General features: G+C 46.0%; 8 protein-coding genes across 8 annotated transcripts; all 8 read right to left on the reverse strand.

The window, feature by feature from the left end:
• Positions 1-11412: 11412 nt before the first annotated feature.
• Krtap29-1 (keratin associated like protein 29-1) lies at positions 11413-12894 on the reverse strand. Its single transcript, XM_087574818.1, has one exon. The coding sequence runs from the start codon at positions 12850-12852 to the stop codon at positions 11833-11835; it is 1020 nt and encodes a 339-aa protein (XP_087430944.1). The 5' UTR covers positions 12853-12894; the 3' UTR covers positions 11413-11832.
• Positions 12895-17935: 5041 nt separating this feature from the next.
• Krtap16-1 (keratin associated protein 16-1) lies at positions 17936-19804 on the reverse strand. The gene is given in 1 exon segment (NM_001402081.1): positions 17936-19804. A coding segment is annotated over 1 exon segment (1482 nt). The 5' UTR covers positions 19790-19804; the 3' UTR covers positions 17936-18307.
• Positions 19805-26800: 6996 nt separating this feature from the next.
• Krtap17-1 (keratin associated protein 17-1) lies at positions 26801-27515 on the reverse strand. Its single transcript, NM_001421311.1, has one exon. It carries the CDS (start codon positions 27458-27460, stop codon positions 27140-27142), a length of 321 nt encoding a protein of 106 aa, NP_001408240.1. The 5' UTR covers positions 27461-27515; the 3' UTR covers positions 26801-27139.
• Positions 27516-45740: 18225 nt separating this feature from the next.
• On the reverse strand, positions 45741-50697 carry Krt33a (keratin 33A). The gene is given in 7 exon segments (NM_001008757.2): positions 45741-46265; positions 46447-46667; positions 46845-46970; positions 47061-47222; positions 48578-48734; positions 49225-49307; positions 50284-50697. Coding segments are annotated over 7 exon segments (1215 nt in total). The 5' UTR covers positions 50632-50697; the 3' UTR covers positions 45741-46147.
• Positions 50698-58982: 8285 nt separating this feature from the next.
• On the reverse strand, positions 58983-64813 carry Krt33b (keratin 33B). The gene is given in 7 exon segments (NM_001008819.2): positions 58983-59427; positions 60154-60374; positions 60604-60729; positions 60820-60981; positions 61785-61941; positions 62800-62882; positions 64466-64813. Coding segments are annotated over 7 exon segments (1215 nt in total). The 3' UTR covers positions 58983-59309.
• An 8244-nt stretch (positions 64814-73057) lies between these two features.
• Positions 73058-77168, reverse strand: Krt34 (keratin 34). The gene is given in 7 exon segments (NM_001008758.2): positions 73058-73499; positions 73984-74204; positions 74385-74510; positions 74604-74765; positions 75617-75773; positions 76600-76682; positions 76763-77168. Coding segments are annotated over 7 exon segments (1176 nt in total). The 5' UTR covers positions 77111-77168; the 3' UTR covers positions 73058-73420.
• A 5285-nt stretch (positions 77169-82453) lies between these two features.
• On the reverse strand, positions 82454-85929 carry Krt31 (keratin 31). The gene is given in 7 exon segments (NM_001008817.2): positions 82454-82607; positions 83219-83439; positions 83626-83751; positions 83842-84003; positions 84794-84950; positions 85241-85323; positions 85516-85929. Coding segments are annotated over 7 exon segments (1251 nt in total). The 5' UTR covers positions 85864-85929.
• A 30615-nt stretch (positions 85930-116544) lies between these two features.
• On the reverse strand, positions 116545-123572 carry Krt32 (keratin 32). Its single transcript, NM_001395759.1, has 7 exons — positions 123046-123572; positions 122047-122129; positions 121729-121885; positions 120369-120530; positions 120161-120286; positions 119449-119669; positions 116545-116976 (listed from the first exon to the last, which is right to left on the reverse strand). The coding sequence occupies exons 1-7, from the start codon at positions 123526-123528 to the stop codon at positions 116847-116849; spliced, it is 1362 nt and encodes a 453-aa protein (NP_001382688.1). The 5' UTR covers positions 123529-123572; the 3' UTR covers positions 116545-116846.
• Positions 123573-124593: the final 1021 nt, after the last annotated feature.

The raw sequence follows: 124593 nt of genomic DNA on the forward strand, positions 1-124593 counted from the left end.
AAGTGGTCCTTTGTGTCGATAGGTTCATGGAGCACTTACTATAGAAGTACTGTGCCAGATGACAGGATTAAAGACATGAGCACGGCCCTCAAGCCATCTGCCGTCATTGTCTTGAAGAACGGAGAGAAGATAAGAAATGTGCGTATCAGGAGTGAGAATCATGGACTCCCATCACAATTAAATAGGGACAGAAATGAAAGGGGTTTTACTCTGACTCACAGTTCCACAAGGAAAATGGCCTGTCGTGGCAGAGAAGACAGGACAGTAGGTAGGAAAGTCATGGTGACAGGAGCAGGATGCTGGCTGGTCACATTGGATTTATACTCAGGCAGGAGAGAGTCAACAGGAAGCAGGACCAGGCTATAAAACCTCAAGGCCTGTCCCCTTCCCTTACGACACCCTCCAGCAAGGATCCGCCTGCCAAGGGCACCACCCACTGGGGACTGAGTGCTCAAACACATGAACCCTTTGGGGAAGAGTTCACATCTAAACCACCCACATCAAAGACAGTAATATCTAGCAGGATGATGTCTTGCCAACCAAACAAGGCAGAAAAGAAGGAAAGAAAAACATTGAACACACAAATCACCGTGCAGGTGAGACAGCAGGGAGACAATGAGAAACTGGTACAGACGCTTCCAAAGTAAGTTCAAGTAAACCCAGTGGGAGCTGCAGGGACAGAGTGAATTCTCAAGTAAACGGAAGAGGAATGATGAGAATGTTCATGTCTCTGGCTCACGACCCAGCCTTTCCTGCCTCCTTCCACAGAGGGAAACATGCCGGTGAACCTAAGAAGAAAGATACAGACATGAGCTCTCTGTATGGGCATATCATACAATCTTCCTGGCAAGAGACAAAAGAAAATTAGTGGTGTGCTAAAGATGTACATCACAGAAATAGTGCACAGGCAGGCATGGCGGCACATGTCGGTACACCCAGCACTTGGGAGGCAATGGCACAAGCACTGTAATCTCAAGGCCAGCCTAGGCTGCACAGCAAGTTCCCAGTACAGCTGGATCTACAGGCTGAGACGCTGTCTCAAAACCCCCAAATAAATAAATGGGTACATATGCTAGGAGAGGGATAATAATAGGAGAGGGAAAATAATAGACAATAAAATAATCTAGACATTTCCTGGAGACCTCACGCAGTACACCTAAAATGCAAAGCTCTTAGGCATCCAGGAAAACCACTCTGAACTTTAGGGTAACAGTGGTAGGTCCCACTAAACATTAGCGATGATAAATTTGCCGCCAGAGGACCTCTAAAATTTTGTATTAGCAAGGCAGAAAGGTATTTGCTTGTTAGAAACTGTATACCACATCAAAAGGGGGAAAAGTGCCACTGTGTTTAGAGAAAAATCTCTCTGACTTCCTAGCAAAGAGCCCCAGGTAGAGGATGGACATGACGACGACAGAGACGTGCTCAGAAGTACCATCCGGATTATCCAGTAATGTTTGCTGCTGATGGGGGAACATTTAGAGGACTCGGAATAGCAATAAACTAAAAGGTGGAGAAAGTTTGCAAAAGGCCTTCAGGGAAACACCCACCAGACCATCCATTTTCATGAAAACCAGGAGTTTTCAGCCAGAAGACAAACACTGGATCTGGCAACTGTCTGTCAGAAGATTCATGAGGATTCTTTCCATGCCTGGAATTCCCTGAGCTCTCTAAGCATTCTGCCTCGGCCTGTCATTACTAGATTGATTTATTGCCAAGCAGATTGCCCTCTGAAGTCCACAGCATTCAAACAGCACTTAAGGAGAGCAGATATATGGCTATGAACTACAGTGTTCCCTTGAAAGAATGCTACCTTCAAAGGACATTTGGGGCAGAACTCGCAGTTCTGATAAACTTAGAAGGATCTGGCCTTTAGCCTTGCAAACTCAGACTCATTTTTGTTTATATACCAAGGGTGAAGCCACCGCTTGGAGCCAACACACGCTAAGGAAGCCTATAAAACCAGGGCATCTGTTTATTAACTTATGGTAGTGTTAGCTTACAGAAACTTCTCATCCTCCATATGACCAAGAAATCAACACAGGAAATGGAAAGAACAGAATGTTGGGGGACATTGGATATGCTCATTACATAATGTCTCCCCAGTGAAGCATGAGAATTCACAGTCCCAAGACTAGTCCCCACCAGCGTGCCTCCATGGGCCGTCCAATGGCGGGGCACTGGCAGGCTTGTCTTAACTCTTGAGTGTCCATGCTTTGTCAATATTTTTCACATTTTTATATACTTAGTCAAGATCTCTGTCAACTCTTGAGATTTTCAAGATGTCTTTTCTTAAGTTGACTTTACATAGTTTGGTTCGAATCTTTTGTAAGAGAAATTCCTTTTTTATTGGATATTTTATGTATTTCCACTTCAAATGTTATCCCCTTTCCTGGTTCCCCTGTCTCCCATCCCCCCTTCCCCTGCTTCTATGAAGATGCTCTCCCTCCCACCCACCAACTCCTACCTCAACACCCTGGCATTCCCCTACACTGGGGAAACAAGTCTTCACAAGACCAAGGACTTCTCCTATTGATGCCAGACAATGCCATCCTCTGCTACATATGCGGCTGGAGCCATGGGTCCCTCCATGTGTACTTTTGGTTGGTGGCTTAGTCTCTGGGAGCTCTGGAGGGTCTGGTTGGTTGATACTGTTGTTCTTCCTATGAGGTTGCAACCACTTCAGCTCCTTCAGTCCTATCCAACTCCTCCATTGGGTCCCCATGCTCAGTCTGATGGTTAGCTACAAGCATCCTTATCTGTATCAGCAAGGCTCTGGCAGAGCCTCTCAGGAGACATCCATATCAGGCTCCTGTCAGCAAGCACTTCTTGGCATCAGCAATAGTGACTGGGTTTGGTGGCTGTATATGGGATGGATCCCCATGTGGGGCAGTCTCTGGATGGTCTTTCCTTCCATCAATGCTCCACTCTTTGTCCTTGTATTTCCTCCCACAAGTATTTTGTTTCCCCTTCTAAGAAGGAGTGAAGGATCCACATTTTGGATCTTCCAAGTCAGAAGTAGCATCTAACTGTGGCTTCCAACTTGAGGTGACATTTCGCCAACACCACTGTGTCATGAATTCCCATGGTGGAATTTATTTTGGTATAGCTCATGCTATCTCATCAGAGTATTTTCAAGTGTCTTTCAAATTTTGCTGTTTATTAGTCTTTCTCTTGTCTTCTAAGGTCTTCAAAATTGAGAATTCTCAGTGAGGTAGAACTATTATACAATGTTAATGTGGAATTATCATCATAATATTTCCTGGGCAAGTGTATGTGTATCCGTGTGTCTATATATTTGTTTGTGTGTGTATGTCTGTGAGCATATGTGTTTATATGTATGTGTGGTCTGTGTGTATATGTGAGTGCATGTATGTGAGTGTATCCATGTGTGTTTAAATGTATATGTATGTGTATATGTGCCTCTGTCCATCAGATTATGATCCAGCATCCCCAGCTTCTTATAACTCTCTCTCTCTCTCTCTCTCTCTCTCTCTCTCTCTCTCTCATACACACACACACACACACACACACACACACACACACACACACACACACACCATATAACTTTCCTCCTTCAATATAGTGTACTAAAGGCTGTATCATAATTAGTGTTCTCATTGTTTAAATCAAACATGAAAGACCATCTCTGGGTTGGCCTTTCTTTAATCCATATTTATTTGATCTTTGAGAAACACATATATAAAAGCACTAAACTAAGAGGGACAAAATAGACTTATTCTACATGTATGATGTTGGTGCGAGCACAGGCAAACCTTATAGGGAACATGGGGACTTGAACTGTATTTTTTAATTTCTTGTGCGTTTAGGTATTGAGCTTTCCATCCACCCTTCTGAACCTGAGGCTGCCCTCCCCTCATCTGAACTGCCTCTGGTGGCCCTTTGCCCTTTGGCTTCTATCAGGCCTGTGCAGCAAATCCAAAGTTCTCAGTCATCCCCACCTTTCCACCTCAGCATCAATAACATAGAGAAAGACTTTTTTTAAAAAGACTAAAAAATGTTTCCATGCCCAGAGAGTGGACCCTAGACAGGCCTTACTCAGCTTCAAAACTGACAAAGGGATTTCTTCCTCTTCCAGAACTCCTTTTGAGAAATCTTGATTATGTCACTAGAGAGAAGCTGCTAGCTGCTTCCTCCATATAGAAAGCACAAGGAGGAAGTCCTGAGTTGTATAAATAATTTGATAAGGAGGGCACATACTCTTGCCCACTTTTATCATAGCCGTATTGGTGGTTGTTGTAACCTGACCCGGCCAGAGAACCCGTAGACCCCTTCTAAACAAAAGCCTTCCTCATCTGAGACTGCAGAAGGCAAGACTCGGGCTCTCTATCTTAAAGCAGATTCTTCTTTGAGATTAAGAGAGAAGGGAACAAGTTTCAATGATGTCGGTCCCCCTTGGGACTGATTCTCAGCAACATTAACCCAGTTCTTCCCAAGCATCCTGGTTAAGTGTCTCATAGTCATAAATATAACAGTGCACAAGTACACTAACAATCCATTAAGAGCCGAAGCAAATCCCCCATGAGACAATCTGCCCACACCTAATAGATGAGTAAATGAAGAAGTAAGATTTCAATGAGGGTCCTTTGGTTTAAAGAATGTTTATTATGGCCTAAGGAGTCTACACAATGCTGTCTGTGTATTAAAAAGTAATGTGTGGCCAGGCATGGTGGCACATGCCTATAATCCCAGCGCATGGGAGGCAGAGGCTGGAGGATTTCAAGTCCCAAGGCAGCCTGAGCTACCCAGTGAATTCCAGTACACACGGGCCTTGTCTGAAAAGCACAGGCTGTTATGTTTTCATACATGTTACACAGACTGAAAGCATGCACACATACCAAGAACAGGTTACCTTTATAAGGGAAGAAGAAGGGAAAATTGAAATGTTTCCTTCTGAACTGAATTGGGGAAATGAGAAAGACAGACAGACACAAAGACCACAGACAGACAGACAGAGAAAAAGAGATTTTATTCCTCTTGATTTTAACATGACAGTTATAATTGCCCCCCCAACAAAAACCAAAAACCAAAATGCCGGTTTGCTGTGCAGTGGGCATCTCTGGGTGTGATTGGTTACTGATTTGTTTTTATCTTCAGGATGCATTTGTAGCCACCCCTCATCTAACTGTGACCCACAAACACGGATCACACCAGCACCTACACAGATATAGACTCCTAAAGGGAGTCTGGGAGTCTGGAATCCTTGGTTTATTGGGACACTGGAAATTGAGATTGGACAGAGAGCTACTGAAAGAGTGACGCGAAGGAATGTATGCTGGGCTGGAGACTTACGGACATGGCTTCTGTCTCTTCAGATGACGGGGAAAGACTCTGTTCTAAAGACTGACTGACTCACAGACACCGAGAATCTCTGAGTCCTTATTGCTGCACAGTCTGCATGCTTACGTCCAGAGCAGTTAGAGGCTGGAAGTGCCACAGGCTGGTCTTTGAGAAACCTTAGAAAACCGAAGCTGCTTGGTGTGTTTAAGACAGGCAAACACCACACTAGGTTTTCAAGTTCCTACAGGCTCTACCTCTAAGCTTGATCTTCTCTCAAAAAAAAAAAAAAGAAAGAAAGAAAGAAAGAAGGAAAGAAAGAAAGGAAGGAAGGAAGGAAGGAAGAAAGAAAGAAAGAAAGAAAGAAAGAAAGAAAGAAAGAAAGAAAGGAAAGAAAGGAAAGAAAGAAGAAAAGAAAGGAAGAAAGGAAGAAAGGAAGAAAGAAGAAAAGAAAGGAAGGAAGGAAGGAAGAAAGAAAGAAAAAGAAAGAAAGAAAGAAAGAAAGAAAGAAAGAAAGAAAGAAAGAAAGAAAGAAAGAAAGGAAAGAAAGAGAGAAGTTAATTCTAGAATGGCTTATTCAAAGGACTCTTTGGGATTGTTTTGGAAAAGACAAAACATACCACCAATTAGACCAGTCATTTCAAACCATCCAATGTTTTGTTTTTGCTAGAGTATGCCGATAGGCGAAGCTCGGTGTAAATGATCCTGGATTCTGCAGGATGGGTGAAAGACCTCTCTTAATGCCTTAGGAGACAATGTGAAGGTATGGATCAAATCCAGTGGCAATTTGCCCAGGCCTGTTTCATTGTTATTATGGTCTTACTTCATCCAATCTTAGTGAGAATTTAAGCCCAAATTCAACCTGAGATCCTGGTTAGGAAATGTGTCAGAGGGCTGGTTAGGCAGGCAGCCCGCCACAGAGGTGCAGGATTTCCCAGTATAGGATTTCAGAGCATTGGAAGTTCTTATCAGCATTTCACTCAGATCCTAATTTAGAGGCACCAAGCTGAGCCACACCTGCATTTCTGTCCCACAGAAATACCAAGATGCTACGTGTTTATTGCTCTGAACAAATACTTTTTGAAATCATTTCTTTTGCAGCATAGATCATTAATAAAACTAAACAGATTTTCATGTTTAAAAGTGCATAGTTCATGTGAGCGTGTATGTGTGCATGTGTTTATGTGTATATAAGTGCATGTGCACATGCATGTGCTCATAAAGAACAGAGGTCAACTTCCAGAATCTTTTCTCAGGAGCCATTCGCCTTGGTTGTTGAAACAAGGTCCCTTCCTGGGACCTACAGTTCACCAGCCAACTCGCCCCACAGATTCTCCAGCATCTGCTTCTCTGGCCCTAGGATGTCAAGCACCCATCACCATACCTCCCTAGCCCTGTATGTGAGTCCCGGAGCTCAAGCACAGGCTTGCATTCTCTCACAGCAAACACTTCTCCACCTGGGCCAACTCCCCAGATGCACTGCTCTGTAAAGCAGTTTGAGAGAAGAATGAATAAGTGACACATTACATGGCGTATAGGAATCTTGAAGTTTGTACGGCCTGCACTAGACTTTACTTAAACACTTCATGGGTGATACAGACTGTCTCCAGATGTGGATAAATAACAGTGGCAAGAACTACGCAACAAGGAAATCTCGGGGGAGGTTGGATCTAAGATGAGCTAAGGTGAGAGGATACAGAGGAGACGTCACCGCATGGACACCACTTTATTTCAGCTACATTTCTGTAAGGATCCAAAGCAAATGTTAAAAAAGAAAAGGAAGGAAGGAAAGGAGGAAAGGAAGAAGGGAGGGAGGAAGGGAGGAAGAGAGGAAGGATGAGAAGAGAGGAAAGGTGAAGGAAGAGGAAGGGAGGAAGGAGGAAGGGAGGAAGAAGAGAGGGAGGGAGGGGGACGGAGGGAGGGGGAAGGAAGAAAAAAGGAAAAATTGTCTATGGTGGATGTTGGGCACTGGCATGCTCTCCTTATGTTTTGAAAATTGTTTCTCTATTCCAGACATAAGTGTAAATAGGGATTTTCTTATGAGCATGTTCAGACTGAACGCTGTTTATAACAGGAGGTTCAGATGTTTTGTGGGCAAGTTCTAGCAAACCTACAAGAAGCAAACAAATGTTATCTGACCTGATGCCAAGCATCATTAAAAAGAAAACAAGTCACAGGTCTTCCCACCCCACCTCTTAAAGCCATTGTGCTTGCAGCCTACGGTCCGTGCGCTGACAGAGGAGCACTAAGTTGAGAAATCCATAACTGTGACCATGAAAAGAATAAGACAGTTGGATCTGGTAGCCCAGACGCTGGTTCAAAGGCTAACGCTAGCTACTCGGGAGATTGAGGCAGAAAGGTCTTAAGTTCAACACCTGCCTGGGGTTCACAATAAGCAAGTTCAAGGCAACCCTTGAGGGCAAAACTTTAAAAGAGTGAGAGGAGAACTCTCACAGTCCGGTTTTGCCTAACATGTGCAAAAACTGTAGCTTCAGTCACTGGCACCACAAAACCTAATTAATTTATTTATGGAAATAAATTTGATAGACCGAAAATACTGCAAAAGACTCAGGCATGCTGACATCTGGTATAGCTAAGGGAATTATTGGAGGAGATGGACCCTCCCCTGAAACACTGTAACATAAGGGACATTCTAGAGCATGGCCATCCATAAAGAGTAAGAGGCATCCAACATGCAAGATCCCATCTCTTCCCCCACAAGACTGTCATCTTTGTCTGTCCCTACCTTTCATTTGGGACTCCAGTTACAAATAATGGGTAATTGTAACAGACACATCAACCAACAGCAGGATTGAACACTGATTCATGAAATCACACAAATATGGTCAGTTGACTTTTGACAGGAGTTCTAAAGGTCGCCCACAGAGAGAGACTAGTCTTTTCTGCAAATAAGGTTAGAATAACTAGACAGCCATATCCCAAAGCTAAAAGAATATCTCCACATTTTTCTGTTCTAAATTTGTTTTGTAATCCCTTCCTGCCATGAAAACCGATATGGGATCAACATTGTGATTGTGCTTTGGGGGGAGGGGACCCTGCTACTCTTGCCCTCATGATGAAAGCAGAAGGGTTCTGGGCCCCTGTGTATTTCTGCATGGAATTCCATTTTTCCCTCTCTTCTCTGCATGTTGAACCAGAGATTCCAGTGTCTCTATGTGAAGATGAACAGTGTAGCATTTGACAACGTATCTTCCTTCTCTCGTGCCATTGTATGTGGGGGGGGGGGGCCAATTCTCCCCATCCATCGTGTGGGCACTTGGGAAAGTCACCAGAACCTACAGGATTTTATTTAGAGTGGATAATCCATATGATAACTTTTATCTTCAGGGTTTTCTTGTTTTCCCCTGGAAAGGAAAAGTGGTGCTCCGTTTTAAACTTTAAATGTATAAAGGTTTTTGATTACGGTACAGCTAAACCTGCACACAGAGAACTGGATGCTTTTCTCTTGGAATAGAACTGTGGCCTTCCCAGATGGATTTTTTTTTATTAACTTGAATATTTCTAATTTACATTTCGAGTGTTATTCCCTTTCCCGGTTTCCAGGCAAACATCCCCCTAATCCCTCCCCCTCCCCTTCTTTATGGGTGTCCCCCTCCCCATCCTCCCCCCATTGCCGCCCTCCCCCCAACAATCTAGTTCACTGGGGGTTCAGTCTTAGCAGGACCCAGGGCTTCCCCTTCCACTGGTGCTCTTACTAGGATATTCATTGCTACCTATGAGGTCAGAGTCCAGGGTCAGTCCATGTATAGTCTTTAGGTAGTGGCTTAGTCCCTGGAAGCTCTGGTTGCTTGGCATTGTTGTTCATAAGGGGTCTCGAGCTCCTTCAAGCTCTTCCAGTTCTTTCTCTGATTCCTTCAACGGGGGTCCTGTTCTCAGTTCAGTGGTTTGCTGCTGGCATTCGCCTATGTATTTGCTGTATTCTGGCTGTGTCTCTCAGGAGCGATCTACATCCGGCTCCTGTCGGTCTGCACTTCTTTGCTTCATCCATCTTGTCTAATTGGGTGGCTATATATGTATGGGCCACATGTGAGGCAGGCTCTCTATGGGTGTTCCTTCAGTCTCTGTTTTAATCTTTGCCTCTCTCTTCCCTGCCAAGGGTATTCTTGTTCCCCTTTTAAAGAAGGAGTGAAGCATTCACATTTTGATCATCCGTCTTGAGTTTCATTTGTTCTAGGCATCTAGGGTAATTCAAGCATTTGGGCTAATGCTTATCAATGAGTGCATACCATGTGTGTTTTTCTGTGATTGGGTTACCTCACTCAGGATGATATTTTCCAGTTCCAACCATTTGCCTACGAATTTCATAAAGTCATTGTTTTTGATAGCTGAGTAATATTCCATTGTGTAGATGTACCACATTTTCTGTATCCATTGCTCTGTTGAAGGGCACCCAGATGGATTCTTATAACAGCATCTTCCTCAGACTTGGTCACCCTAACTTTGTATCTTGTAGGCACGTTACAGGCTGACCTCCAGGCTGTGTAGATTGAATAAGGAGATCTGACTCAACGTCTTACTGTTTCCATAGCTAGACAACGTGGGTAGTTTGCTAGTGTAGGCTTCTACACTTGACTTTTTTTACTCTCTGTCACTCTTTTAAATAAGATTTAGTTACCCCGATACTACGGTAATTGTGTCTGCGACTACTGTCCCGCAGACCCGTTGCTCAAAGTCGAGGTATACAGAGGGCAGGTAAAAGTGGCAATACAAACGCTGGCCAAGAAGATGAGCCATCGTAAGAAGTTCGCACTGGCAGTTAGGAATACTTTCACTCTCTCGCTGGGTGTGTAGCAGGAAGTTCTTAGACGTGACCGTGGAGCTCTGAATAAAGAGGTCTTTCTGTCCGATGCCACCGTGAGAGAGAACCCCTGACTGCCTAAGCTTTTCAATGCTATAAAGCAGAGCTAAAATTCAATGCCTGATCAAACTCAAAGTTTTTTGATGTGTAAACTTTCTGAATATAACTATTCCATCAATAAGCAGTGTGATCGAAACCTGTCTGCATGGGTAGGGTATCATTCCTGCACAGGACTTTGTTTAGTCAATGTATACCTGTCAGGAGTCTTGCCCCAGTAAAGAAACATATTTAGTATTTTTAGTTTTATTTTTTTTTTCGGGGCTGGGGACTGAACCCAGGACCTTGCGCCTCCTAGGCAAGCGCTTTACCACTGAGCCAAATCCCCAACCCCTTTAGTTTTATTTTTAATTGGACATTAAATAAATTGTCTGTTTTTTAAAAAACCCTTAGATGGGCAATGGTGGTGCATGCCTTTAATCCCATTACTCAAGAGACAGAGGCAGGTAGATCTCTGAGTTCAAGACCAGCCCGCTCTACAGTGACAGTTCTAGGACAGCCAGGGCTACCGAGAGGAACCCTAATTCAGGAGATGGGGTAGGAGTGACTATCATTAGTTGAATATCCCTAAGCTGTCCTCCATGACCAATATCTCAGATTTGTGTTTACCTATTTCTATGTGGTCAGGTTTGATCTGGTTGGTTTGGTTCAATTTGAGGTCTCTGTAGGCCAAAGTAGCCTGGCATTCATTGTGTATCTGAAGATGTCCTTTAGCTGTTGTTCTTCCTCCCCGGTGCTAGGATTTCGGGAATGTACCAGCATTCAGTTTAGGAGGAGCTTGGGATCTAGCCCTGGGCTTCCTATATTCCAGGCAAGCTCGTTACCAACGCTGCTTCATCCCTGACCTATACAGCTATTGTTGTTATGGGATCTCCTTATATACCCTAGGCAGCCGGAAGCTCATGATCCTCTCAGTCTCCTGGGTGCTGGGGTTAAGGGCCTGCTACTTTACACTCAGTCCACAGGTTTGTGTTCCTCTAAAGCTCTCCTGAATTATCTCTGTTTTGAGTTTTTCATATCCACTCGTCATGGAGAAACTAGGGCCACTCAGTTCCAAAGAGCTCTTGGTGATCAGAAGATCAGAAACAAGCTAGTTACTTGTCTTTTCTCCTTGCCCATCTATAGTTCCAGATACCTGCTACCCATGTAGATCGATGCAGATTTTCTGACCAGAGGGCTCCGGTCAGTGTGTTTAAATGTGACCTAAATGAATGCAGTCTGTAAGCTTTACACGATACATTTAACCACTCAAATTTTTATTAGCAGCCAGCAGCAAAACCGTCTCCAGGAACACCAGGCAAAACCAAAAGAAAGGAGAATTGGAGAGAAGGCTTTGCTGACATGAAATGAACTGACATCAGGAAATGCATTCTGAGAGGGCCAACCATGCCTGCTGATATGCCACTGTTGGGTAAGATCTCCTCAGAGCTGACAAGTGCTCTCCTCTGCACTTGGAGAGAATGAAGGTCTGAACTCCAGTAAAGCCAGAGAGGAGGCAACATCTGTCCAGGGCTGGAGACAATGTCTGTGAAGGGCCGGAGGTAGGCTCCCACAGGATAGCTCCATACTTGTGGACTATAGCACACCCTCAGAAGGGCTATGTAGAGAGTTCCATCGTGAATCTTGGCCTTAGGGAGGCTGGACTCACAGCTAGGTTGTCAAGAAGTCAGCCCACAGGTGCCTGCTTGGCATATGTCTGGTGAGGTTGGTGGACAGCAGCCACTGCTGGAAGGTTTACCTACACCAGTCACACAGCAAGGGGGATGGCAGGAAAGAGATTCGCAGCCACTCTGATTGGGAGTGGGTTCACCACAAATCGATTGGCCAGAAATCATAACACATGAGGCTGATTTGCTGCTGTTCTTTGCAAAACAGGGGAACTGGCAGGGAGCCGCTGGCTGGCAGATGAAGGAGATTAAAGGTGCTGGTTGACAGTGAAGTAACTGGCAAGGGGAGGGCACACAGCAAGTTTGACCGCAAGAACACATACATGTTACCGGCTGGCAGGAGACAGGCATGCAGGGAGCTGACTGGCAGGACTTAAGAACATAGCAGATGGGTTGGTAATAAACTGACTGGCACGGCTGACCTTCACCTTTGGGGGGTTGACATGGCCCTCCTTGGTAGGTTGGTTGGCACGAGCCAGTCTCACAGCTGGATGGTAGACACGGAGTCTGAGCACAGGATGTTACTTCAGAGCAGGATGGCTGGCAGGATCCATCATCACAGGAAGCTGGTGGGTCACGTGCTGTCTGGCATGGCGCCGATGTGCAGGCAGATCCCTGGCCGGAGCTCTGGCCGGAGGAGCTGTTCTCACAGCACATCGTGTGACGAGAAGCAGATTCCAGACAGGAGGGCTGGCGTGAGGCAGCAGATTGAGGAGTCCCACGGGGGCCGGATGCACAGCCCGCTGTGTGCGAACCTATGGGCCGGCAAACAAAACCCACACAGGGAGTTTCTGGAAAGCACGTTGCTAGGCAAGAAACAGGTTCAGAGATAACTGGGGCACTGTCGGGTGTTGGACGGTTTTCTTGATGTGTAACCAATTGCCACGTCCTGCTCTGGCAGGAACTGGGCAAATGGATAGTATTTCTAAGGCAGCCACCATTAGAGCATGTAGAGATGGTGGGCACCGCTGGAGCAGCCGTGGGGGTTCCGGGACGACAGCTGTCTGCCATGGCGCTCCTTCTAGCCACACTGGAAGGCTGCAAGCTCCATCCCTCTGAAAAGACATCTGACTCCAAGAGGATTTTATAGTCCTTCCCTGGGGTGTTGGCCCTGCCTACAGCATCTTTCCTTGTTACTGTTCTTATTCATTTACATGTAAACACCAGGTAAGGGCTTAGGGGCCCTGGAAGAGGCCCCCACTGGGAGTTTTCTTTGCCAAATTTGGATGCACTCTGGGATGAGCTGTCTCTTTTACAGGTTGTTCCTCAGCCTCACCGAAGCCAGCCTTTCCTCAGTACCCTCTCATCAGGAGGCCTCTTCCAAGAGGAAGCCGCTCTTCCTCCAGGAAGCAGTTCTGCGCCATCAAGTGAGGTGGAGCGTTGTTGGTATTCAAAGAGAAGGTGTGATATCAAAGACGAAGAACAGAAAACTAGTTTGTAGATCCCAAGGATGCTTACGAGTGCCCCCTCTCCCAAGAAACCTCACATCAGTGCTTTGGACTTAACTCTCAATTCGGTGCCGACAGTTAACAGCTGTAATGTCTTCCATTGGCACAGTTACCGTATACGATTGGGCCTTTGGTGGCATCTTTCATTTATCCTTGAAATGGCCTTAGCTAGTAAAGTATGGGTGACGTCCCTATTTTAAAAGTAACAAGACGAACTTGAGTTTAAACTATGATTAAAACAAAATGCAAATCCAGAGTGGTCCGCTCCGCTGGATTTCCCGAGGAGGTACAGAGAGTACCAGCAGCAGGTACAGAAAGGTTGAGCAGGACATTCACGCATCAGGGCTGGCCCGTAAGCAGCATATCCAGGCCCTGTGATGGGGATCATCTCCCCAGCGTGGTGTGATGTTAGCTGGATCAAGCAGGATGAGTGTTTACCTCTATTTACTTATAGACCCAGAAGGGTTGCTGTAAGTTCAAGCCCAGTGTGGGCTGCACGGTGAGTTCCAGCTCACCCACACCGAGGCGTGAGAAACTTCTCAAACACTTCTGGGGAAGTAAGACAAACCTTCAAATGTTTCACGAAGGAGTATTAAACTCATAAAATGGAGATCAACAGCTTATGAATCCCACAGAGGCAAAACGCCGGCAACCAGAAAAACCAGGTCATCTCTGCAAAGCATTTTAAAAGTTCAAGCAATCTCTCACAAGAAGGATTGGTGATGCTCTCTCTGGACCTGTCCCTTTTTCCTCTGGGCTCAAGTGGGTGGCTGCACTGACCAACTCCTGCATCCCACGTGAGTGCACATCCTGGCCTGGATCCTGCTGGGACTTGCGATGGAACAGAAAAATGATGGTGTGGGGTGGCAGGCAGGGCGGTTCTTGACTTCTGGATTTGCAGCTCATTCTGTGGAATGAAATGGCTCATTACCCCCATCTTCAAAGTACCAGGACGTCATAAGCTGCCTTGTTGTTTCTTGGGTTAACTCGGCTGCTTCAGAAACATGAAATAGCTGGAGATTCAGGAAGGGTATAGCAAGGGAACAGCTGTGGAATCTTGTCTTTTTTGCTCCCTCTTCTCCCTCCATTTTGAAAGAAGAGAAACTCCTGGGCAGAGCCATACCTGAGAGACACGCACCGTCGTCCTTAAAGAGCTCTTCTCTACCACTGTCTTTCCCATCGTGGTGTGGATGGCTCCTGGCACCCTCCTCCTCATGCTTTCATTTTGTCATCTTTAAAACTGCAGCCATTGTGAGCCCCTATAATGCTGATATGTTTACCCCAAAGTTCTTCATCCCCCGAAAGAAATGCATTTAGTCTCACCAAAGAAGTCAACCAGACTAAGAAACACAAATACTTGAAAATGTAGCATCAATTTCAGTTTGAAAACTGAAATTCTGTGCTGAGCTGCCCCGGTTGCGTCAACGGAAAACTTCACTTCTCATCTATTTTTCTCCAAGTGATTTTGCTTTTATTTTTTTCTTAAAAACATACCCCAGTTGAGAGAAAATTTTATTTCCTATCAACTTAATACAATTGAAGGTTCTGAAGACACCTGTAACATCATTCAAAGACATCTCGTGACTACAGCATAAGAAACAGTGATAGGGCTGGAGAGAGGCCTTAGCATTTAAAGTGCTTGCTACACAACCATGAGGACCAGAGTTCAGATGCCACATTAAACAGCTAGTCATGGCCATGGATGCCCATGTCGTCGACATAGTTAGAGTTTGACACACAAAGATCACTAGCTTTCGGTGGTCACCACCCTAGCTTCAGTGAGAGGCCCTGGGTCAGGGAAACAAGTCAGAGAGTGAGCCAGTAGGACAAGCAAAGTCCTCCTCTGACTGCAGACCAAACTCACATCTGCGCACGCACACACACACACACACACACACACACACACACAGAGACAGAGACAGAGAGACAGAGACAGAGACAGAGACACAGAGAGACAGAAGGACAGAGAGAGACAGAGACAGAGAGAGACACAGAGACACAGAGAGACAGAAGGACAGGGAGAGACAGAGACACAGAGAGACAGAGACACAGAGAGACAGAAGGACAGAGAGAGACAGAGACACAGAGGCAGAGAAAGACAGAGACAGAGAGACAGAGATACATATGGATATACACAGCATACATTCTCTGGCTCTCTCTCTCACTCTCTCTTAATCTAGTATAGTTATTCATAATTACTTTCTAAAAAACAGACTTTGGACCCAACTTCATGTTTAAATAATTTGTTACTCGCTAGATATATATATATATTTCATGTATATATGTATATATACACATATATATTTAATGTAAGATATATGTCTTTGTATCTGTGTATTTATATATGCATGTATATCATACATATATGTATAGGTTGTTTGTATACTTTAAGTATAAATATCATCTTCTAGGAATTATTTAAATCAATCAACATCCTTATTAGGGCTCACCCGTGTTGTTACAGCGATCTTCCCCTTTTTCACTTCAACACAATACTTCATAGTGTTAATTAAACCATATTTTATTTGTCTTTTCATTGGCACTTGGCTTGATTAACCTTCAGATTATTTCATCTCACACACAGGAGAAAAACAGGACAGGGAGAAATCTTACCTTGAAGAATAATGATGGTTTACATGAAACACTAAATCTAGTGCCTAGCACCAAGAATGGAAACCCTGGACAACTCCTCATCTGAAGGAGATAGGTTAAATCCTATTGTCCTGTCACGACAGTAACTCCAACCAACACCCATGTGCAGGTCAGTGTCACTATTGACTTTCTCCCTCTGCTGTTGTCTAATCTACAGATTCTCCAATGGCTGCTTTCATGATTCCTTCAGTTGATAGGAACCAGGATTTCTGCTTCATGATCTCCAAGGCTCCTCAGAAAATGACTGTCCCATTCAAATGTCAGTGGTGGCAAAGCTGGGAAGCCCTGCTCTCTCCTCTTCTGTGCTTATAATTGTTCATGGAGGAGAGAAGAGACACTTTATCCTGTGTGTGAAGTAAGGATGTGACAGCTTGTAAGAGAGACGATGTGTTTCAATTGTAAGAGGCAACATTTAGATAACAAGTGTCCGTGGGGCTCAGAACGCAGTGCTCTCCTACACCCCATTGCCTGACCCTCCTCACTACAAGCAAGACTCCCATTTGCTGTTCTCATTCCTCTTCGACCTCCCCCTGCAGAAGACATGTTTCTTTCTGTTTCTCTACATCCAAGACCATGTCTTCCCATTGAGTTTTCCACACCAAGGTCAAAGAGACTTTCCAAAACCCATTTTTCTTCATGCCCTGTCCTGCATACAGCCCCTCCATGACTTCACGTAAGTCCTTCACCAAACCAAACATCTCTCTATCCCACAAGGTTCTCCATGGGAAGATCACTGTCTGCTACCCACCATCAGGGCTCACCTTCCCTCGAAGGACTCCTCTGCCCAACATCGCCTAGTAGACAGTTGGCTCCCAGCCCTGCTCATCTGTCTGTACATTTCCTTCCCAAGGAGCTCCTCTTCTGCACCTGGTTTACTCTTACTTGTACCAAAGGATATGAATTCTCTGCTTTGCATAAAGGAATATAGTGACTGTCTCGTTGACATGTGTCACCACACCACAAAGTGATTTTCCTGAAGACTGGGGACTGAGACTTCTGTCTTTTGACTCCTAGAACATTAAACTATCCATGTCACTTACCTAGCAGCTATTCTCTAAGCACCACTGATTGCCTAGCTAGATGCATGATTAGAAGGATGAGCAGGTTGGAAAGGAGGAAGGAGAGGAGGGAGAGAAGGAAGGGGGAAAGATTGAGGGATAGAAAGAAATAAGAACAAGGAGAAAAGGGGAGAGGGAAAAGAGAGGAAGGAGTAATAGAGGGAGGAGAAAGGGGAAAATTAAAATGAAGAGAAACAAAAAAGGAGGAAGAGAAGAAAGGAAGAGAAGGGGGAACAGAGGAAAAGAGGGGAGGGGGAAAGGGAGGGGAAGAGAGAAGGAAAGGTAAAGAAGGAAGACTTGGTGGTGATAACAAAAGACACTTTAAAAGAAAAGAGGAAAAAGAGGAGGAAGTAAAGAAGGAAGAGGGTGGTAAGAACAGAAAGGAGGTTGAGAAGTATAGAAGAAAGGGGAAATAAGGGAGGAAAAATAGAAAAATGAGTAAGGTAAGAAAGCAAAGAATGAAGAATCAAAAGAAGCTAATGAACAGTAGAAGCTGTGAAAGAGAAGGAGAAAGAGGAAGCGAAGGAGAGAATAGATGGGGGAAGAGAGAACTATAACAGCTTTAAAGGAAAGGGGAGGAAGTGGAAGGACAAAGGAGAGGTTGGAAGGTGGAGGAAAGAGAGAGGAAAGGAAAGAAGAAAGAAGAGGAGAAAGGGAGAAAACACACATGGAAGAAATAATGGATGAGCAAGGGAGGGAGAGATTGAGGCATGAATGAATCAAAGGAAAGAGATTGAAAAGGGATAGGTGGGTAGAAGAAGGGAGAGAGGAAAAGAGAGAGGGAAGGAGAAAGGTGGAGTGAAGGGAGAATGGGTGGTGTGATACCTGGAAGAATAGAAGGAAGAAGGGAGGGAGGAATAGAAAGAAGGAAGGATGGATGGAAGGAGGGGTGGTGGGGGGCGGGGGGGGGCTTTCTCCAAGAAAAGCAAGACCGTGTGTCACTTCAACTTGTCCACTTTTATTGCACAATTAAATATATCTCGCTGCAGATGCTCCCAAGGAACACAATACACGAGGACAGAGCTTCTTGAGCAAGAAAGAGCCCAGATGGTGTGGCAACACAGTTCTCGGTGTACTGGTGACAGAAGACTAGAACATTCCATTCTCTGTGCGGGAGAAAATATCTTCACTAGGACCACTAGGAGGCTGGAACTTTTGCTAAGTTCTCTGAAGCATAAGCAAGTGGTGTGTGGCCGGGTAGAATGAACAAGATTCTAGCTAAGTCATAATGAGCTATGCACGGGGCGTTCCCAGTTTCTCTCTGGCTTTTGACTGTTGCTTTGCAGGAGCTAGTGAGCTGGGGCTGGCTTAGCGGTCAGCAGGCTTGCTAGCAGCAGTCTGGGGGCCTGCTGCCTCACGGGTGATGGGGCTGGCGGGTTTGATCTCAGAAGGCTGGCAGGGAGTCTCATCTGGAACCTCTGTCTTGCCAGGTGTTGAGTCAGCACAGTCGGGTTGACTGGAAGTTGGCTTTTTGCAATCAGTCTTATCGCTGTCAGAATCGGTGCAAGGCTGGCGGGAGCAGACAGGGCGGTAGGAGTAAGAAGCTAGGCAGGTGGGACGGCGTAGTATGGAGTAGCAGGAGCGGTAGCAGGCAGGGCGGTAGGTGATGGATGTCACATATGGTTGCCTGAAGGTGATGGGTCCAGAACAGATGGGGCGGCAGATAGGGCGGCAAGAAACTGGACTACAAGATGGCTTGCAGGAACTGGGTATGTAGAAAGTCCGAGGTGGGCAAGCTGGTTGGCAGATAGCAGATGCAGAAGACCCGGGACGGCAGCAAGCAGGTTGGCAGGAGGGAGATGGGCAGGAAACAGGCTCACAGCAGACAGAACGGCATCGTTTGACTATGTAGCAGGAAGGTTGGCATGGACTGGGCACACACACCGATGGTAAGCAAGGGCTGGGCTCAGGGCAGACAGGTTGGCAAATACTGGAGACACAACATGAGGAGTCTTGGCAGCTGCTAGAACCGCATGGTGGCTCACAAGGGCCCTGGACACAGCAGACAGGACGGAGACAAACAGACTCACACACCAGAGCCATACAGGCAGTTGGTTGACAAGCACTGGCCTCTGAGCAAGGTGGCTCACAGGGACTGGACTCACAGTCGACTGGCTGGCAGCTACTGGTTGCAGAGCAGACAGATGGACAGCAGCTAGGTGTCGGGCATACTGGCTGGCAGCAAGCAGGCTCACAAACCACAGGCTCACAGATCATTGGTTGGCAGGAAGCAGGCACAGTGCAGACAGCTGAGCAACAGCTGGGCTCGCAGATGACTGGCTGGCAGCAGCTGGGTTTACAGATCACTGGCTGGCAGGAGGTAGGCAAGCAGAGGACAGGCTGACAGGATGTAGTCTCACAACACACAGGCTGACACATGGTGGCCTCGCAGCACACAGGTTGGACACAGGTGTTCATGGAACAGGAAGGCTCACAAATGGTGGCCTCACAACACACAGGTTGGGCACAGCTGCTCACAGAACAGGAGGGCTCGCAAATGGTGGCCTCGCAACACACAGGTTGGGCACAGCTGCTCACAGAACAGGAGGGCTCGCAAATGGTGGCCTCGCAGCACACTGGCTGGCAGCAACTGCTCACGGAACATGAGGGCTGACAGCATTGGGAGCCACAGCCAGATGACCCACAGCTGTCCTCACAAGTCACCAGCTGCCATGTCTGACTCCGGCAGGAGCTGGGTAGACAGATGGGTCCTCCGCAGCTCACCTCGGTAGAGCAGAGGGAGATGGCGGGCAGGGAGGGGCATTTCCTAGAGCAACAGCAGCCAGCCATGGTGGAGATACCTCTGTCTTGGAGTGAGTGCTGCCTGAGTGTGGCATCTCCCTTTTATACTCCCTCAGCAGTGCGTGCTGTTTGGAGGCCCCCTGCATCTTTTCCTCATTGTTGTTTGGGCCCTGTTTCTGGGGGAACATCTTATTATGCCAACATTTGTTAGTCTGGAAGTTGTTTGTCTGCCCATAAAGAAGATGTTTGTTTACTGGCTTGCTAAATAGGGAACCCTCAAAGCTACAGGTAGTCACGGGATGAGCATTGTCACCTTCACGATGGATGGTCTCCATCCTGGCATCCTGAAGAAGGAAAGAGGAAAGGAGCCTATTATTTAGCAACCATCTATCTACCCTTCCGTCTCCTGGGCTTAGACACAGATGTCTACATGAGGATGACTGCCTACCCTGCAGCAGGCAAACAAGCCAGGAGAAGACTTAACCACACTGTCATGATAAGCTCCACAGAGACACACAGTGAGGAGTTCAGCTGTGGATGGGACTTCCAAAGCAAACTGTCAGTGGCCATAGTCCACAGCCATCCTGTGTGGGTCAGATTATTCTCCCCTGTTGCAGACGGAGAACTGAGGGTAGAGGATAAGAAAGGTTAAGTCGCTCGCCGGAGGTCCCTCCCATCCTCTCCACTGGTTCGCTTTCAGCGAACGGAAACCCCTTTAACAAAAGAAAGCATTGTCATTTATTCACTGTGTATATGCATACATGTGCAGGCACATGTATGTGCATGCATGTGCCATGTGCATCCGTGGAGGTAAAAAGACAATTCAGGAGTCAGTTCTCTCTGTCTGCCGTGTGGCTCCTGGGGATTGAACTCAGGCCATCGGGCTTGGTGACAAGCACCTTGACTTGTCGAGCCACCTCACTGGGTCAACTTTCTTAGCAGATGTCATCAATGTCAGATGTCATCAATGTCATGTGTAATAGGCTCATCCAGTGATGTCCCCCTTTCATCCTGTTCCAGTAGCCACCCTGCTCAAGAACATGTTCTCTCTGTCCTTAGGAAGGGCTTTCTCCACTTCTACATCGTTTCCTTCCATGTCTACCCCAAGCACTCAGTGGATCTGCAGAGTCTCCTTGTCGCAGAGGCTGGCCCAGCACTTGTACTCATTCCCAGTGTAGGGCAGGGACTAGGGGATGACCTGCTGAAGGGCCTGGCTGGTCCAGCTTCCACACAGGAAAGACCCACTTTGAGAGGCTTTTGAGTGCTCTTAGTAAATACTGGGCCCAGTAAGATGGCTTAGTGAGTAAAGGTGACTACCACCAAGCCTGACGACCTGAGTTCGATCCTGGGACTCACACAATGGAAGACGAGAACCAACTCCTGCAAATTATCCTCTGGCACACATACATATGTCACGTCCCATACATGCCCCACATACATACAAAATAAAGACGTGTAGAAATATTAACTTTTAAAAACTTTTTATTAATTATTTTATTTATTTACATTTACGGTCTCCTCTTCACGATCCACCCACTCCATCCCCTCTCCCCTTGGCCTCTAAGAGGGTGCTCCCCCACCCACTCACGCCTCAGACCTCTAGCATCTGCATTCATTTTAGGATGAATTTATTCCCATGTCATAAGTTTTTGTTTCTTCAGTTCTCTTCTGGGATAGATTTTTCTTCTGTGCAAACTCCTCTTCTGGCTTTGGAACGTTTGTTTCTTTTCAGTAAGGATCATCTACGTAAATTTGTCGGGATATCTCAGGTGCTTTGTTGACTGGGTGTGTTCAGTGACTAAAAAAATCTACATCTAAACCCTGAAGTTTGGCATGACTCCCTGCAGTTTTAAGCATGTGCACCAAAAACTCTATTTTTGGCTACTGACGCTATTACCCAGCCCCACTGTTTGACCTGGACACATTAGCAACTCCACTGTTATATTGCCAGAAGAGCAATCTTTAAAGTGACATCTTTCAAAAACTTAGTGGCTTTACAAGTATGCATAACCTTGGTGGCCTGGGCAGTTTCATGGATATTCTTAAAGTGAACTTGGAGATTTGAATCTCTTGATTTACATAATTTTGTAGGGGTTTACTGGGTGAAGAGAGTAGTGAACCATCTTCCCGGGTCACCTCAGGCTGCTTACAAAAAGGGCAAATATTAAATCATTTGAAGATATTTCTAGGATTCATGAAGTGAAAAGAAAAAAAAGGTGGCTTTCCAGGTGGTGCCTAAGGCGCTGTGAATAAGACTTGTCTTGGCTGCTATGTGAGATTAGGTGAGAAATAAACCACAGGTTCTCAGACACCAAAGCTAGACCTTCTTGTCCAATGAAAGGCCAGTGTCTCCTGTCTTTTCAGCCTGAGTGTAGGTTAGCCTCCCTTGGAAAGTTGAGCACTGGCCATCATTCACCCCTCTCTTCATACATTAATGTGCGTAATTATTCACTCAATTTCTCTTTGGCTTGCCCATCAACTGGGACAGCACCAGGACCTCTGGGAGAGATACAAAAAGAATGACCAGCAATTTCAATCGCAACATACAGGTTAAAAGAGAGAGATGTGCACCCCCGTGAGCAGTTGTGACATTACGATGATTGTAATAAAGAGATATGCAAGCACTGTGAGGGTAATGGGGAAATATTCATACAGGATTTAGGAACGTAGGAAAGCTTTCTGAAGTCATAAATAAGATAGCTGATAGAATCCTCTAGGATGATGAAAAAGCTCGATCTGTGGAAACCAAAGACACAAGAGCAGGATACATTCCAGAAATAATTTGACAGCTAATGGCAATTGACACAGTCAAGAAGAAGAACACGGAAGACAGGAAGAGACAGTATTGGAACCAGAGCAGTCACTTAGGCACCAAGCTTTAGAAAGTCTTGAGTAAGAAGTTAGATTTAATAATGATACTTGGTGATTTAAGCAAGGAGGTGGTGGTTTTGTGATTTTATAAATCTCTGCCTATGGAAATGGGAGACAGAGGGCAAATTTAAAGGTAGAGAGACCATAATGAGACTGGCCAATTACCCAAAAGCCTGCTGGTGACAACCTGGACCTGGAAGCTCTTTGGACTAGAGCAATAGGAGATGTTTTAAGGCAGCAGAATAGTTGAGACTAGAAAGGACCACCCTTCTTTGAGATATGCTTCTCAGCTATGGGGAAGGGGTACCTTCCGACAGCTTTGTAGAGGGAACAGTGGAGAGCTCACCAACTCCCTGTCATGCATAGGTCCTCTCCTTCTGTTTCCCTTCCTCAGCCCAGCCACTGATGGAGTTGTAGTTGTTAAGGACTCCCTCAAAAGAGAATACTCATAAACTCTCTGATAAGAGCTGACAGGGAATCATCCTTTATACTGTGGTGTTATCTCCTCCAAGAACCCTCCCCCGCTAAGTGGAATGGCAGCTCTTCTAACTATGTGGCCATTCCTGCTCGACTCATCTTCAAAGCACTGCTCTCTTCTCAGCATCCTCCAGGTGCCACAGGGAAAGGACTTGGTAACCTTCAGTGCTTGCATACCTGGTACCCAGAGTCAAGGCTGATTCATAGGCAGTGTGCAATTACTATTTATCGAATGGACTAATGAGAACCTGTGCATGTAGCTAAGAAGGGCAGCCCTTGTGGGTAACTCAAAGAAATCACTACCTCCACTCATGCATCCGAGTGGCATTGGCCATGAGCAATGGATTGATCAGCTGTGCTGACTCACAGGCACTCCGTACCCGGCCACTGGTCTGTTGGTTTGTCCCATTGTCCCATCCTTGGCAGGATGCTCCTTCTGTAGCCATGAGTCTGTTCTGGCAATTAAAAAGTCTCCCTTTAGGAGACCAGTTACATCCAGAGTAAAAAATAAATGAAATAATGGAGTCTGAAGTGGGAACAGAGCAAAGTAGGATCTCATATCCTCTGAAAGAAAGACACCAATATTTCATAAGAAAACCCCAAACTGAAAGCACAATATCAAAGGGAGAGAGCACATGCATGAACGACAGAGAGTTGATGAGCAATCCATCACTTCTCCTACAAGGCTATCGGAAGGTAGGTATATTGTGCTTTCCGAAGCTATAGAAATATACACATATGTTTGAAAACAAAAAGACTGATAATATCAAGTGTTTGCAAGGGCATGGAGTAGCTAGAACCCTCAGATATGGCTAATCGGAAGACAAAATGGTAAACCACTTTGCAAAGTAATTTAATACTTTCTTACATGTTTAGACATCCAATTGCCATTTCCCCCAGAAGTATCACTCCTATGCCTTTTCCAGAATGAATGAAAACATGCTTATATGAAAACTTGTGCATGAATGTTTCCGAATGCTTAATTCACAATGATGAATAAATTATAAGCAGTACAAATATCTTTTATTTAATGGATGGATTTTTAATATCATCTATCCATACAATGGAACACTAGTCAACTTAAGGAGGGAGGAGGAGGAGAGGAGGAGGAGAACAAACTAGGGTTTGGGGAACTGACTCAGTAAAGTACTCATTATACAGGAACAAGAACCTGAGTTTGATTCCCAAGGGCCACATTTAAAAAGAAAAAAAGCTGTCATGGCAGCAAGTCCTTGGAGACCCAGTGCTAACAAAGTAGAGATGGTGAAATGCTGGAGCTCATTGGCCAGCCTGTCTGCCTACTTGATCATTGAGAGAGATCCTGACTCAAAGGGAAACAGGTGAACGGTGCCCAAGGAACACAACCAAGGCTGGCCTCTGATCTCCCCGTGTGCAGTCATACACAGGAACATGGCACACACGTTTCCACACAGAGAGGGAGAAACTTGATGCTGGCAGCAACGTGAACGAATATCAAAGCTGTTGCAGTGAATGAGAAGAATTCACACTGCATGGTTTCTTTCTTAATGAAATTCTAAACATGGCAGAGTGCCTCGGACTATAAGGAACCGATAGCAGCCAGGGGCCAGGGAGGGTTAGTGACTGAAAGAAGAAAGCAGGGAATGAGATAGGTGGTGGAGCCCTCCGCGATCTGCATGCAGCTGTGATACCACAAGGAAAGGATGTACAATACTCAGGTCTCATCAGGCTGGTAAAAACGGTAGCATTCCAATCACATAGCCATAAAATATATTGACCCATAAAAGTTTATGAAATTCTCATAAATTGAACAGTTAAAGAATGTTTAAATGAAACAGAAAAAAAATGAAAGGCATTACTGTAGGAGCCTCCCACTTGTGCTTGTGAGGGCCCTCCTGAGATACGTGTCAGTGAGAAAACCTGAGCATCCCACTGCCTCTTTCTGCTGCCCATTCTCCTATAGTTTGCTTCCTTTTAAGAATTACTGCTCTGCTTATAGTCAGGTACTGACATATAATATATATTCTTCATATATATAGTCTTTATATATTATATATTTTATATGATATATATCCTTTATATAATATATATTCTTTATATGTGCTACATGTGCTTTTTATATAATATATATCCTATATTTTATATCCTATATATAATATATCCTTTTTATATAATATATATCCTTTTTGTATAATATATATCCTTTCTTTTTTTTTTTTTTTTTTTTTTTGGAGCTGGGGACCGAACCCAGGGCCTTGCGCATGCTAGGCAAGCGCTCTACCACTGAGCCAAATCCCCAACCCCAATATATATCCTTTATATATATGTATATATATATATATCATATGCTTTGTGTATATATATATCTTTTATATAGAATATAACCTTTATATATTATTTATCATAGATTTAGATTTAGATTTCTGCTTTATATATTATTTATGATAGATAGATAGATAGATAGATAGATAGATAGATAGATAGATAGATTTAGATTTAGATTTAGATTTAGATTTAGATTTCTGGCCAAGAATAGTGGTGTATGCCTTTATCCCCAGCATTAAGGAGGCAGAGGCAGGCAGATGAGTTAATAGCCAGCCTGACCTATATATAGGGAGTTCCAGGCTACCTGGGGCTATATAGTGAGACCCGGTCATTCCTCTGTAAAAGTAAAAATAAATACTGTTCCCTTATTGCAAGAACAGACTTTACTTATTTTAACCCACATGTCACTTAAAATCATCCCTTATAAGGGATCGATTCATCCACTATTATATGAGTTTTCATTTCCCAGCCAGGCTTGTTCTGTACATGTACCCCTTTCCTTCCTCCCAGGACAGTAACCACAGCTAGGTCCAGGACAAAAACAAACAAAACAAAAAGACAAAAAATTAAAAACAACAACAACCAAAAAAAGCAAGACCAGAACATGAGACTAGAGAGAATCGGAACCACGCAAACAACCTCAGAGACTGTGCATTCACGCAGTCTGACCGCAGAAATTCCTGCCGTTCACTACCAGCCTGGGGTGGGTTTATGATGCCAGTTACATGGAAGGCTGAGGCAGGAGGATTCTAAATTTAAGGCCATCTGGGGTACTCGTGAGACCCTATCTCACAATAAAAGTAAAAGGAGGCCTGAGATTTCAGTCCTGTGCTAGGGGCCTTGCCTAGCAAGCTGTTGAAGCCCTAAATTCAATCTCTAGCATAGAAGAAGAGTCTTTGACATCCCTTTGCCTCCTCTGACTCTGCCCCAGGGTTCAGGCCAAGCATCCTAGAAGCACACTACAGAAAGCAGGCGTGCATCCTGAGCGTGAGGAAGCACAGCTAGAACCAGCACACCTTAAAGCTTTCAGAAACATGGCCCTCGGGCATCCCGGGTCCTAGAGCTAATGGAAACCACAGCAAGTGGTGACACCCAGGTCCTGTCAAAGCCTCCCTAAGTGACTCTCACACTGCACTCAACAGCATCTATCTACAATCTGTCTACAATCTGTACAACCTCCAACCCTCCATGTAGAGAATTACCTGTGTTCCTACTAAAAACACAGATCCCCAGGCTACACCCCAAAGCACCCCTTATGTTTCAGGGAGGGCTCCAGAGCCTAGTTTTAACCAATCTCCCAGGACTCTGCTACAGATCAGCAAATACTATGCTGTCCTTACGTGGATGCCAAAGTAACTCTTGCTAGTATTCCCTAGGAAGGGTTAAAGGAAGAGGCAAGAGGACAGATAGGGTAGCCAGCATGCTTGAATTTATTAAAAGGTTGACAAAGTTTCAAAGGAGCAGAAAGCTGGAGTGAACCAACAAGTCCAAACACCTCATAGCTACAAGGCATTTGACTTCATGCAAATGAAGCCAGGAACATTGAACTTGGTGACCACCTCACTGAAACGCAGCTCCTTGGCCCCTGAGTGCCTTAGACACCAGGGCGAGCTCTCCTCTCAGAAGTAACAGGAGAGGCATGTTGATGTCTTGGAGGTGAGAACGAGTCAGGAGATGAGGAGGTCTCCATCTGGAGTGGACGGAGGCTGTCCCCAACACTGTCTCAATTAGATGGGGGAAAGATCTTCATTTCGTCTCGCACACAGGTGTAGGCTGACAGCACACTGGGCCACAGCACCCGGAGCCACAGCACCCGGAGCCACAGCAGCTGCCTCCGCAGCCCCCGCAGCCTCCGCAGCCCCCGCAGCCAGATCCGCAGCAGCCAGACCCGCAGCCAGACCCGCAGCCAGACCCGCAGCAGCTAGATCCGCAGCCAGAGCCTCCGCAGCCACAGCAGGAGCCACAGCAGCCACAGCAACCACAGCAGCCCTGCTGGCAGCAACACTCCTCACAACAGTCTTGTTCCTGGGAGCAGCAATTGAGGCAGTCTCCCGGGCAGCATCCCATGGTCCCAGCCGGTCAGGTCGCAGGTCAGGAACGCGGCCGAGCTTCCCCTAAGTCTGACAGTGGCCAGCTGGACAGCAGCTTTTATATCCCCCTCACCCAGGGGTGTTGGCACGGGGTACAGGATGTTTGCTTTGTTATTATTTATGCTGGTTTCCATAAGAACGTCTCATTAGCTGGCTGTTTATTTTCCAGCCGTGAGTACCTCAACTCATAAAAAGAAGGCCCCACTCGTCCCAACTGCTATTTGTCCAGAGGGTAAAAATATACCCGGGAAAAGGCCTGTCATTAGCCAGGTTGGAGAGAGGAAGGGAAGCTGGCCAAGGAATCTGCTCTAGCTCCTCCTCTCCCACCCCTTCTCTGGTGGCAAAAGGGAGATTCCTCCGTTGGCTTTGAAGCCTGTTTGCATGGATGCTGACCCTTGAAGACTTGAAGAGTAAGAACAGATGAGGCTTCTGACTGCACAGAGGCTGCAGGGGAGGGTCTAACGCTGTGGACCCTCCCAGGCAGAATAGCATTCTCTCCCCAGGCACGTGAGCAAAGCAAATATTTGTGTCTGTGCGAGGTATGTGGATGTGAGCTGCACGTTTATTTAGGCTTGGCAGGTGAGCATCAATCACGAGTAATAACCAACTTGTGAAATGCAGATAGACTCGCCATAAAACTGCGGAAGGCTGGGGAGCCCCATTCTCTCTCAGCTGAGATGAACTGAACATTCTCACTTCTCTGTGTAGGCAGGAAGAGCTCAGGGCAGCTCCTGCTACCCACAGCCCCAGGCCTTTCTGTAATGGAAGATGGAGATGAGTAAGGGAAGGAGGGAGGAAAGAAGGAAGGGAGAGAAAGAATGAAATGAGGAAACAAAATGAGGAAGGGAGGGAAGGAGGAAGGAGGAAATGGGAAAGGGAAAAGGAAATGGAAGGAGGAAGGGGAAGGAAGGAGAAAAGGAAGGAGGAGAGATGCAGGGACAGAGAAAAAAAGAGAAATGAAGAGGGAAGGTGGGTAGGAAAGATGAAAGGAAGAGAAGACGGAAACAGTGGTGGAAGGTAGGAAGGCCGGGAAGAGGAGGGGAGAGGGGATGGGAGATAAGGGAGGAAATGGGAAGAGAAAGAGTGAAGGAAAGAAGGCAAAGAATGAGGAAGAGAGAAAGGAGAAGGAAAGAAAAGGGAGGGAAGAGGGAAACAGGAGGAGAGGGAAAGAGAGGAAGAGGAAATGGAAGGGAAGAAAAGAAGGAAGAAAGGGAGGAAGTAGGAAGGAAAGAGAAGGGGAAGGAGGAAAAGAAGTAAAGAAGGAAAATGAAGAGGAAGAAGAAAAGAAAGAAAGGGGGAGGCATGGAAAGAGACATAGAGGGAGGGAGGGAGGAAGGGAGGCATGGAGGGAGGCATAAAGGGAGGGAGGGAGGGAGGGAGAGAGGGAGGGAGAGAGGGAGGGAGGGAGGGAGAGAGGGAGGGAGGGAGAGAGGGAGGGAGAGAGGGAGGGAGAGAGGGAGGGAGGGAGGGTCTCTGAAAGCCAAAACACTCCGTTGAACTGGGAATGTTGCAGGGCTGAAGAGAGGGCTCAGCCCTTAACACTCGTTTCTCTTGCAGAGGGCCCAGCTTTAGTTCCCAGCACCCACAGGCAGCTTAAACCGTCAGCAACTCTAGCTCCAGAGTGGCCAGTGCCCTCTTTTGACCTCTGTGCGTACCAGGCGGACAAGCAGTGCACAGACATACATGCGGACCGAACACCCATACACATAAAATAAATAAATCTATAAAAATGAAAATGGGTATGTTGAATTCATGGGTGACTAGAACTGCCTTTGACGAAGCTATACATTTTGTGTGGTTGCTTCTAGGCAACCAATGTCAGTTAAAATCTCCCCCGGGGCTTCATTACTTCTCATAGGTTTTTCTTACTGAATTAAACTCCTACTTCAATTGAATGCTGAGTTTTAAGGAAAACAAACGTGGATATGACATAGAGCATCTTCCAGGATATGGCATCAGTGTGGGGTATCCCAGTGTTGCCCCAAGAAACCAAAGTCTTTGGGGAAGAGGTGAGGATGCTTGGGTTCTGAGATGGGTGACGTCTGTCTCCACTCTAAGCCTTGGGACCTTGCCATGCTCTAGGGACGATCACAGCAGCCCCAGAGCCCATGTGGCTCCACCTGAAGCCAAGGGGAGAGGAGTCCAGATGGGAATCTGGGCCAAATAGCACAGCCCCTCCCTTTCCTTTGCCTTTCTTACTGAAATGGGCTGGAAGTGAAGCGGCCTCTAAGAGAGGTTAGGCAGACTCAGGACAGGGCAGATGTGGCGCAGGAATGGGAAACACAAAACTTGGACCTTATGTGAATCCTACTGCTTTACTCAACGGGAAACCTAGGCATGAGGAATCCCTGAACCGTCATCAGCTCCGGTTACTAAAGCTACTTTCATGTCAGGATTCCCCGGAGTGGCGACTTCCAGGATGACACTGGGATCATACTAATGCCGCACCCTGGCAGACTTCTCCATCAGTGGTCCTCAACCTCCCTAATGCTGTGACCCCTCAATACAATTCTTCATGTTATAGTGACCGCCCCCTCAACCATATAATTACTTCTGGAGCTACGTCACAACTTAAATTTTGCTAAGGTTGTGAATCATTTAAATATATAACGTGCAAACTGTCTGATATGCCACCCCTGTAGCAGAGGTCACAATCCATGGGTTGGAAATGACTGCTCTCTATCTTACCCTCTTTTCCCTTGAAACCAAGCATTCAGTTAAGTTAGGTGTTATATGGCACGGATCATCTCCAAATGCATCCCTGTCTTACATTAAGTCAAAACCTGTGGGGCTGGGGATTTAGCTCAGTGGTAGAGCGCTTACCTAGGAAGCACAAGGCCCTGGGTTCGGTCCCCAGCTCCGAAAAAAAGAACCAAAAAAAAAAAAAACTGAGTGGTTCTGAAGTTGTAAGCTTGAAAGTTCTAAGTTGGGTTAGACCATCAAATTTTAGCTACAAAACACTGACATAATTTAACACTGCTTAGACCGCACATACAACCCGAAAGTGGTCGTACTCTTTTGGAAGATGATACGTGTCCACAGGGACACATTAATGATAGATTGGAGTCATCGCTAGCTGTTCTGTTTTCTGGTTAAGTGTCCATGCCACAGTACCCCCCACCCCGAGGCTGGCACTTGGGAGAGGAACATAATGAAGCAATGACCACTCTGGCAAACACATCCTTCTATTCTGTTGGTTTGGGGACAGGCAATGCATTCTCAGTCTTAACTACAATGTGGATGAGGTTGAAGTGTGTTCCCTCAGACTGTGGTGGGAGCTTGGCCCTCACTGCAGCAATGTGAGGCACTGAACAATCTTTAAGAGGTGAGACTTAGTAAGTCGCTGAAATGCTGCCCACCGGAAGGGAATGCTGGGCTCCAGAGTGATTCTTCTCAGAGCCGGGTCTTATAAAAGCCGGAACCTGGCTTCAGTTGCCTTCTAATATCCCATTTGGAACAGAGCTAGCTTGCTCTCTCTCTGTCTCTCTCTCTCTCTCTCTCTCTCTCTCTCTCTCTCTCTGTCTCTCTCTGTCTCTCTCTGTCTCTGTCTCTCTCTGTCTCTCTCTCTCTGTCTCTCTGCCTCTCTGTCTATCTCCATCTCTCTGTCTCTCTGTCTGTCTCTGTATGTCTCTGTCTCTGTCTCTCTATCTGTCTGTCTGTCTGTCTCTCTCTCTGCCTCTCTCTGTCTCTCTCTGTCTCTCTCTGTCTCTCTCTGTCTCTCTCTCTGTCTCTCTCTGTCTCTGTCTCTCTGCCTCTCTCTCTCTCTGTCTCTCTCTCTGTCTCTCTCTGTCTCTCTCTGTCTCTCTCTCTGTCTCTCTCTGTCTCTGTCTCTCTGCCTCTCTCTCTCTCTGTCTCTCTCTCTGTCTCTCTCTGTCTCTCTCTGTCTCTGTCTCTGTCTCTCTATCTGTCTCTGTCTGTCTCTCTGTCTCTCTCTGCCTCTCTCTGTCTCTCTGTCTCTGTCTCTCTGTCTCTGTGTCTCTCTCTGACTGTCTGTCTCTCTGTCTCTCTCTGTCTCTCTCTGTCTCTCTCTGTCTCTCTCTGTCTCTCTCTGTGTCTCTCTCTCTCTCTCTCTCATCTGGTACTGTATCCTTCCTTTTCCCCTCTCTCTCTCATTTTTCTCACTCTCATGTACCGATGTTGACAATCTGCCATTGAACATCCTGAACTGTGAGTTAAATAAACTTCTTTTGTAGATGTATACTCAGTTAATATTCAGTATTTTTAAAATACAAAAAAAGAGAAAGAATTCAATGACTTGAATTCAAAGAATTGAATGAATTCAGTCCTCTCTGTCTTCCTTGTGCCATCATTTAGTGTGTTCTTGCCTCCCAGCCAAACCCCCTCTGTGCTCCTACCTCCTCAACCGTTAGCTGGACACTATGATAATAATGACAAGCCCCTCAGAATGGCTGTGATGAAATGCGTGCGTGCATGTAACAGATCTCCAGACCTTAGCACACCTGACACCATGTTGGAAGTACCATTCAGACCTTAGAATCCTGCACGTAGGCAACCATGTCTGCCAAAATCAGAACAAAGACCTAATCCAGTAAGATCTATAGTTCTGGGAAAGTTTCTAAACAATTAACTTTGCTTTTTGGCTTCTGTAGCTCTGCTTCTAACGGATCTTGCTAACTGAGGTGTGTCGAGCCAGGATGTGGCTTTGTGCTTAAACGCCCACCCCGAGAAAGATTTAGAACTGCTCTGGGGTCCTGAATATCCAGTGTAGTTGCTGACCAGCTAATAAACACTTCCTAATGGATTGAACCATATCTAAGTGGTCTACCCTGGTGGGTATGTCACAACATACATGCAGATAGAACATACATGCAGGGAACAACGGCCAGTCACATGCACTTAGAGAAGCATCTGCTATTGCAAATATCCAGTAGAGTGTGTACATGCGTGCATGTGTGTGTGTGTGTGTGTGTGTGTTCATAAAATGCATAAGGATAGTAATTTCAACTAGAAACCCAGATGAAAGAGGAATAGAAACTTCGGAATGGGATGAGTAATGTCTACTACCCTCTACAACACAATGGGGAAGAAGGAAGTCCTTGCAGCCTCAATGGTCAGCATGGAGCACACTCCCTTCAGTCTGCTGCCTTTTCCAAGACTTGCATAGTGGCAGCCAAGCCACTGTACTCCGTTACCCATCCCCCACAAAATATCTCGGGATAGGGAACGTGGGGAGTTAGGGAGAAGTGATAGGGATGAGCTTTGGCCTGGGTAGCATTAGGACTGACAAATGTCCAAGAATATCCAAGAAAACTAAGCAACAGAAGCCCCTTAGAGAAAAGGGGAGAACAGGTCTAGAGTGGATGTGGGCAGAACTGGATGAGTATTCCCCTATGAACCATAGGTGTCTGGGAACCTGAGCCCCTCGAACCTCACCTAGATAAGGAGTAACCCCAGGTCTCTGTGACTCCATCACTTCCAGGTGAGGACAAGATGGGCTGGACACCTATGAAGAGGGCCAGGAGGGTTCCATTCTCTCTGATCTTCCTGCACCCCAAAGAAAGCTGTCTGATCTAATTCAGAGACTACATAGAGCCAAGTGCAGTGAGCCCCACCTGTTGACAGAGACACAGACTGACTCGGAAAATGATCCCCTTCACCAGTTACACCTGCTACTGAAAAGGGGAACATCTCCAAACGATATAGACCTTAGGCTTCTTTAAGCTCTAGAGAGGCAGAGTGGTTCCAACCCAAGAGCCCAGAGGTCTGTTAAGGGAATGGAAACTCAGCAGACACAGGATGACTCTTAAGGCAACTGGAACCTCTTTCAGGAGACAGACATATGAGTGTGGGCTATGCCATGAGTGTAGAAGGTGGTGAGAAGCTCATTTCCCTCCCAGGGCAGAGGCCCTGTGTCACTTGTCACTGTGTAGTAGAAGGGTTGAGGACATAACCAAGTAGCTGGCTAAGAGCCTAAGGCAGAGGAGCTGAGCTTCTCTAGTGAGAGAGCAGGTCAAGAGCCAGGCGTGGCCACGCCATCCTCATTCAGAAAGACTGCCAGAGGCACTCCTCCTTCTTTTCCTGCTTCTGCTTTGTCCCTAGATGTCCTCTCTGGAGCTGTGGTTTTCCAAGTCTCCCCATTCTCCCAGTCACCGCTTTCCTTTGATAGACCCAGATGTTGTCTAACTGTTCAGTCTAGTGATCCCTGCCAGCCCCTCTTCCTTGCTTTTTCTTTCCATGTCAGGAGCGCAAGGCTCGGCAGAACTTCAGGATTTAGTCCTCTAGTCTCTTTTCTACCTGCCTGGTAGAAATGTCAGTAGCCACAGAGACATGGATTAGGCTGCTGGGCTCCAGCTCCAGGCCCTGCATAGTACCTGCTTGGCTGTGGTAGAAAACAGGCTCCATTTTAGCAGCAGCAAGAGCCAACCTCAGGAAAACCTCCCTGCACTTCCCTTTAGAGACCTACGCACACTGTCCTTAGTGCTGATACCCCAGCCCTGACGATAACTCATAGGCCATTTCATCACCAGGTACATGAAGAAGTTTTTCATAGGGTTATATTATAACAGTAGTCTGCATTAACCAGTTCCTCCCTGAAAGGCATTTAGGTCACTCCTACGCACTCTAGCCACGTTGTGGAGAATAACTGTAGTTTAAACCAGTTGACACATGTCTCGATATCTCCCCGCTGTAAGCTCTTTGGAATCACTGGGTCAATGAGTTCTTGTGTTTGTAACTTTCATGAATGTTGTCATCTCACTCTTTATAAAGGTACCAAATTACACCCCTTCGGCCCTGTCTCATTCCCTTCATGCTTCGCCTACAAGATGACTGTCAAGGAATGTGGCCTTGCCCATCGGATGCAGGGAAGATAGAAAGGTTAATTTGCCTCTCTATTGTGTGCATCTCTTAGATTAGCATTTAATGCCAGCTGAGCTCCCTCTCTGGTGAATTATCTTTTCATCCCAAACCATGGCCCATCTTTCTGTTGAGTTGTTGCTATTCTTTGGTGGAAATAGTTTGCACGACAGAAAATAAGTATTTCATTTCTATTTACTTGTATCTATGGTTTTATTTTTTTTAATCTTATACGGTTTATTATATATAAAACACTTGCAAGTAAAATCAACATCATGTAACAAAATTAGCCAAACCCGATATCTTTATATCCCACTGAGCTTCCGTACAGCTATATGAGGCACTTTAAATCAGTAGAACATTTTCACTAACTAATATATTCTTGTTATGGTATTTTTCAAAAGATTTACTTATTTTATTTATGAGTGCACTGTAGCTCTCTTCAGATGCACCAGAAGAGGGCGTCAGATCCCATTACAGATGGTTATGAGCCACTATGTGGTTGCTGGGAATTGAACTCAGGACCTCCGGAAGAGCAGTTGGTGCTCTTAACCACTGAGTGGTCTCTCTAGTCCTTTTTATGTTATTTTTTAAATGGGTTTTTTCATACAATATATTCTGATTTCCCCAGATCCTCTCCACTTCCCCACCCACCCGAACTCATACCCTTTCTCTCATTAGAATAAAAACAGGTATCAATAATGATGATGGTGATGATATAATAATATAAACAATAAGATAAGATGAAAACAAGCCAGAATAAGACAAAACAAGCAAATAGTAAAGTAAAAAGAGCCCCCCACTCCCAGCACAAGAAGCACAGACTCTGAGACACACATTTGGGGAGGAGGGGGCTTCTTCAGCTTTTGTTTTTGCATGTAAACCACTGGGCGAGTCTTGATGGTGTGGGCACCCTAGAGATCACACTGGAGTTCTGAGGGCTCCAGACACTGGCTGGGAAGTCAGGTGACAGAAACAATGTTTCTGACCAATCACATGATTACAAAGCTGGGGTCTCCAGCAGGGCTCCAGGTGGTCAGGGGTGGACATCTAAGGTAGCAGTGACATGGGAGGGGCCAGCCTTGAGCCGCCTGGATGACATCGGGGACAGAGGATATCTGGTCCATGCCTTATTTAGCCAGCAGGTTTCTGAAGGACCTGTCAGCAAACTTGTCTCTGCTGCCCAGCTCCTCCTCGATTCTAAGGATCTGACTGTACTTAGCCAGGCGCTCAGATCGGCAGGAGGCACCAGTCTTGATCTGCCCAGTGCAGAGCCCCACCACCAGGTTGGCGGTGAAAGTGTCCTCAGTCTCCCCAGATCAATGGGACACCATGACACCCCAGCCATTGGTCTGGGCCAGCTTACATGCCTGCAGAGACTCAGTCACAGAGCCAATCTGTTTACTTTGAGCAGGAGGCAGTTGCAGGAATTCTCGCCTGCAGCCTTGGCAATCCGCTTAGGGTTGGTCACTGTGAGGTCATCCCCCACCACCTGGATGCCTGCAGTAGCTGTGAACTTCTGCCAGGCATCCTAGTTGTCCTGGTCTAAGGGATCTTCAATGGACACCAGTGGGTAGTCCTTGACCAAGGACTTGTACAGGTCGGCCAGCTGGTCGGCTGTGATGTACCAGCTGGCGTCATCTGGAGACTTGAAGTCCAGGTCATACTTGCCAGCCCTGTAGAACTCGGAGACTGTAGACTGCTTCCTGCTGATTATGGGCATGAAGTTCCTAGGGACAAGCCCATTCTTCATCTCCACGATATCCTCTACTAGCAAACCAGCAAACCAGCAACAGCTGCAAACGAACCAACAGCAGCAGGGAGAGCAGCAGTGGGGCTCTGGCATTTACGCATTCTCTCTCCAGTCCCCAGAATTTGAAGCATAAGCTAACTTCAGATGGCAGGATCATGTCCCTGCCAGAGCATGAGACAAAACATAGTCAGCTGCTGTGGACAATCTGAAGCAGTCCCATATCCCACACCTGGGATTAAAACAAAAACATATTCACATAGCATAACCGGGTTTTTAAGGAAACCAAACTTCTCACTATAGGAAAACCCATAAAAAAACAAATCCAAAAAAATCAAAAAACATAATATATATGAGCAAAAGTTATATAAGAAAATGTAAAGAAAGCCTCTAAAATCACCATTTTGCTTATTTCATGTTGTCCATCTACTGCTGGGCATGGGACCTGCCCTTGGGTGTGATTTGTCTATGCAGGGAGACTCCCCTGGAGAAACTGAACTTCCCTTGCAAGCTGTTATCAACTGGGGATGGGGGACTGTTAGGGATGGGGCCTTGTGTCCACCTCTTCTCTCAACACTGGGACCCGTCTGGTTTAGTCGTGCACAGGTCTTGTGCATGCTTCCATGGTCTCTGTGTGTTCAAATGTGTCTCAGTCCTGTTGTGTCTAGAAGGTCTCTTGAATCCCCACTGACTCTTACAATCTTTCCACCTTTCATTCCTCAGACTTCCCTGAACCCTGGGGAAAGGGATTTGATGGAGACATCCCATTCAGGACTGAGCGTTCCAAGGCCTCTCTACCTCTGCACATTGTGCAGCTATAAGTCTCTGTATTTGGTGATGTGTGCCTGCAGGATGTACTGACGGAGGCAAAAGAAGAAAGATCCAGAGTTTGAGGCTAGCTTGGCTCATTTTTTTCACTGTCACCGAGACAAAATGGCAGGCTACAAAGTGGGGGAGGGGTGACACTGTATTAAAGAACTATTTTCCCAGGTTGCCCCATCACGTTATTTTTATTATAATTTTAAATGTCTATGCATGTGGTTGTGAGTGTCTGTCTGTCTCTGTTTCTCTGTCTCTGTTTCTCTGTCTCTGTCTCTCTGTGTCTCTCTGTCTCTGTCTCTGTCTCTCTCTCTCTGTGCGTGCGTGTGTGTGTGTGTGTGTGTGTGTGTGTGTGTGTGTGTGTGTAGGTCAGAAGACAGCTCTCAAGAGTTGAATCTCTCCTTCCACCTTGTGGAGCCTGGGAGTGGTAGAATTCAGTCCACCAGGCTTGGTAGCAGGTGCCTTGAACTCTTAAACCTTCTGTCTCCCCTTCCCAAATGTTGTGATTACAGGCATCTTCCACTGGGACCTGCTCACCTGTATTTCTTCAAGTCTTGGAATCCTGAGGCTAGAGAGATGTCTCAGCAGTTAAGAGCACAGGCTGTTCTTCGGTGGGACCAGAGTTTGATTCCCAGCGCCCACATGGCAGCTCACAACTTTATGTAACTCCGGTTCCAAGCGGTTTAGTGGCATCTTCTGGCCTCTGAGGACATCAAGTATGCGTGTGGTACACAAACATACATGCCCACCCATACACGTAAAATACAAATAAATCTTTTTAGAAACCTTATTGTATGTCTAGTAGGTCGATTGAGAAATTCCATGTTTATTTATAACTAACCATTATTTTCCACAACTGATATCAGAGAGACAGAGACAGAGACAGAGACAGACAGAGACAGACAGAGACAGACAGAGACAGACAGAGAGACAGAAAGACAGAGAGAGAAACAGAGAGACAGAGACAGAGAGAGACAAAGACAGACAGACAGAGACAGAGAGAGGGGAGAGAGAACTTCCCTTAGTAAACTACCTATTTCTTCCAATTTTTCTACTAAACTATTCATCTTTCCTGACTAATTTATAGGAACCTGTTTTATAGGAAGTATGTTCCATTTTTCATTATGTCAAATATGTTTCAAAATTTGCCTCAGAGCATCATTTAATTGTGTCTGTGGTGTCTTTAAGTACAGTTTTTTTTTTGTCAACAAATATATCTTTCCTTCCTTGTCCTGTTAAGTTTTGGAAACCATTCTCCATATCACAATCAGATGCGAGCCACTTTATTTATTTCTAGTTCTTCCAGTTCCACTTTTATATTTAGCCATGCTAATACTATGAATTTATTCTGGCGTGTGGCAGACACCACGGTTTTCCTTTTCGAAGAAATTCATACTTAAATAAAATGAGTAAACCTAATTTTAGAAACCATTTTTAAGGTAAGTGTGCTCACGGCCAGCCTTCATCAGCGAATCCTCTTTTTCCAGAGAACAACGCATGTAGAGACCCACGGCTGCACTGGATGCCGGGGCTAAGTAACAGTTGACTGCTGTGCCTTCAGAAACGCACCTGCATCTTCCCTGCTAACACTCAAGGAGATCGTTGTAGAAGGGGGTGGGGAAGACGTCATAGCAGAAGGCAAGGAGAAGGTGTGCAAACTGTCATCCTCTGGGCAACACACAGCATAGAGTAATTGCGACCACATGTTGCAGCAGGTCAGGCGTCCGCAAAACATGAGATCAGGGGCTGGAGAGATGGCTCAGCGGTTGACAGCGTTTGTTGCTTTGACAAAGGACCCAGCTTCGGTTCCGATCATCCACTTCAGTAACTCCAGTTCCAGGAGATCTGACACCCTTGTCTGACCTCCGCGGACACCAGGCCTGCAAAGTGGTGCATAGACATATACACAGGCAAAACACTCATGCATGTAAAATGAAATAACTTTTTTGAATAAAATAAAGAAGAAGATTGTCAGCGGTCAAGCATGGAAGAGAAGGGGGGTCAAGGACTCCCTCTCTCGCTACTGAGCCATTGCCACTGACAGATGAAGTGCAGGAGTCATAGCCACTGGTGACCCCCCCCAACACAAGCACACACACACACACACACACACACACACACACACACCCATATACATAAAATACAAGATAAGATAAGAGGGTATATGAGAATTATCATAATACACACACGTGTTTGAAATTGTCAAAGGACAACTTTTTTGGTTTAAAAATAGAGTAAGCATGCCCTCTATTCTGGCGGCCTCTAGTGTTCATCTACTGACATTGCATGCACAGCATCATGGTCCCGACTGCACTGGGCAATTATAGGTAGGATTTGCCTCTGTAAGGTGTGTGTGTGTGTGTGTGTGTGTGTGTGTGTGTGTGTGTGTGTGTGTGTGTGTGTGTGTCTGTGTGTGTGTCTGTGTGTGTGTCTGTGTGTGTCTGTGTGTATCTGTGTGTGTCTGTGTGTGTCTGTGTGTGTCTGTGTGTGTGTCTGTGTGTGTCTGTGTGTGTGTCTGTGTGTCTGTGTCTGTGTGTGTGTGTGTGTGTGTCTGTGTCTGTGTCTGTGTCTGTGTGTCTGTGTGTCTGTGTGTCTGTGTTTGTGTGTGTCTGTGTGTGTGTCTGTGTGTGTGTGTGTGTGTGTCTGTGTGTGTGTGTATCTGTGTGTGTGTGTGTGTGTGTGTGTGTGTGTTGTTCAAGCTTTACAATAAGCTTGGACTGGAACCCATATCTGCCTGCTCCTCCTTCACTACATACTTCCCCTAACTACAGAAACTGTCTCTCTGTCTCAAAGAAGGCCTCACTATCAGAATATCCTTTTTTCTTTTGGTTCTTTTTTTTTCTGAGCTGGGGACCAAACCCAGGGCCTTGAGCTTCCTAGGCAAGTGCTCTATCACTGAGCTAAATCCCCAACCCCTATCAGAATATCCTTAAGTAATGCTTAGACTTGACGCACATACACACATGCACAGGGCTGTTTTAGTCACCAATTGACAGTGGTTAGTGTATATAGCACATTCAATAGGTTTCTGCTAAATGAAATCATCATTAAATGGGAGTTGTTTTGTCTGATGGCCGTAGAGTGGAAGGTATCAGCTAGAAGACTCCCTCACCAGTCAGCGCTCGTTTAATGTTGGATCAGGAGTGGTGCTTTGCTATAAAATATTTTGTGCCAATAGAAATGTTCTGCTAATGGGGCGAGTGTGTGTGTGTGTGTGTGTGTGTGTGTGTGTGTGTGTGTGTGTAAGTACACCACTAAATGTACTTTCTAAGATTTTCTAAAGAAAACTTTCTATAACGCACTCTGCAGGACAGTAGACCCCAGCTGCCTGTGTCCACTGGACACTTGAAATGCATCTCGTGGTGGAGAAACTGAATTTTTATCTTCTTCTAGAGGTAACACATTTATATTGAATGACCACCCACATGCACGCGGAGCTGGTAGCAAAGGCAAACATTATTTCAGATAGATGGTAAGCGGGGATGTTTGAAATAACCCCCGTGCTACAAACAACTAAATGTGCTATTTGTTTCTAAGTCTAAATCGTTTTAAAAGCATCGGGGAACAGGCAACCTAGTGTGTGTACTGAGCAGTTGTCAGGAGAAGAGAAGTGCTCAGAAAGCCGAACTGAACATGGAGACGGCCTCTCCCCTGGGGCGTTTTCAGAACTTGGAAAACTTGAATTTCAACCTTTCTGACCTCTCAGGGAGGTAGAAACCACAAAGTCTTAAAATTGCCCTAAGCGGAAACACCTCTGTGACCATGAAGCTAGGTCTGCAAAGAACCACAGCCTTGCAGAATGATGGACTGGAAATAGGCTCCACCCACCAACGCCTACACCGAAGGACCGGAGGAAAGCTGTCTAACCCCATTGCCTGCATGGTCCACAAAGTTCCCTGACTGTTCAGAGGACCCAGCTGGTGGTATCCGAATGTCCTGGCAAAAATGAACGCTCATCCTTTTGGAGAGACACAGCACTATCTGCTTCAGCAAACGCCACAAATAACAGCCCCAGAGGAAGCACATAGAGCGGCCGTTAACTCAACTATTCCTGTCTGTCTGTTCTCTCAGGCTTTCCAAAGCGTGACAGGAATGTGCTCAAGTTCTGCTTGCTTTGGAACTAGGTCTGACCAAGAGACCTTCTTCAGCTAACAATGTAAATAGCAGTGAGGAGGGTTAATTTCCAGACCAAAGCTTCAGGCGGCAATGCACCTTTCTCCTCCCATTGTGTAGCTAGTATGTGGAAGGTCACATAGAGTTGGAGCCACAGCCAGCCTGAGTTTCTCCAACTAGATTTTAAAATGAAAAACATTGAGAGAACTAGAGGTATGGCTCAGTGGTTAAGAGCTCTGGCTGTTTTCCCAGAGGACCTGGGTTCCATTTTCAGCACCTACATAGCTGCTCAAAATCCATTTGAAACTCTAGTGGGGGGTGGCGGGGAGTGCGCGGGACGGGCGGGGTGGTGGTGTCCATCACCCTCTGGTGGCCTCCACGGGTACTGCACACACCTGTTGCCATTGCCTGCACATAGGCAAAACATACGCAGAAAATAAAAACAGATACATTTTAAAGAACGTTGAGGAGTTTCCTGACTTTCATACACATTTTTATTTCAATTTTCGCTTGTCATTAACATTATTAATAGATAAATGAATCCTATGTACATACATGCATGCATGCATACATACATAGCGTTGTAGTTTTATAAATGAATATACAAATCCAAGCTTTTTGGCTTTGGTTTTGGTTTGGTTTGTTTTACGTCTTGTTAGATCCATGAGCAGATAGTTTTCAATGTTTAATGGAGTGTACAGTTCACATAAGATTGCTTATTATCAGTTAATTCAGCAGAGTGCTCACTAAACAAGAAGATAGCCTTGATCACACCCTGGTTCTCTCTGTTAGAATCTAAACCTTTCTTTAATGCACAGCTCATGAGCTATTGTTGCATTCGGCCAACTCTAGTTCAAATGCCCCTCGAGCCTTACATCTAGCCACAGAAACCCCATCCTGGAGAAGCTCGGTAGGGACAAGCATGAAGGGATGAAGCCGGGAGGAGCCATGAGCCACACAAGCTCCTGCCTCTTCCCTTAATCATTTGATGAACTGGAGACAGGGGCACTGGCACAAACCCAGTCATTTTGTGGCCAAATCACTTAAGTTCTTAATTTCTCCTTTGCGGCAAGCTTCGTTCAAAAGACCTCTGCAACTCTGTTCTTGTCACTGAAGTGCTTTCAAAAGCAAGTTCCGTGCCTAATCCTGTCCGCGGTTGTTATCACGGCAAAGCCGTTCCTCCTTCAAACAATACAGTGCCAAGATGAAAAGGAGACGGTTGTTAACATGGGAAAGCCATTCCTCCTTCAAAGAGCACAGTGCCAAGGTGAAAAGGAGGAGGGAGTGTCCCACAGGCTGTGAGTACAGCTCTGAGAGATGTGAGTGGAAAGAAAGAGGAAGATGGCAGTGGTAGCATTGGTAAAGTAAAACAGCAATTTACAAATTTCCAAGACAAAGGACAACTTTCTTCTCCTTGTGCTTCCTGCTTTTCCACCTTCTCTTCCCCCTCCCTTCCTCCCACTCACCCCCCAACTCCTTCCCCTCTTCCTCCCTGTCATCCTCCTTCCTTCTCTTCCTTCCCCTCCTCTCTCTCTTCCTCCTTCCCCCTCTATTTTCCCTTCTTTTCTTTCCTCTCACACCAGCCACAGAGCAGAATCTCAAACTGATTTCCATGCACAGGAATCAAACAGACGTAAGGTCTCCTTCCTTTCTGATTTTGGTTTTGTTTTGTTTTCTGATGGCTTGTGTCTTTTTTTTTTTTTTTTTTTTTTTTGGCTTTTGTTTTGTTTCATTTTCTGAGACAGGATCTCACAAAAACCCCTGCTGACCTCAAACTCCATAGGGGAAGAAGACCTTGAACTTCTGATCCTCCTGCCCTCACTTTTCTGAGTGCTGGGTTTGCAGTAAAGACTACCAAGCCTATCCTTTGCCGTGCTTAGATCGAGCTTCCGGCGGCGGCCTGCTAAAAAGGCATCCTACACTCTGAACTACATCCCTACCCCAGTCACTGTTTAAAAAAATCCTTCTCTTGCATCCAAACGCTGACTGAAACTCAGTGCATCTTATTGCCAGGATTCTGAATACGTACTCAACTGATCCCCAAACCAAGGAATCTCTCGACTACCACCTGTCCACCACCCATGTCTCTGGAGATGAGCCGCCTTGGGGTTACTGCTAATTAGACATGGAGTGTGGCCAAGAGCAGCCTTGATGCTTTCTTGTTTATCATCTCCCTCGCCCCCATAGAACACCTTTCTCAGAAGGATTTCACTCTGAGTAGAGATGCTCTACTCCTTGCCACATGGCCTGCGGGAGCCACTCCCAATGGGACCTCTGCCTTCTCTGGACGTTTAGCCACAGACCACACACATCTCTCCTTCCCTGGCACCATTGTTCACTTATCACATTCTTTCTTTTTCCTTATTCTTTTGTTCATGTGTTTGTGCAAGCACGCGTATGTGTGTTCACATGGGCGTACCCGTGCACATGGGTTGTGTGCAAGCATGTGAAGGATCAAGGTTGATGTCTCAGGAGTCTTCTGGTACCACGTTTCCGCTTTATTCTTTGGAGGAAGGGCCTCTTGATCAACCCCACATCTCACCAGCATACAACTCATCTCACTAGAGAGCTTGCTCTGGAGATGCGATCCCCATCTTCCTGGTGCCAGAGTTATAGGTAGGCGGCCATGCCTACTCAGCCTTTAGGGGGGTTCTGAAGATCCAAATTCCTATCCTATTGCTTTTGAGGTGAGCATTTTAACCACTGAGCATCTACCCAGCCCACTGAGCTATCTTCCCAGCCTTTCACATCTTTCCCTACTATCTGCAGCCAGCCACACCCTACAACCAACCAACAATGTATCCAATATGGAAAGATAGGAAAATGAGACACAAATATGCAACATTTTTACCAGGCCTTCGGTGATAAACTTAACTGTTGCATTCTTGAATGAAGAACAGGCATAGGATTATTTTCAGCTATCATGAGTGAAAAAAAATTACCTTGACATTGACACTGATAGACCCGTACTCTGTTTCTGTTCTCTTAGGATGATTCTGATGATCATCATTGGTGACAATACCATATGTGCTGATCATAGAAATGTCCTCCGAACACCACACACACACACACACACACACACACACACACACACACACACACACAGTGGGGAGGATAAAGATAGAAGAGGAAAAATTAAACAGTAAGGTGGGGTTTTTTATTATTCTTTCTTTCTATAACTCAAGAATTGAGGCTCAGAGAGGCAATATAATACACTAGGAACCAAGACAGTTATAATTAAAGACTGAAAGGAAAACATCATTTTTAAACCCCAAATCTGGGAGAGGGAAGCTTACATTTTTATCACCTTTTAGTCACTTTTTAATTTTCAAATATCTACATTCCTATCTGTCACGCCCTAAACCTTTAATAGCAGCATATGGAGGCCACCACCAACCTTCCTGGTCCTTCGTGTGAAGCCATTTGCATCCACACTGAATGCTCCAACCATGGTGAGGCACAAGTCTTAATTTCTTATGGACATGTCTGTGAGGACCCCATAAGGCCCTTTAGCCTTTACATTTCAGACAGATGACTATCCTTGTATGTTTTAAAAAACCAGGAGAGATTGATACCTCCGCCCATACGCCCGCCGTGGGCTCCTACGAACCAGGTGAGCCTTGCCCATCTGCCTGGCTGGCCCATGACATTGTCAAGGTGTTAGTGTGAGTTTCGTAATGACCAGGGGCACGATACATCTTGATCCTATCTTCTGGTAGTTGGAGCAATTCATGTGATTTCTGGTACCCTTATCTTACTCTCCTCTCACGGATGGAAATGTGAGCAGTTGTTCACGTCAGTGATTCCTTTTCAGATCAAAACAACTTGACTTGTAGCTGTCATCACCACCTCAGAGACTTCAATCTGAATGTTCTGGGAACCTGTCTCCTACTCAACCACCAAAACAGCCTTTAATGGTGATACCACTTAATCCAGCCTTAGACTCTCCTGGAGTGCTTCTCGTACTTGAAATAAAATCAGGGGGCTGAGGACAGTTGTGTCTGTCATGTGCTTGCTGGTTTGCATTGGAATCCCTAAGACCCACATACAAAGCCAGATGCAGTGGAGCCTGCAAACCCAGCACTGGGAGATGGGGGAGGCAGGAGGATCCCGGGACTTGCAGGCCCACGAGTCTAGTCAACTGGTGAGCCCTACGTTCACTGGCAGACACTGTCTCAAGTAACATGGACAGTGACAGAGGAAGGTGTCTAGTGTCAACTTCTGGCTTCCTTACATGCACACACACACACATACACACCACATACCACACATATCACGTACACATAACACATAACACACACACACACACACACACGAGTAAATAAATAAATAAATAATCAGTTTCTCCCAGAACCAATGATCCCTGCACACCTCCAGCCAACCACTCCCCACTCTGCCCCGCTGTAGGCACACTGCTCCCCTCCCCCCATGCTCCAAAGGTACAGCTTTGTTCCCTCCCTTAATCCCTGCTGTCTCCCTGGAATGTTCTTTCCCTCTGGATGTCCCCTCTCTGGTTTCAGGTCTCAACACAAATGTCATCTATGGGCAAACCTTGGCCATGGTTACTAACACCACCTAGACCTGGATCCAACTCCTCTCTCTGTTCTCTTAATGCGGGTCTGGCCATGGGTGACCTCAGAGAGAGGCTTTTCCCTTGAAGGAAATCACAAGACATATATGGGGGTGACTGGACCTTTCACCTAGTGGGGAAAAAAACTGGTTACCATTGAGTGAATCCGATAATACAGATTTTTTTTTTAAGCCAGAATAAGAATTTATTGGGAAGACAAAGGATTTGTATTGTCTTTAAAAGACAAAAAGTGTAACAAAAAAAGGTTACACCCACTCATGTTCTGCTTCAAAAGCATGCCAGCCAGATCCCCCACACTCAATGGAATTATTTACAAATCACAGTCAGGTGTTTTAGTAAAGCGAAACATTGAGTATGTAAATATGGCTTTGTGTGAGTAGATGGTACTCGACCCTACCGTAGATTCCTCCAAAGACAGACTTTGCATTTCCTCAAACCAGAAAATACATCATGGACTGGAACTGACCCTAAGAACCGGTCTGTCTTTGTCCAGTGTGGTCACTTTTTAAGGTCTTGAGATGAGGTGGAGTTAAGGTGCAACTCATATCTTTGTCCCCCTTCTGGCGATGGTATCTTTACCGCATGAAAGTGTTGCAAGGTCCACACCGAGGTCTTGTGACACAAGGGTTAGAGACACAGGGCCCGATGGGCTTATCACATGCATTGGTTGTGGCACAGGGATTGCAGGGGAGACTGAAAACAAGAAATTATTGGAGCAAGTTAGGGCAGAGTGAGTTCAACATATAGAAAGATACTAAAAACAGTCAGATTAGCACCCTTCCTTTGGATGTCTCCAGGTAAAAGTGTGAAGGAATAAGTTAATTCCCACCAAGAAAACAACTCACCCAAGGAAAAGTCATTCAGCCGTACTCACTTGCAGTCCTCGCTCTCCAGCAGGCCCCTGTATGTGTTGATCTCACACTCCAGCCTGGCCCGGATGTCCAGCAGCACCTGGTACTCCTGGTTCTGCCGCTCCAGGTCAGCCCGGATCTCACCAAGCTGGGACTCAACGTTGGTGATCAGGCACTGCACCTGGGATAGCTGGGAGCTGTAGCGAGCCTCACTCTCTGTCAGGGTGTTCTCCAGAGAGTTTCTCTGTGGGAGAGAAGGCAAAGGCTGTCACAGAGCTGTTCCCTCTCAAGGGTCCTGCATGGCCTTCCAAAGAAGTCACAGGCCTCAAGAGATAAGAAGAGAGAGAGAGGCCCCAAGGACACCCCAGTGACTCTCCTCCCCACTCCACACTGCCCAGCAGCAGGTCTGGACACTACACACCAGGTTGTGCTGGGCCTGCAGCTCGATCTCCAGGGCATTGACTGTGCGTCTCAGCTCGATGATCTCGGCCTGGCAGGACTGCAGCTGCTCTGAGCTGGACACCACCTGCTTGTTCAGCTCCTCAGTCTGCAAGAGGCAAGGGGAGGGACAGGATCAGACCCTGCCCTACAGTCCTTGGGGACTCGGTTCCTGAGTGACCACAGACTCAATGCCCACCTGTGTGGTGAACCATTCCTCCACTTCCCGGCGGTTGGTTTCCACCAGGGCCTCGTACTGACACCTGGTCTCATTGAGCACCCGGTTCAGGTCCACAGTGGGAGCAGCATCCACCTCCACGTTGAGGCGGTCTCCAAGCTGGCAGCGCAGGGTGTTGACTTCCTGGTGTGGGAAAGGGGGAAATTCAAAATATCACAAAGGACCTTGAGGCTCTCCTTGAGAGAATGCAGTCGGGTGCCTGGTGCACTGAATCACTCCACAATCTCCATTCCGTTCTTTCCCAGCGTCCTTTTCCCTATGGCCACTGACTGACAGATTCCCCTTCCAGACCATACCTCATTCTGCCCTTCATGCTAAACATAGCACTTTTTATTCAGAGGGATAGTGCAGTTTCGTATCAGAGCTGAGACATGGCAACCATTTCAATTCTTCTCCCTAAAAGGCCAGTTCAGAGGTCTTGCTGAAACATCTCACCATATCTGTAAGTGTTTTTCTCCTTAAGCCTGGACAAAGTTTGACCACAAAGAAAACAAAGCGATCATCTCCACATTTTACTATTGACCTCTTTGTGGAGCCAACAGAACTTGGTTCTGGGCTTAGGTAGCCATCAGACAGATTTAAATTATATCTCATCTTTAACACTCCCATATAACTTCTAGAAACATCTAGAACCATGTTTCTCAACCATCCTAATGCTGCGATCCTTTAATACGGTTCCTCAGGTTGCGGTGACCCCCCCCCCAAACATAAAATTTATTTTCATTGCTACTTCATAACTGTAATTATGCTACTGTTATAAATCATAATGTAAATATTTGATATTTCCGGTGGTCTTATGTGATCCCTCTGAGAGGTTTATTTAACAACCCCCCCAAGGGGTCGCCACCCAAAGGTTGAGAACCGCTGTTCTAGAATCTTTAAACTGCTCATCTCCCCCACACCCCTCTGAAGCTCTCAAGTGCTTAGCACAAATTTGGTGCATATCAAGCTCTTGGTTAGCATTGACTCACTACATACAGAGTTCTAGCACGTGTAGTTTACAACCCTATGTGTCCTGGGTGGTGGTGACTGATGAACACATTGTTCTGTGTTTCCTCCAAGCAGCACAAACAGCAGAAAGAATTTTGTATGGCAGTGAAGGACCACACCCTGAAGTGTGTTCTGAGTCCATCTCAGCCCACTTGTTGGGCATCCTAAGCCACCCTGCCCTTTGCCGTTCAAAGCAGAGAATCATAGTCTGCAATGGTGTCCACACACACTCTCCCAGCAGCTGCCTTAGCTCTGACCTTTCCCCATTACTGACTGAGCTAGCCAACTTCTTTTATTCTTGTTCCTGCCTCTGGCTGAAAATCTTAATCTCCTATCACGATTAGTCATTCTCTACAAATCCATTTTTGTTTGGAGAACAGCTTTCTGAGCTAATTGAGCCTCAACCCACGGGCTCTCCCGACAGCCTGTGGCAGTTAAAGACATGTCCTGGCCAGTCCAACCGTGCGCTTCACTTTGGGAAACTTCACCTGTTCGTGGTTCTGCTTGAGACACAGCAGCTCCTCCTTCAGGGACTCCACCTGAGCCTCCAGGTCAGACTTGCAGAGGGTCAGCTCATCCAGGATCCTGCGCAGGCCGTTAATGTCTGACTCCACCAGCTGCCTCAGACTGAGCTCTGTCTCATACCTAAAATCACAGGAGAATCAGGGACAGACTGTAGGAACGGGCCCCAACTCTGCTTTGGTTTGCTTCGTTGGATAACTAGGAATGACAGATACGAGTTTTTATAACTGTCTCCTACTTAAGCTGTCAAGATCCAGAAGTAGATCCTGCAGGGAAGTACATGCTAATGACTTTCACAAAGACAGTGAATCTGAGGAGATAAGAGTTTGTACACTTCCGAGACTTCCAGGATGAATGTATTCCCACATTCTCGTGACTGAGTTTTGCACACAGTAGAGAACTATGCTAATCACAGACATATAGTTTGATAGTATTGAGGTTGGGACTGGAGATGTTATTCTACAAAGGGGAAGAGGGAAGAGGAGGGAGTGTGGATCTTGGAGAAACTACTAGAGGAAATCTTGATCAACATTGGCCTGTGTGAACAACAGAGGAAGGGGTCGGAGAGAAGAGAGGTGGAGACCAGCAACGCCCCACCGATCCACCCACTCACTTGGTCCTGAAGTCATCAGAGGCCAGCTTGGCATTGTCGATCTGCACAACCAGCCTGGCGTTCTCAGATTTGCCACACAAGATCTAGAGATCATAAAACATTGTATAATGAGCAGTGTGGTGGCTCTTTTCATCAAGAGAAATCCTGTTGATTTGTTTACATGGAAACATCAGAATTAAAAAAAAAGACATATCATGTTTCATGTCTGTTAAATGCTGTGTACAATAAATGCTCAAAAATTATCTGAGGGACTAAATCTGGAGGCAGGCATGCAAATGCACAAAGAAGCATCAGAAGATGATCTTATTTTTCCCCTTTCTTAATAAGAAATATCAAGTAGCTGATACAAAAAACATTTTGCGTTCGTTTAAAACAACTGATATTTGGTTGGAAAGGCTCTAAAAGCTAAAAAATATTCCATAACTTAATAAACGTTCAGTCAAATTGGCAAGATGAAGACGTAAAGCAGCAAGCGCAGGGGCCTAGGCAATGGGGGCTGTTCCGTTCTCCAGGTCATCCTCGATGGCTTGGGACCATGTTTATTTAGTGTCTAATATTTCTGGGTTTAGCCAAATACTCTGATTCCCCACTGGACATGGTGCACCGAAAGAACCCCATGGGCATCCAGGTCAAGACAATGAGATCAGAGTAGTAAGGTGCCCAGAAGAGGTCCACCAGAGGTCAGAGCATCACCATGCCAACCAAGTTAATAAAGAAAAATAATGGCCCTTCCTACTACGTGACTTCCTCCTTCAGCTCAGTCCTTTTCTCTTACTTCAAGGAAATACTTTCCGAGCTCAGAAACACCCACAGGCCACTCTTAACCATTGTCGGGAGTTCTCTAAACTCCTATGACTTCCACTGAGTCTAATTTCTGCCAAGATTCAAAACTAACAGTCTCCAGTCTGCAAATAGAAGAGTCCACAAGAAAAACATGCTTAAAGAGCTGGAAGTGTGGCTATCGAATTTTCCACCACACCAAGAGGTCACATCAATTCTGTCTCACGCATTCTCCTGTCAACTTCCTTCTAGAAATGCTGTGGTTGGCCATCCCCTCACCTTCTGCTGCAGCTCCTCAATGGTCCTGAAGTAGGCCTGGTAGGCGGGACACACCAGGGGGTCCTGCTGCTGGCTCCTCTCCTGGATCCTGCTTTCCAGCTCTGCATTCTCTCTCTCCAGCTGCCTCACCTTCTCCAGGTAGGAGGCCAGGCGGTCATTCAGGAACTGCATGGTCTCCTTCTCACTGCCATTGAAGGAGCCCTCACAGAACCAATTGCAGTTGCCCACATTGGCGGGGATGTTGCAAGCCCCGGGCAGGGTGCAGCCATGGCAGCTGGGGGGCACGCAGGGCCTGGAGGAGCAGCTGGTGCGGCAGCTCAGGGCGGGCAGGCAGCAGTTGTATGGCATGGTGTTGGAGGAATTTGAAGTGCCGGTCTGAAGTCACAGAGTGAATCCTCCAAGCCTCAGAGCTCTGAGTCCCCTTCCTCTGATGAGCATTTATACTCACTCCAAAGAGGGTGTGAACATATAAGTTGACCTCTCTTTTTTTTTTTTTTTTTTTTTTGGCTTTGCTCATTTAGTGATGGTCAAAGGCCTCCCCATTCATTTGCTGTGCTTCCTCAGAAGACTCCCTCACCTCATAAAAGGCTTTACTTGGGCTTCTCCCTCAGTCAGGACTCCTTGCCATGCTGTACATCATGAGGTAAGAGCTTGGTGGTATGACTTCAAAGGATAGGTCTCATGAAAGGCCCAGCCTTCATTAGTAGGGTGTGGTAGGTCAAGGGTCAGTGCTGCTACTCCGTGAGGGCCCTGACACTTGAGTGAGCCACTGGTCCTGCTTGATGAAGCAGAGAAGCAGAATTCTTCCTATATCCAATTTCCAAATGTCAGAATCACAGTTTTCAAAACAAAAAATCAGGGGCTAAGACACCCTAGCTTCTTTGTGACCCTGCTTGTAGATACCATCCCCCAAGACAGCACTAGCATCATGGCCTGCCAGGCAAGGTACTAGACACTTCAAGGAGTGCAAGGTGGTCACGTGCTACAGACAGAGGGAACTCCCACTTGCTGGATGCCTGTACAGTTCCCAGACAGTCCAGGTTGGCATTTTTTTTCACAAATCTTGGATCTTCCCAACCCTCGATAGGCATCTTCAAGGCAAATGCTTGAACACAGCAAAACCAAGTGTCGCAGGTAGAAGGTGGCTACAAGTCTAGCATCAGCGTCTGTTCTTTTTTATCATTTTGCACTGCAACTATACAAAGAGCCCAGCTTCCATCTGACCCTCTTTGGTCAGGTCTTATCTCCTCTCTGAGCACTCCTTTTGTTCAACTTTGAGCATGACTTTGTCCTGACTTGTACCTTTATCTCTGTTTGAGCTTCTGACAGAAAGGACAGGGCTCAAATTCATCCTTGAGCCCCAGTTCTAGGACCTTGCTACGTGATGAACACATTGAGTGAGTGCGGGCCAAATAGATGAAGGCATGAACAAGAAGTAAATATCCGAAGCAGGAGGTGACAAGTAGCGTAGAGAGGTTTGCAAGTTGGGAAAAGCAAGCATCATCCAGATTGCAGGCTCACAGACATGGATCTGTGCTGGGAGGCAGTGCAAAGTGCTGTCTAAGAAACAGAGGGAGAAAAAACAGGAAGTCCAGGTGAGATCTGGGGCATGCACCATAACACAGCAAGAAAATTCAGCACGGTAGAGGAACCCACGTAAGTGAAGCGAAGGGAAATGGTAGAAGACAAAGCTGCTAATGAGGCGAGAGACATATATATCTGCCAGTCCCCAGGGAAGACTTGGACCACCCTGGTATCAGCATCCATGTGAGTCTTAGGTATGACAAAAGTTTTAAGGCACCATTTCAACAAATGGTTACCATTTCCTGTATAAAAAGCTAGAAGCAGACAGACCAGCAAGGAGGTTGTTGTAGCAGTCCAGGCAAGCAGCAAAAGGGGACAAAGGGAGTCCAAGGATAGAGTTCACAGGAGGCATGTTAACGACAGATGTGGGCATGGTTGGGGTATAAGTGTGAGAAGTATAGAGATGGGCAAAGGGGAAAGAATAGAGAGAGAAAAGCAAGAGCTGAGGGCCAGACTTTGGAAATTCCAGAGAAGTGGAGACAAAGGAAGAAACAATGAAAAGAGTGAGTTTATGTCAGCACGGATGAGCAGGGAGAAGGGTTTATGAAAGAAGAGGCCATGCAGGCCAGCGAGATGGGTGTCAGGAAGGGGCTTGCTACGCAAGCATGAAGATCATTCAGATCCCCAGCACCTACATTTGAAGGCAGGTACAGAAGCACACAGCTGTAATCACAACAGTGGAAAGATAAACACGGAAGCTCTCTGAAGCTCTCTGGACAGCTAACCTAGCCAGGTGGTGAGCTCCAGGTGCAATGAAAGACTCTGTCTCAAAAACTAGGGTGGAAAACAACTGAGGAAGGGACCCAACATTGACCTTTGGCCCATACACACATGTACAGAGACAGACAGACAGACAGACAGACAGACAGAGACAGAGACAGAGACAGAGACAGAGACAGAGACAGAGACAGAGAATGGAATGCACCTTGTGAGAATGTCCAAGTACACCGGCAAGATCATGCACAATCAGGACCACGGAGAGGGTGTCGAGTAGACGGAAAAGTTGTCAGGACCTTCCTAGTGTCACATTGGTATGCCTACTGTGTATAAGACCCATGTCTATAGAGTAATATCCACACTAAACTTCAGTAAACTGAGTTTTCAAACATGCAGAGGTAAGACGTCCATTCCTTAGAGAACTTCCTCCCTTCTACATTTGTACACTTGATGATAAAGCGTATGAGCTTCGGTCTCAGGGAATCAGAGTTTTACACAATGGTTGGACCTTGAAAGATAATTGCCCTTGAAGCAGTTCAGAGATGCTTCATTTGTTTGAACTCGATGACTCATAACAGTTTGTGATTTAGGAACAGTCATCCGAGAGGCACAACAGTGTAAACTGCCCGTGCATAAGACACCGCCTCGGCTCTGTGAAGAAGAGCATGATTTGAGATTCAGTCATTTAGCTCTAGAGCAATGCGTCATCCAGGCAGGACTTCCCACTGTCCTCACAGCAGAGGACAAAGTGCAGCTCAGGGAGAGATGCTCCCCAACAGATCCGAGCCGTTCAGCTACAGCTGCACCTCAACTGCCTGACTTCTTTTCCACCTTCTTGTGTAGACCCTAAATGCCAAAATGGTCCAAAGAGAGGAGATCTTGGAACAAAGGGATATCAGGGTCTTGTAATCTTCTTGTCTACGTGGCCCTTGTTTACCAATGGGGAAACTGAGGCTCAGAATAGAAAAATGGTTGTTCTGGATCCTATCATTAGAACCTAATCAGCCCACTGATCCTCACTGCGTCCCCAGCCCCATCACCATGCTGCAGAAATGATGAAAAATTTCAAAAGAGTCTGACCTGACATTTCCTGGAACCAGAAATCAAATGTACAGGGGGACTTCAAAGGCCACCAGTATCCATTGTTATGGTCTGTTGATGAATTAAGGATGCACTAACAGAATCTAGCAATACAAGATTTCCTTGACATCTCCTTGGTTTTAAATGTTCTTTTTAAGTTGACAATATATTTCTCGCATATAAATGTCGGTGCAGCCATATCCTAGCCGGCATAGAACTACATCTAATCAGTCAGAAGTAACTTAGAATGGTAATTGGTACCACTCCCCAGCAGTACACTTAACTCTCTCCACAAACACAATTTTAATAAATATTAGTAGCTGGTGGGTCAATAAGATCGCCCAGCAGGGAAAGGCACCACAATTATTTGTCAACTGTGTTTTTATTAAGATTCACTCTGCAGGCCTTCACAGAATTTCGGGAGTCTTCGCTCTGGGTTTTGATCTGGGTTTTCTCTTCTTCTGGATGGCAAACTCACTTGTATACAATTGAAAGGATCTCTAAATAGTTTTTGCGGGTGTCTGGAGTTGGTTGCTCATTTTGTTGGATTTCTGGCAGAGTGTTCTGCGTATCCTTGTATTAAGATGTAGAATATACGTTTCCACACCCACCATTTTTTCTTTCTTTCTTTTTTTATGTGTTCGGGTGTGATTTTATGAGTCAAAGTACTATTAGCCTTAATGACTGGCTACTATTTTTAATAAATCCAAATATCTTTCTTTAAATTGCATTTACTGAGGCCAGTGAGATGGCTGAGTGGATAAAGCTTTGCTGCCAAGGCCTAAGGCCCAACCCGGGAACCCACATGTTGGAAGAAGAGAAGTGACTCCATATGTCATCATTTGACCTCCCCATGTGCGCAGTGGCCTGTGAACCCACATGAGTACACACACACACACACACACACACACACACACACACACACACATTCAAATTATTTATTTCTAAAACAAAAAAAATTTAAAGCTAAATCTAATTTAAAATAAATACTAAAACATCCTTATTTCTAAAAGACTAGCATCAATTTTAAAGCCCAACAGACTTATTAAACATTAGATTAAATAGAGGTGGAAGGATAATAACTGAATTAGAAATCACAGATGAAGAAATCGTCAGCCTACAGCACAAACAGGTCTAAAAGCAGAAACATTGAAGAGGAAATGAGAGAGAAGCTATGGAAGTCCAAGATCTGCAGAAAGGAGTCCAGAATGATGTTATAAAGAACTCAAGGATAGTCTTCCTTCTGGAAGACATTTGTTAAGCCACTCAAAATTGGTAAAGAAAATCAACATCCTTAATGAAAAGGTTTACAAAAAAATACTAAGACGCATGGGCTCAAAATGCTCATAGAAATGTTGTGAGAGCATCAAGGGATTTTAGCGTCTGAACGCCCTTGTTTAGCCCCGTTGTAAGAGAATCGGGAGAGTCTAGTGTCTGAATAAGGGACTGTGCCTGTTCTTCACAGTTCTGCTTTCCCTAAGCATCGTGGGCCTGGCATTGAGTGGCAGTCCCAATTCATCTCAACAGCCAAGACACATCAGCAAATTCTATTCTGCACAACCTGACCCTTCCTTCACCCACCACCAGTTTCCTACACATTGGACCCAGGCAGGATGGCCAAGGAATGGTCCACCCCTTCTCCCTCCCATACCTCAGGGTGGTGGGTAAGATATCCTCATGGATACAACAACCAAGATGGTATCACCTAGAAACAAATCTCTAGGCATGTCTGTGAAGAATTACCTAAAGTTAAATGAGTTGAAAAGACTTTCCTGTGACATAGTTGCATGCACTGGAACCCTAGGCTGAATAAAAAGAGGACAGAAGATGGGACACAACTATTCATCATGGTCTGTTTCCTCACTGGGACAACAAGGTCTCTAGCTACATTCTGCCCTTGCCACATCCCTTCCCTTTGCCATGATGAGCTGCCCCTCTGGAACTATGCATCAAAACTATTCCATCCTCAAGTTACCTTTGTAGAGTAATTTGTCACAGCAAGTTATACAGGCACAATGCAGATGACAGTATCCTGCAACTGACTTTAAATTTCAACACAAGGCCCAACAAAGTCCCAGCTAGCTTAGGCATAGCTATTGGCAAGATGGCTCAAAAATTCACGTGGGAATGGAGTCAAATCACCGAAGTAATCTTCAAAAGAGAACAGAGCACTGGAGGAGTCACACGTGCTGGCTTTAAACCTTCCCGCAAAGCTCTTCAGTGTGGGTTCCAGTGAGACTAATAGAGGAAAGACGCTGCTTTTGATGAGCAGTGTCAAAGTAACGGGGCATCCACGCGCAGAAAAGTAGAGCTCCACCTTTGGTCACGTCACACATTCCTACGCATTCCTACAACCGCAGTACTCGTGAGGTCGAAGGAAGATGACGAGTTTGAGTTCCGACTAGGATATGCAGAAAGATGCTGTCTCGGAGGCTAACAGTAAGAACTCCGGGGGGAAAAAAAACCCTAGAAAATGTGAGGGTAAGGTAGGAGGAAGCCTTCTCAATCTTGGATTAGGAAAGAAAGTTTCTTGCCAGGCACCGGGGTGCGCGCCTTTAATCCTTTAATCCCAGTGCTCAGGAGGAGGCAGAGGCAGGTGGTTCTCTGTGAGCTCAAGGCCAGTCTGGTCTACATAGTAAGTTCCAGGACAGCCAGGGCTACACAGAGAGACCTGTGAAGTAAAAAAATAAATAAAGGAACAAAAAGAAATATTTTTAACATATGTCTCAAATATCACAAATGATAAAAGTAAAAGGGGGGACGCCGGAGGGGACACCAGAGATGATGTAGCAATTGAGATCACCTCCTGCTCTTCTGGAGGACCCCAATCAGCTCCCAGTTCCCACCTCGGGAGGCTCACAACCACCTGAATTCCAGCTCTAGAGGATCTGACACCCACTTCTAGCTTCTACGTGAGTGCTTGTATGCACACGTGTGCATGTGCACACACGCAAATGCACACACACAATTGAAAATAATTTAAAATTGTTCTAAGTAAAATTAGATGGAGTTCAAGATTCCTGTAAATTAGATTGGACTTCAGGATTCGAAACTCTTCTGTAGCAAACAGACTTTGTGTCCTCCAAGAAAGTGAGAAAGGGAAATGTTTTTGATAGGAAGGACATGAATAAATCATCTGCTGGATATGCGTCCTGTGTCCCGACCTTTAAAAGTACACCTACGACTTAAAAGAGAAGTGAGCCAGGCTTTAAAGCCGAGGCAATGGATCTGAGTAAACACATCTCCAAAGATCTGCAAACAGCCTGCACACACATGAGAAGAAGGGTGATCCTGTGAGTCATCACAGCAATGCAAACCAAAACCACAGCGAATGCTACTTCGCGTGCACTGGGATGACCTGTGTTTCTGTTGTTGTTTTGCAATATGGAAAAACGCAGGTGTTTGTGGGAACATGCAGAGGCTGGAGGCCTCTCCTTCAGTCAGGGAGAATGTCAACTAGCACAGAGACAGGTCTAGCAACCACTCAGCTTTTGGAAGTGTGCAGTTATGACATAACCTAGCAATTTTATTCCCGTGTACCTATACCCAAAGTAGCTGAAAATATATGCCCAACCAGGGGTGGTAAGTCGCATAGGAAGCCCCAGGACTTGGAAGTTTGAGGCAATAGAATGGCCATGAGTTGGAGGCCAGCCTAAGCTATATAGTGAGTGCCAAGCAGCCTAGGCTGCAGGATAAGACTCTGTCTCAAAATAACAAATATGGTATGAGGAGGTGCCTCCTTGGTAGAGCACTTGCTAAGTGAGAATCTGAGTTCGGATCCCCAGCACCCACATAAAGCAGCTGGTGGTTGGCTCGTGCTTGGAATCCCAGAACTAGGATGTATAAACAGAAGGATTCCAGACTGTCATTGGCCAGTCTAAGCAAATCAGCAGGCTCTAGGTTCAACAAGAGACCACGTCTTCAGAAATAAAGTGGAGAGCAAAAGAAAACAGGCAGCACTGTCTTCTGCATTCCATAAGTGCACATATGGGCTGCATACCTCTGTGTGAGCATGTGTGCGCGCGCACACACACACACACACACACACACACACACGTGCCACAAACATACACAAAGCACACATCACACACAGAAAGAAGGAAGAGGGAGGGAGAGAGGGGAAAAAAAGCATGTCCACCCTAAAACTTGAACACAAAGATGTAAGGCAATGCTACCTTAGAAACAAAAAAGAATGAAAAAAAAATCCCGAAGTGCAATATTCACAGTACATGTTGCTTGCTAGAGGATGGGTGAATCTAAAGACACGATTTATGCAAAAGAAGCTAATCACAGAGTATCATGTGTCTATCCTGTGTATCTACTCATATTGTTACCGGACTTGGGGTCACAGCCAGCCTGTGTGACAATAAGCCAATTTCAACCACCCATCTTCAGTAAAACCCACAAAAACAGTCATATTGCTAGAGAAAAGCAAAAGAAAGAGTCATTCAATGTCCACACTGGGAAGAGAAACAAGGAGATCTAATAATGTACCCCAAGACTTTCTTTGGGGTTCTGAAGCCCAAATCTAAGTAGAGGTCTGGTATTATGCACATCTAGGTAGTGTGGGTCAAAGTGTAGTCCTACCCATTACCCATCTTTGTTTTGGTTCTACTCTTCCGCTAGAAATATATAACCTCTTCCAAGAGAGAAAATATTCCCCTCTAGCTTTAGGATCTCTCTTTTCTCAGCGTGAGATTCCTGGGGAATTCTAATTCCTAAGGCCTATGGGTCAAAGTGAAAGACACACGTGACGGTTTAGAGTTTGAGATACCTAGAGTGGGTAAATCTATAGACACAGTGCTATGGGTTCAGGCTAATGCTTGCATTATGGGTCTCCAAATTGCACACAAATCCTGCATGTGAGATGCTGAGGGTCCCTGCCCCAGCTGGTTCTAATTGGTAAACAAAGTTGCCAGCAGCCCATAGCTGGGCAGGGAGTCAGAGACGGGATGCAAGGGAATAATGGGAAGAAGAGGGATTGAGTGGTGCAATGGTGGGGAAGCGGAGGGATCAGGCTTGAGGACAGAGAAACAGAGAGACTGCCAACATGTAAGGGTCAAAGATTGTGGCCCAGGAAGGCTACAGGCCTGGGTCTGGTGGAATATAGGTTTTAGTAATAATTCAGGAATATTGGAGGGGAGAGTGTTCTGCCGTTTAGTGCGAGCCTACATGGATGCTGGCACTAACTGTGTCTGATGAACATTAGGACAGGGTTGGTTAAACTATCAAGCCCCCCTTCTGCATTCATGTGTCTTCATAAGAGTCCCACAGAGAACAAACACTGTGAAAAAAGATGAATACAAGGGAAACTCATATCTGTTTGCAAGAGGAAAATTTATTAGGTTTTTGGAAAACTGCAAGAAGGGGTAGAAGAAGCATCGAGAACCACAAAATACCTTGTGTGGCCCCTTCACAGCTCAGACCTCTTAAACCACCAGAACAGGAGCGGGGGTGATCACAGAGAAGCCCTGGATGAAGATGGCCCAGTGGGCCTGGACTCAGAGACAGACCACAGCACTAGGGCCTTTGTTCTTCTTCCAGACCATGATCCCTAAGGTGCTGGATGTGGATTCAAAGAGGCTGAGCTGATCCACCAGCTTTCTTTCTGACTTCATGCAATCCTCCTGCTGGTCTCAGGGTATTTAGCAGCCAAAGGTACCGCAGGGTCCACATCGGGGGCGTGTGACACAAGGATTTGTGACACAGGGTCCAATGGGCTTGTCACAGGCATTGGTGGTGGCACAGGGGTTGCAGGGCAGCCTAGAACACAGGATCATTACAGTCAGCATGAGAAAGTGAGTTCTTGGAAAGCAGAGTTGCCTAAAGGCAAGAAGCCCATTCCCTTATTTACAGAGCACACTTTGTTCCGTTCACTCCCTCTACAGAGTTCAGAGACAGTCATAGAAGAGAATTACAATACTAGCAATGGAGTCCAGCCTTCTGAATAACACAGGGGAGTCACTTCGACCTCTAAGCCTCTACCTCCAACCTAGAAACCGGGATTGGTGATATCCACCCCATGGATGCAAACTTTGCAAGAGAATCGTGCTTCTAAATAGGCTGCCTGAGCTGGCACGTGGCCTGATCTACTGTGTGTTGAGCCCTCTCCTTAGAGATGCTCGAATGCACTAGAAGATTGCCTTATTGGATTAAGTTCCTTCTCTCAGGTGATTTTTAACAAGAGTTTAAAAAAAAAAAACAGTGGACCTAGAGTTTTAGTTTAATCAAACAATGGTCGCCTGAGTTTTCTATCTCCTTTGCATGTCAGAACCCATCCAGGAAGACACAGCAGTCAAAGAATCGCCAATGGGGAATACAGTCACCTTGTCACTATCTTCCAGAGAGAAAAATATCTTTAGCCCAGTTAGTACTGACAAGTACCTTATACTGGTCTCTAGAGATATCCTGGTATCTGAACTTCACTTGCAAAGTCCCTGTATTGTTCTTAAGGCACTCTGAGTGTGCCTCATGGTGCCAGCAACTCACTTGCAGTCCTCGTTCTCCAGCAGACCCCTGTATGTGTTGATCTCACACTCCAGCCTGGCCCGGATGTCCAGCAGCACCTGGTACTCCTGGTTCTGACGCTCCAGGTCAGCCCGGATCTCACCAAGCTGGGACTCCACGTTGGTGATCAGGCACTGCACCTGGGATAGCTGGGAGCTGTAGCGAGCCTCACTCTCTGTCAGGGTGTTCTCCAGAGAGTTTCTCTGTGGGGAAGAAGACGAAGGCTGTTACAGAGCTGTTCCCTCTCAAGGGTCCTGCATGGCCTTCCAAAGAAGTCACAGGCTTCAAGAGATAAGAAGTGAGAGAGAGAAAGAGAAAGAGAGAAAGAGAGAAAGAGAGAAAGAGAGAGAGAGAGAGAGAGACCCCAAAGACACCCCAGTGACTCTCCTCCCCACTCCACACTGCTCAGCCGCAGGTCTGGACACTACACACCAGGTTGTGCTGGGCCTGCAGCTCGATCTCCAGGGCATTGACTGTGCGTCTCAGCTCGATGATCTCGGCCTGGCAGGACTGCAGCTGCTCTGAGCTGGACACCACCTGCTTGTTCAGCTCCTCAGTCTGCAAGAGGCAAGGGGAGGGACAGGATCAGACCCTGCCCTACAGTCCTTGGGGACTCGGTTCCTGAGTGACCATGAGCTCAATGCCCACCTGTGTGGTGAACCATTCCTCCACTTCCCGGCGGTTGGTTTCCACCAGGGCCTCGTACTGACACCTGGTCTCATTGAGCACACGGTTCAGGTCCACAGTGGGAGCAGCGTCCACCTCGACGTTGAGGCGGTCTCCAAGCTGGCAGCGCAGGGTGTTGACTTCCTGGTGGGGAAGGCAAAGCACGGACCTCAGAACTAAGGAGACCTTTGGACTTTAAGAAGCACACACAAAGCACACTTTTTAAAAGATGAATGCGAAAGGGTTTGAAAGGATGGATGTCTCTAAGAGGCAAGTTGACTGTAGACACAATTTTGAGGAAAGAGAATATTTTAACATTGACTTGAAGTTATAAAACCTGAGTCCAGTTTATGTACATCACCCCTGGTGACTCTGTCTGAGGTCCTTCCCTCATCTATGTATGAAGATTCTTGGTTAAGTTGTTGCCAATATTTCTTGGGACTCCAAGATTCTATCATTTCCTTCTGATTTTGCATTCGTTGTGTGCTAAGCCCAGTGTGACAAGCGATTTTTAATTGTTGCTACTTGAATATGAAGAAACACAGGTTAATGGTGTCCACTCATTCTGTGTCCTCTGATATCATATCCTGCCTGTTAAAACTAGTCTCCCATGTTTTCCCCATCCATTTATCTACACACCCAACCATCCATCTACTAGCTTGGAGTCCATTCACCTAGACTTCGCAAAGCACAAAAACACTCTCTTTTCTAAACTTCACCATTGATTTCAAAACTATTCAGAAAACAACAAAATTCGTGTGAGTCTAGGGCCATACTTCTTCCTGGGAAAGAGATCAGCTTGGGCCTATCACTCAATCATCTCTCAGCTTTCCTTTGAGCAACTAAGAAAGACGTTGCTTTAATCTAGCCCACCAAGGCTTCCCTTCCCCTGCTCAGGAATCGTGGTACCCTCAGTATTGAGATGTTGGTAGCTGGGACTTTCTTACCTCCTCGTGGTTCTGCTTGAGACACAGCAGCTCCTGCTTCAGGGACTCCACCTGAGCCTCCAGGTCAGACTTGCACAGAGTCAGCTCGTCCAGGATCCTGCGCAGGCCGTTGATATCTGACTCCACCAGCTGCCTCAGAGACAGCTCCGACTCATACCTGCACACATAGACAAGGCAGAAGGCATCAAAGAGGAAACATTTCTGTTTGGATAACCTGGTCAAACTCGTCCTACTCTGAGGCCAGTCCATTTTAAGTGTTGTAAAAGAACAGCATCACTGTGGTAAGTTGGGTGTCCTGTCTGTGTGTGGTTCCATTCACATTCACTACAATTGTCCTAGGAATCCACTCACAAGTTGCTGTCAAGGAAGCATAGCCTTCACCTTCTTGAATTGCTACCCTTCCTTGTTCTACTACAACATATCTCCCTTCCTTTCCAACTACACTGAGAGTCATGAAATTCAAAGTCCCTCAGATAGAGCCTTGCCATTAAACGGCTGGGGATGGATTCATTACCCTCCCTGAGCCTTGTTTGTAAAATGAAGACAGAACTAAAACTTCATCGTGTTGGCCTGAAGATGAAGGAGCTATATGAGTGAAATCCTATTATTAACTCTATAAAATATCAAAATAGTATTATGAGCACAATCATACCTGAAAATACTGATAATTCACTGAAAAAGGGGGGCTTTTGCCTTCTATTTTTTATGGCTTAATTCTCCTTTTGGTTGCATTGGTAACAACTAATGTGTATGGTAAGGCCAATATGAAAGTTGCTTTTAAAGTCAGAGTGTTGAGTTCAAAAGGGTAAAGAATGAATGGTCTCTTACACTTCTTCAAGCTGAACTTGAAGCACAGACCCCTCAGCTCTCAGTGAAGAGTCCTTGGCTTTTAATCTAACTTTAACCCAAGTCGCAAGAGCACTTGTGAGCTCTCTGGCACATCCTCAGAACAAAGAGCCATCACTTTGCAATTCACCCTCTCCTTGGGCTGTTCTGGTCACTACGGGTGTCTTACTTGGTCCTGAAGTCATCAGCAGCCAGCTTGGCGTTGTCGATCTGCACCACCAGCCTGGCGTTCTCGGACTTGCCACAGAGAATCTGCAGAGGATTGATTGTGACATGAGATACATTATTTCTTCCCAATTGCTCCCATATCCTTTCAGATCTTCCCATCGGTGGTAAAGCAGGCCTCAAAGTGCTGGGATAGAATGTAACACGGATGCCGGAAAGGAAGCGTGTGGTTTGAATGCCAGTGTTCTTTCACCCACAGCCAATGAGTGCAGTCATGATTTCCACTCTTCTAGGGCTGTCTCTAGACTTCCTGTAGAAACTGAGTCTGCTGGGTGATCAAGCCTCAGGTCATGTGACCAGTGTTCCCTCTACACTTAGAAGGGAGAGCATCCCTGGGATACTAAAATTAGGCACATCCCAGACATACAGGATGAATTCCTTATCCTCTCACACCTCCTCTGTTGGAATCCTGCTGCCCCCTGTCCACACCTCCCATGTACACTTTTCCCACAGCAGGGCTTTGCTGTGCTTGCTCTCCCCCAGATCTCTCTACCCTACTAGGCTGTGCTCGCCCGCTGATGCGAGAATCTCTTACTCAGCATTTTACCCCTGACCCCAACCCTAGAACTTTGCCTAATGCTCACCAAATGTGAGTTAAACAAATAAGGACACTCCAATCATACTACTCCTTTCTGACGTTTACTTTGTCAGGACTATAGGGCGGTGGACAGATAGTTCCCTCCAGGAACCAATGGCTTACACAATCTGATATAAACTCCTACTCGTTGGGGTCTGGGAGACAGTTCCGTTGGTAAAGTGCTTGCTTTGCAAAATGAGGGCCCAAGTTCACTCCCTAGAACTAAAGTTTAAAAAAAAAATGTATAATCCCAATCAGAGCCCTGTGGCTTGACAGCCAGCCTACTTGACAAGTTCAAGCCAATGGGTCTCTCTGTTTCAGAAAAAAAAAATTGGTGGACAACACTTAGGACTGACATTAGGCTATCCTCTGACCTACACACACACACACACACACACACACACACACACACACACACACACACACCAATCCCTGCTTGTCATTCAAACTCCACTCTGATACCGACATTTTGCGAAGCCTCCCATATCCCACCTTTATGTGGGCTCTACTCCTGTCTGTCCTGTATGCCATTTGCCTACATAGTGTCCTAGTGAATGGTGTGTGTGTGTTAGTGTGTGTGTGTGTGTGTGTGTGTGTGTGTGTGTGTGTGTGTTAGTGGAGCTCCTGGTTTACCAAAACTGTCTTTTACTATACTTGCTACAAGTTTAAAATGCTTTAACTATTTGAGGACTCGTATAGAAATCCTTTAGCTCGAAAAGCTAACTCAGGTGCATAGTACTTTTTAATGTTATAATTGGTCCTAGAGCAAGAAAGAAACATCATAAGAAACTTTTTTTTTTAATGACTTATTCTAGTTTGGGACAAGCATGTTAGGATACTCTGGCTAATTGGGCACTAATGCTGAATCCAGATAATTCCATTACCGTGATTGACTCACAAATGGATTTCCAAAACCTTCTCACTTCAGACCCGGGATAGGCCAACATTATCTGTAAACACCCTCAGCCCTGTTCAGACAGCACTATGCTCAACTTGAATAAATAAACTGTCACTACGATGCCCACCCCCTCACCTTCTGCTGCAGCTCCTCAATGGTCCTGAAGTAGGCCTGGTAGGCGGGGCACACCAGGGGGTCCTGCTGCTGGCTCCTCTCCTGGATCCTGCTTTCCAGCTCTGCATTCTCTCTCTCCAGCTGCCTCACCTTCTCCAGGTAGGAGGCCAGGCGGTCATTCAGGAACTGCATGGTCTCCTTCTCATTGCCATTGAAGGAGCCCTCACAGAACCAATTGCAGTTGCCCACATTGGCGGGGATGTTGCAGGCTCCGGGCAGGGTGCAGCCATGGCAGCTGGGGGGCACGCAGGGCCTGGAGGAGCAGCTGGTGCGGCAGCTCAGGGCGGGCAGGCAGCAGTTGTATGACATGGTGCTGGAGGGAGCAGATTTACAAGAGTCAGCTTCTAGGCCTGATATCCTGTGTCTGGTATAAGACCTGGTCCTCTTTGGAGCTTTATATCCTGTCAGTGGTGGGTGTGGTGACCACGTAAAACATTACCCTCCTTTTGCGCCCATTACCAATTTCCCATTTGTTATTTAGCCACCTCACATGAGTCCTTTGGCTCATAAAATGTTTTACTTTGGCTTCTTGCTATGTCAGGACTCCTCGCCTAATCATGCTGGTTAGTGCAGAAAGAGCTTCATGGTTTGGCTTCAAAGTAACCAACTTTGCCAACTGTAGCACTTGTTCGCTGGCCATTAAGTTACGGTGGCTTCTGGCCCTAGATCTGGAGTGCTTCTGATTGCTTTCTCCTAAGCTTTGGAAAGCTCTGTGCCTTGTTCAGCTCATCCCTAGTGAAGAGTCTGTGAGGAAACTGTCTGAGCATCTCCTTGGAAACCCAAATGGTTGGTAGCGAATCCCAAAAGCTAACATCAGAAAACACAATCCAGCTCAGTATCATATCATCCAAGTGGGTAGAGACGATGTTAACCTCTTCCTACAGGGAGTCTTTGGGGCTTCATCTGTGCCATCGTGTCCACATAGGGATACTTCGAGGGTAGTTATTGCACACAGTGTAATACAGTATCTGCCTGCATATACCCTGGCTGTAATCGGCTTCTACTTGCCTGAGTGCCCACTTTGCACCAGACACTGAGTTCTCTAGATACCTCATATCCATCAATTCCTTTGGGAACCACAGAACCCTCTAAGAGTTTGTAAGGTAGCTTTGGAGTTTTCTCAAGATCCTACAGGACCACCAGGATGGAACCAAGATCGAAAGCAGACTTCCCTAATTCTGGTGGTCCTATTCTCACTGTCCCATGACACTCTGTCGCTTCCAAGACCTTTACTATAGATGGATAAGCTGACTGAATTCAGTTGAACCCAGCCTTTGCCTGGCGGCGTTTCTCCCATCCCCCACCTTCCCAACCAGAATGAACCAAGAAACAAATCTATTCTTCTTTTTTTAAGAATCCAAGTCATTTCTATTCTAATGAAAACTTACTTACCAAGACCACATTATTCCCACTAGAAGTTGAAAAGAAAGAAAGAAAAAGCCCTAGTCAATCTAGTGTAGAAATCCCTCAGCCTAGCTCTCCCAAGAATCTCAAAGCCAACACATTTGCACACAATAAGGTGACATCTCATGGCTGTCGGAACATTTCAGCCAACTCATCCTCTGCCTTCATGCTGCTATTACAGGTGGAGCTTTCAATCAGAGATTTCATATCTAATAGATCAGCATCCCAAATACAAAAGGTATTTCTTAATGTTCTCCTCTCCCTCCTTCTCTCTCTCTCTATCCTCCTCCTTCCCCTTTTTGTCCTCCTCCTCCTCCTCCTCCTCCTCCTCCTCCTCCTTCTTGAAAATCATGCTACCTCCTATCACATGGTTACCACTCAGGCCATTCTTCAAATGTGTGCCGGGACCATACTCTTTTTCCATTATTCTCAGGAAAGGCAATTCTACATATTTTAAGGCTGTTTACATTTGTGGGGCCAGCCAAACGTTATCTGAAACTAATCCTATTGAGTAAGGAAAACATCCACACTGAGTATTTGTTTAATGGGTCGGGAACAAGTCGAGACTGTAAAACGATAAGGTGCGCGTTCCTCGGTGATTCTGGAAGTCATTTCCAAGGAAGGGCTAGCTCCAAGAAAACACGCTTTAAGTGAACGGGTGGTCTTTTCAGGCTAATGCTAGGTACTCACAGTCTCTGTCTGCCTTCCTGACTCTTCTTGTAAAATGGTTCTACTGTGACATGTGGACCAAGTGTCTTTAAAGGCAGCAGCAAGCTGATCTAAGTCCAACTGAATGAACTCACACAACCCAGAGCATATGTGAAATCATTATATTTAATTTCTCCCATCCTTCTCTTTTTCTTCATCATGAGCCTCAAAAGAGAAAATTAATGAGTAAAAAAGGAATCATTTGTTGTAAATGAGAAAATACATCCATGAAGGTTAACTGTTACTATAGTTTCCACCTTGGTCAGAGCATAATAATCTGTGGAAAAGATTATTGTATGTTCAAAAGGATACGGTAGAATTAGAAAAAGAGACTCCTGAGTGGAAAATATATATGTAAATATATAAATACTGTATTGAGATATATTATACGTTTTATATATTATGTATTATATATGTGGCTGGAAGGATGATGATCTGTTAAGAAAAGAAAAATATTTGTTTCCTAGGAATTCTTAGAAATAAGTGCTTCTCACCTATCCTGTTTACTGTCTATACTGTGTGTTCTCAACTTTATATAAATGATGATATTGTCTCTTGACAATGATCCTTCAATAAGCACGATGGGCAGACAAAATCCCAACAACCAGAAAGGTTTTATAGTTACCTGTATCATTGTGTCAGACGCTGTGGCTGAGGCTTCTGGTCTCAAGATGTGAGCTAACGACATTTGAGGTTTAAGGACACTATTCATTACAGAAGCCAAGGCTATTTCCATGTCAGAGATCACACACAAACTCAGAAGTAGTATTTAACCACAGAGTGAAGTCAGGGCAAGTCTTTGTCTGGAGACACCCTCCCTGTCTTTAAAGTCAAGAGGAAACCTCCCTTCTCTTTCCCAAAGTCATGTTTATGGTGGCCAGAATTTACTGTTTGAAATTCACATCAGGACATATCATATTTCTTTTGAAAATGTTAGATAATGTATTGGACTCCTCACACAGATTTATTACATGTGGCTGTACACAGGGAGCAGTTCAAGGTCATGAATGGAATCACTGGACAAGCAAGATTTCTCATATCAAAAAGGGTTCCTAGTCGAGAAGTACCAAGTCCACTCGTGCTTCTCTTCACCCTAGGATAGAAGAATGGGCAGCAGTTCCAAACAACGCAACTTCATGATGTTTTAAAATTGTATATATTTATTGTCATTATGGGCCTGCATGAGTGTAGGCACACAAACATGCCAAAATCAGACACATTTCAGTAGCCATTTCTCCCCTTCTACCTCTGCATGGATTCCAGAGGTCCAACTCGAGGCATCAGGCTTCCATGGCGATCACTTCACCACAGCTGAACAATCACATCAGCCCTAACAATGATTTTACTCTACCTGGGGATGGTGAGATTAGGGGAACACGCAGAGCACGGATTGAAATCTGATGTGTAGAATGCTCTACATGTCAAGGGAAAGAGCAAATGCTAACACAGGATTGGGTGTGTTTGTTGTTTGTTTGTGGTTTCGTTGTGTTTTGGTTTTTAGCAAATCAAGAGGCTTGAGTGCAAATGTACAGCAAACCCTCGCATTACAACCACTGTCTGGTTCATTATTTGAGGTGACCTTGAAGGAGTTATGAGAATGCTGCTTCTTCCCCAGCATCCTACAGACTGTCTCTTCATAGTCACCAGTGAACACCCTATTTTCATATCCAAGCTGACTCTCCTCTTTCTTGATCTGTTGACCAGCCCCCTCAGTGAAACTCTTAACTTCTTTTGGCTTCCATGTCACCTCAGCTGCTCCTCCATTTTCCTCTCCAATTGCTGCACCCAGGTGTCCTCAGAGATCTGGAAAAACAAGCTATGAACCTCATGTTGGGGATTTTTGAAGCACACCGTGTCAACTCTGTCATTTCTGTCAGTTGTCCCCTAGGCTCTTTTTGTAGTCTATCTGCTTCCCTTCAGTGGTCTTAACTCTTACATCCATAACTACAACTCTTAAATATCTCTCAAACAAATCCAGCCATTCTTTCGAAGCTCTCTATATCAGCATTGTTTTATTTCAGGAAGCCCCAAAACTTCAGACCCAGGGGTCTAGAGAGTTGGGTCAATAGTTAAGAGCACTTATTGCTCTTGCAAAGGACCTGGATTTTTTTCCAGCATGCACATGACAACTCACAATCATCCTTCTAAAATTGCAATCCAAGGGGATCCAATATCCTCTTCTGACCTCCCTGGACAGCAGGTACACCACACACACACACACACACACACACACACACACACACACACACACACATTGCCTATATATGCATGTCAGCTAAATATTCAAACATATAAAATAAAATAAACAAATCAGTTTTTAAAAGAGGAGATTATGTTAGACCCACAGTAGGAGTTTGTAATGATAATTTTATGTGTCAACTTGACTTGGGTGAGGGATGCTAAATAACTGATTAAGGCTACTCCTGGATGGATTTATGAAGAGTTTCCGGGGGGGGATTATATTGAAGATCATTTTTTACCAATATAGATGGGCATCATCTAAACAACTGAGGGCTCAAAGAAAAAATATAGTAAGGATGTTGGAATCACTCTTCTTTCTTGAGCTATGGCACCAGTCTAATCCTGACCTCAGACATTTATACCTTCTAACCTTGTTACCTGGTCCATCATCTCTTTTGATTCTCGAGCCTTCAGGCTTAAGATGGAGCTACACAAATGCCTTTCCTGGGCCATCAGCTTAAAGAGTACAGAATCCTCAGTCTCCATAATGATATGAGCCAATCCTCCATAATATTTTCTATATATCTATTTGTCTTAAATAAAAGATAAATACATGCATTGGTAGATGGATAAATAGATGATAGATAAATGATAGATCTAGTGATTTGAGTTCTCTAGAGATCCTGTTGGTTAGTTTATCTAGAGAACCCTAATAGTGTTCAACCAGTATGATTTCTTCCTATCTTTTTTTCATTTTTTCCTCATCTCCAATCAGTTTTCCATATGGTAGAGGAGTCCTCCAAACTCCAGCATCCCCTCCCCAACCCACCCATCTCAGTTCCTGGTTTCTCTCAGCAGCTTCCTAAAATGTCTTCCTTGTACAGCAACCCAAGTCTACAAGCTTCCAGGTCCCATTACAAGTCAGCCTGTCCGCAGTTGCCAGATATATCACATGGCAACTTCCCTTGCAAGAAAATCTCATAGATAAACATTCAAAGCACTGTCTATTGCAATCTACAAAGCTGTCAAGCAGTTTCACCTGACTGTCACAATTCTGTTACATTCTAAGTTAGAAAATAAACCATCAAATTATAAAAACTCCTCCCAATTCCTCATTTCCCTATCAGACAAACGTAATCCTTAGAAAAACTTTCCCTCCTCTTGAACCTACACACTGCCATCTGTCCAAACATGTGCTATCAAATTTTATTTCAGAATTATGCTAATATGTATGAAGAGTTGATTGAAGTCAGAACTGTGGGAGGTACATAAAGTTTTAATAATCTTATCGTGACTCCTCACCACTGTAACTCTTCCTTATTCATTCCACTCACAGAATGGAGTTTACACTCTGATTTGATTAGAAGATGATTCTTTTGCAATTGAAGGGCCTGCAGTCAACAAGACAGCAGATGAATTCTATATGTAATGAACAGGTTTCCAAAGCACCCAATGGGCATTATCTTGTTCTGAGTCTTTTCTTATCATTCTCTCACACTTCTGATATTTGTAAGTCTTTATTTTTATCTCCCTTGAGCCATCTTGCTGTTCGTCAATTATGTCCGTCTCTTTGTGTCACACAGTCCGGGCTGTAAACATTGCTATGAGTCAGGAATGGAGTATGTTTGTAGGGTTTCTGTTTTTCTGACATAATGTTTGGCATACAACAATAGATAATTGGTTGCATTTGTGTCAGTTGGAAAGCAATAAATGAAATAATAACTGAATACCTAACAATTAGAGATTGTTAACCTAAAAATTCAAAGATGGGGCAAAGGGGCAAAGACATGAGAATTGTGTGTTGAGAGAGACAGTGAAGACTGGTCTTCCTTAGAATTATAGGCTATGGAATACGAAGAGTTCATGCTGGGCATAATGATGCAGGCTTTGGGCCAGTACTAGGGAGGCAAAGGCATGTAGATAGATCTCTTTGAGTTTAAGCCCCTGCATGATCCACAGATCAAGTTCCAGGCTACCCTGTCTTAAAGAGAGAGAAAGGTGAAATACAATGATTTCATTTTTAAAGTTGGGTACACAAATTAATAACCACAGTGGTATCTGTGTACAGGAAATATATATATATATATATATATATATATATATCCATATCCACAGGTATACAGCTCATGATTTGACCTGTTTCTACATGTACACTTTCCCATTCATCACTGCTATATCCATTGTTGTTGGTATGACTCAGAATTTAAGTTACCAACACATGTGTGTTACCACTGATTACTTTGCATGACTAGCCTGTGAAGTCTGTGATGCATTCATGTGATTCTCAAGTAAGTCCCTTTAAAGATGTAAATTTCAAAAAGAAATTGTTGGGCCTAGAGAGAGGGTTCTGCAGTTAAGAGCACTTAATGCTTCTGCAGGGGACCTGGGTTCTGTTCCTTGCAGCTCATAAAGGTCTGTAACTTCAGTTACAGGGAATCTGATAGCCTCTTCTGGCTTCTGTGGGCACGAGTGGGCATAGGTGTGGTGTGTGTGTGTGTGTGTGTGTGTGTGTGTGTGTGTGTGTGTGTGTGTGTACAGGCTCAAATGTAGGCCAAATACTCAAACACATGAAATGAAATGAAATTTAAAAAAAAATTGTTGATTTGAGAAAGGTTTGGAGAACAAAACTGCCTTGAAGAGAGGAAAAAGGCAGTATCTTAGAGCAATGCCAAATATAAATATAATGGGTAGCAATATGACTTATTGGTTTAGTTAATTTCCCTTTGACATAACGGGATGATCTGAGCAATGAATGAGTGGTGGTTATTGTTGCTTTTCTTTGGATGGTGTTTTGTTTTTTGGTTTTTGGTTTTTGGTTTTTGGTTTTTTTTTTTGAGGGCTTTTTGTTTTGGGGGGTTGTTGTTGTTTTGGGGTTTTTTTTGGTGTTTTGGGTTTTTTGGGGTTGTTGTTGTTGTTGCTGTTGTTTGTTTTTTAGTGTAAGCCTCCTCTAGCAAAATTTTACTTAACTCTCAAATACATGTCCTTACGAAATTAATATACTTTCATTTACCTTTGGACAAATAAACATTTGAAATCTAAAACAAAGGCAATTTCTTAGGCATAACAAGTTGATAACAAGACAAACCTGCTTACCAATTAGTCCCGTCAGGCTTGGTTGTCAGACTAACTTTGATTCAGCTGATTGAATTGTCCTTCTCATTCATTGGCTCTTTCCTTCTTTACCTGTGTCTAGCTTGTTTTCTCTCTGCAAATTGCCTCTGTACAACTATCCTGGTATAACTGCTTCCTTCTCTCGCTCCTTCCTTTTCTCTCTCTCTCTGTACTGCTCTCTTAAGTTGCTTCCCCTTCCTCTCTCTTCTCATGGGCATATCCTATTCTGTCCGATCTTTCTCTGATTCGTCCCTTTGTCTGCCACTCAATTAGACAGCACTTTCAAACATGGGTGCTTCCCTCTACAAAGCAACTTCACCTCCGTTGTTTGGGATTAAAGATGTGTACTAAGGATGTGTCTGTGTTCCAGCCAGGGGGATTAAAGGTGTGTGCTAAAGCCTGAGCCACACCATGAACAGAAACAGGGATTTTTCAATGAATAATATAATCTCAAGGTTCATTGTGAGCAAATATCCTGCAACACTTGGTGGAGTGGAGAGACATGAATGGAAACGTTTTCATGAGTAACTGACAACATGGAACTGGAACCAAGACTTGTTATAACAATAAGGATAGAAAACAGCGAACAGCTTTGATGGAGAGGAAGGGAAACTCAGTTACCCTTCAGAGTGAGAGAGAGAGACTTCCCTCTAACCTCTGGAGAAAGGCTTCAAGACTTTAATCAAGAGAGATAGCTTGAAGTAAAAGAGAACGAGAGAGATCCACCATGGACACTGTGGTGGGGGAGGGAATCTGAAGGAAAGGGGGACCTTCAAAGAAACCCCTAAACAAAAGGAGCAGATGGGTTACAAAGCCAAAGCAGATGGGTTCACATACTTTAAGAGCAAGATGCCTATTGTGGATGACAATTGGAGAAACTTGAGGGATAGGGGAGCCTCAGAATAGTCAAGGGCCCTGAAGCCACAACAAAAATGGGCTTGGGTGTTCATGGCCAAGTTTTTCAGCACGGCCCGCCCTTGCTGAGAGTCCACCCATACGGAAAGCACCTCTCCCTGCCCCTCAAGGTTTCCCTTTGAGCCTAATAGCTAGGTCAGTCATTTGATCCATTTAACCACCCTGCTAGTTCGAGGTATTTTTATGGGACAGTCATGAATATTTTACAAAGAATGAATATGAATGAGAAACACCTTTACTATGCCAGAGAAATAAAGTTTATTGGGAGGTAAATGAAGTTGTCTCCTTGCATTCCAGAGAACACCAGAGAAGAAAGGAAGGCAGGAAATGGAGACTTGTACAGGAAACGCCCTCTATGCCAACCTCCAGTTGCAGACATGTGACACCTGCGCAGCAAAGAGACTCAACCTTCAACTGAAGGAGTTGGTCAGGAACTTGCTCGCTGGTTCTGGAAAGCACATCTTTGTCTAAAAATCACAGTTGTCATGATGATGTTTCTTAATGGCAATGGAAGTCCTTGCAAAGGAGGGGCCTGGGGACTGTTCCTGAGTTTGAACTAAATGGTTTCATTGACATCTTCAAAGGGGATCAGTTCACTTAAGAGCAACGAGAGCTGCCACAAGGTCCACAGCAGCCGCCGCTAGCATTGGTGGTGGCACATGGGTTGCAGGGGAGGCTGGGGAGACACAAAGGTTAACAATGGATTGGAGAGGAGAAGTCAGAGAACCCTAAGGCACACACAGTATTTTGTACTTACAGAAACAACCTACGAATTATCAGCGGTTGGAATTAGAATGGCCTTCGCCCTTACCCACAATGCCTTGTGCAGAACTGGACAATTGTGCTTTTAGGAAAACTGTTGTCTCATATGGTTGTGCTCTCAATGGAGCTTAGCAAGATCCGCCTTACCTAACATGTAAGACTGTAACTGGCAATCTCTCTACCCACCCCTCACCTCTCTATTGGTAACTTTCAGAGACAGGAACTATTCCCTCTGCTTTTGTTCATCTCCATTTACTGAACTGATGCAAACTGATGAAAATTGTAGGTTTTCAGTTTGCTCGCTATTTGAGTAGTTTAAACCATGGCCACCATGTGTGTGTCTCTGTGTCTAATATGCCCATCATGCATACAATCCCAAAAGTCCATTCTGTACTCACTTGCAGTCCTCGCTCTCCAGCAGGCTCCTGTATGTGTTGATCTCACACTCCAGTCGAGACCGGATGTCCAGCAGCACCTGGTACTCCTGGTTCTGACGCTCCAGGTCAGCCCGGATCTCACCAAGCTGGGACTCCACGTTGGTGATCAGGCACTGCACCTGGGATAGCTGGGAGCTGTAGCGAGCCTCACTCTCTGTCAGGGTGTTCTCCAGAGAGTTTCTCTGTGGGGAAGAAGACGAAGGCTGTTACAGAGCTGTTCCCTCTCAAGGGAAAGCATAGCTTTCCAAAGAAGTCACAGGCTTCAAGAGATAAGGAGAGAGAGAGTGTGTGACCCCAAGGACACCCCACTGACTCTCCTCCCCACTCCACACTGCTCAGCAGCAGGTCTGGACACTACACACCAGGTTGTGCTGGGCCTGCAGCTCGATCTCCAGGGCATTGACTGTGCGTCTCAGCTCGATGATCTCGGCCTGGCAGGACTGCAGCTGCTCTGAGCTGGACACCACCTGCTTGTTCAGCTCCTCAGTCTGCAAGAGGCAAGGGGAGGGACAGGATCAGACCCTGCCCTACAGTCCTGGGGGGATACTCGGTTCCTGAGTGACCACAAACTCAATGCCTACCTGTGTGGTGTACCATTCCTCCACTTCCCGGCGGTTGGTTTCCACCAGGGCCTCGTACTGACACCTGGTCTCATTGAGCACACGGTTCAGGTCCACAGTGGGAGCAGCATCCACCTCCACATTGAGGCGGTCTCCCAGCTGGCAGCGCAGGGTGTTGACTTCCTAATGGAAGAAGGAAAAAGAATGAGCCTATGAAGACAGATCTCTCTTCTTGCTACAGGGAAGTGAGTACAGCGCTACCCAGAAAGGGATGGGAATGGGGCTAAAAACAAATGTCCTGATCATTCCAAAGATGCACACATGACCACAAAACTCCAATAGGAACCACAGCCACGTATTTCTGAAACAAAAACCGAAGCACCTTCACAACCTTCTAACACTGGTCCTCAGTACAAACAAATCCTCCTGGGGTCCACCACAGTACTCTGGGTACTAAATGCTTAGTCGTACGTAAATATGCCTTACCTTACCACTTCTTTGCACAGCCTACATCCTCAAATGGCAACACTTAAGTGTTGGTTGAAATCTCTTTCTTGCCTCTGAGAAGTGCTCCCCAGCTCCTCTCTGGAAGACTGGCTTCCTCCTACTACGCACACCACACAACTCTTACTTCACTCAGCCTGACATTATATCATCAGGACTCCATAGCTGCCCTCCACACTAGACTGCAAGTTCTTGAAGAGAGAAGCCATGAGTTCTTTAATTTTCTTTTTTACCCTCCATCTCCACCATCAATTCCAGGACCTACTGGTAGCAACCAGCAGCAATGGGGGGCTCGTGGATGGACATCCATGCTCTAGCAGCTGCCTACACACACCTGTGTGCTGGAGCATCCACAACTCACCTCACTCCTCAATAAGGACACAGCGATAAGGTCCTCCTGGGACCTTAGCTTCAAGTCCTTCAGGGAAGGACTCTCACAGCTGGTGCCTCCTGATTTGGGGAAACCTCTCTTAATGCTAAAAGTGTCACTGTGAGACTGTGAAACTTGATTTTTAAATATTCCTTCATACCTCCTCGTGGTTCTTCTTGAGACACAGCAGCTCCTCCCTCAGGGACTCCACCTGAGCCTCCAGGTCAGACTTGCAGAGGGTCAGCTCGTCCAGGATTCTGCGCAGACTGTTGATGTCTGACTCCACCAGCTGCCTCAAGGACAGTTCAGTCTGGTACCTGCATACACAGGGTGGGAGGATCAGCCAATATCTCCTCAGGGTGGTATTGGACCAAGAACTCCATGAGTGTATCCATACGAGTGTTTCGTCTTCTGTTTTCTTCTTGCTATGTGTGGATCAGCTGGGGAAGGTCTTGACTTACTTATGCCCACAGACACCCATAAGGTAGAGCCTTCAGTCTGTTCTGGATGTTCTTGATTAGTGTAACACCAAATCAATCTATTCCCACCTCTAGATTTGGGGGTTTTATAAAAAAGAACTTTCTAGAAACCTTGATATATATTGAACATCACTAACCAGAAGATTCCATTCCTGAAACACTTAAAACTCTGAAAGTCTTTGAGGGATATAACACCACAGTTCAAACTCCCCCATCTGACTTCATTGACAGAGCAGATTCACAATGCAGGTGCACTACAAATAGTGTGTAAAATGGCATGCAGGCTGTGTTTATGGTGTAAAAACACCTTAAGAAATGAGTTTTGTGCTTAGACTCAGGTCCCATCCCCAAGATAGCGCATTATGAATGTTCAAATATCCCACAACTCAGAAGGAAAGTCAAAACCCAGAAATACTCTTGTCCCAACCACTTCCAATACAGGAGCGTCAATCATATCAACTGAAAGACTAGAGTCTGAATGCCTATTTGAAGCTTATTTTTTTTTTATAGCCAGACTCAGGATGAGACATAAAAAAAGAAAGAAATGTCTTTCTCATTCCTTCCACCTGCCCTTCCAGGCAACATTAGACCCACAGAGCCATGAACAAGCCATGACCAAGCCACCAAGGTTTAGAAGTCACCCAACTCATAAGGTTTAACGTACTTGGTCCTGAAGTCGTCAGAGGCCAGCTTGGCATTGTCAATCTTCACCACCAGCCTGGCGTTCTCAGACTTAGCACACAGAATCTGAAACAATGGTTCCAACGTGAGATCCACTTGTACTTGAGCATCTCTCCCCAGCCAGGAAAAGGCAGCTACCCCCTCACCTTCTGCTGCAGCTCCTCAATGGTCCTGAAGTAGGCCTGGTAGGCGGGACACACCAGGGGGTCCTGCTGCTGGCTCCTCTCCTGGATCCTGCTTTCCAGCTCTGCATTCTCTCTCTCCAGCTGTCTCACCTTCTCTATATAGGAGGCCAGGCGGTCATTCAGGAACTGCATGGTCTCCTTCTCATTGCCATTGAAGGAGCCCTCACAGAACCAATTGCAGTTGCCCACATTGGCGGGGATGTTGCAAGCCCCAGGCAGAGTGCAGCCATGGCAGCTGGGGGGCACGCAGGGCCTGGAGGAGCAGCTGGTGCGGCAGCTCAGGGCGGGCAGACAAGACTCACAGGACATGGTTTTGGGAGAGGTGATGGGAGCGGTGAGCTGCTGCAGGTAGATCTGGGTGAGGTTTGAGTCTCTCCTTCCTTCATGGTCTTTTTATACCCTAACCAGTGGGTGGGGGCTCGGGAATTAGCATAATTCTCTTTCCTGGTGCTGAAGCTAATTTTTTCTTCAAAATATGCTACTTAGACTGCTTTCAAAGAGTCCCCCCTCATCCCATAAAATTATTCCATTCGGCTTGTGTCACAGCAGCCTCTTCCTGGGTACAAGAGGTTGATGAAACCAGAGTTTCATTAGATGGCTTCAAAGGAGGCAGATTCATCACAGTCCCGAAAGTCTCACCCCATTACTCAGAGGGAAGGGTAGCCTGCGACATGAGGTGGGGTTGTTTGGAATCAGAAATTCCTTTCCTGGGGGGTTCTGCTGATATAACTATGGCAAAACGCACTTTGGGTAAACATCCGTCCATAGGGGCTCCTCTCAAATCTACGCACATCTCAGCATCCAGGGGAATCATCCTCACAGAGGAAACTCAATCTGGATGAACTGCAAGCAGGCTGATACCTTGAGAAATGTGCAGATAGACAGACTAGAAACAGTTGTGTGTTGCTGCTAGGGAAATGAGAATGTGAAATGAAATATGGATGGATGGATGGATGGATGGATGGATGGATGGATGGATGGACTGGACACAGACAGACCGACAGATGGATAGGAATTGTTCTAAATGGAGGTTTGGCCAAATATAGGCCACAGTCTGCATAGGGTATGAAGCTCTTGGAGGATTGTGGAACCTTTCAAATGTGGAACCATTGGATGGGTTCTCTGACATTGAGGGAAACACACACACACACACACACACACACACACACACCTGTACCTTTCTATCCTTAAGAAGCCAAGCCATGTGTTGAGTTAATAATGATCCAAATTATTAATAATCCTAATGAAAATTCTCGCTCTACAGTGCTTCCATGAGCACAGTGTTCCGTGCTTTTCTTGTCAAGTGTGCAAAATGGGTGGAGATGAGATGGTTATCTCTGCATTACCTCTTGGGAAACTAAAGCTCAGCTCACAAGTCCTGTCCAAGAATATCAAACTGATGGCTCTGATCAGTGGGCTTCATCAGAACCAGTGGGAACTCCTCACCTGTAACGATTCTACAAGTCCCCTGGGGCCAGGCCGGTTCTTTACTCTCGGGCTGAATCAGTCTGCTTGAGAAGAAACTGAATTCTCAAAAGGTTTCATGGGTCTTGGGGAAACAATGTCTAGGGCATGGAGCAGTTCAGGTGACAGGGTCTTCCTCACCTGTCCTTCTGACAGGCCTGCTCTTGAGCAACTGGTCTTTGCTGAAGTTGGTGGCAGGGGCCCTACCACAGGGCAGCCTGTGAGAGGTTGAGGGGGAGTGGGGAGGCAGTGGAATGTTTCTTTGGGAACTGGGTCTAGGGGGTGGAGCCTTTCAGGGGGCAAGTGGGTCACTCACCTGTTCTTCTGCAAACATTTTTAAATGTGCCCCCCAACTTTTCAAAGCACCCCAAGACTGAGAACTGCTGGTTTCCATACGTCTGTTGATGACAATGGAACACCAGGAAATGGGGTGGGGTTTTTTTTTTCAGCCATTTGTAAGTGTTTTGGGAACTGTAGAACACATTTATTTACAATATTAAGATGTGTCTGAATGTGGGGATCAAATAAGATTTGTTCACAACCACAGCATCCCTTTGTTATAGACATTATCTCTGCTCAAGGCATGCACAGAGCTTCCTGTCTTGGGGGAGGGTTCCAGGCATTTAATGCTCAGTTTGTGAACAGCAAACCTATCTTCTTGAGGATTAACTTGACTGTTGTGAAGCCATCCAATGAGCATCTGAGAATATAGTAGACGAGTTAATTAAAAGCAAGCAAACTATATAATTGCATCAATTTACATCAGTCATGACCCATTATTGTCTTTAGAGTGGCTTGACAGAAAATTAGTTTGGAATGTACCCATTGAGGAGCCTTGGGACATATGGGCCAACCTTGAAGAATGTCATTGACTTGAATGTAGACAGCCCATTCTTCATACTTTTATGGTAGAGTCTTGTGTATAGTCATAGGTGGAACCTAGTTCTAATAACCAAATGTGATAGTAAGCAAGTTTCTAAACCTCAGTGTTCTTGTCTGTCAGATGGATTTAATTTCTAGCACAGCTATAAACATTTATTGAAGTAACATCCTACTATTTAACCTAGCTCATAGCAGTTGCTCAATAAGTAAGAGCTGTGTCGATCTCTTGTCGCTGTTGCCATGAATTACGGTAGCTGGTCTTTGGCTACTTTGTGGGTCCTTCTTTCTTTCCTTTTTCTTCACCCCTTTTCTTCCATCCTTTCTGGCCCCTAACACTAAAATGGAGAACAAAACCATAGAAGGGAAAGGAGGCAATGTCATCATTAGAACACTTCCTGCTGACTTGGGCATTGAGTTCCTTGGGGCAAGTTTGGTCTTCACCATCAGGATATCTAATTGCTTCTTGTTTCTTCTTTGAACACAACTGCTTAACAAACTACGGTCAGCACCAACCAAGGAACAACTCACCGACAGCCACCAACAACCACCAGGGCTCTTGGGGCCCTAGCATTTATATCCTCTGAAAAGCACCCAGAATTCCAAGCACCACACAATCATAGAAATACCTACAGCTGTCAAAATCACGTCTCTGCTAGAGCAAGATGCAAACCATAACCAGCTACTTTGGACCATCTGGAGCAGCCCCCCTCAACCCACACCTGGGATTAAAACAAAAACATATTCTCACAGTATTTCTGTGTTCGTTTTTTAAGAAACCGAAACTCCGAAATTGTCACTAAAAGCCACCACAAAGTTAATGACTTTAAAAAAAAAACTAAAAATGTTTTTCTTTAAAATTCCACAAGTTAGAAGTCCAAAATTGGTCTCAAATCAGAGTTTGATGCTGCGCTAAAATCTAGAAAGCGGGTAGGCCTAAATGGAGAACCCCAAAAGGGAACTGGTGAGATGACTCAGTGGTAAAGATGCTTGCTGCCAAGCCTGACAAAATGAATTCCATCCCTGGACTCACATGGTGGAAGGAAAGCATCAACTGCTGTAGATTGCCCTCTGACCTCTGCATACACACGGTACAGGAGCGCTCCCTTACACACACAGATACACAAAATAGATCAATTATTTTTGATTTCTCACAGGATCAAAGTCCAAAACATCAGAATCAGAACTATAAAACTTGTAGAAGAAAACATAGAAGGAAATCTTTGTGAATCTGGGTTTGACCCTAAAAACTCAGGCAGCCAACAGAAAAATTGAATAAACTTCCTGTAAGCTAAAACTGTGCTTCAGAAACTCGATCGAGGGCTGGGAGAGATGGCTCAGCAGTCAGGCCACTTACTGCTCTTGCGGGGGACCCAGGATCAGTTCCCAGCACCTACACAATGGCTTACAACCCTCGGCAGTTCCAGTTCCAGGGAATCCAAAGCCCTTTTCTGATTCCCCGAGCATTGCACAAAAGTGATACATTTACATATGTGCATGCACACACGCCCACAGACATGAAATAAAACAAATAAATAAATAAATAAAATAATTGCGGAACTCCGTCAAGAGAATAAACACGGTCTGGAGATACAACTTGGTGAACAAGTACTGGCCTGACATGTAAGGGCCTGAGCTCAGAGTCCAAGCCCCAGAATGGGGGAGTGAATAAATCAAGGAGTTCAGAAACTGGGGGAAATATCTACAGTTCATATATGTGATGGGAAATATGGTCCAGAATTTATTTTGATCTCCTAAAACCAATCAAGAGAAGAATCTTTAAAATGGATAAGGCTCCAACTGGCAGTTCTCTAAAGAAGGTATATGGCCATTAAAAAAGACACTTAGGGTCCTTTGTCATCAGGAACATGCAAATAGAAACCACTCAGGCCCATTCTGGTGACCATTGCTTCAAACAAACAGAAAATGACAACCACTGGGGAGCTTGTGAGAAATTGGCGCCCTGTGCATTTCTGATGAGCATTTTGAGTGGGGCAGACACTGTGGCAAAGATGCAGTTTGAACCACTCGATCGTGTCAGGTCACAAGATCCTGGTTCACGAGCGTAGGTTGTAAATTGTCCTCAGGGTCCTCTGGGGTTTGATAAAGTCATTTCTGTGGATCTTCCTTACAGTTGAAGGAAGGTGCCCTTTCTTGATAAATACCGCTCTCCTCAGCCCCAAGCTTGTTTCTTTCAATATTCAGATACTTGTTCCCATCAACAGTTGTTCGGGAGCTGAGGTTCTGTGTCCTAGGGTAATAGTCCTTCTTGCTAGTCCAACTCTATGCCTTTTTTTAAAAAAAAACGTGAGTGATTTGTGATTGGGAGATGCCTGTAACTATCTCTCCCTGCTATACCACCCAGCATCTATAGCATATATATCTATATATAGCATATATAGCATCTATAATATATATATATATATATATATATATATATATATATAGCATCTATATATATTCGTCAGGAACAGGTTAGATTGCTATGAGAAGCCCATGAAGAGTTGATGGATCTTCTCGGTCAGCGACTGGAAGCCAAGGCTGATAATGAAAATATACATAAAAGAGAAAAAGACATCTTGGGTGTGGCAGGGAAAGGCAGGGAGTTCCTTCACAGAGTACCCCTGAGGTTATCTGAACCACAATAACCCAGGATCAGTCACAGAGCACTAGATCCAAGGATCCTACTGAGATTTTCTTTTTAACTTTTTCAGAGCCCCTTTGCTGTCCCTAGGTCATGCTTCCTAAGTCAGACTTGGATATCAACAGCTCTGGAAGAAGAGAAGCCGAGGCATGAGAGGAATACAGAAACCATAAAAGGGAGGGAGTGTCTGGCATCGCAGCAGCGTCGCTCTCCTTCCTGACAGCTGCTCTGTGTCACCCGTGGGTCCAGGGTGTCGGGCTAGCCATCTGCCCATCTAGAGTCAAGCCATCATAAAGCCTGACTTTCAAGTGGCTTTTTATAGAGTCCTCAAGTGGTAAGTAGTTGGCAAGAAATAAATACCAATGAGAGAGGCATCTGCTTTTGCCAGGAAAAAATGTTTATTGGGAGATTACAAGGGAGGGCCACTGGCACTTCAGAGTCCTCTGGGCAGGCCAGTGAAGAGGTGGATGCTTCTGAAGGAAAAGGCAAGCAGGGAATGGTCCGGAGGAGGTGCAGTGACTGAAGCCACAGGTTATGGGACTGTCATTCCAGGACTGCTCTGGCTATTCAGTTTGTGGTTTCTATGCCTGTTTTGTGGAACCAGAACCACAGTGTTCTGGAGTGCTAAGGCCCCGTATCCTTGTTCTGTGGACATCCCTCAGGTTCTAGCGTACAAAGCTATTGCATGGCCCACAGCGGGAACGTGGGACACAAGGTGTGCAAGGGGCAGGGGGTGGGCAGGGGGCGCAGGGATTGGAGACGCAGGGCCCAATGGGCTTGCCGCACGCGTTGCTTGTGGCACAGGGGTTGCAAGGTAGCCTAGAAACAAAAAGATAGAACAGAGTTGAGGGGAGGCAAACCACATTTCAAAGAGTCCCCAAGAGTAGAAAGTCTGCCAGGACCTGCCCTGGCTCAAAACAGAGAATGCCCAGTTCCCCTCTACTACAAGATCTTTAAATCACTAAAACTCATTCTATTACAGAGAGCCATAAATGCTACACCCCAAATTAATACGCTCCTAGCTGTTGATCTTGAGTGTGTTACTGCTTTTTCCAAGCCCTGTTTTCTTCCATAGAGAACTGGAAGACTACTGTTGCAGCCTACCCAAAAGCAATAGCACAACCAGATAAGATAATATCTTAAGCTCTCGGTACAATGAAGTATTGTAAAAAGGCAGCTCGCATGATCCTACATGTTATCATACTACAATACAAAGAGTAACTGTAATTTCACTCTGTACACAAACAACTGTGCTAACAAACCATTTGATGTTTTTAATGGTGGCCACAGTGTGTTGTCTAAGTTCTGTTCGAGCATGTCTGGTGGGAAGGTTATGATTCCTTTCCGAAGGTAGGCAATCTCTGAGTGGTCCAACTGAGTCTTCTCCTCTATTGGGAGCTCTCAGCAAACCCTTCCAGCCATGCACTCACTTGCAGTCCTCGCTCTCCAGCAGGCCCCTGTACGTGTTGATCTCACACTCCAGCCGGGCCCGGATGTCCAGCAGCACCTGGTACTCCTGGTTCTGACGCTCCAGGTCAGCCCGGATCTCACCAAGCTGGGACTCCACGTTGGTGATCAGGCACTGCACCTGGGATAGCTGGGAGCTGTAGCGAGCCTCACTCTCTGTCAGGGTGTTCTCCAGAGAGTTTCTCTGTGGGAGAGAAGGCAAAGGCTGTCACAGAGCTGTTCCCTCTCTAGGTTCCCGCATGGCTTTCCAAAGAAATCACAGGCTTCAAGAGTTAAGGAGAGAGAGTGTGTGTGTAGCTCCAAGGACCCCCCCCAATAACTCTGCCTCCCCACTCCACACTGCCCAGCAGCAGGTCTGGACACTACACACCAGGTTGTGCTGGGCCTGCAGCTCGATCTCCAGGGCATTGACTGTGCGTCTCAGCTCGATGATCTCGGCCTGGCAGGACTGCAGCTGCTCTGAGCTGGACACCACCTGCTTGTTCAGCTCCTCAGTCTGCAAGAGGCAAGGGGAGGGACAGGATCAGACCCTGCCCTACAGTCCTGGGGGACTCGGTTCCTGAGTGACCACAGACTCAATGCCCACCTGTGTGGTGAACCATTCCTCCACTTCCCGGCGGTTGGTTTCCACCAGGGCCTCGTACTGACACCTGGTCTCATTGAGCACACGGTTCAGGTCCACAGTGGGAGCAGCGTCCACCTCCACGTTGAGGCGGTCTCCAAGCTGGCAGCGCAGGGTGTTGACTTCCTACAGATGCATAAATTTAGAGTTACTATGCTCAATGAGTCTCAGAGATAATCCTGCCTATTGAAGTTCTCCTGAGTATATTTCCTCAGGAAAAAAAAAAAACTTTCAATGGAGCAGTCCATCACGTCAAGGTAAATAATCTCCATGTGAGTCAACTCCCACTCCCTCCTCGTCATTACCATTCCATGACACCTGTCTTCAAAAAGAAACCCCAAGGGTTTGCTTGGCCACCACTAAAATATGGGATAACGAACACATTTCCCAGAATGGAAAACTGTCTGTGAGACCCTCAAAATGCGAAAGGATGGCTGGACTGGTTCAGACTGTACATCAAAAAAAAAAATCTTACTACCAAAAAAAAGGGGGAAGGAAGGAAGGAAGGAAGGAAGGAAGGAAGGAAGGAAGGAAGGAAGCAAGGAAGGATATCATATCATAGCACCTTTCAGGAGATTCCTCACCAAGACTTTGGAAGAATGGAGATAACATTCGCCTGCCCTGACTTATGATCTTAGCAGAACAATCACATCACTGATACAGCGTGTCTACAACCCTACAGCTCGGTGGCCAATTGCCCGCAAATGGAGCTGTCCGGGAAACACTGTACGGGTTTTTAACATGAGGCATATTCTGTCAGAAAACATGGAGAAATTCAGCTCTACTTTTCTCTCATGGGGTCTTGGGGGCTCTGAAAGGGATTTATAAAGACACCCTGGGGTTCATCTCTATACCCTTAGTCCTGTTTCTCCCCATCCCAAAGTCCAAGGCTGTTAGTTTCTCCAGTTCATCTCACCTCCTCGTGGTTCCTCTTGAGACACAGCAGCTCCTCCTTCAGGGACTCCACCTGAGCCTCCAGGTCAGACTTGCAGAGGGTCAGCTCGTCCAGGATTCTGCGCAGGCCATTGATGTCTGACTCCACCAGCTGCCTCAGACTGAGCTCTGTCTCATACCTGAAAGAGGACAGCAACTTGTGGAATTCAAGAAACAGAACAATAATCCCTGTTAGACACCGTTTGCCTTGTTTCCTACTTCCTGCAATGAGTAGAAGCAGGAGACAGGGAGTTCTGGGTGCTCCATCGAAATCCAACACTGTTCCTTTCCGTTTTCATGATTCCTTTTGCTTAGTTTTTGCCCCCAACATCTTTGGCAGACGACATTTTGTCTGCTCTTTGGAAATCCCCTTCTTTAACTGGAGGTTAAGCCAAAGAAAAGGAGGCTAGTGCAGATGCCAAAAACTCACTTGGTCCTGAAGTCGTCTGCAGCCAGCTTGGCATTGTCAATCTGCACCACCAGCCTGGCGTTCTCAGATTTGCTGCACAGGATCTGAAGAAAGAGAGACCCCATGAATTAGTGAGCGTGAAACATAAATATGAAACCATCAACTGCTTTTAAAAGAAATTGGCTTGCAGAGTTTGAAGGGAGAAAAGGAAAGGATCGTTGTGGCATAAAGACAGGAAATTCTTCTCTACCACAGGCTGAGAACCATCACTTAGACATAGCAAGAAAACCTCTCACCTTCTGCTGCAGCTCCTCAATGGTCCTGAAGTAGGCCTGGTAGGCGGGACACACCAGGGGGTCCTGCTGCTGGCTCCTCTCCTGGATCCTGCTTTCCAGCTCTGCATTCTCTCTCTCCAGTTGCCTCACCTTCTCCAGGTAGGAGGCCAGGCGGTCATTCAGGAACTGCATGGTCTCCTTCTCATTGCCATTGAAGGAGCCCTCACAGAACCAATTGCAGTTGCCCACATTGGCGGGGATGTTGCAGGCCCCGGGCAGGGTGCAGCCATGGCAGCTGGGGGGCACGCAGGGCCTGGAGGAGCAGCTGGTTCGGCAGCTCAGGGCGGGCAGGCAGCAGTTGTATGGCATGGTGTTGGAGGGATTTGAAGTGCCGGGCTGAAGTCACAGAGTGAATCCTCCAAGCCTCAGAGCTCTGGGTCTCCTTCCACTGGTGAGAATTTATAACCCTTCTACAGAGGGTGTGGACACAGCATGTAACATCCTTTTTCTTTGTACTTCTTCGCTGGTTTTCAGACGCCCTCTCCTTCAGTCTATCATTTGCTTCCCTCAGAAGAGTCCCTGGCCCCATAAAATTCTTTACTTGAGCTTCTTGCTAAGTCAGGACTCTTCTTCAGCCATTACACCCATGAAATCAGAGTTCTGTGGTAGACCTTCAAAGAAGCCACATGGTCCAGCCCTGGTCAGTTGGGTGTTGGTCCATCCAGTGACATTCTTTTGTGTTACAAGATCCTGAAGTCCCATAACTAACCTAATGCCCTAGCCTGCCTGGCATTTCCAGAGAGAGAACAGGTTGGTTGGAGAAAGAAGATACATTTAGTGAGAGCCATGGACTCTTGTTCTTTCTAATGAGAGTAAACTCTGAATGTTGTAGCCTTCCAGGCCTGGTCTAAGGGTTGGCTACGAAGGTTGGAGAGCTTTCCATGGTTTACAGGATTACGTAATGTCCTCTCTTATCACTTGAGAGAATGGTGGCAGCTTTGATGATAACCTTGAGAACAGAGAAGATTCAGGAAGAAGAGGCAGTTTTGGGAGTGGTGGCTGTTGGCTGATAGATGGGTATAGGTTCGTTTAAACTGTCTAGGGAAAGCACTATGGAAGAAATATGGACATGTTCATCAAATCTTTCCATGAGTCATCAATCAAAACAGCGTGACTAGGCTCATTAGGAAAGTCAAGAAATAACCCAAAGAGGTTGGGAATACAGGTAGGTCTGTGATAGGTAGACCATTTGCCTACAATATAAAATGGATTGGGTACAATCCCCAGCAAGGCAAGAGATAGCCCAAAGAGGTCTGTTTCCACTGGCAAAAAAAAAAATCACTTTATATAAAACATGAGCAAATTGGCTTTATAGCCGAATACATATCCATGTTGGCTTTAATATTAAAAATCATTTCAAAATTTCCAGTTAAACGTTCTAACCTTCTGTCCAGTTCTCTTAGTTCAATGCATACAGACTCGGTGTTCTGCTCCGGGTGTTCAAGCTCCAGCTTGGATATAGATACAGATGGTCTAAGGATCAAAGGTTCAAAGGTATCAAAGGAGGGCTACCTTCTATCATTGAATCCAAGGGATTAGATGCTAGGAAAGAAAATATCGAGATACCCTGCAAGCACAGGAATTTTTTTGGCAGGGGTGGAGCAAGCTAGAAATGGGTGGTGGTGGAAGAGACCAGAAGATCTGAGGATGAGGTGGCCCAAATTTGGAATGTGTAAAGGTTAGGTAATTATAGGCACCACCAGATACCACCTGCACCCCAGCACATCACCCAAGCTCCTGTGACTTTGGCTCGCAGCCAAAGCTTCTGCTTTACTAACACCTTATTAGAGTCCTTCTCTCAGTGAGCTTTCATGGTAGTCTTCATGTGGCTGGAGGCTCCGATAAAAGGTCCAGTGTCTGCACTCTCCACGACCATTATCCCCCACTTATTATAAAACCATTCAGATTTCTAAAGGCCCAGAGCACTACAAAGCAGCCTTGGACTTGTAATAAAATCAAATTTTCTTTGTGTTTTTTGTTTCCAAAGACTATTAAAGTGGGAGAAATAGGCGGGTCTAGAGACAGGTACCACCCAAACTTCCCAGAAGGACCTCAGGCCGGTGCTAACAGTCGGCAGGGAGCTTCTCTAACCTTCTGGGCTTGGAATGATATTCAAGGTGACTACATCCAGAGATGAGAAGCCATGACTAAAGACCAGCCTGAGCCGACTCTTCCAAAGCACTGGCTTCCTCAGTCTGCTTTCTTCTTCATCCAAGGAAGCCTTCCTCTGAGCACAGGCTGAATACCTGCAGCATCCTTCAACTCCTTTGGTCTTACCTATGGGCTGCCCAGTGTAGCCCCATAGAGACCTTCACCAAAGGAAGAATGTTTGTTTAGGTGTTCTATAGGAGATCTGCAGATTCGATCAACCAAAAGAACAAAAATCGGATCCCATTAGTACAGAGAGATCAAAGACATGGAGACCAGGAGGAGTCTGTACAGCAAGAAAGACAAGAACACAGAGAAGAGGGCAACAAGAAGGAAACCCAGAAGGCAGCCCCAGAACTGAGCAGAGCCACATGAGTAAGACAGTAGCCCACTTTCAAATGGGCTAACCTAAAGAATATAAAGTTGAGAAGTAACCAAGATGTACAAAAATGATGGCCAGAAAAACAGGCTACCCTGCTGAGTGTCCTGTAATGGGTAAACGGAGGCCAGCCCTGCAAGACCTGCAGACACAGGACCACAGCTTCTGAGACCTCTGAAAATTCAACCTTGACCCACGGTGTCCAGAGCAAAGCGTCATCTCCATTATTTAGTCCCAGATTTGTTTGTAGCTGAAATGCACCGTTGTTTGCACCCAGATAATGGAAACTCCAAGAGCAGCAATACTGTTTGTTCCTGGCCAAACATGGAGATCTAAGAGATGAGACAGAGAAGGAAAGGAGGCAGCCAGAGGGGGTGTGCAGGAATATTCAGACATGCACTGGCTTTGAGTGCTGGACAAACATCAGTCAAGTTGAAGATGTGGGAGGACAGGGCACCTCTGTCGCCTGCACCTACTCCTGGAGATAACTGGTTTCCCTGCAACTGTCCTGCAGAAGGTGACGTGGGACAATTCATCACTGGTGGAGAGCTCAGGCAGGCTGGCTGGTGAGTAAGCACAGAGCTGATATCTGTGTCTCTTGCAGTGTGTTAACTAGTTGGAATAGATTTGCCTCTTGAAAAATAAGAGAAGTGAGACCCCAGGCATAAACATGCCCCGGAACTCACTCGGGCTAGCAGTAGATTTGCTTTCTTGATTTCCTAACTGGATCACTTGCATGCTTTAATCCCCCTAAAAAGAATCTGAGCTCCTCGTGGGCCCTCAAATCTCCCTTTCTTTATCCGGTTCGATTTAATTCAAAATACATTCACTAGACATTAGAACCGAACCAAATTGAAACAGAAGAATCACAGATGGTGGGCCCAAAAAGTAAACAAGAAAAAGGCAGACAGAAGTGAGGAAATGAAGTATTTTAAGGGTAGAAAGTGATACTTGGAGATATATTTGTACTTAATATGGTTTTTAAATTACGCATTTGATATTAAGGGTAGCAGACGTTTTATGGCTAACCACTGTGTGTCTAGCATGGTCCTAGGGTCACGGTAGGTATGGAGTTTGATGTGTTCTTGTCCCTCCTGGAGCTCTCAGGTGTACATAATGGCATGTAATTGTGCAAGTCAACACTGTAGCTTCCTTTACCAACGGTTACCCCACCTGTCACTTGCCTCATATTCCATGGTTCTCAACCATAGGGTAAAGGGATGGAGCACTTTCTGACTAGCATATCTCTCTCTCTCTCTCTCTCTCTCTCTCTCTCTCTCTCTCTCTGTGTGTGTGTGTGTGTGTGTGTGTGCGTGCACACACGCACACACACACGCACAGATGACATGAGGTGTCTCTATCAATCAAGTGTCCTATTCTATCACTCTCTACATTACTCCCTTGAGAAAGAGCCTCTCACTGAACCTGGAGCTAGGCTGGCAGCCAGCTAGCCCCAGTGATCCTCCTGTGACGCTTTCACCATTCCATACACACGTGATCACCCCTAGCTTTTTAGACAGGTTCACAGGGATTTGAACTCAGGTCCTCATGCTTGGATGACTACCCACCAGACCATCTCCAAGCCCTATCTGCCAGTGTTTCAAATATCCATTTGTATACCACTTTGGGACTCAAAAGAACTGACCTCATTATAGTTCTGATGCTCTTAAGAGTCTTTTCTGGTAGTTGGTTACTTTTCTAGCTGGGTCTCATTGCTTGGAATCCCCAAGGAAGGGTAGTTGGCGATGGTCATGTGTGAACCCTGTGGTTTCCCCATGGGTACATTTTTAAAAAGGAGAGGAGGGGTTTGGCAGGTACAATGTGAGAAACCATTCCAAGGGTGTGGTACAGAGGAGAGAGAAGGGGAAGTGTGGATTTTATTCATTTAAAGATGAAATCAAAAATGGGGATCTGAGTGGTAGAAGGGAGGCAGTAGGCAGTGTGTGAACCTGCTGATGGGTGCACACCACACTGCCCCTCTTCACACCAAATCTCTCGTGGGGGTGGAGCTTGAGTACATAGTTTTACGCCCTCTTCTGTGCACCTGTAAGGAGACTTCTCTCCTCTTTCAGCCTGAGCTCTTCCCTGAGAATGGTAACACTTACTCTGATTCTCTCAATTGAAACTGGATAGTGGAGACTCTTTGTTAATGGCAAAAGCAGCAAACACAGATGAGGTCTCAGACATGTCTCTTCTTCCTTGATAGATGCTGTGATTTTTGGTTATGGCAGTGGGGGCGGGGTGGAGCATAAATCAAGCTTCTTCATCAAATCCTTGTCATCAAAATTGTACTCAAGTTTCAAACCATGTGGAAATACTGTGGAGGACACTTTGGTGTCCTCAACTCAGAACAATTCCTGTAACCAAAGCGTCCTTCTTTCCTCTGATGTAGTGGCTCTCAACCTGTGGGTTGCAACCCCTTTGGGAGTCAAATGACCCTTTCCCAAGGGTCACCTAAGACCATTGAAAAACACAGATGATTCACAACCGCAGCAAAATTACAGTTATGAAGTAGCAAAGAAAATAGTTTTATGGTGAAGGGTTAGCACAACATGAACTGTATTAAGGTGTCACAGTGTTAGGGAGGCTGAGAACCACTGCTCTAAGGAAAGGAACAAAATGATAGTATAGTCCCAGTTCTGTTCATCCTACTGACAAAGTCTGAGGCCTGACTTCGGAAAGTACAGTGGTTAGAGCACCGGTGCTGGAGGCAGACCAGCCTGGGCCTGAAACTTGTATTCTTTCATTCAACAGCCCTGTGGTCCTCAAAGTGTTAGTTACTCTCTTGGAGCCTTGGCGCCTCATCTTCAAAGTGAAAAATGACTATATGGACTTTGTGAGATCACTGAAAGGATTGAGTGGGCTTATGTCCATAGACTTATCTACAATTTAGATCAGTGTGTAGTTCGTAGTAAGCATTCAATGTGTCTATCTGCTGATGTGGAAGCAGAAGTAAAGAATCATTCAATCATGATCAGGATTCCAGTGTTGGTAATGATGGGATGTTTTGTTTCCATGGAATCTGTTCACACATACACATTCATACCCACTCATACTCTCTCTCTCTCTCTCTCTCTCTCTCTCTCTCTCTCTCTCTCTCTCTCTCTGTCTGTCTCTCTCCAGGTATAGTAATCCCTAGACCCAGCATTTCTTCCCAAGAAGCCAAACCACTTAGCATGCAACCTCCTCACACCTAATTGTCTCATCATAAGTGACAGTGACACTGGATATGAACTTAGGAAGCATGGATCAATCCCCCTGAGGCCCCACTGACTCACTCACCAGAACCATCCCTCAGCCACTGTGTGACTCACCCTCCCTCTCTTGTCCTTAGATGGAAAGACTGATGCTTGCTTACTTTGCCACGGCCCAAGAGTAAGACGGTTTATGTTGTCAAACAGCTTTGAACTTGTTGGATGAAAGGAGCTATTTAAGCTCAGAGTAGGAGGAAGGGTGGTTGAGCCAGGTACTTGCTACAGTAGGGCCAATCAAGATTGCACTTTATTATGACGACCGTTGGTGAGCGCCTCAGGCACGGGTTACCCGTACAGCACTCCACAGCTTAGAGAAAAGAGCAGGGTTAGCGTGGAGGAGAGGGTGTGACAGCCTCCGACCTTCTCTGAGCATCCCACCGTAAAAGTCTCAAGTCCTCACGGCCAAATCAGCATCCACATGGACAGTTGCCAGTGGACACGAGGAGTCTTGGGTTGAGACGATTACAGGCAGAGCAGCCACGTTCTAACTTGATCTCAATCCCTTTACCGTTGGAACTTGAGATTATGGCTGCTTCTGTACCCAAGTTCCCTACTAGGACAGGGGCTGGATTAAACCACCCGGCTATTCTTGTATGCTTCGCAGCCAGCTGTGACTTACAGAATTTACAGAGCAGAAGGGTAGGGAGCAAAGCCTGCTCAAGCACTTGTGGTTTCGCTGGTGAGTAAGAACTAGGAAGCAGGGTTCAAAGAGGGTAGGAGCCAGAGGACTGACTCCCCCCATCACCCTACACCAGCCCCACCAAATGTCTGAATGCCCTCCTTGGAGGTTCTAAATCTTCCTTTTAAAGAGCTCCAGAGATGCTTCTCGCCTTTGGCCAGCTGTGATGCTGAATGCTGGAAACCTGTTTGCTCTTGGCCACTTAGGTCTCCTATGGAATTATCCAGATCATGTGTCAGTTACCTTTGGGTTCTAAACTGAGGCAGCTACCAGAGGAACTCACGCATGGGTGGAACTGCTCAGGGAGCTCAGGTGGGCCAGTGTGTCTGGATCCCTCCAGACTGATGGCACGTGAGACTCAACAGTTACCATCATTTCACACCAGAAGACTTTCTGAAAGCACACGAGACTCTCTCCATGGCTCAGAGCACGCCTCACCCATGGGATGCATCAGGAAAGCAAGACCAAACCCTTCTATAGTGCCTGGCCAAACAGGGGCTCACTCCCTAAGTGCATACCTAGCCCAGATCTATATTCTGATAGATACTCTCCAACCTGAATATCCATCAGAATCACCTTGATAACAGCAGACTTCTGATGAAGAAAGTTCGGAGAAAGGCTCCGAAATGTGCACATCCAACGAGTCCTTGCTGCTGGCTGGAGAACCACAGTTTCAGAACCAGCCCTAAAACTCCTGCATGATTTTTCATTTCAAAGCTTCCAAGGGATGGACTATGAACCTGCTTCAAGGAAACAGGGGTTCAAATCTTGACTCAGCCACTAAGAATAACAGCTGCTCTCTCTTTGCAGCTCCTTCGAAGTCATTCCCAAGAAGTCTCTGCTATCGTACTTAGTATTGACACAGTATCAGGGTGTGTTCAGGCAAACCTCGCTATCCAGGAGTTTCTGACAAATGATAATCTTGCCAGGAGCTGGACCTTAATGCTGGCAGCACCTGATACTCATATTTCTACTTTAGTGGACCTGATAGGATTATAGGACTTGGCATCCAGGCCAGTGCAAGACTACAAAGGCCTCGTCTGCACATAGGTGTTCTGACACAGGAAATGGAGAAACAGGTTAAGGATCACCTACCTACCTCCAACCCCTTTAATAAACCATGACACCTTAAGATATTTCCAGGCCCAAAGAACAAGCCAACTCCTATTGGCAGTCTCCAGCTGCAAGAACGCCAATGCTTTAGGAGTCTCCAGGGTGTCCCTCCCTCCCCCGCTGCCGCTTACTTGGCTTCATGTCCACACATTCACCATCTGCCTCTGGGAGGAAGCCCTTCCAAAGGAGATGTGGACAAGACTGGTATCTTGGTTTCTGTGAAGTACATACTGAGCCCAGAAAGCAGCTCGTGCAGCATGTGGATCAAGCCAAGTCTTCTCTATTTACAAAGAAACTTACTAGCATAGGCTGAGACCAGAACTGCACATGCCTGCGGGGGTTGGCATGGATCTCAGCTCCAGGATTAAAGACAGGCAGTATGGCCTTCAGACTGAAGCATGCTGGGTCATACAGTGATCCAGAACAGAGCCAGGGGTCCTCCCTGATCTGCAGCTCACCCATTGCTTGCGTTTAGAGCCACTGTCGCACCTCTGGATGGCAGATCTCCACCAGAGTCCCGTTCTGACGCCATGTCTCCTCGGGCACCCTGCTCAGATTCACAATAGACTTGAATGTTCAATTCACTCCAGAGAATGTCTCCCAGAGGACACTCAAGAACCGTACTCCATGCGGGCTCAGAAGGATGACATACTCAGGGACTCTCGTCCTGCACTCGAAGCCTCAGCTCCCACTCGCTGTGTCCCTCGATGTCTTCTCTGGGCTCTCCAACGGAACATTGCCTGCCCCTCCCAGCAGGCTCCAGGGCTGGGGTCTAGAGCCACCTCTGTGGAGAACCAGGGGAGAGGGCGAATTGGTCTTCTCCAGGATGGAGCCTCCTGATAAGTTATCTAATTGCAGGTGGTCACCCTAAAATACACATATGAGCCACACGAACGGGACTCCGCAGGCTGCAATTTCACATACATATGTGTTACATGTGTATGAAACAATGATCAAAGAATAAGAGGTCATGAATCTGAGAAGGAGAGGGGTGCACAGGAGAAGTTGCAGAGGAAGTGGAAGGGGCAAAAATGGTGTAAATATAGTACCCCCATATGAAATTCTCGGAGCTCTTAAGCTGAATTTTTAAGGGCTCTGGTCTTGTTTACTTTGACTATGCGCTAATTAAGATGGGCGCTGACTTCACGGTATCTGTTCTTGGGGTCCCACTCCTTCCACCTGGCCCTGCTTCTAGATGAAACGCATTCAACAACTTCGATCTTTTATCTTTTGAAATGCCCTTGAATTTCTTTAAAATGCTCCTAAATGGGTTTGTTCCGGATGGATGAATGTGTATGGCATGTATGTAGTACCCACAAAGGCCAGAAGAGGGCGTCGGATTCCCTGGAACTGGAGTCCCAGACGTTAATGAGCTTCCGTGTGGGCAGCGGGCATGGAACTCCAGTCTTCTGGAAGAGCGAGTAGGGTTTTTAGCCATTGAGCCTTCTCTCTAGCCCCTACCTTTATTGTTTTTAATTAGCTTACAAAGTAGCAATTTTCCTCATAACATCGGATACCTGTTTTGGTTTCCGTATTTCCTTCCCCCCTCCTTTTTGTCACAATTTTCCCACTGTTCTCGTCTTCCACCTTTTCACTCCCGTGTCTCATGTGTTATCCTCCTCATCTCGCGGCGCCCCTGAAGCTTTTCCTCCCCACATGGCACCCCTGAAGCTTTTCCCCCATCCGTGGCCTCTTTTCTAGCTGCTTCACGCCTACCCCCACCTAGATACATCTATTGATCAGTTAGAGGCTAGGCTCTGTCTACCAGAGAGAGCACGCTGATGCTTTCTTTCTGAGAGCAGGATGCCTTGCTTAATGTTCTCCAGATCTACCTATTCTCTTGCAAATTTCCTCGCTTTTCCTTACAGCTGGATGAGTCTGTTGAGAATATGAACTATATATTTTCATTATCTATTTATCTGCTGACGGACATCTCTACCACTCCCGTTTCCTTAGGGCTATGAAAAGGGCAGTGAGAAACACGGACACACAGGTATAGCATCTGTATAGGATGAGCTGTCCTTTAGGTACATAACCAGGGATAATATGGCTGGCTCACAACCTCTAACTGATTTGTACAGCAAATGTACCAGTGTGCATTCGCGCAAGCCATGAATGTGGTTTCCTCTTTCCCCATATCTTTCCCAGCATTCATTGTCAATTTTTTTTCTTGACGGTAGCCACCCTGACTTGAGTAAGATGGGATCTCGAAGTGGTTTTAATTTTCATCTCAACAACAAAATTTTCATTGTCCGTGTCTTCAAATACACTCAGAGCATCAGATGCTTTATATATTTCTTTTATTTCTAAAACAAAGAGCTAGTTGTCCAATAAATCCTGGGGGAAAGTTGCCAGCTGGCTTCTGGTCTTTGCTAAGGAAGATGTTTCTCTGTCCCCTTTCCTGTGGTGATTGACTCATCTTGTAGGTCCTTATGATGACAGCAAGAATCTCCAAGCTGAATGGATCTCAAAGTCCTCAAGTCCAGGACTTTCAGACATTAAAAGCCCTCTGATCATTCCCTACAACCATATGTCTAGTGTGTCATTTCTCTAGATGATTCATGACCTTCCATGACTCCATTTCCAAAGCTTTGACCATGACACTGAAAGTATATGAGAACTGCTTGTAAGTCCTTCATGGAGACACAAAGCTACCTCCTTGCTTGTCTGCCTGTTACTCTCATGTGTTCTCTCTTTCATTCACTCCACAACGTTTATTTATGGCAGGTGCTGGGGTTGGCGACAAGTGAGCAAGAAAGTCGGAGAGCTTTTCCTTTAGCTACGTGTTTCCTAACTCTACCCAGGGGATCTCGTAAGAGCACTGGTGAATCACTGGGCTTGGGAGACGTTGGGGAGGCATCAAAGGGACTGCCTGGAACTTGAAGATAAGGACAATTAGAGAGGAACAGAGATGGTATTCTTTGTTTAAAAAAAAAACTGTATGAAAAAAATGAGTACCTAAGAATGCAAGTTCAAAGCCATCAATTGGCCTACCCCATTTGTCATACCACCAAAGAAACATGTTTGAGTGACATGAAAATATATGCAAGAAGAGAAGTAGTGTTTTCAAGGCCCGTAAACTGGAAATTTATGTTCCACTGTGCTAAGGATGTAAGCGGTTTCCATTCTCGGAGCTTCTCTATGATAGCCTGCATCAGGACAGCCAGGACTTACCGCCGTGCAGATCGACCGGCTGGAGTCAGGTCTGAGAGTCCCCAGCAAGGGCCCTGCAGAAGGCCGGTTCTGTAGCGACTATTAATCCTCCGTAAATGGAAGCTCAGGAAGATGAGACCGAGAACCAATGAGTGAATTGTGACCTTCCGTATCAGCTCAGGAACTGGAGGTGTAGCTTCGTGGTGACTATTTACCTGACAGGTGCAAGGACCCAGGTCCCATCCCCAGCGCCGAAAAAAGAAATAAAGTCTGAGTGTGCGTGCTGTCTTCAGGGTAATAAGCAAGGTCTGTTTATTTCCGAAGCTCACTCTTCATGGCCAAGGTTGTTTGATAAGAACTTCTAAGATGGCAGAGGAATAAGGAAGAGACCAGAAGAAGCCTGGATGCTCTGCTTCTTAAGCCTGAGGGGAGGAGGCAGGTGTTACAAAGAGCAATGTTTATAGAGCAGAGAAGAAGGGGAAGGGAGGTGAGATTACAGCTATTACAGGCTAGGAATCAGGCACAGGATTTCACTAAGCATCTCTCTCTCTCTGTGTGTCTCTCTCTCTCTCCCTCTCTCTCTCCCTCTCTCTCTCCCTCTCTCTCTCCCTCTCTCTCTTCTCTCTCTCTCCCTCCCTCTCTCTCTCTCTGACTCTGTCTCTGTCTCTCTCTCTGTCTCTCTCTCTCCCTCTCTCTCTGTCCCTCTCTCTGCCTCTCTCTCTCTGTCTCTCTCTCCCTCTCTCTCTCTCCCTCTCTCTCCCTCTCTTTCTCTCTCTCACACACACACACCTATACACACACACTATACCTAACCATATATTCAAGGTTTACAGAAATGTTGATTATTTCCAAACTCCTACCAAGTTTGCTACCATATACTCTGTACATGACATGTTTTATGCTACAGTATTATACAAATATCCCTACATAGAATATAGAAATATGGCTCAGTGGTTAAGATCACTGGCTGCTCTTCCAGAGGTCCCCCACGTTGACTTCCAGCACCCACATGGCAGCTCACAAACCATCTGTAACTCCCAGGGGATCTGAAACCCTCTTCTAAACGTCAAGAGTACCAGGTACACCAATGGTTGGTGCACACACATACACTCTGACAAAACATTCATACACATTTAAAACCATTGTCATCATCATCATTGTCATCATCATCGTTGTCATCATCATCATCATCATTATTTATTGATTACAGAAAAAAAATCTAAGAGTAGTTGAGTAACTTACCTGAGCTCCCATAGCTAAAAGGAAGGGACAGACATTGAAATGCCAGCCCAGGTCTGCCTTGCTCTCAAGGCCAAGCTCTTTTTGATCACCTAGACAGCCCTAAGGGACCAGAGAGCAGAGTCTGGACTAAACACCATGCCAAGCAAAGTAGCCACCATCCAGATCCACCCACTCAATTCATTCAGCACAGAGGCACCAAGTTTCTGCTCTGGGTCTCTTCCTTGTAATTCTCCAGAATTACAGCGGGACTAGAATAGAGTCCCTAAGTGGTGTGTGAGCAGATGAGAGAGATCTTGAAAGGAGTCTGGGACAAGTTATTTGGTACCCACAGTGTGCTCTAGTATGGGAACACTGAATCTCCACTTTGCGGTATCTTGGGCCATGACAAGGTATCTCCCACAAGTCTGCACTCCAGAAGTAGGGACACAAAAGAGCAGCAGCCGTGTGCATGGGATGGATATGGCACTAAAAATCCAGAAAAGGACAGAGCAGGAAGCATTATGAGGAGATGAAGAGGACTTCAAGTGGCAGAATACACAGGTGATCCTAGCATGTAGAAAGTTGAGGGCCAGAATCAGTGCAAGCTTGAGTCTAGCCTCATCTACATAGAAAGGACCAGGCCAGCCAGGGTTATACACAGAGACCCTGTTAAAAGCCACAGAAGTACTGCCAGGAGGAAGGACAAGAAGGTCATGGGAACTGAGCAATTTGAGTATAAGGCGGTCAGGGGAAGGAGAAAACTCAAAGGGGGGCATAGATCCCCTCTCGGAGGTCAGTTGTGTGCTTGAAGAGAAGTAGGAGGTTAAGAGAAAGCCAGCTAGAGGAGAAATGTGCCTTTCAGGGATCGGAGATGAGGGCACAGGGGCAGACAAGCACCTAGAAGTTATCTGGACCCACTGAGAAACTGTCCTCCCACTCCCGCTAGGACTTTCTCCTGGCAGGCATCTGAATAGAGCCTTCTCCTCCTAGCAGGTAGATAGCCCAAAGGCTCACATCTGAATAGTAACCTTGATTCCCACCAAGACAGTCTGTTCCCCAAAGGAGAGGCAATGTTTAGAGTCTCTGAAGCAGGTGGCAGAGAGGATATTTCAGTTAGAGGGAGTGTCTCTTAAAAACAAGATTAGCCTGTCTTCTAAATTAGCTGTCTTCCAGCCTTGATGGGAGCTTGGCATTTGTGTTCTTAAAAGTTAAAATAACATTAAGCAAGAAGACCACATTTTTTTATATTTATTAAAAGGGAAGGCATAGTGGAGAACCATTTACTTAAATGAGGTTGGGAAAAGGAAGATTAAAAATGATTCACCAAGCTGTGCCCCTGAAGCTTGCTGTAAGTGCCCATGAGAGAGAACGGATTTGATTGAATTCTGGCCAGAAAGATGACAAGAGAAAGCTGAGGGGTGGGTGAAGGGTTGCGTATAACTGCCGTAGGAAGATCATCATCGAACACACCACACACACACACACACACACACACAGAGAGAGAGAGAGAGAGAGAGAGAGAGAGAGGGAGAGAGAGAGGGAGAGAGAGAGAGAGAGAGAGAGAGAGAGAGAGAGAACAGAGACAGAGAGACAGAGAGAGAGTCAGAAACCGAACCAGAGACAGATAGAGTCAGAGACAAAGAAAGTCAGAGATAAAGAGGCAGAGAGGGGCAGAGACAGAGAGAAAGAGAGATGGGGGAAAGGAAAGGGAGACGAAGATGGGAAATGACACTAGAAAACTTCAGTCCAGATAGCCAGTATCTTGGCTTTTCAGTGGGAACAGAAGTGGAGCTCTTCCCCGGAGTTCTCTCAGTAACTAAAATATCCATTCTTGGGTCTTACAGCCAGCCATACTTTCTACTTTACTAGGCTTTGCTGGTAATGATATTTAGATTTTAAAACCCCACACTCTTGGAGTCTGGACAAAAGTTGTCATGTGAAGCCTAGGAAAAGACAGCAAGACACTTGGTAATTCACCATTCTGGTAGCACTGGAAGCCTGACCCTAAATGTCCACAAAGTGGATCTTATCCCAAACCAAGGGAGCAGAAGTCTCAGAGAAGCAAAATATGAGCCTCCTAAGAACAGGCATTCCTAAGAATGCTTTTTAGCCAAAGCATTCTCCTTGTGTGGCAAACATCTGAGACAGGAAGTTGCAGCCTGTGGTTATGTGGTGGTAGAGAGAGGCCAGAGAGAAGGGCATATATACAGATGGGACAGCCAACCTGTGAGAAGAGAGGGGCTTCAGATTTGGTACCAAGGATATCCCTTAGCTCTCAGAGCCCAACACATGGAAGGGTCATGTATCTTAAGATATGATACTTCAGGACTGGAGGGATGACTGAGCAGTTAATAGCACTGGCCATTTTTCCTGAGGTTCTGAGTTCAATTCCCAACACCCACATGGCAGCTCACAACTGTCTATAACTATAATTCCACGTGATCTGATGCCCTCTTCTGGTGTGCAGACATACAGACAAAATAGTCATACACAAATAAATAAGCTGTGTGTGTGTGTGTGTGTGTGTGTGTGTGTGTGTGTGTGTGTGTGTGTAGGTATACATATATAAGATACTTCTAGATTATTTATTAGAAGGAATCCCACCAAGAGCCCCCTAAGCATTCTTTTTGAGGTTTTTACTGGCATGTGTTATACATACTGATGGTTTTCATTATGACACATTCGTGCATGTATAAAATGTACTGTGATCAGGTCCCCCCCCATGACCTTTTCTTGTCCACTTCCCCCTCCCTTTGCTCCCCTTCCTCAATTTGTCCCTTTCTGTTTTCCCATGTTTTTGTTTATTTTATGACAATGACACAATGTGTTTCATTAGAGCTGCTTATAGGAGTTATTTGTGGAAGCATGAACACTTTGCCATTGAAAGAAATGTCTCCCCCCTCCCCGGAAACTATCAGCTGCCTGTAGATCATCAGAGACATCGGAACTTATGAGTTCCTCCCTTCTCCATGACGGGATGTTGATGGCCCAGACACGCACAATCACAGCAGCTGTGGGTATGAGAATGCCATGGCCAGATCATGCCCAGAACACAACGCTCCTCCCCCTCCTCCAACTCTTACCTTCTTCCTACCCCATTGGCCGCAGTGTTCCCTGAGCCTTGAAGAGGGGCGCTCCAGATGTCCATTCAGGGCTGAGCATTCAACTGCCACTTATTCTCGGCATTTGGACCAATTATGAATCTCTGCGGTTTCCACTGCCCGCTGCACAAAGAAATTCCTCTGACCAAACTTGACAGGATCACCAATCTCTGGGAGTAAACTTAATAATTTATATGGCACAAATGTCAGGTGGGTCACTCAGAAGGAGAAATAAGGTGCCAGTAACAATCCTGGTTCCTAGTCAGAAGCTATTGTCACACTTCCAGGCCACCAACATGGGCAGTTAGGGCTCCTCAAGCTGATCCTGAAAGGGCACCTCTCCAGCTCCCCTTCCCTGCTGCAGACAGACGGCCCCCGCTAGCTCGCTCTCCATAAGCAGTGTCTACTGAGTCTCTTCTCCTGCCAGGAGCATTGTATGAGTCCTCCCTCAACCTAATGGAAAGGCATGATAATGATTCTACTTTTTCCATTAAGGATCAGGCGTCAAAGGGTCACCACTGTAGTGACTCAAGCTAGCATCACCAGGGCAGGATCTGAAATCAGCTCTGTCTGACTCTAGCAGACATTCTCTATCTTCCATCCGATGTAGCCACAAAAAAAACAGGTAATTATGCTTTGTTCTTCTCTTCTCTCCTCTTCCTCTCATCTCCCCTCCTCTCCTCTTCCCCTCCTCTTCTCTCCTTCTGCTCTCCCAGAGACACAGATAAGCTAGGATCACAAACTTTGATCTTGTGGGTATATGTATGTCTGCCAAAATCTGGAGTGCCCGGCGAAGCATAGCCTCCCAGGACTGCTTTTCCATCGTGACCTGCTAAGGATCACTTTGGCCTTTGCCAGAACCCTGTTTAAGAGGTGATAGTGACCTAGAGGATTCAAGTATCAACTGCAATCCCCAAAGCCAGAACGTGTAGGGCAGCAGAAAGAGAGAATTGAGAGATCTGTGACTATGTTCTTCTTAAAAAAAAAAAAAAAAAAAAAAAAAGTACATCCGGGCATTGAGCCAGAAGCAAGACAATTGTCCCCAATACCCACGCTGGGCCTCCAGGCCTAAGGAATTTCATGCTTCTGTGAAAGGGGCCAATCTGAATGAGAGATAAAACTTGGCAACTTGGTCAAAGCAATTCTCAACATGACCAGCCTCCTTTTAACTAAACTGGAACTCTTAAGAGGGCTGACTGAAAAAATACCAAGAGGCCGAAGCTGCCAAAAGCACGGTAGGGACATGTTAGCTCTGAGCTGTTCTGAAAGAATTACCTGGCAACAGGCATCATTTCTTTTCACCAGTCTGTAAGAAATTACAGACCAAGTGCACCTCCAGAGTCAGGAGAGCGCATTCGTCCGGGGACTTAAGACCCAGTTACAGTAATGTGTCAAGGCCAACAAGGACCCAACCACTTGAGGACCACCCCATGAAGAGCGGCACCAAAATGACAGCAACTGATGTGCAGGGTGGCTGGGTGCCCATGTGATGCAGGCACACGGTGGCATCTTAAAGGTCTTTGAAACGATGGACTGGAACCCAAAGCCCAGACGAGACACTGAGAACAATATGAGCTTTGACGGAAGATAACTGCATCATTGCCAAGTTAAATTTCAAAGAAATAAAGCTTGAGGAATAGCAGAAAGGCAGCATTTGGGAGTATCTACTGCTTGCATTTGAATAGAAATGTCTCCAGGGCAATCTGGCCATTTTGGAAGGAAGATTAAGAGAAGAAGAGATGGACACAGGGTGACCCCAGTGCCACCCCCGTGATAGCCTGCATTGGAATTCTGACTTCAGCATCATCTCCTAGCACCATCTCCATCGTCAAAGCGAGGCTTGTGGTTGACAGGTCACAGCTTGGGAGAGAAGCAAAGGAAACACACAGTCGTGGTCAGCAGGGATGGCAGGGGAGGCTGCAGGGAAAGAAGAAAAAACTCGCTAAACAAAGGAAGTTAAAAGACGCTTCAGTGGTAGACAGACAAGACAAGACCCAAAGGACCGAACTGCTATCAATCGGGCCCACAAATCAAAGGAACCCCTGCTGGCAGGTCCACTGTCATTTGTACCTGTGTCATTCAGCATTCAGGGGGATGGGGATGGGGCCACGATAGGACATGGCTATCGTTTATGTAACATTCTGTCAGCATAGAAGTGCATGAGTCACTAAACAAAAATACACACAAAGGTGTGTTCCTTGAGCTGAGATCTGCAAGCACTTCAGTTGCCTTCTGGCAGTCCGGTATGTGGTTTGGCCAGGGTTCGCCTACATTACTTACATATGTACAGTACTCACTCTCCAGAGGGCTCTGGTACATGTTGACCGCACCCCACAAGTAGGTCCTGGTGTCAAGAAACATCCACTGTTTCTAGTTCTCTGACTGCAGTTGAGCCCAGACTTCAGATAGACGTCCCTCTGAGTCGCTGATGAGGCTCAAGATGATAGATACCTTGTCTTCAGACAAGAGTCCTGTACACTGGGAGCTGAAAAGATTGCTCGGAGGTTAAGAGTGCTTGCCGCTCTTGCAGAGAACCCAGGTTCAATACCTAGTACTCCCATGATGGCCCCCAGCTATCTGTTGACTCCAGTTTCGGGGGATCCAACTCTCTCTTCTGACTATAGCAGGCACCAGACACACATGTGGTGCACATACACTCATGCAGGCAAAACAGTCACATGCATAAAATAAGCAGATCTAAATTTTTGATTAAAACTCTGTATATGTTTCTGTAAGAGAGAAGGATAAAGTAGAAAACCCAGGTGGCACTAAATTCAGCCATGACGACCCTGGCAAAACTCTCGAATTCTGAAGGTTTGGAGGACACCTCTAGAGCTCCGACGTCATCATTGCCAATGCCATCAGAAGTGCCCACCAAAAATTCTAACAAAAACTTTCCCCTTCACATGCATATGTCCCCAATAGCTAGCCAAAGGCATCATCCAGAGACATTGTGTTGAATGAACAGCCAAACCTCACGCTCCGTTCCAAAGGAAGTTGGAGTGGCTTTTGATGGGAACTCTGCTCTGGGTCAAGCTGATTTGACAGCAAGGCCTTTCCCCCACAGAGAGTTAACCAAAGCCTGAGAGTTGACTTAAGTTTTTTAAAGTAATTTTTATAATAATGTAGTTACATCATCTCTGTCTTTTTTTTTTTCTCCATCCAACCCCCTCAATGTACCTCCTCACCCTCTTTCAAATTCAGCCTCTTGTTCTATAATTGATGCTGGTGTGTGTGTGTGTGTGTGTGTGTGTGTGTGTGTGTGTGTGTGTGTGTGTGTGTGTGTGTATGTGTGCCTGTGTCTCTGTGTGTATGTGTGCATGTGTGTGTGCCTGTGCCTGTGCATGTGTGTGCATGTGTGTGCATGTGTGTTTGTGTGCATGTGTGTGTGTGCCTGTGCCTCTGTATGTATGTGTGCATGTGTGCATGTGTGGGTATGTGCATGTTCCTAAATTTATAAATACATTCAGCTCAGTTCCTATACTGTAATTTCCTAGCTGGCCATTTGGTGTTAGATAACCAATTGGCATCATCTTCCCTAGGGAAGACTATTTCCCCCTCTCTCTGTGTCCTTCAGTTGGAGGCTCAAGAATCACTTCAGAAGAAGGGACGAAAAGATTCCAAGACACAAAGGAACAGGATTGTGTCTCCTAGAAGTATCAGAGAAGCTGCACCCATGAAGCCTCGCTGACGTGACTGCCTAAGCATGACCCAGAACAATACCAATGGGCATCGAAGGATGGAAAGGAAAAACCTCCTCAGGTCTCAACCTTAGACAAAGAACCGACTTAATTTTTAAAGGAACTGACAAGTGAGACTTCTGGCTGTTACTGCCAGGCAGTGGCATATGACATGGCCTGTGGGCTGAGGAAAAAGAATGAGTGACAAGATGGCCGGGGCTTGGAAATGCACCCCAGAGAATTCAATGTACGTCTGACCTCCAGGGTCTCCAGCAGGCAGAATGGCAGTTACTAGGACTAAGATGTGGCTTGTGGGTTTATGATTTCAGACAGAAAGTCAAAAAAAACAGGGTAGTACAGAAACCAAGAGCAGAACCAAAGAGGGCCACGCTGCTCTGTTTATCGTTGTACCATATGCATGCCAGAAGAGGGCGTGAGATCCCCTGGAACTGGAGTTACAGACCTATGTGAGCCACTATGTGGGTGCGGGGAACTCAAGCAGACCCTCGGCAAGAATACAGCCAGGTGATCTTAACTGCTCTTAACCAGGCTTCACCCAGAATCTTTTACAATCTACACATGTCCACTTCCACCAGCGGATGCAGGGGCGCTCACTCTCATGCCTGTCCTAATTAGCTTCAGCTATCAATTTGACACAGCCTAGAGTCAACTGAGAAGGAAGTCTTGATTGAGGGAATGGTCAGATTTATTTTCGCCTATGGGCATTTCTACGGAGGAATGATTCTTAATCCTTCTCTTTCCTGCTCTATTATGTCCATGTCTAGAAATGAGCTGAATTAATGTTGAGAAAGGAAAGAAGTACCTATTCTCTCATTGATCCATTCATTGATTTAGGCAAAAGCTGATGTTTGGTTGCAGTTTGGGATTTGTTTGGTTTGGTTGGGTTTGGTTTGGTTTGGTTTGGTTTTTTTTGGTTTTTTTTTTTTTTTTAGAATGTGTTTCACTATGTAATCCAGGCTGGTCTCAAATTCATGATTTTCCTACATCTGCCTTCCAAGTACTAAGACAACATGAAGCACCATACCTGGCCCTCAAAAACTATTTACAAAGTGCCTACTGTTAACCAAGCACTTGTGGCAAGTATTGGAAAATAGGGAAGAAATAAAAGGAGTCCTGAGGCTTCCCTCTTGCTTGACTCTAAGCAAAGTATAGTATTGGACCATACAGCTCAACCAGTAGTTTATAACCAGTGGTGTTATAAACCAGCTCCTGGGCAGGATGGCTACTTTACAGCTTAAGTTGTTTTTTTTTTTTTGTTTGTTTGTTTGCTTGCTTGCTTGTTTATTATGTCTACTACTGCTGGAAGATACAGGGGAATTGCATCCTGTAAGGGAGGTTACCCATCATGCATTGCAGTAGATACAAACACTTAAGAGAACTGCTAGAGCCCCAGTCCTAGGTGTTAGGAAATGCAACCCCAGAAAAATCACATAGGTCAAGGAAACCATGAAGACTTAACAGACCAGGCTAAGTCAATCAATTCAAAGGAGCCAACTCTTCAAGCTATGCTGAATGGAGACACCACCCCTTTTTGCTCGAGTTAAATAAGACTTCATTTATATTTTAATATATGCTCATTTATAGTTAAGAAAAACATGCTAAAAGATTAAAGAGATGCTGTTTTCTCTTTATCTGATTTTTTAAGTAGGATAACAGCACACAGCACTGGCAGGAGTATGAGGAAGTGGGTCCCATCATACTTCGTTAACAAGATGTAAATTAATGCAATCCTGAGCTGTCAATCCTATACTCAGGTATAGGGCCCAGGGGCGCACAGAAGGGTGTTACAAGCCTGAGAGTTGCCTCTGGTGGCAACCTTGGCTAATCTGCAATGCATCCATGAGGGAGAGGCTTGGCGAAGCTCATTGCACTCTGAAAAGAGATGGTTAGAGGGGATTTCCGAAAATTGATTGGGTAAGATGTTGGAAGATCCTGTATTTAGGACTCTGAAATGGAGGGGAGTATAGAATTCTATTTCCACAAAAATGAAAAGAGACTTTGGCACAATTCAAGGATCTTCATGATAGGAGATATGATTGTGCAGAAAAGTGCATCCCATGATGATCAAATAGCCTTGGTCTGCAGTCTTACGGTATCTACAGAAAGATGAGCTCTGAGGGCTGCCTCACAGTCTGCAAAGTCTCTCTGGATTCCGAGGCAAATCTCATCTCCTCTCTTCTCTCCCTCCTCTCCTCTTCTTCCTCTTTTTCCTCTTCCTCCTCCTTTTCCTTCTTCCTTCTCTTCTTCTTCTTCCTTCTCTTCTTCTTCTTCCTTCTCTTCTTCTTCCTTCTCTTCTTCTTCTTCCTTCTCTTCTTCTTCTTCCTTCTTCTTCTTCCTTCTCTTCTTCTTCTTCCTTCTCTTCTTCTCCTTCTCTTCTCCCCCTCCTCCTCTTCCTCTTCCTCTTCTTCTTCTTCTTCTTCTTCTTCTTCTTCTTCTTCTTCTTCTTCTTCTTCTTCTTCTTCTTTTCTTCTTCTTCTTCTTCTTCTTCTTCTTCTTCTTCTTCTTCTTCTTCCCCCCCCCCTCTCTCCCTGTCACTCTCTGATATCAGGTTTCTCCTCCATTTGGAACTGTGGTCCTATCCTCCCCACCACTTACCTGATCATGTCCCATTGACCCAGAGCCTGGCTGCAGAGTAGATGTTTCACCTGCGTGTGTTAAATACACTAGTGAGAAATATGATGAGGTCAAGCAAAGACACTTGCATGCTAAGCCAACGAATCAGTGTCACACATTCTTAGCAATGTGAAAAAAAAATACCCAAACAGAGATGTGCCTATAAAGTCACTCTTCAGAAAAGAAAGGGCAACCCTAATTTGTTTGGTGTTCCGTTTTCTGTGGTATAAATACTCCACCATCGTGAAGCCAGCAATGTGTCTCTGAGTGAGGAGTTGGAAAGAGATGCATAAAATCATCCCTTGTGAGTCAATAGGAGGCAGCTCCCACAGTCTACTTGACCCTACTTTCCAATTTTGTAACGGTGGATTTTTTTTATGCATCAGTTTATTCTACAAATTCTATAGCTCGCAACAGATAATGCATGCTATAGATCTACCCTTGGAAAAGAAGAAAAAAGTGTGGTCGTGGTGCAGCCCACATACAGCTTTATCTCACCAGTCCTGACATGCTCTCCTAGAGCCCCAAGGTTCACGCTGGACCATGGGTCTAAGGGAATCAGGTAGGCCCTGGAAAGGGTAAAAACAGCTTGGTGCAACACCAGAAATCCTTCTCTTCCAGTGACATGTGCTCCCCTCCTGAGCCATCTCCTACACCTTCTGATGCTGCCACGGACCCCAGAAAGATATGGCTCCATGGGAGACCAGTAGCAAGCATTAGGAGGAGGAAGCCAATACAGAGAAGGAACACAATACAGATGTAGGTTTGCTTTCACACTTTAGTGGGAAAGACCTGTGTCTGGATGCTTCTCTAAGCAGGCTTTGTCACCCTCCAGGGAATAGTTCCCAATGCTGTTTTCTAGCTGTTAGCATCAACATTGCCTGGGAACTTCTTAGAAATACAAATTTTCGGGTCCCAGTCTGAACCTACCATATCAGGTTGGGACCAACAGACAGGGTTTGCACAAGTGTCCCAGGAACTTGTGACTCATGGTGAGATGTGCTGACCACTTCTTAGAGCAAGGGAACAGTCCTGCATGCAAGGATGCGAAACATCTAGAGCAAACATCCCATCTGCCTTCCAAACTTCTTGTTCTTGGGAGCGCAAGGGACTCCCCCGGTAAAATCCAGACATCAGCTCTCTAGATGGTTCTGACTTCAGTGGAGACTGAGAAGTGGTAACTTGGAGAGCAATTCTTAAGAGACAAGCAGACAGACTCCGGCCTCCTTGCAGGCTTCATTTAAGCCACAAAATTCTCCTTTCCTCTTGTGGCAAAAGAGGATTATAAAATCCTCTTTGGAAGATCCTGGGGAGATTTCTCACCTCACAGAGTGAGATTTGCTAATGGAGCCGCTTGTCCCTGAACAGTAAAAGGTTGCCAGGCCTTCTCAGCCATCCTGAGAACGAAACTTTCCCATTACTCATTTGTCTTTGGACAGTGCCTATTTATTTCACTGGTATAAATAGCAATACTCCGAGGGAGAATTAGTAATGTGTTTGCTTACAAGGTCTTTTCTCCACACCCTTGAGAAGTCTGGAGTTGCGCCCAGATATTGGGGCTCAGCAAAGAACTGCCCACCCCACCCCCGCTGTGGGGTGGGTTCTTCTACATGAATACCAGGATTACAGTGTTGATGTGGATGAATGATTGAGGTCTGGGTGGGTAGGCCACACACCTGTGGTACGTAGAGACTCATTTGACATGTCAATCATATGCAGAGAACAAACATTCTCAGCGAGGGAGGAAGCACATTACACCTCAACTCGTCTTCGGTACAGACATCTGGGAAGTTAGCATCAGGAATGGGGCTCCCACGCCTTGCAGGGTGAATATGGCACCCCGCATGCAGAGTAGAGTGGGGGCTGGGAAGAGAAGCTTTCAGACAAGATCAAGTTCTCCTAGAAGCGAGAGATAGGCCTAGAGGACCTCCTCCACAGTCTGTGGTCCACCTCAGCCAGACACTCAGGCTATAGAACCCCTTCTGCCGGTTCTCACTAGTCTCCCCAGAAGCGCTATCCCCCACCCAATGACAGGAAACCTGGGCCCTCTATATTCTTTACTAGTGTTATATGAGAGGTCCTCCCTAGACCCAGTCCTAGAAATTAGCAGTCCCTAAGGCCTGGTGACCAGATAGGAAAGACTGGACTTTTCTTCTCTGGTTTTAGAGCATTCTATTCTGGATTGCTGAACTGGCTAACTTGGGGCTTTGTGCCATTAAAGAAGGAGGCACCCCTGTAAATGTCCCACCATTAGCTCTACCACTCGCTAGGCATGTAGCCCAAAACTAGACACCTGGGGTCCCCATCTGAAAAGGCAAGTTCCAGAATAGACTATGCACTTGAACTCCTGTGAGCACAACTCAGATGAAGTGTCTTGAAACCCACACCATATACACACATGTATGCATGCATACAGGTTGAGACCTGAATTTTGGGTGAAAATGCTCCTCTTCATCCAATTTCACTTCAATACCTCTCTGTGTCTCTGTCTCTCTGTCTCTCTGTGTGTCTCTGTGTCTCTCTCTCTCTCTCTCTCTCTCTCTCTCTCTCTCTCTCTCTGCTTTATAGCGTAACAAGGAATTAACAAGGGATGTACACGCTCAACATATCACACATGTCCCAGGCTCCCCTCTCACCCTGCTCCTCTACTGGGTCAATGGCTAAAGAGAAAACCAAAAGGAAGATATGGGGAGAGCAGGAGACTCTCTAGGAAGCTACATCTGCACTGCTGTAAGGGGACTGACTGCTAAGGGGAAAGCAGCCAAGGGGCCCTGAGCCCTTGGTGGAAGGCAGTTGGTACACGAGTACACATCCCTCAGCCTCTAGTCCATCTGATTTGTCAGGCTGCTGCTGAGCAGAAGAACTGGGCTAGAGACCTAAGTGGCCTTTCCTAGCACTGCTTTCCTGAGATCTCTATTTGGGACTGGAGATAAGATGGCTAAGAGGCCTCTTGATAACAGTGCTGATAAAGGTGGCCTATTGCTCTTCCTGCTCGACCTCAATAAGCTTCTTCCATTTTCTTGCCACTTACCCTTCTCACAGTTCTTTGCAAGCTCGGAGTTACTCCCATAGAGACCCCTGACGAGCCTAATGCCAGACTCTGGAGCCTAATGCCACCCTGGACCTGCTGTGGCAGATGCAGATGAGCAGCCAGCAGCTCTCTGATCAGCAGTCTTCTTTCTTTGTTTTTCTCTGGCCAGGCACTGAGATATCAGCTTTTACTGAGAGAGTCCACAGGTTTGGGGCAAGGATTAATCCATCAGTTATCTGTCTTCGAAGTGGGTGTCAGTACTGAAGGCTGGACAGCCAACAGGTAGAGTTCTAGGGTAGCTGCTTGCCCAAGGCTACCTGGAGTGGAAAAAGAGTCTTCCCAGAAGAGGGACTCTTGTGACATTAAGAGCCATGATCCTAGAAAAGGGATTTGCAGATGGGTTACAAGAGGCAAATGTCCAGCCATGACAGTGGTTTTATGCCCAAAGCTTACGTTCACACACTGAGTGAACAGATTCGATACCACAAGCCACAGCACTGCCTGGTCAGAACAACTCTTCAGCAGCTATAGCGCCCCCTAGCTTATAAAACACAGGGTACTTGCATTTGAATTTTTTTTTGTTACTGCCCCCTCTTCTTAAAGATAATTCAGCTGTGTTCTTTGAGTCACCTCCAGGCTCTAACATTGCCTAAGCTGCAGTAGGACGTTTGCACAGCCCAAACACAGGGCCCTCTGGTCTCAGAGAAAGAAGCCCCAAAAGAACCTGTACAACAGTGAGGGGTAGAAGGTCAGAGAACCCATTTAGCCACTGTGGTGGTTGTTTTTCTCATTGCCATGACCAAACACCAGACAAGAACAACTTCAGCAAAGAAAGGTTTGTTTGTTCAGGGTCACAGTCCATGATGGCTAGGAAGGCGTGGGAGCAAGAACATGAGGTGACAAGTCACATGACACCCATAGCCAGGAAACACGGCAAGATGGATGCCGCTGCTCAGTTCCTTTTCTCCTTTTTATTCAGTCTGGGACTCCAGCCCAAGGTACAGGGCTGTCCAAATGCAGGATGCATCTTAATTAAACCTCAATGGAAACACACTCGCAGATGCCCCCAGGGCAATATCTCCTAGGAGATGCTAAATCCCATCAAACTGATCATCAAGATTAACCATTATGTCCTCTCACGCTTCAGAACCCAACGAGGAGCCATAAGTTCCTCAGGGGCATGAAGCAAGTTAATGACAGAGACAGGGCTGCTCTCTGGGCTCCTAACTCCTGCATATTGTTTACACAATACCATGATGAACCAATATTTCCTGCAAAAGAGCCAGGTAGCACGCCATACAGTCTCGGCACTGCAACAACTCAATTCTACCGTCACGGCCTAGAGCTGACACAGGCAATATTGAATTAAAGGCTATGGCCCTGTTCCCAGAAAACTTCATTAGCCAGAACCCACAACAGCAGCCTCTGAGAATCTGATATCATTTGTGATCCCTTGTTCTACAAAGTGCAATTAGTAAAGGTGAAAATTTCAGGTCCCTTAGAGCACAGTCTGATGTGGTGACAGAGGGTCGGGGCAGAGCATAGATACTCAGTTGTTACCCAGACAGATTCCAGAAGCTGGAACAGTGGGGTCTCTACTCCTCCCAGACACAGGCAAGACTGGAGAGACACCTGTGTGTTCTGAAATGATACACGGCTGCCCATGGGCCGCTCTTGATGCTCTTGAAGCTTAGGCTTGAAGAGTGGCTCCAAAAAGTGAACCAGCTGCCATTGCCATTGGATGGGGGTGGGGGGAATCAGAAGAGGAGCATTTGGTTGCCAATGTAGATGATCTTTAACCATCTCATTGAGCGTAAGTATTGTCACAGGGTTTGTATCCCAGCAACTGTGCAAAGCAGGTGTTGTTAGTCTGGAGGCTGAGATGTAGAGATTCACCAAACCCACACAGCTTGGGAATAGCAAGATTGGTATTCTCGCCCAGGGTTCCTCAAGCCAGAGCCACTGTTCTCTGTTGTGCCGTGTGGCTATTGTACATGTGATTCCTCACTGGAGCTAAGGAAGATAAAGTTACCTTTTTGTTCAAAAAAGCACACAACAGGGATATAAAGAACTTTCTAGCTAACCAACTGAAATCTTTGCGTTGGAATGTTAAATTTTACCAAACTCCCGAGGAGAATTGGTTGTGGCAGTGGTGGTTATTGGTGCTTTCCTTTAAGACAGGTTAGCCTTTGACTCACAATCCTCCCATCTGTCTCTCGGGTTTCGGTACTGTCTTAGTCGGGGTTTCTATTCCTGCACAAAACATCGTGACCAAGAAGCAAGCTGGGGAGGAAAGGGTGTATTCAGCTTACACTTCCACATTGCTATTCATCACTAAAGGAAGTCAGGACTGGAACTCACGCAGGGCAGGAAGCAGGAGCTGATGCAGAGACCATGGAGGGATGTTACTTGCTGGCTTGCTTCCCCTACCTTGCTCAGCTTACTCTCTTATAGAACCCAGGACTACCAGCCCAGGGATGGTACCACCCACCATGGGCCCTCCCACCCTTGATCACTAATTGAGAAAATGCCTTACAGCTGGGTATCACGGAGGCATTTCCTCAAGGGAGGCTCCTTTCTCTGTGATAACTCTATCATGTGTCAAGTTGACACACACAACCAGTCAGTACAGAGCTATAGGTCTGTTCCACCATGCCCAGCAAGAGAATTATTTTATTGCTAACAATTTTCTAGTTATAAGTTGAAAATACATAGTTTTAGTATATTATAGCTTCCTATGATACAGAAGAGAAAGAGAAACTCATTCAATATAATTTAGAGTCCACAAACCACCTCTGAGACATTGTGTCCAGCTCCTGGTCTTTCATGAAGTGTCACTCTTGGGCCAGATGAGCAATGTGGCCAACTGCCTCTCACCCCTAGAAGAGGAACTTTTCTCTGGGACACTGAATGCCAGAACCAGGACCAGACTAATGACCTTGGGGAGTATTGTGTCTTTGAAAATCATATCATCTCTTCCCTCAACCCCACTCCAGAAGGACCCCAAACACCAAATATGACCAAGTAATCATTACTTTACTGTGGCCCTGCCTATATTTCCTATAAACCAGGGCTATAGGCTTAAAGGCTTTGCTACGAGGACAGAGTTCCTCTGAGAAACTCATATGAGAAACACACTTGGAGGCTCTAGTAGGTCATCAATATTTCCCAAAGCCCACACCCAAGACCTTTTGACCCATCAATAAGAGAAACAGAATAGTCAGAATCACAGTCATCTTGGAGGTACTACCCAGACACGGAGGGCACTGGTCACTAGTTTATAGCAGGAAGCACATTCCAGGCCCTGGCCTGTGGAGCTTGGTTTTGTGTTTTTAAAACTTTAATAGGCATCTGGGTGGTCAGACAAGTCTTGGCGAGTTGCACTGACACCAGTGTAGAGACAAAGGGCTGGCTGGATTAGACAATATATTCTAGAGGAAAGGAGCCCAAAGAAGTCCCCCAAATGGGCTAGAAGCCTGGGACTCCCAGCCTATCAAGGACTCCCATGTAATTGTTCCTGCTCAGCTCTCAGCTACAACCTAAGGGATCTTCTCGCCCTGAGCCAAAATGAAAGGGTCCTCTTTAGTTTTTGTTTTGTGTTGTTGGTTTTTTTCTTCTTTTTCTTTTGAGAGAGCTATATTTCCAGGGACGTTTCAGCATCTTGGAGAAAATATCTCCATTCTTAGGAAACCAAAGGACAACGAAGGGGAAATATTTACTACCCTGAAATAATAACCCTCATGTGCTCGGAGAAATCATAAAGAGCTTAGAGACATGTTGGGCTTGGCCTAGAATCATTTGGCTCCCATTCTGCCCTGCTGGTTGCCTGTCCGTGAATATATCTTTCCTTCCCTCTGGGTCTTAGACTGCTCGTCTGTGAGATGGGAGAGGCTAGACACAATGGTCTGCCTGGAAGGCTCCTTCTGGTCTGGAGTCTGGGGCAGCTCAGAGCAAAAGCACTCTCTGTGGTTGTGAGAACATTCAGCTTCTGCACTGTGCCAATCAGTAGTGCTTGGGACAGGGAACACACAGCCACATGGGTGCTACTGAAAGAGAGGGGCCGATTTCTCCCTCTGTTTATTTAATTTTACATAGTTAAAAATTAAATGAGGCATGAGCAAGGTAGAGCTAGCAAACTGGACAAAACAGGTCAGGGTTCTAGAACCAAAGCTTTGGTGTATTCTATTATATAAGTGTCTTGAGCCAATCACGACAGAAGAAAGTTTGAGAGAGAAAGAGTCCTGGTTTGTGTGCAGTCACGACAAAATCCAACACAACAGATGCCCCTCTCCCTCAGCGCTGCAGCAAACGAAACTTTATCCATTTACCAACCAAGACCCGGCAGCATATTTGTGTCTCTGCCGTCAGACTAATGGCCTTATCTGCCAGGCAAGCATGCAGGATCATGTCTGGAGAGCCCCCAGGCCTCTATGGGAGCCAGGTTACATTTCATGATTTCTTGGCAAGGCTGGAGAACAGATACTTAATAAAAACTTCACTCAGCTCATTAAAGAAGACCTGTGTGTTCCGAGAGCAAGATCTCGTCTCTTTCCTCCTTCACCTGCCATGGGCAGTTCATTGCCAGCACGAGTCCCTCACAGGGCCTCTCACATTGAGCCCTTCCATTTTTTCCAGGGTTGCTTTGACTGCCTTCCTGAGGACCCTCTCAGTTTCTCCAAAGACAGATAGTGTATGACCCTGACTCTCAGCCATCCTGTCTATTCTCTTGGGTGAAAGGGTCTACAACACCACTCTAGTTAGGTCATCCTTGGGCCCAGATCCTGTAGCAGAGCTCTCAGGTTCTCTATGGACTCCTAAGAACCCCCACCCCACGGCCCATGGCTTCCTCCCTTTGAGTTATTTCTATCACCCAGGAACCTGCTGCTCCATCTAGCGGTCCTCCCAAATGGGAGCACTGCCTCTCTGAAGACCCCACGCTCAAATCCATGCCCTGTAGCTCCTGTTCCCCCAGCCCATCCCTAACATCATGGGGCAACAAGAAACCTTTTGGTACCCCCAGCCTACTTTCTCCCATCCCCAGCCTACTTCCCTCCAATCTGTACCAGTGTTTACTCCTTCCAGGTGGGAATTTGCATGGTGCTTGAAACAATGATGACCTACAGCTAGGCTTGGGTTCAAAACTTTTCCCTTGCCTGTAATCCTGGACAATAGATCTACTCCTATTCTGTGCCCTGACTTCCTGTGTCTAAAATGAACACAATGCCAATGCTTTATGAGGTTGTCATGGGAACTGCACCTGTTCGCTTACAGAGGATGCTCAGCAAATCAGGGCAGACGCATGCATAGTAAGTGCTTCGTAAGAGGCAGCACCAAGCCTGGTAATGTCGATGCAGGCATGTAATCTCAGCTACTGAGGAGACTGAACTAGGAGGATGACAAGTTCAAGGCCACCCTGAGCAATATAGTGAGACTTTGCTAAAAGGATTTTTGAAAGAAGGGGGTGGGGCTGGAGATGCATATAGTTCAACAACGGAGCACTTGCCTAAGATGCATGAAACCTTCCATGCAATCGCCAATGGAGCCAAAAAACAAGCGAGGTGGCATTCACTGTTGATGATTCTGCAATCACTCAGTCTCTGCTGAAGGGGTGGGGCTTCCCATGCTCTAATCTTAGCTCCCCACTCCAATTTTAAGTGTCTAGATGGTGAGGAGTACTTGCTTTTTTTTTTTTCTGGCATCCTCCACACCCAACTCTGGTTTGCAAACACTGAATACTCTGAATGTGAATTAATCAAACAGCTCCTAGTAATGGTGGGACTTGAGTTGGTCTTTAACCCCTCTGACCCTTGGTTTCCCAATTAGAAAGTAGAGGAAATAATGGTATCTTGTTTAGAGGTGTTGGTTGGTTGGTTGGTTGGTTGGTTGGTTGGTTTGGTTTGGTTTGGGGTTGCTTGTTTTGCAAGATTAGGTGAGATAAAAAGCAGTATTGGAGATCATCCTTTGGCATAACCAACTTCTAACACAGACCCAACACCCAGCAGCACTCCCTGAAAAACTATTGGATATATGATCATACCGTGCCAGCGAGGTGTGGCTAAAACTGTGCCAGTGAGGTGGATGAGGAGGTAAGTTTATTAGGATATCATTCTCAATTGCAGTTGTTTGACCTTGTTTTCTGGCATGACCATCTACCTCCCTTCTCTCTTTATTCTTTTATTACTTGGCTCTGGAGTGATTTCCTGGATTAAACAGATTTATAGCATTGTTTAGTAAATACCCGTTTGGGTCTTCTGAAACAGCAGGCGGAAGAGATAGCTCAGTGGTTAGGAGCACGTGCTGCCCTTCCAGGGGACCTGGGATGGGTTTCTAATACCTACATGGTGATTCCCAACCATCTATAATTCTAGTTCTATGAGGGAATCCAACATCTTCTGGCTTCCACAGGCAGCAGGCATGGTTGTGGTGCACTTACATACGAGGTAGGCAAAACACTTAACACACATAAAAATAACTGATATTTTTAAAAATAAGAGGCATAAGAATACAAAATACGGGCACTCTCTTCCTGAACCCAAATGAAGAGAGTTGGCTCGTGAACGCACCATCATGAGAAACAAAGAAATACGAACTTGCAGAGCCACTGAATTAAGCTTTATTTGCAGTTTAGCCAAAAACCCGTGCACTCTGAGAAAGCAGAGACAACCAGAAACGGCACCAAAGAGAACCTTCTGCCCAGGGAAACAGAGGAGGTAGCGTTGAAGCAATGTAACATCAGAACACGTTGCTAGTGTCCAGTTCCTGGTTCTGGTCAGGGCCAGCTAGGCTGGCCACACTCTTTTCTTGGTCTCAGGATTGTGGTCAGGCTTGGTGTGAAGAGGTACCAGGTCACAGGACTCGGGTCCCTCAGGGACCCACACACTGAGGGATGTTCAGAAGCTTCAGTAGCGGGTCTGTAGGCAGGGCGAACAAGGCACACAAACAGTGCGGGGCACACACACAGAGCGGGATACCCCAGGGGAGGGTGCACAAGGCTGGCAGGAGGGAGTAGAGCAAGGGTTACAGGGTAGCCTGGAAGAAAAAGTCACAATGGGGAAGAATTAGTGGAGGAGCCCAAGTCATAACATACCTTGACAATTCTGCCCTCGGGAGTCTCTCTAATGGTTCCACTCTACATCGCCTCCACTCAGCTTTCCTTATTTCAAACTCCCTTGCTTTGTCTGTGCTACCTCTGTGGCCTCCCAGCTGACCCCTACTCCCAACTCTACTCTTGCCTCTCCCTGTAACCCCTAGCTTATTGATGGCCAGAGGGGTCTCCAGTAGACGCAATTTAATCACGTCCCTCCCCTACCTAAGACTTAGTAGCTTCCATCTACTAAGACAACTACTGAGACAACCACCAGCCTCTTTAATAGACATGTGGGTCCTACGGCCACGCCTCACAGCTCTAATGTTGTCTGAGGTCCAGCCTTCTGCCAGTTCCTCCATGAGCTATGTAGCTCAGGCTGTCTCCTCTTTCTAGACCTCTCTTCTACAACCATTCTCTTAATCAATTCCTTCTCTTCTTTAAAAGCTCGACTCAACTGTCACATCACCTTTGAACCCTCCTATCTCCATGTTAAATATCTCAATGGCACCAGATAGCTCCTCCCACAGTGATAGCTAACTACACCACCCTAACTACTCCACTATGGTCTGTCTCCTGGTCCAGGCAGTTGAGATCCAAAGCTGTGTATGTTTGCCCTCTGTACACCTAGGGTGTACAGAGCAGGCAGTTCATAAAAATGTCTTGAATACGAGGAAATAATAACTGAATATAGAATGACTACACGGCAAAAGGAAACAAGATGACCTCAGAGGCGAACAGGCTAGGGCACCAAACCAGAAACAACACACTGGACACCGGACAGCAACCAAACAGCTCAGAGGCCCAATGTGTAGCCCGAGGGCCACATTCAGTCTTAGCTATTTAATGTGGCCAGCATCTTTTTTTTTCTCAATGTGTTAAATATATTTTAAAATTGGAAACTTTTAAAGCTCGGAAAAATACAAATCCCAGCTTTTCTTGGACTGGAAGACCAGCAGCACATGGGATCTGCATCCTATGTGGTAGAACTGACCATAAAGGGACAATGCTGCTGCCCTCTTTGGGCATAGCACAAGTTCGCTGGCTTCCACGGGCCTCAAAAACTTGACATCACATGTGGATGGTAACAGCCTGTCCCTGGCAAGCATGTGAGTTTACAACACTTGCCTTGGTGGGATAGGATTCTGAGTAACAGAAAAAACAAGATGAAATGTTGGACAAGAAATTGCTACAAGGGCTGGGGAGATGGCTCAGTGAGTAAAGGTTTTATACCTGATTGGATTCCCGGAATCTACATAAGATCAGGCACAGCATGTGTCTGTAGTCCTAGTAACCCTATGGTGAGAGGGTAGACAGAGGCAAGACCATGCTCAGAAGCTCATGGGCCAGCTAGAGTATGTCATGGTAAGCAGGAAACCCTGTCTCAAACAAACTAGGAACCTGAGGTTGTCCTCTGATTCACACCCCCCTCCATACACACAGACACACACACATTGCACACATACACATTCATAGAGAGAGACATTTACATATGCACACATGCATGCATGTGCACATACAGAAATTTTTGGAAGAGGAAGGAAGAGAAACAAAAGAAGGAAGAGAGGGAGGGAAGGGAAGCAGAGGGGAAGGAAAGAGAGAGGGGGGGAGAGAGAGAAAGAGAGAGAGAGATCCAAGAGCTATTAGCACACTATACCCAGAAGACCCCATCAGGTCCTGCTAACCCTGCTTGCATAACAATGGGGACAGATTCCTACAATGATCTCTTCTTTGCTCCTGAATATTGTCCCTGCCTGTTCCCCTCCCACTCAGCCCTTCTGGCTTCTCCCAGGACAATCTTCCCAAACAACAGCTTTGAGTTTTCTTTGATTCAGACAAGGGAACCAAATGTATCCTATTGTTTCTGCATTCCAGATGTTTATCAGCTAGCAGAAAGATGAGTGATTACTCTGACTCTACCACTCCCTCAAAACAGCAAAGGCCTCTGGTACCAGTGTGTCCTTTGTAGTTGTCTATGGTGAGCTTCAGCTGACCGGTCCTCCCCCACAACCCACCAGAAATCAATCACATTAAGCTTCCTCCTGTCTTCCCAATACCAAAACCCCTGCCCTCAGAATGACCTCCAGGGATCTGTCTGCCTGTGCCCTGACAATCTGAAGGCAAGTGATTCCTCATCATCTCTCTCAGTGTCTTCCAGGATGTCAGATGCGTGATGTAGGGTAGGCACTTGCTGTCAGCCAGGAATGAAGGATAGACTCCTCTGGGCTAGGTTCGGGATGGTGGCCTAAACATCATTGTCTGGCTTCCTTTAGAGCATGCCAGCTTTCTGGTGCCTCCTTAATCTTGTCAGACCCTAAGCTCATGTTCCTAGAGTACAGGCAGATAGATGGTCTTGCTTCCTAGGCCCACCTAGGTCCCTGGTGGGCACCCTACAGAGACTCTCCCCAGACACTCACTTGCTGTCCTCGCTCTCCAGCAGACCCCTGTACGTGTCAATCTCACACTCCAGCCGGGCCTTGACATCCAGCAACACCTTGTACTCTTGGTTCTGTCTCTCCAGGTCACAGCGGATGTCAGCCAGCTGAGACTCCACATTGGTGATCATGCATTGCATCTGGGACAGCTGGGAGGTGAAGCGGCCCTCCGTCTCCCCCAGCGTGTTTTCCAGAGAGTCTCTCTAAAGCAAGGGGAAGACATACCAGTGAAGAAGCAGCTGCTTTCTGTGGCCTGGTTCAGAGAGACACAAGAAGAGCCAAGTCTCTTGGCTCCTCTCTTCTAAGCCACTGTGAATACAGAAGTCCAGAAACAGATCAAGTCATCTGCTCCAGGTTAAGCGTCCAGTATGTGGTAGAACCAGAGTTTGAACCCAAGTCCTGAATCTGCTTCTACACAGTTTGTAGTTGGGAGGTCATCAAGTATTTTAATAGCTTTTCAGAAGGAGAGGCTAGGTACATAACAGACGTCTTAGGGAAACCATGTTTGACATCCAATATGGAATATATCCCTTTATCTCTGAGCTAGTTCTTGAGATAACCAAAAAAGTCAGCTAAAGGTACAAATCCATGTCTCAATATGATTCTCTTCCTACCTCCTAACATGCCTGTACCCTGTCCATACCCAGTGCTTTCCTAGATCCAGAGCTAAGAGGTGCCCACCAGCAGCACTTACCAGGCTATGCTGAGCCTGCAGTTCTATCTCCAGAGTGTTGACTGTTCGTCTCAGATCAATGATGTCTGACTGGTAACTCTGAAGCTGCTCAGAGCTTGTGGCCACCTGCTTGTTAAGCTCCTCCATCTGCAGTGAAGAGAAGGAGAAGGCTGGGAGTCCCTTCCTTGGGGTACTGAAGAGCCCAAGCTCTTGGGAGAGATATACCCACCTGCATATTGAACCATTCCTCCACATCCCTGTGGTTGGTTTGCACCATGGTCTCATACTGACATCTCATCTCTTCCAGCATCCTGGTTAGGTCCACAGGAGGTGCAGCATCTACCTCGATATTAAGGCGGTCCCCGAGCTGTTGTCGAAGGACACCAACTTCCTGAAAAGACACAAGACCCCAGGCAAGTATGAGAGATACATAAAATAAATAAGAGATGCAGAAGAGGACAAAAATGGTGGACAGGGCTTCAGGGACTAAAGAGCCTCAGTGATCTTCCAACTCCAGATGAAAACCCCTGGTGACATTTCCTGTCACTTGGGCAGAAGCCAAGTTCAAGGACATTTTTAATTCACTTGGACTAAGATTGGATACCCATGTACCCCCCCCCATTTCCTCATCATGCCACCAGCCCTAACCATCAAGGAAGGAGGGTCACAGAGCCTGACTTTACTTGGTCCAAGGTCCAAATGAGAACAGGTCCCTCCCCAGGCTTGCCTGCCAATGAGAGAAAGTTGTCATTGCAGCTGCCCAAGTATGTGATAATGCCTCATTAGTGACTTCTTGGTGCAGTTCCAAACTCTCTGCTTAAAGTTAGATGAGTCAGGTGCCCCCAGGCATTCAGGGAGTCCATGGCAACTGGTTGGTATTTTACATAAGAGTCTAAGAAAGCCTAGCCAGAATCCAGAGACACTTGTCCATTCAAATCCCAAGTGAATAGTTTGGGAGTCAACCCAGAGAAGGAAGACCAAAGCACCATAGAGCAAATGGTCCTTGCAGAACTTTGGTCCCTGTGAGAAATGGGGAAAGAAACAGTATCTATGACTCAAGTGTGCATATATATATATATATGGAAGAAACAAGAGATGGGCAAGAATGGGGATAGAACTAAGATGAAAAGCAGCACAAGCCAACCCTCAGAAGAGGAGGGTCTCACCCAGTAGGCAGCCTGACAAAGACAGACAGACTCCGTGTACATTCTACAATGTAAAGATCCAAGGGCCCCACTGTACCACTCTCCCTCTGGGATGAGGCCAAAAAAAGACAAATGTAGTCTCTGCTAGAGAAACTTGGCAGTCTTCAGGAGATACAGAAGAAAGAGATTCAGCAAGATGTAGGTGTTCCATGCCCAGGCGTTGGGTCATATCCATGTTCTATTTAGTATCATTAAATCCTCTCAATAACCCTACATGGTAGTTATCTCTATTTCATGGGAGTTGGGACTCAGAAAGTATACATGGTTCACATAAAGTCACAGAAAAGATATGTAGTCCCCCTGGCCATTTCAACTCAACATCTTTCTAACTCCAACCCTTTTGTTTTTCTCATGCTACATCCCAGACCCACTGCTGGTTCTCACCTCTTCATGGTTTCTCTTGAGGCACAGAAGTTCCTCCTTCAGGGACTCTACTTGAGCCTCCAGGTCAGCTTTATTCAGGGTCAACTCATCCAGGATCCTGCGTAGGCCATTGGTGTCTGCTTCTACCAGCTGTCTCAGGGCCAGCTCGGTCTCATACCTACAAAAAGGTCAGGGTCAGCAACCAAAGGGTAGAACTATACACAGAACTCAAGGAAGGCTTTAAAATGCTCGCAACGTCTAAACCTGTATGATACCAATAGAGAGCTAGCCCAAGAGTATATGAGGACTCCTTACTCCAAAGTCCCCTGCCAAACTCACTTGGTTCTGAAGTCATCTGCAGCCAGCTTGGCATTGTCGATGTGCACAATCATCCTTGCATTCTCTGCCTTAGTGCACAGAACCTGCCAACGAAGGCACACGGAGTAGGTGAGTGCAGGATGAAAAGAAGAAAAAGAACACAGTGAAAATGTCCTGGCTTCATTTCTGTTGCTGTGATAAAATAACCCCTACAAAAAACACCATAGACAAAGAATTTATTTGGCATAGAACTCCAATTATAGTCTACTATTGAAGGGAAGTCAAACAACTGGTCACATCACATCCACAGTCAAGACTAGAAAGAAATGGATGCATGATTATGTGTATGCTTGCTTGCTTGCTTGCTTGCTTGCTTGCTTGCTTGCTTGCTCTCCACTTTTATACAATTCGGTACCCCCTGCCTAGGGAATGGTGCCACTCATAGTGGTCTGCCTCTTCCCATATCTAGTAACACCACTTAGGATCATCTGGGAAGAGAGCTACAATGAGGTACTGTTTACATTGTGTTTGCCTGTGAGCTTGTCTTTGGAGGAATGTCTTCAGCTAATTGACATCTTCCAAATATCCCATTATAGATGCCATGAGCAATATATAAGGGAAGAACTCAACTCTGTCAGACACAGAAGGTCTTGATATTTACTGAAAACTCAACAGATACAGAGGCTATGCTAAACACGTGTGTTATTTACTGAATTCTCTTAAATATCCCTTTAAAGATGGATTATTACTCTATCTATTCTATAGATGAGGAAACTGAAGTCTAGAAAAGGAAAGGGGGCCTTCAAAGCTATATAATATGTCAATGATAAACCTGAAGGCAGGGCTCTTCCAGAATTATTAAGGACTCTGGCTGAGCGTTCAAGCTAGGAGATAATCCTATGCCCTAGGGATGTCTCTTTTCCCCCAGAGCATAGCTGAAAACATTAATGAGACTCGTATCTAGAGTACTGGCTTTTCTGGATGCTTCCCCCAGCTAGTCTGTTCACAACCCACCCTCACCTTTTGCTGCAGCTCTTCGATGGTCTGAAAGTAGGACTGGTAGTCAGGACACATGGTCAGCACCTGCGCCTGGTAGACATCTTGGATCTTGCCCTCCAGCTCTGCGTTCTCTTTCTCCAGCTGCCTCACCTTCTCCAGGTAGTTGGCCAGGCGATCATTCAGGACCTGCATGGTCTCCTTCTCATTGCCATTGAAGGCGCCCTCACAGAACAGGCCATAGGTACCCATGGAGCTGGAGATGCAACCAGTTGGCCGGCGGTTGCTGGGTTGGCAGGAGCTGGACAAGTAGGTCTTAGAAAGGCAACTGGCTGGCCTGTAGGTGGTAGGCATGCAGATGGAGGGCATGCACTGCAGGGGCTGACAGACATAACCCAGGCACAGCTCGGATCTGCTGCCCATGTTACTGGAACAGACGGAGGAAGGCCGTGCAGAGCTCTTGAGTGATGCTGAAGAGGTGTTGGTAATGCAACAGCTGGATGGCATGCTAGGGAGGTCCTTTCCCCCACAGCAGCTCCCTGGATCTCTACAGAGTCCATCCTGACCAGGCCTTTTTATACTCTTGGAGTAAAGGGGCTCGCACTAAAGTATTATCAGGGGGAGTGCTTATGTTTATACTTGGCCCTAGTGGAAGATGATAATTAATTTGTAATTTGGTTTCCAATAAGGAGTTCCTTTCCTCATAAAAGAGGCCAAACTTATCATTTGGCTAAAGCAGGACTCTAGGCTCTAGTCATTGGTCACCTGGGGGAGAGCATCAAGACACATCTTCAAAGGACCAGCCCCATACCTGGGCTCTCATTACCAGGGTGTGGCAGAAGGTGCTGCCACAACCTGTCCTGTGTTGCCACAAACCTTGCCCACTGCACCCCCGCCTGCACCTGCCCTAGGGAAGGCTGCAAGCCTACAGAAAGGTAGATGCCCCTTTAATGAAAGCATTTCGTGTGGGAAGAGGACTGGCCCCTTCGCAAGGAAATGTGTGGGTGACAGAAGCTGCCTCAATACCGTAGTATAAATCTGGAGAGATAGGAAAGAGATCAGACGCCTCAGATAGGTCTCATCCTCCCACCTATGGAAAGGACCTATCATGGAGGAGAATAGGAACCCAAGACAAAAACAGCTAAGCAGCTAAGATATTTTTTCAGTTGTATGCAAATGAGAAAGGGAGAGGTGAAGGCTCTTCTCCTTGGAAAAGCAGCTCATTGTCAGAAATCCCTCCAGAAGGCAGAGACTCTGTTTTGACTCTCTCCAGGTCCTCCACTTGAAAATGGCGGCCACCGTAGAATGTTCAACTGTTTCCTATTAAGGCTGAGGTTGAACAAGGTAGAGCTGGGTCTCCTTTTACTTTCTACGGTGATGCAAAGGGAGGGCTCAGTTTGGGACCCCAGTGAGTGGAAGCCCTGTAAATCAGGCCTTCGAAAAGGGGCATTCTATGCTGAGCTAGGAAACCGAGAGCAGATATACCTACTTATAATGCCTTGGGCATTCCTGAAGCAACAGTCTGAACTAATGCTATTCAGTTCCAGCTATGAGTGCTGTGGACTTCCCTGC

Source organism: Rattus norvegicus, chromosome 10, assembly GCF_021556685.1.
Source record: "Rattus norvegicus strain SHRSP/BbbUtx chromosome 10, alternate assembly SHRSP_T2T, whole genome shotgun sequence".
NCBI lineage: Eukaryota > Metazoa > Chordata > Mammalia > Rodentia > Muridae > Rattus > Rattus norvegicus.

Coding starts and splice junctions, on each gene's coding strand:
- Krtap29-1 (XM_087574818.1), bottom strand. CDS start 12,852: ATGGCAGACAGCTGTCGTCCCGGAACCCCCACGGCTGCTCCAGCGGTG.
- Krtap17-1 (NM_001421311.1), bottom strand. CDS start 27,460: ATGGGATGCTGCCCGGGAGACTGCCTCAATTGCTGCTCCCAGGAACAA.
- Krt32 (NM_001395759.1), bottom strand. CDS start 123,528: ATGCCATCCAGCTGTTGCATTACCAACACCTCTTCAGCATCACTCAAG. Junction 120,531..121,728: donor TCAAGAGAAACCATGAAGAG/GTGAGAACCAGC, acceptor GTGTCTTTTCAG/GAAGTTGGTGTCCTTCGACA. Junction 120,287..120,368: donor AGGAATGGTTCAATATGCAG/GTGGGTATATCT, acceptor TCTTCACTGCAG/ATGGAGGAGCTTAACAAGCA.